Raw genomic sequence first — 144179 nt, forward strand, 5'->3', positions numbered from 1 at the left:
TCTCTCGTGCCATTGTCTAGATCCTTCCACCATCTTTCGCAGTATCTTCTTGATGTTTTTATTGGCTGCTTCGACCGCTCCATTCGCCTTGGGGCGATATGGGGTGGAATTTTGGTGTGTAATCTTGAATTGCTGGCATGCCTCTCTCATCAAACTGCTGTTAAGATTTGCACCGTTGTCCGTAATGATCACTTTTGGGATCCCAAATCTGCAGATGATATGGGAGTGAACAAAATCCACCACTGCCTTTTTAGTTACCGACCTGAAGGTTTTAGCCTTAACCCATTTGGTGAAGTAGTCAATGGTTACCAGAATGAACCTATGACCGTTGGACGTTGCCGGCTCGATAGGTCCAATGACATCCATGCCCCATGCCACAAAGGCCAGGGTGCCGACATCATTTGTAACTCTGTTGGCGGAGAATGAATCAGATCTCCATGTATCTAACACTGATGGCATTTCCTCACGAAAGTGATACAGTCATGCTCCATGGTAAGCCAATAATACCCTGCTCGAAGGATCTTCTTTGCCAATACATATCCGCTCATATGTGGCCCACAAACTCCAGCATGTACCTCTGCCATAACCGTCGTGGCTTGACCGGTGTTTATACATCTTAACAATCCCAAATCCGGGGTTCTTTTGTACAACACTCCTCCGCTGAGGAAGAAACCATTTGACAGACGCCGAATGGCTCTTTTTTGGTCTCCAGTGGCCTGTTCCGGATATATCCCCATTTTGAGGTACTCCTTGATATCATGAAACCAGGGCTTGCCATCCGCTTCCTCTTCCATCGTGTTGCAATAAGCGTGCTGATCACGAACCTGGATGTGCAGAGGGTCAACATACATTTTGTCAGGGTGGTGCAACATTGATGCTAAGGTGGCCAATGCATCCGCAACCTCGTTATGAACTCTCGGGATATGTTTAAACTTCACCGATCGAAATCGCTTGCTCAGATCGTGCAAGCATTGTCGATATGGTATGAGTTTCAAATACCGTGTTTCCCATTCACCCTGAATCTGATGTACCAAGAGGTCCGAGTCTCCCAAGACCAAAACATCTTGGACATCCATGTCCGCAGCCAATCGCAGACCCAAAATGCAAGCTTCGTACTCGGCCATATTATTGGTGTAATAGAAGCGTAGTTGAGCCGTAACAGGATAATGGTGTCCTGTTTCAAAAATGAGTACTGCTCCTATTCCAACCCCTTTCGCATTCGCAGCTCCATCGAAGAAAAGCTTCCAACCCGATTCCTCGGGTAATTCCAGCTCATTTGTATGCATTACCTCTTCGTCGGGAAAATACGTTCTTAAAGGCTCGTATTTTTCATCAACAGGATTCTCTGCCAAATGGTCGGCCAGCGCCTGGGCTTTCATGGCTGTCCTCGTCACATAGACGATATCAAACTCTGTGAGCAGAATTTGCCATTTTGCCAACCTTCCTGTGGGCATAGGTTTCTGAAAGATATACTTCAATGGGTCCAAACGGGATATGAGATAAGTAGTATACGAGGACAGGTAGTGCTTCAACTTCTGAGCTACCCAAGTTAGGGCGCAGCATGTTTTCTCGAGTTGAGTGTACTTGACCTCATATACTGTGAATTTCTTGCTAAGATAATAAATGGCATGCTCATTCCTTCCTGTGTCATCATGTTGCCCCAGTACACAACCAAATGAATTTTCCAGGACCGTCAGATAAAGAATTAAGGGTTTCCCTGGCTTAGGCGGGACCAACACGGGTGGATTAGACAGATACCCTTTGATTTGGTCGAAAGCCTCTTGACACTCTGCCATCCAACTTACCGCAGCATCCTTTTTCAGCAGCCGAAATATGGGCTCACAAGTTGCTGTGAGTTGAGCGATGAACCTGCTGATGTAATTGTGTCTACCCAGCAAACTCATTACCTCATTCTTGTTCTTTGGCGGTGGCAAATCTCGGATGGATTCGATCTTTGATGGGTCCAGCTCAATACCTCGTCGACTGACGATGAATCCTAACAATTTTCCTGATGGAACCCCGAATTCGCATTTGGCCGGGTTAAGCTTGATATCATACCTTCGGAGTCTTTGGAAGAATCTCCTTAGGTCTGCTACATGGTCTTCCTGACGCCAAGACTTTATGATCACATCATCTACGTACACCTCAATTTCTTTGTGTATCATGTCGTGAAACACAGCAGTCATTGCTCGCATGTACGTTGCCCCGGCATTCTTCAGTCCGAACGGCATTACCCGATAGCAGTAAGTTCCCCATGGCATAATAAAAGCTGTCTTTTCCGCATCTTCCTCGTCCATCAGGATCTGATGATAACCCGCATAGCAATCCACAAAGGATCCGATCTCGCGCCCAGCGCAATTATCGATCAGGATATGAATGTTGGGTAACGGAAAATTGTCCTTGGGACTTGCTTTGTTGAGGTTGCGGTAGTCGACGCACACCCTGATTTTTCCATCCTTCTTTGGGACTGGTACCACATTGGCCAACCACTCGGGATATCGAGTGACCCGAATGACCTTCGCCTGCAACTGCTTAATCACCTCTTCTTTGATCTTTACACTCATTTCTGTTTTAAATTTCCTTAGCTTTTGCTTGACCGGAGGGTATGCCGGGTCAGTGGGCAATTTGTGAACCACTAAATTGGTGCTTAATCCCGGCATATCATCATATGACCATGCAAAAACATCTTTGAATTCCACGAGGGTTTTGATCAATTCTTCTCTGACATTCGGCTCAATGTGGATGCTAATTTTGGTCTCTTGGACGTTATCAGCGTCTCCTAGATTCACAGCCTCAGTGTCATTTAGGTTAGGCTTGGGTTTCTCTTCAAATTGGCACAGTTCTCGGTTTATCTCTTCGAAGGCTTCACCTTCGTCACATTCAGATTCATCATCACAAACGACCTCTTGCATCATTGAGTCGGATTCAGATTGATTTATTAGACTAGGTCGAAGATCCGCTGTGCATGCCATGTCATTAGAACCAGTAAAAAGAGAACTGTTCAGAAAGAAAAAGAACAAAACAAAATTAAAATGGGACAAAAGAAGAGAACTTTATTAAACTTGCGGGATAAAAGGGTTCACACTTTTACAAAACAAAAGTAAAATTTGGATTACACCCTGGAATAATCCGAACAAAACAAAACAAACAAAACATAAATCAAAGCCTACTACCAAGACTCCCCTCGGACAGGAAGAGGAGTAACTGTCCAATTGTTGGTTTTGGCCTCAGGCCCAACAAACTGTGTCTCTGCTATGCTGGAACCTTCTCCAGCTTATACCATATTGACATCAGCGAATAGCCTCTCGAAAATCTGATTCAGGTCTTCATCCATACCAATCAATGGTCCTAGAATCTTTGGGACCGGTGGCCCTTTGGCGCTTGCTCTGATGAAAGATCTTGAAAGACGTGGCACGGGTTTGGGAAGATGCCAGACTTTCTTCTTCATTTTCCACGCTAGCTTTACATCTGCTGCGGTTGGTTTGAACCCCAATCCGAAAGTTTCCAAATTTTTAGGTAAGGAGACAGGTTGGACAATCCCCTGAAGCTCGACTCCCAGGCCCTTTCCCGGCACAAATCCATTACCCAGCATTTCCAAGACCATCATGACTGTCGCGGCAGCTACCCTAGGGTGCGGGATGATTTCTCCTTCAGCAATTTTGTTCACCGACCCTGTATCAAAAATCTGGTAGACCCAAGGACCTTTGTCATCATCGGTCTCTATGAAGGGTACAATGGCGCCGCCCATGGTGCACGCCGTGTCCTCGCCGTGTAGTACGACCTCCTGCCTATTCCACTCGAACTTGACCATCTGATGGAGGGTGGAAGGCACTGCTTTGGCAGCGTGAATCCACGGTCGTCCTAACAGAAGGTTATAAGATACTGTGGCATCTAACACCTGGAACTCCATGGTAAACAGGACTGGGCCGATGGTCAATTCGAGTACAACATCCCCCACAGTGGCTGTTCCATTTCCGTCAAACCCTCGGACGCAGATGCTATTCTTGCGGATTCTTCCGTGGTCGATCTTTAACTGGTTCAGAGAGGATAATGGACAAATATTGGCACTTGAACCGTTATCCACCAATACCCGAGTAACTACCGAGTTTTCACATTTGACAGATAGGTAGAGAGCTTTATTATGCTTCGTACCTTCCATTGGCAGGTCATCATCTAAGAATGTTACCCTATTCACCTCGAAAATCTTGTTGGCAATGGTTTCCAGGTGGTTTACAGAAATCTCGTTGGGCACGTGAGCTTCGTTTAATATCTTCGTTTTCCTCAGCTGTTCGACCACGGAGTAGTCCTGCACTTTCATCTTCCTCAGGAACTCCTCAGCCTCTTCTTCGGACACAGGTTTCTTGGTTGCAGCTGGGTTGGTTCTTCTCAGCTCCACCGGAGCAAAACACCGACCTGATCGAGTCAGCCCTTGCGCTTCACAACTAACTTCCTCCACCTGTTTTCCTTTGTACATCACCACTGCCTTCTCGTATTTCCAAGGCACAGCCTTGCTATCAATCATCGGCAGCTGGACTACAGGCTTTATAGTGACCAGTTCCCTGTACACCCCTTTCAACACAACTGCAGGCGTGGGTGGAGTCCCTGATGTTACCAACTTGTTGGGCTCGAGTTTGCTTGTTATGGCGGACGGGCTCTTTCCCAATATCACTACTGGCTTGACGCATTCTCCTTGCGACTGTACCCCCGTCCCTCCATTAGTCGATCCTTCTTTCGGAGCAGCCTGGATCATCATCACTGTCTGCGAGGGCTGTCTCAACTCTCCTCCCTCATACACCAACTCAATCATGTGAGTCTCGTGGTGCGCTGGCAGTGGGTTCTGATTGATGTTAGGTGCCTCCGGCGTCTGGACCTCGATTTTGTTAGCATCAATGAGGTCTTGTATCGCCTGCTTCAGTCTCCAACATTTTTCAGTTTCATGTCCCAGCATTCCTGAGCAGTACTCAAAGCTTATTGACATGTTCACATTTTGGGATGGGGGGTTTTGCTCTCTAGGTTCGACAGGACTCACCAGACCCAACCATCTCAGTTTGTGGAATACGGCGGTATAGGACTCTCCCAGCTCAGTAAAGGCTCTATGTTTTTGTAGCCTATCATTCTTAGCAGCTTGACTCCCTCGAAAACCTGTCCCTGGAGGGTTCCTGTATGCTCTGGGTGGAGGGTAGGTACTTTGTGGTGGTGGGTAGGTATTATGTGGAGCTGGGTATGTATCGTGGGGAGCTGGCGCACGCCATTGTGGGCGAACCGGAGGTTGGGTGTATGTCTGGGCTTGATGGACGGTGAAATGCGGTTCTTGGGGTGGATAGTAGTGATGTGGTGGGTTGTATGGGTAGTTTGGCCTGTGAGGTCTGGGTTGGTTGTAGTGTGGCTTGCCAGACCTGGACCAACTGCCTGCCTCGATCGTGGCAATTTCTTCTTTCTTTCTTCTCAGCGCACCTCCCGTGCCATTCTGAATAGCCTGGGTCGTCGCTTTGAGTGCTGAGTAATTCAGGATTTTGTCATACCTCAGACCCTCTTCTATCATGACCCCTATCTTCACCACCTCGTTAAAGGATTTTCCAACCGTCGTCACCAAGTGACCAAAGTAGGTTGGATCCAATGTTTGCAAGAAATAGTCCACCATCTCTCCCTCTCTCGTAGGAGGATCGACTCTGGCCGCTTTCTCTCTCCAGCGGAACCCGAACTTGCGAAAACTTTCCCCGGCTTTCTTCTCGGTCCTCAATAATGTGAGACGGTCAGGGACTATCTCGAGATTGTATTGGAAATGACCCGCGAAAGCCTGTGCCAGATCATCCCAAGTGTACCATCTGCTGGAATCCTGCCTGGTATACCATTCCAGTGCAGATCCGCTTAGACTTTGGCCGAAATAAGCTATCAGCAGCTCATCTTTGCCGCCTGCCCCTCTCATTTTGCTACAGAATCCCCGCAAATGTGCCATGGGATCACCGTGCCCTTCATATAAATCAAATTTGGGCATCTTGAACCCAGCCGGGAGTTGGACGTCCGGGAAAGGGCATAGATCTTTGTAAGCCACGCTGACTTGGTTGCCCAATCCGTGCAGGTTCCTGAAGGACTACTCCAGGCTTTTGAACTTCCTCAATACCTCCTCCTGTTCAGGGGCTTTAACCGGCTTTTCAGTCTCTGCCGGTACCTCCAAGTACGGATTGTAGGCCTGTGGTTCGGGGGCATGGAATGTAGGCTCAGGGGGATAGTATTGCGTATCGTGAGCCTGAAACAATGGCTCACTGGTTGTTCTTTGCAGGGTTGCTGATGTGGGTCCCACAAAAGTGGGAATATTTGGCGTTGGGAGAGGTTGATGGGGTGGTGGAGCTTGGGAATCATGGGGCTTCTTTTCTGATGATAACGGGGATTCGGGAGGCTTGTTGAAGGGCCGGAGTGAGGGTATTCCGGCATGTGCCCCAGTGGCTCAGGGCTCTTTTGTGCCTTGGATAAAGCTAGCTGCATTGCGTTCATCTCTAGTCCCATCCTTTCAATCTTTTCCATCGCTTCTTTTAACAATTGGCTCATCGGCCTTTCTTCCTCGTTACTATTCTCTGAAGTAGTCATGCTTGTTGCTACCGGTCCTTTGGATTTGGTTTGGTAAGAGTGTGTTGCCAGAATTCTTTAACAACTAACTTGTCTGGTAATCAGACAACAACAGACTTTGTTAGCGTTAGAGTTTAACATCTTTGATCACAACACATAGAGGATGCAATGCTCCTAGGCAGTTAACCGTTTTCTACATGCTTTGCTTCAAACAACATGCGTCATCCCGGCTTGCTCATTTGTCCTTTTTTAAAGTACTTTGGGAAACCCTGTATTTTATTTTATTTTTGTATTTTCTTTTTCTCTTTTTTTTTTCTTTCTTTCTTTATTAAAAGCGGTCGAATCTTATGGGAATTGCCTATGTATCACGTCCCCGCGCGAATCAGACCATGCGTAGTTCTGCCATAAAATAAAGAAACGCAAAATTCTTTTGGAATCATTAAATTCATTCTCAAAATTTTGCTATTACAAGTTACTTCAAACAAAGAATAGCAATAGTACAGACTCCACAGTTCTTAACCCGATTTGACTAAAAGAAAAGAAAACAACATATGGGAAAACAAAAGGTCAAATGAACAGGACTTGACTGAAGACTAATTTTCCAACTTGGGGGCCCTCGAGGCATCATTCGGCATTTTCGTGGTTCTAGGTGTGAGGTCTCTCTGCAAGCTTTTCAATTCATTCATGATCCGGTGGATGCAGCCCATGATGGAAACAAGGAGGGTTTTCCGAGGCATTGTAAGCACGTGATTTTTGCCCTATATGAGAAATACTCCCAAAAAATGCAAAATAAAATGATTTTCCTTGGTGTGCAATTTTGAGTATTTTTGTGATATTTTTGGATAATTATTTGTATTTGTTTGTGTTTGCTTATTTGTTAAATTAATAAAAAATATAAAAATATGTCGCATTTTGCATGTAGGATTTAATTCTACAATTGTTAGTAATTAAATTAGTTTTACAAAAATTAAAAATTACAAAAATAGGCACCTTTTGCATTTTTAGCATTTAATGTCCAAATATACAATTTTATGCTTAATTATTACTTAATTGTGCGTTAATTGTTATTGGAAGTTAATTTGCGCTTTTATAACTTAATTTAGTTCTTAATAATAATTTAAGTACTTTTATAATTTAGTTTTAGAAAAATAAAAGAAGAAAAGAGAACAAAAATACAAAGAAAAATCGGATTGGGCCACTTCTTCAATTTCAAACCACAGGCCCAAATAATTGCCCAACTTTCCCCATGACCCGGTCCGTTTCAAACCGGGTCGATCCGGTCCGCTCCATTAACCCAACACCCCTTCTTCATTTTTGTCCAACACAAAACAAAACCGAAAAAATAAAAAATAAAAAGTGAATTATCACTATTAATAGTTTTATTTTTTGTTTTTTTATATATAAAAAAATCCGAAAATATTTTATTTTATTTATTATTTTTATTTTAAAAAATATATATATATAGTAATTTCGGAAATGATTTTAAAAAAAATAAAAAATAAAAAAATAAAAAAAGTAAAAGAATGTAGAAAATCTAAAAAAAAAGTAAAAAGTTTTAAAAAATTTAAAAGTAAAATAAGGTTGGAATTAAAAAATAAATATAAAGATATCTGAAAATTTAAAAAAAATTTAAAGTAATTGAAAGTAGCATTTTTAAAAGAAAAAGAAAAGATAGTGGTTTGTTTTTTAAAGAAAAGTTAAATAAAGTGAGATTCTCTTTTAAAAAAATAAAAAGTGGGATTTTAAATAAGATAAAGTAATTAAAGTTGGAATTTTAAAAATAAAAGTAAATAAAGGTGGGATTTCTTTTTCTAAAAAAATAAAAGCAATTTGTAAGTGGGATTTCTTTTAATTAAAAAAATAATAAAATAATAAAAAAACAAATCTGAAAATTTCGAAAATTTTGCTATAAATAGAAGAGAAAATTTAGGAAGAAGGGGTGGAAAAAAAAGAGGAAAAACTAGATAGAGAGAAGAAAAAAAGAGGGGGCGGAGTGAGAAGTATACACCCGATATACATTCTGGATACACTGAATATACAGGGGCAGAATTCATTTTGGAGAGTTTTGAAGTTGAAAAAGAATAGTTACTGTTTCATTGCCTCGCTTAAGATCTGAAATAGTCAGAACCTTCCTGCCTTTTACTTCTTCTCTATACTTGGAGTCGTTTATAGTCTCCTGGGTTTTCTACTATTCCTACTGTTACTGGTCTATTCCTGTGTTGCTGGACTGTCGTTGTTGTGCTACATTGTTACTACTGTTGCTGCTTCTCAGCTTCATCTTCTCTTGTTTTCCAATACCAGGTACACGAATGTAATACTAGTTATTGCAAGCTAAAAATGTGGAAGCATGAATACATATGAAGAATCGAATTTTGAAGTTTTAATTTCGCTTTTTCTCTGTTCCTTTTATTGATTGTATTTAGGCTATTTTATGTATTATTGAATAATAATTGGAATAAGAGAAAATAACATAAGTTAGTCTTTAATGAATCGGCTTGGCAAAACGGGTTAATTCACTAGCTATGAAGGTTCTAAGATTATCAACAGTAGGTTAATTGTGAACAAGTACTTAAATTTAGCTAAGACATGAATTTGAACTAAATTTCGTGAATTAGGTATTAAGGCATGATTTGAGTTCAAACAAAATTAGAAGAACGTTTAAGTCTAATAAACTTTCTATTAAGCTTTAGTAATTATGGTTAAATCCAGTTTCAAATGGTTGTGAATAATTAATTCCAATAGTTTTTTTATATATAACAATGCGAGCTTCAATCTAACTATATTTGATTCTTTTGAATATTAGTTGTCAAATTTTTATTTTATTTATAATTTCGAATTTTTTTTAGTAAAATTTTTGTTCATCAATATTTGTATTAATATAGCAATTAGTATGCCATGCTTTCTTAAATAAAAAAAAGCTCGTAATTAATTAGGATTTTCTTTATTTATTTTAGAGACTAATTTTAATAGAAAAGATGTAGTCGCTTTAGGATTTGTCCATTTAAAATAAATGAGATGAGCCTCGCCTAGTAAAATATATAGATTGTGGGGCCCTCACAAATGTATGTGTTAATTACTTAGAACTCGGGATCGGCCGCTTAGCGAACTTCACGGCCTTTTCTCAAAATAACCCTGCGCTAGTCGCTTTAGGCGCGTATTTAATAATGTTATCTCCTTAAACTCGGGTGCACATTTATGTGACCCAAATCCAAATCTCAACGAAATCGAAATGTGTCTCTAATCACGGGTACATTGATTGTGACGTGGTCTGAGATGTATTTCCATGACATTGCAAATTCTTTTTAATAATGAATGAGACGAGCCTCGACAAACAAAAAATGCACAAGCTGCGGGGCCCTCTAAATGTATATATTAAAATACTTAGAATTCGAGGACAGGCCGTTTAGCGAATTTTACGGCCTTCCCCAAAATAACAAGACGCTAGTTGCTTTAGGCGCGCCTTTAATAATTTATTTTCCTTAACTCGGGTGCACATTTATGTGACCCAAATCCAAATCTCAACCGAGTCGAGATATGCCAAACAACTACGGGTGCATTGATGTAACGTGGTTCGAGATATGTTTCCACGACGTTGCAATTCTCGTAAAATAATAACAATAAGTAAGAAAGCGGTAAAAAGATAAAATTTTGCACATAAGTTCATATTTGTATAAAATCAGATAATCAAGCCGAATATAACAGTTGAGCGACCGTGCTAGAACCACGGAACTCGGGAATGCCTAACACCTTCTCCCGGGTTAACAGAATTCCTTATCCGGATTTCTGGTGCGCAGACTGTAATATGGAGTCATTCTTTTCCTCGATTCGGGATTAAAATTGGTGACTTGGGACACCCTAAATCTCCCAAGTGGCGACTCTGAAATAAATAAACGAATCCCGTTTCGATTGTCCTTTAATTGGAAAAAACTCCCTTGTACCCTCGCGGGTATGTAAAAAGGAGGTGTGACAGCTCTGGCGACTCTGCTGGGGAATACTTTGACCCAGAACCACTGGTTCAGGGTTAGAAATTCGAGCTTAGATAAATTGTTATATTTGGCTTTATCTGATTTTTACATGTTTTGAGCCTAATGTGCTAAATGTTGCCTTTACCGCTTTGATATTATCTGAACTGTATATAAACTGTGCCGAAACCTACTCTTCTTACCTCCGGGGATGTGCTTACTGGTTAAGACTCCCTATTCTGTTAGTGTCATACCCTAAATAAAAGAGGCTCGGAAAGTTTCTAAGCCGGTTGGCCTTTTGGTTCCCGGACAGGAGCTCCTTCCTCAACTCGAGTGGTCCGCTCGGGTACACTGTCTAGAACACCGACCCAGGTTTTGAACATAGAATAACGTGACTTCATGCCGGATCCCTAGTAGGAACGCTTATTTGCATCACGTTGCATTTGACTTAGGGGACTCAACACAGGGGTTGGGTCCGTCTAGGACTAGCAACCTGATATGAAAAGGCCATCCTGATGCATCCTATTTGTTTTCCGTGCATTTATTTGTCTCGTGCCCGCATGCTGACCGGTGTTTGAATATTATGAATATTGTGAAATTGAAAAAAAGGAAATAGCGGTTAGGGAATTGATTGTTTATTTTTGAAAAAACCCAATACCCAAATACTGTCAAAACTCTGCCGAAATTTTGGAAAGAAAAAAAAACGTCTTATTAGTTTGTTTTATTAAAAGCAAAGGAAAAATAGAAAAAAAAATCGTTGTTCTGTTTTGTTTTTCAAAAAAAATATATAGAAATATATAGTTTGTCTTGTCATAAAAATAAAAATTAAAAAGAGTCTTACTTTTTTAAAATGGGTTTTTTATGAAAATTCAAAAAATAATAATAATAATAAAAAAAAGAGTCTTTCATTATTTGTCACAAATATATACATGTATATATATATATATATATCCAAAAGTTTTTATTTCCAAAAAATATATATATGTCTTTATTTGTTGCAAAAATATTTGTCTTGCCAAAAAGTCTAGAAAGGTTTTTAGACCCCCAATTTTCAAAAACAAAAAAAAAATCCAAAAATATTTTCCATTATTAACTTCTTTAGAAAGTCTTTTAACTATTTTTTTTTTTTAAAAAAGTATAATAAGATAGAAAAAAATCGGAAAATATTTTTCTTCTTTCAAAATTGAAAAGAAAATTCAAAATTCAAAAAAAAATATTTTTTAGAAGCATTTCTTTTATTAAAGGTAAAATTCCGAAAAATATTTTCTTCTTCCTTTAGAATAAGAAAAAAAAACAAATGGAAATTAAAAAAATATATATATCTTAGAAGTCTTTCTTTTAAAAAGAAAATCAATCAAAAATATTTCCTTTCTCCTTTTAAAGTAGTTCTTTCACAAATTCAAAAAAGGAAGTTAGTTCATCTACTTATTCTTGATTGCCCGAACTACGCGGGTTTGATTCTCACCGGATGTGAGATACGTAGGCAACCCTCTTCGGGTCCAACCCCCCTTTTGCTAAAAAAAAAGCCCAAAAAAAAAAAACATGTCAAGATTTTTAATTTTGTCATAAATAAGTCGGGTGATGTCCAACTTCCCCTTTTACAAAAAAAATAGCAAAAATATATATGTCAAATTTCTAAGAAGTCGGGTGACGCTGTTTTATCAAGACATAGCCGAATGTTCCCGAAGGGGACGCCGGAAGGCTGACTTTGCATAAACAGCCACTTTTGGGTCATATTTAAGATTTGGTCCAGTTGACCCACACAGCCTTAAAAATCTTCGTCCCCGAGACGTTGAAAGGCCGTGTTTGCAATATTGAGTTTTCTAATTTGAAAAACGATAAAAAGAGTCATAAATAAGTCAGGTGATGTTGTTATGTCATAAATAGCCGAATGTTCCCGAAAGGAACGCCGGAAGGCTGACTTTGCATAAACAGCCACTTTTGGGTCATGTTTAGGATTTTTGGTCTAGTTGACCCACACAGCCCTATAAATCTTCGTCCCCGAGGCGCTTAAGGGCCGTGTTTGCAATACCAGGTTTTTATTATAATTTGAAAAGAAAAAAAAACAAAGAGTCGGCGGTCAGGTGAATACCGTTTGAATTTTGTCATAATAAGTCGAGCCAGCTTCGGCCGCGTCTTAAACCGTTCTTACCGAAATAGCCTTAGAGTATCTTTCAGTTGTCGAAAGGTTATTTTCGTAAAAGAATGGACAAATTGGTAAAGTGTCATAAAATAATCCTTCCCGGCCTCAAACTCATGTGAAATTTGGAAGGGGCCACATTTGCAAAAATAGCCGTTTGGTTGCATTTGACAAACGGGGAAAGGAAGCTGGCCGTTTGTTTTTGAGTTTGTAAATCTTTTGATTAGAATATGCGGGTTGTTTGATTTTCAAGTTTGTAGGTCATCTTTAAACCTTTGAAACCGAGTTGGTTTTAATATGAAAATTAAAAAAATAAAATAAAAAGTTGAGTATTGTTTATCTGTATTGGGCAGAACTACGCCTGGTCTGATTCGCGCGGGGACGTGATACGTAGGCAATCCCCATAAGATTCGACCGCTTTTAAGAAAGAAAAAAAGGAGAAATAAAATAAAATACAGGGTTTCCCAAAGTACTTTAAAAAAGGGACAAATGAGTAAGCCGGGATGACGCATGTTGTTTGAAGCAAAGCATGTAGAAACGGTTAACTGCCTAGGAACATTGCATCCTCTATGTGTTGTGATCAAATCTGTTAAAATCTAACGCTAACAAAGTTTGTTGTTGTCTGTTTCCAGACAAGTTAGTTGTTAAAGAATTCTGGCAACACACCCTTACCAAACTAGACCCAAAGGACCGATAACAACAAGCTTGACTACTTCACAGAATAGTACCGAGGAAGAAAGGCCGATGAGCCAGTTGTTAAAGGAAGCGATGGAAAAGATGGAAAGGATGGGACTAGAGATGAACACAATGCAGCTAGCTCTAGCCAAAGCACAAAGGAGCCCTGAGCCACTAGGGCACGTGCCCGAATACCCCCACTCCGGCCCTTCAACAAGCCTCCCAAATCACCGTTGTCTTCAGGAGAGAAGCCTTCATGATTCCCAAGCTCCACCATCCCTTCAACCTCTCCCGACACCAAATGTTCCCACTTTTGTGGGACCCACATCAGTCACCCTATAAAGAACGACCATCGAGCCATTGTTTCAGGCTCCTGATACGCAATACTATCCCCATGAGCCCACATTTCATGCACCAGAACCCCATACCTACAACCCGCACTTAGAGGTACCGGCAGAGATTGAAAAGCCGGTTAAAATCCCCGAACAAGATGAGGTGACGAGGAAGTTCAAGAGCCTGGAGCAGTCCTTCAGGAACCTGCACGGATTGGGCAACCAGGTCAGCATGGCCTACAAGGATCTATGCCCTTTCCCGGATGTCCAACTCCCGGTTGGGTTCAAGATGCCTAAGTTTGATTTATATGAAGGGCACGGTGATCCCATGGCGCATTTGCGGGGGATTCTGTAGCAAAATGAGAGGGGCAGGTGGCAAAGATGAGCTGCTGATAGCTTATTTCGGCCAAAGTCTGAGTGGATCGGCACTAGAATGGTATACCAGGCAGGATTCCAGCAGATGGTACACTTGGGATGATCTGGCGCAGGCTTTCGCAGGTCATTTTCAATACAATCTCGAGATAGTCCCTGACCGTCTCACATTGCTGAGGACTGGAAAGAAGCCTGGGGAAAGTTTTCGTGAGTTTGGTTTCCGCTGGAGAGAACAAGCGGCCAGAGTTGATCCTCCCATGAAAGAGGGAGAAATGGTGGACTACTTCTTGCAAACGCTTGATCCAACTTACTTTGGTTACTTGGTGACAACGGTTGGGAAATCCTTCAATGAAGTGGTAAAGATAGGGGTCATGATAGAGGAGGGCCTAAGGTCTGACAAAATCCTAAATTACTCAGCGCTCAAGGCGACGACCCAGGCTATTCAGAGCGGCGCGGGAGGTGCGCTCGAGGTCGCATCAGTCGAAGCAGGTACTGGGTCCAAATTCAGAGGTCCTTCCCCTCACTACCAGCCCAGGCCCAGTCATCCAAATTATCCACACACTCCATACAACCTTCCACAACCCTACTACCCACCATCAGAGCCACTCTTTTCAGACCATCATGCCCAAGCCTGCCCCCGAGCTCCATATAATCCGCCTCAGTATTATCCTCCGAACAAGTTCCGGTCGCAAGGTCAACCATCAGGTCACCCCCGCTGGCGAGAGCAAGCACCATGTAATGAATTCTTGCCTTCACAACGTTTTCAAGCACCCAACGACCCTAGAAAACAGGGGCATGGGGGAAAACAAAGGCAAGGAAACAATTTCACGCCAATTGGGGAGTCCTACGCAAGTTTGTTTGAAAAGCTAAAGCTTTCAGGACTGATTGAGCCGCTCCTTGGCTATACTCCAGACCCATATGCAAAAGGATTCGATCCTGCTGTACGATGCATGTATCACTCTAATGTCCAAGGACATAGCATTGAAGACTGTCGTTCTTTGAAAAAGGAAATAGAAAGAATGATTCAGGAAGGGGCAATTGTGATCGATGACAGTGACAGGGAGCACGCGAATCCTCTTGAGAACTTGTTGACCGATGTTGATGATATTGAAGCTGGTAATGGTCTTGGCAGTATCGATGCAAAGCTCAGTGGCTAAGATGCCAGTCTTGATAAAGTGGAAGGACGCTCTGTTCCTTGGTTAACAAGAAAGAAGCATTTGGTGGCTTATTTTGTTGTCATTTCTGTTGTCCGGATTATTAAGGTTGTAATTTGGATTTTGTCCTGTGTCAAACCTTCTTATCTTTCCATTTTGTCATAGCAGTTTGTTTTAAATTTTGTCCAGTTTGTGTTAGGATTTTATTCTGGTTGTTTTGTTTGTTTTATTAATCAAACCATTTCGCTGGTAGTCTAATACAAAGCCGGTCTTTTGTTATTTCCAGTCGTCTTTTTGTTTAGTCCTTTTATCATTTCGTTCAATGCCGATTCTAGGGACATGACATGCGCACCCAGTTTGGGCCTAATCTTAAAAGTTAATCATAAAATCCTGGGAAGGTGATCAAAGCATTCAAAGGAAATAAGAACGGTTTGGGATTATTTGAAGCCCGAGTCATGTGGAACTGGGGCAAGTTAAATACAAAGAAAACCGTTAAAATCAAGATTCACCAAATTGGCATGAGAGCCGTTCATGATAATGAGAGTGTCTCCCAACGGTGCTTTAGAAATGACAAAGGAAAAATAAAATGTTTAACATAATTGTCAAAATCCAGCACCATCGGAAGAGACTGCAAATCTTTGTTTAATTGTGTTGTTTGCACTTGGCATGTTTTGAAGACTGGAATGACGAAGGCATTTTGTTCTGCTACCTAAACACTTTATCATTCGTTACCCCTTTTGAGCCTTACTTACTTTTCTTTCATACCCCTCGTTCGGAATCAGTATCAACGACTAGAAGATACGAATATGGAAGATAAATGAAAAAGAGAATAGCAAAACAACAAAAACAAAAAAGAAAAAAAAAGAGCAAGAAGAAAAAAAGCAAAAGAAAAAGAAAACAAAGATAAGAAATGAGTGAAAAGAAAGTCACAAGAAAAAAAGAGGAATTGGGAACTACGTTTAACCTGATTCCTCAAAGAGGATACGTAGGCGCTTCACGGCTCGGTCATAGTTTTGAAAAATGAAAAAAAAATCAATTAAAATATCCCCAAGCAAGAAACTGGGGCAAAAGTTGCGTTTGTTGTAAATAAACCTAATTCCGAAGGTTGTAACTAATAACCCAAAATTAATGTATTTTTTGAGCCATTTATACCCTTTCTTTCTAGCCTATCCAAAACCTATATTACGGTCCAAAGAAAGACCTTCTGATCAGTTTTCAAAAAATGCCAAGTCAGACAAATGAAGAGTCTTACCGGCGAACATAACATTCTGTTCCACATCAGAAAGGACTCTAATCTCCAACAAAAAGAGTCATACCGGCAACACTCCAAATCCCCAGCTGGAAAGTGATACAAATGAGAGAGTCTTATTGGTGAAAACCTTCACAGGCACCATAAGGCGATGAAAGCTGAGAGAAAACCAAAATGAGAGAGGCTTGATAGTGAAAACCCTTCGGGCACTACAAGTCGAATAAGATTGAGAATCAGATGGGGAATCGCCAATTGAAGATCTTGAAAGATGATTGACGGTAGAGGATAGGCCACATACGCATGTCATGGCCATTAGAGTCGGTATCTGCGTTTGATAGATTTTTATTTATAGTTTCTTTTGTAAAAGAGTCATCGTTTCCTTTGTCTTTTATTTTGTTTCTTTTTATCTTTTTCCTTTCATAGAAAACTTCCCTAGTAGAGTCTGTTTGGTCAGAACCAGTGGGAAATGACTTCAAAATAGGCCATCAACTAGTACACCCAAGTGGTACAAGGAACAGGCGCAAAACCCGTGTCAAGAAGGGTATCCCCATCAAGATGAGATTGATAAAAGGGATGGGCCAGTGTCAGCAATTAATATCATCCCCAGCAAGTTTTGATAGCATAATGGAACACAAAGTTGGGAAAGGAGAAAGAGGAAACCATCCACAACAAGAGTGGTATGACCGCTTACCATGTTTTTAAACTAACAAAATTTTCTTTGATTTAGAAACAGGGAAAATGAACGTTATTGATGGCGGAAAGACATGCCATAAAGAAAATCATCAAACCGGGGCAGGAAATTTTCTCATTGTGAAAATTTTCTTGAAGGCAGGTGCCCATTTAGGGGAGAAGAAAGATAAAACCAGTCTCAAGGGAGCTGATCTTTGAACCAGTGTTATCCCCAAGTTTAATAAAGGAAGCTGAATCCTCAGCAGACCGAACAAAAAGATTGGAACTTGTGTTTGGAAAGGCAAAGGGCCAGTGTCGCTCCCAACAGGTTTCAGAAGAGGGGATCACCAATTTTGAAGGAATGCAAATCCCCCAGCAGTGTTATCCTCAACAGCGTTATCCCCAGCTCATAACACTTATCCCCCAGCATGTAAGTAAATAATCCCCAGCAAGTATTGAGGTAAGACATTTTCAAGTTTTAAGGATATGTCGGGTTCATCCGCCCTCGAACAGGATATGTCGGGTTCATCCGCCCTCGAACAGGATATGTCGGGTTCATCCGCCCTCAAATAGGATAGTTTGGGTTCATCCGCCCTCAAATAGGAAGTTATTTTCAAAGTTATTGATCAAACCGGGGCAGAAAATTTTCTCATTGTGAAAATTTTCTCGAAGACAGGCGCCCACCTGAATAACGAGAGGAATACTTTTATGTCTTAGTATAGACAGGCGCCCACCTGAATAACGAGAGGAATACTTTTATGTCTTAGTATAGACAGGCGCCCACCTGAATAACGAGAGGAATACTTTTTGTCTGTGCATTTCATATTTCAGGCACCCACCTGTATAACAAGGGAATACATTTCATGTCTTTACCATTAGGCGCCCACCTGTATAACAAGGGAATACATTCCACGTCTGTTCCAATAGGAGACGCACTTCCTAAGCCTAGCCTTTACCAATAGGAGACGCACTTCCTAAGTCTAGTTTTGCCAATAGGAGACGCACTTCCTAAGCTTTACCCATAGGAGACGCACTTCCTAAGTTATTTCACCCATAGGAGATGCATTTCCTCCTAAGTTTATTTTTACCCATAGGAGATGCATTTCCTCCTAAGTTTGTTTTAGTTTCACCCATAGGAGATGCATTTCCTCCTAAGTTTGTTTTAGTCCACCCATAGGAGATGCATTTCCTCCTAAGTTTGTTTTAGTTTCACCCATAGGAGATGCATTTCCTCCTAAGTTTGTTTTAGTCCACCCATAGGAGATGCATTTCCTCCTAAGTTTGTTTTAGTTTCACCCATAGGAGACGCACATCCTAAGTTAGTTTCACCAATAGGAGACGCACTTCCTAAGCTAAGTTTCACCAATAGGAGACGCACATCCTAAGGAGACGCACTTCCTAAGAATAGTTTCACCAAGAGGAGACGCACATCCTAAGTTAGTTTCACATCCTAAGTTAGTCCTAAGATAAGTTTCACCAAGAGGAGACGCACTTCCTAAGAATAGTTTCACCTATAGGAGACGCACTTCCTAAGAATAGTTTCACCAGTAGGAGACGCACTTCCTAAGCCAAGTTTTACCAATAGGAGACGCACTTCCTAAGAATAGTTTCACCAATAGGAGACGCACTTCCTAAGTTTAGTTGTACCAATAGGAGACGCACTTCCTAAGTTATTTCACCCAATAGGAGACGCACATCCTAAGTTATTTCACCCAATAGGAGACGCACTTCCTAAGTTAGTTTTACCCAATAGGAGACGCACTTCCTAAGAAAAGTTTCACCAATAGGAGACGCACTTCCTAAGTTTATTTCACCAATAGGAGACGCACTTCCTAAGTTTATTTCACCAACAGGAGACGCACTTCCTAAGTATAGTTGTACCCATAGGAGATGCACTTCCTAAGTAAGTTTTACCAATAGGAGATGCACTTCCTAAGTTTAGTTTTTCCCAATAGGAGACGCACTTCCTAAGTTTATTGTACCCAATAGGAGACGCACTTCCTAAGTTCAGTTTTACCATAGGAGACGCACTTCCTAAAGTTCAGTTTTACCATAGGAGACGCACTTCCTAAGTTCAGTTCTACCAATAGGAGACGCACTTCCTAAGTTCAGTTTTACCATAGGAGACGCACTTCCTAAAGTTTAGTTTTACCATAGGAGACGCACTTCCTAAGTTCAGTTCTACCAATAGGAGACGCACTTCCTAAGTTCAGTTTTACCATAGGAGACGCACTTCCTAAAGTTCAGTTTTACCATAGGAGACGCACTTCCTAAGTTCAGTTCTACCAATAGGAGACGCACTTCCTAAGTTTATTGTACCCACAGGAGACGCACTTCCTTAAAGTTTAGTTTTGCCCATAGGAGACGCACTTCCTAAGTTTACTTTTATCCCATAGGAGACGCACTTCCTAAATTAAGATTTCACGCATAGGAGACGCATTTCCTAAATTATTTTCATTCATAGGAGACGCACTTCCTAGTTCAAAATCATTAAGGTTTCACCCATAGGAGACGCACTTCCTAAGACTATTTAACCCCTAGGAGACGCACTTCCTAAGTTTAATTTCGTGCATAGGAAACGCACTTCCTGAATTAAGTTTACTTTAGGAGACGCACTTCCTAGTTTGGCTTTTTCAGGTTATACTTTTACTTTAGGAGATGCACTTCCTAGTTTGGCTTTTTCAGGTTATACTTTATTTCAGGAGACGCACTTCCGGAATTGAGATTTCACCCTTAGGAGATGCACTTCGTAGTTTGATTCATTTTGAGTTCGACCATAAGAAACACAATTCCTAGTCTAGTTCTTTGAAGTTTTCACCCTTAGGAGACGCACTTCCTAGTTTAGCTCATTCCGATTCAACTATAGAAGAAGCACTTTCTAGTTTGAGTCATTGAGGTTTTTTTAGCAGACACATTTGCTAGCAAGAGTTTTGGTTTTACTCGTAGGAGATGCACATCCTAGCCTAGTCTTTAGTTTACTCTCATCATTGCATCAGTAGTATAAATAGGTTACAATTTTGCTAACGACTCACAAATCTTCCCAGTGCAAACTGGGTTAGGAAATTCTCGTTTGTTTTGTTTGTTTTGGTTGTAGGATCCCACCTGGAGAATAGAGGTTGTTAAATTCAAGATGATGAAGCCAGGCGCCCGCCCATAATAACAGAAGAATACATTCCAGTCTTTACTTTTCAAGTAGTGAAGTTGGGAGTCCGCCCAGATAACAGAGGCATACATTCCAGTCTTTACTTTTCAAGTGTTGAAGTTGGGAGCCCGCCCAGATAACAGAGGCATACATTCCAGTCTTTACTTTTCAAGTGTTGAAGTTGGGAGCCCGCCCATAATAACAGAGGCATACATTTCAAGATCAAGTCAGAAGACAATAAAACAGAGGGTTACAACAAGAATCTCCAGCAGGAAACAATAAAATCTCAGCACCGGAAACAGAAGGTTGCAACAAGAGGTCCCAGCACAAATTCAGGCGCATGAGTCAAAAGGAAGAAAAGAGGCGTCTTGAAAGAAGCAGCTGGTGAACATTAAATCATGCCCAGCATAACAAGTCTGATGAAGAGAGCCGTACCCACCAGAGGAACCGCCAAAAAGCTTTATGAAGAAAGCCATGTCCCTAGCGGACCGAGCAAAATGATGAAAACTGGTATTCAGAAAAGCAAAAGGCCAGTATCATGCCCAAATTCAAGAAAGAAAAGCACCAGAGGAAATACAAGCCGACAAGAAAGCAAGGCAACAAGAACAAATTTTAGTCTAGCCTAGCTTCTTGTTTTCTTTTAAGCACGGTGTAACAAGGAGATCGGTAAGTAGTGATAACGGCATGCAACAACAGTAACATTGCAGTCCCACGGTAGTCCCAGCTACCAAAGCTTCCCGAACTACATTAACCTGATTCCCCTTTAGCCAAGGATATGTAGGAAACCTTTGAAGCAAAGGTTCGGTTAAATCGTTTTAAAAAAAATGCTTCACACGGAGTACTCGGACGGGCAAAAATCGCTCGCTTTATCTTTGCACGAAAACCCTTCGTGTCTCCGGGCAAAGAGGGGCAGTTGTAAGCACGTGATTTTTGCCCTATATGAGAAATACTCCCAAAAATGCAAAATAAAATGATTTTCCTTGGTGTGCAATTTTGAGTATTTTTGTGATATTTTTGGATAATTATTTGTATTTGTTTGTGTTTGCTTATTTGTTAAATTAATAAAAAAATATAAAATATGTCGCATTTTGTATATAGGATTTAATTCTACAATTGATAGTAATTAAATTAGTTTTACAAAAATTAAAAATTACAAAAATAGGCACCTTTTGCATTTTTAGCATTTAATGTCCAAATATACAATTTTATGCTTAATTATTACTTAATTGTGCGTTAATTGTTATTGGAAGTTAATTTGCGCTTTTATAACTTAATTTAGTTCTTAATAATAATTTAAGTACTTTTATAATTTAGTTTTAGAAAAATAAAAGAAGAAAAGAGAACAAAAATACAAAGAAAAATCGGATTGGGCCACTTCTTCAATTTCAAACCACAGGCCCAAATAATTGCCCAACTTTCCCCATGACCCGGTCCGTTTCAAACCGGGTCGATCCGGTCCGCTCCATTAACCCAACACCCCTTCTTCATTTTTGTCCAACACAAAACAAAACCAAAAAAATAAAAAATAAAAAGTGAATTATCACTATTAATAGTTTTATTTTTTGTTTTTTTATATATAAAAAAAAATCCGAAAATATTTTATTTTATTTATTATTTTTATTTTAAAATATATATATATAGTAATTTCGGAAATGATTTTAAAAAAAATAAAAAATAAAAAAATAAAAAAAAGTAAAAGAATGTAGAAAATTTAAAAAAAAGTAAAAAGTTTTAAAAAATTTAAAAGTAAAATAAGGTTGGAATTAAAAAATAAATATAAAGGTATCTGAAAATTTAAAAAAAAATTAAAGTAATTGAAAGTAGCATTTTTAAAAGAAAAAGAAAAGATAGTGGTTTGTTTTTTAAAGAAAAGTTAAATAAAGTGAGATTCTCTTTTAGAAAAATAAAAAGTGGGATTTTAAATAAGATAAAGTAATTAAAGTTGGAATTTTAAAAATAAAAGTAAATAAAGGTGGGATTTCTTTTTCAAAAAAAATAAAAGCAATTTGTAAGTGGGATTTCCTTTAATTAAAAAAATAATAAAATAATAAAAAAAACAAATCTGAAAATTTCGAAAATTTTGCTATAAATAGAAGAGAAAATTTAGGAAGAAGGGGTGGAAAAAAAAGAGGAAAAACTAGATAGAGAGAAGAAAAAAAGAGGGGGCGGAGTGAGAAGTATACACCCGATATACATTCTGGATACACTGAATATACAGGGGCAGAATTCATTTTGGAGAGTTTTGAAGTTGAAAAAGAATAGTTACTGTTTCATTGCCTCGCTTAAGATCTGAAATAGTCAGAACCTTCCTGCCTTTTACTTCTTCTCTATACTTGGAGTCGTTTATAGTCTCCTGGGTTTTCTACTATTCCTACTGTTACTGGTCTATTCCTGTGTTGCTGGACTGTCGTTGTTGTGCTACATTGTTACTACTGTTGCTGCTTCTCAGCTTCATCTTCTCTTGTTTTCCAATACCAGGTACACGAATGTAATACTAGTTATTGCAAGCTAAAAATGTGGAAGCATGAATACATATGAAGAATCGAATTTTGAAGTTTTAATTTCGCTTTTTCTCTGTTCCTTTTATTGATTGTATTTAGGCTATTTTATGTATTATTGAATAATAATTGGAATAAGAGAAAATAACATAAGTTAGTCTTTAATGAATCGGCTTGGCAAAACGGGTTAATTCACTAGCTATGAAGGTTCTAAGATTATCAACAGTAGGTTAATTGTGAACAAGTACTTAAATTTAGCTAAGGCATGAATTTGAACTAAATTTCGTGAATTAGGTATTAAGGCATGATTTGAGTTCAAACAAAATTAGAAGAACGTTTAAGTCTAATAAACTTTCTATTAAGCTTTAGTAATTATGGTTAAATCCAGTTTCAAATGGTTGTGAATAATTAATTCCAATAGTTTTTTTTTATATATAACAATGCGAGCTTCAATCTAACTATATTTGATTCTTTTGAATATTAGTTGTCAAATTTTTATTTTATTTATAATTTCGAATTTTTTTTAGTAAAATTTTTGTTCATCAATATTTGTATTAATATAGCAATTAGTATGCCATGCTTTCTTAAATAAAAAAAAGCTCGTAATTAATTAGGATTTTCTTTATTTATTTTAGAGACTAATTTTAATAGAAAAGATGTAGTCGCTTTAGGATTTGTCCATTTAAAATAAATGAGATGAGCCTCGCCTAGTAAAATATATAGATTGTGGGGCCCTCACAAATGTATGTGTTAATTACTTAGAACTCGGGATCGGCCGCTTAGCGAACTTCACGGCCTTTTCTCAAAATAACCCTGCGCTAGTCGCTTTAGGCGCGTATTTAATAATGTTATCTCCTTAAACTCAGGTGCACATTTATGTGACCCAAATCCAAATCTCAACGAAATCGAAATGTGTCTCTAATCACGGGTACATTGATTGTGACGTGGTCTGAGATGTATTTCCATGACATTGCAAATTCTTTTTAATAATGAATGAGACGAGCCTCGACAAACAAAAAATGCACAAGCTGCGGGGCCCTCTAAATGTATATATTAAAATACTTAGAATTCGAGGACAGGCCGTTTAGCGAATTTTACGGCCTTCCCCAAAATAACAAGACGCTAGTTGCTTTAGGCGCGCCTTTAATAATTTATTTTCCTTAACTCGGGTGCACATTTATGTGACCCAAATCCAAATCTCAACCGAGTCGAGATATGCCAAACAACTACGGGTGCATTGATGTAACGTGGTTCGAGATATGTTTCCACGACGTTGCAATTCTCGTAAAATAATAACAATAAGTAAGAAAGCGGTAAAAAGATAAAATTTTGCACATAAGTTCATATTTGTATAAAATCAGATAATCAAGCCGAATATAACAGTTGAGCGACCGTGCTAGAACCACGGAACTCGGGAATGCCTAACACCTTCTCCCGGGTTAACAGAATTCCTTATCCGGATTTCTGGTGCGCAGACTGTAATATGGAGTCATTCTTTTCCTCGATTCGGGATTAAAATTGGTGACTTGGGACACCCTAAATCTCCCAAGTGGCGACTCTGAAATAAATAAACGAATCCCGTTTCGATTGTCCTTTAATTGGAAAAACTCCCTTGTACCCTCGCGGGTATGTAAAAAGGAGGTGTGAGAGTCATTTGCTCGCATGCTAGGCATCTCATGTAGATGTGGCGCCCAATCTCGTCGATCCTTCCTCGAATGTTGTCCCTTTCAGCGAACAACTACTCTATTCGCCGGTTCTTTAATCCCAGTGCTTGAGCATTGTCAGCAAGTCGATCTTGGAATATCTCTATTTGTCTTTCCATGCAGGCCATTGCATCGTAACAATGTCTTATGTCGGCCTGAGCATCTCGTGCTTGTTTGATGATTTGATCATGAAGAGTGGAGTTCGTCTTCCTTAATATCCCGATGCTCATTTCATAATCCCTTATGACCTGTTGCAGATGCTGCCTCCGGGCCATTGTACCTTTTGCCCATTTGACCTTCATCCTTGCTATGCAAGCTTCTGATTGTTCTAATTCTTCTTGGCTTTGGATGACCTGATTTCTCAAACTTGCTATCAATCTTTCGTCGGAGCGACGCTTCTGTCGGTCAATGTTACTCTTACTGGCTTGGCGAAGGCGGGCCTTCAGTGTCTGGTTCTCTTGGGCTAGCTTGTTTCTTTCAGCCTGCTCCGAGGCGACTTGCACGTTGTTCTCAAATACAATCCTTTCAAATTGTTGCTTTAGCTTCCCGATTTCAACCCAGTAACCTTTCTCCCTTTTTAACCATCCCCATTGCTCCTGCGAATCATCTGTGAATTGTTGGACATGGGCTCTTTTAGCAGGTCTTTGCCGAATCTGAAACCTTCTTTCGAACCAAGCATCGTACTTTGGGTCTGCCTCACCTTTGGCTAATTCTCGTACCATGGTCTTGGGTTCCAAGAATCTACATTCGTGCCACAACTTTCTAATCTTCCCCTCGGGAAAGATGACTCCCGGGCTCAGCTCAATAGCATGCTTGCTCAGATCTTCATCAGTAGGGATTACTTGAAACCTGCCCAGCTGTCGTAATACCCGATGAGGAGCATATGGTTGGATGCTGCGAAGTCCCATTAAGAGAACATGACATTCTTCAGTCGACATGTAGATCACCTCAGTATCAATCAACTAACCGAATGCCCATTCAATTTGGTTCGCTGTTGTTTACCTCAACCGTGTAAACTATGCTTCGACACCTTTAGGAAATCTGGCGCCTGTCATGCGTTTCTCGAAGCCGCTGATACAATTCCTCTCGGTCAACCCGTGGTTCATGTATCCTACTCGGTGATGGAGGTGTTCTTGCATCCATAGCTGAAGTAACAGATTGCAACCTTGGAAGAACTTGCCTCCTTCTCGGCATACAGTCAAAGCTCGGTAGATTTCGGACAAAATCAAAGGAACCACAGTACTGTCGGTTCTTTTGATTGCAACGTTGGCCATCCCTACAAGGCCTATCTCTATCTTTTTATCCTTCCTTGGACAGACCACGACTCCCAAGAACGCTGTGATGAAAGCCAAAGTACGTCTTGCTTCCCATTTGTTTCTGTTCCCGCCATGAGTTAGTCCGAGGCTTGGTTCCTCGAAACCTTGCGGAGTTCCGTACCGCTGATACAAAAAATGGAGATCACAATATCCTCTCGATAAATCATCATGTTGTATCTTTCGACTGATGCTTAGCAGATCCAAAAACGCATGCGGAGATACCGGCCTTGGCGAAAGTAGGTATTGCCCTCTTAACCTCCCATTCAATCCTGCATATCCGGCGACTTCCTCCAGTGTTGGTGAAAGTTCAAAGTCAACGAAACGGAATACACTGCGGGTTGGGTCCCAAAATGGTATTAGAGCTTCAAGAATATCTGTCCTTGGCCTAACACTCAGCAAATCGACAAAACCTCCCAATACTCTTCCCGCTATCTCTTTGCCATCGACTTCCAAGTCATTCCACCACATGTGGAGTTGTAGATGGACCTCGCTGAGGGCCGAGAACGGTTCATTTTGCTCTGTGCTCATCCTGCACATTTATTAAGGTGTTTTTAGGCGAAAGCAAAAATCTTTATTTTGATTCCAAACAAAAAATCTTCGAAAAAACAATATATGTATATATATACATGTGTATATATATTTATACATATATACTTTGTTGTATATCATTATTGGTAAAATGAAACAAGGAGTTGGACCCGATGAGGGTTGCCTACGTATCCCACATCCGGTGAGAATCAAACCGACGTAGTTCGGGTAATAAACTAACTAGTTTATATATATATATATATATTTTTTTTTTTGAAAATAAAGAAAATTAAAATAAAAACTCATTCCTCATTCTCAGCATGCTATTTTTCTCTTTTCTCTTTTCCTTTGTTTTTAGTAAAACCAAACTATTAAAATAAAATATACCCATTTTCTCTTCTATTTGAACTTTGTCATTTTTTTTGTAAAAATTTCCCAACATTCAAAACCAGTCATCATGCATGTTCAAAGCAAATAAATGCACAAGCAGTGAGCAGGATGCATCAGGATGGCCTTTTCTGTTTCAGGTTGCTATTCCTAGCCGGACCCAACCCCTGTGTTGAGTCCCCTAAGTCAAAAATGCACATGATGCAGATAAGCGTTCCTACTAGGGATCTGGCATGAAGTTGAGTTATTCTAGGTTCAGAACCTGGGTGTTTGTTCTAGACCTGGCTTACCCGAGCGGACAGCTCGAGCCGAGGGGGGCAGCGTACCGGGAATACAGAAGCTTCACCGGCTTAGCAACTTGTCCGAACCTCGTTCTAAATTGGGATTTGACACTATACAGAAAAGAAGTCGTACGAAGTACTCCCTTCTTCATGATTTAGAAGACTCAGAAAAGATAGGGGTTTCGGCACAATTTATATACAGTTCACGTAATATCAAAGCGGTAAAAGCAGCATTTAGCACATTAGGCTCAACATGTAAAAATCAGGTAAAACCAAATATAACAATTTATCTAAGCTCGAATTTCTAACCCTGAACCAGTGGTTCTGGGTGTAAATCCCCAGCAGAGTCGCCAGAGCTGTCACACCTCCTTTTTACGCACCCGCGAGGGTACAAGGGAGTTTTTTCCAATTAAAGGACAATCGAAACGGGATTGGTTTGTTTATTTCAGAGTCGCCACTTGGGAGATTTAGGGTGTCCCAAGTCACCAATTTTAATCCCGAATCGAGGAAAAGAATGACTCCATATTACAGTCTGCATACCAGAAATCCGGATAAGGAATTCTGTTAACCCGGGAGAAGGTGTTAGGCATTCCCGAGTTCCGTGGTTCTAGCACGGTCGCTCAACTGTTATATTCGGCTTATTTATCTGATTTTTAATACAATTATGAACCTATGTGCCAATTTTATCTTTTATCCGCTTTTATCGTTCACTGTTATTTTTATAGGACTTGCAACGTCGTGAAAACATATCTCGAACCACGTTACATCAATGCACCCGTGGTTATTGATATATCTCGACTCGGTTGAGATTTGGATTTGGGTCACATAAATGTGCACCCGAATTAAGAAAAATAAATTATTTAAGACGCGCCTAAAGCAACTAACGTATGGTTGTTTTGGGGAAGGCCGTAAAATTTGCTAAACGGCATGTCCCGAATTCTAAGTATTTTTAATATATATGCATTTAGAGGGCCCCGCAGCTTCTACATTTTTGTTTGTCGAGGCTCGTCTCATTTATTATTAAAAGGAATTTACAACGTCATGGAAATGCATCTCGGGCCACGCCACAATCAATGCGCCCGTGACTAAAGACATGTTTACAGTTATTTACAGCAGGATTCCGAATGCTTTTTCAAACAAAAATTAGAAACAGGACCACACCCATGGGCGAGCAATCGGACCTCATGGGCCCAAACCCAGCTTATGCGGGATTCGCCAGGCCTGAGCCAGTGATTTCCGGTGAAAGCCTGCTTAGCCCGTTTCGACTTGGGCTCGACCTTCGTGAGGTTGAGGCCCTGAACTAGTTCTTTGTTCTAAGATGTAGTTTATCAGTTATAACAAGGCAGTTGATCAAAGGGGAAAAAGATTAACTAATGGTTGGCAGCTTTCATGCATTCATGGTCATGTTAATCACAGACATAACTAGTTTCTGAGCTATAACCTAGTATATTGTCAAACCTTTCATCTATCAACCTACACACATACTAAAATATCAAGTTACCCTACAATTGTCATTTTGCTAAGTATGAGGTCTAATGCCAGTATCCAAACAAAAATGTAAACTATTATGCATTATAATGATGTTCCATATAACAGTCTATGTATGAAATAAACATCTTCAACTCTTCTCTTTTGTATCCATGCTCAACTTTCAAGTTACATTGACAGTGTATTAATCGTGTACCTGGTAATAGCAAAGCAAAAGAAGAAGGAGAATGATCAGCTGAGTAGTATGCAACAAACACAGTAACAGCAGATACACAGCAACAACACAGCAACAACAACCAGCCAACAATGATGAAGCTCACAAGTGGTCGAGCAACAAACAAACAATCCCAGAAACAGAACAATGAATCCAGCAGAAAAACAGAGTATTCAATGTAACAACACCAGCAGTTCAACAATCACAAACAGCTCGGCAGATAACTAACAGCAATTGGCAAAGACAGCTTGACCAACTTGAACTCTTATGTAGTTTTCAGACAATGTTTGGTTACGATATTCTGAAATTTTTCTTTTTCTTTCTTTCTTTTAGTTTTTCCAACTTAAAACCTCTCTGAAGACTAAAAAATGTCCAGCCTTCTTAGCTAAAAATAGCTCTATTTATAACCTAAAAGAGAACCCCCTCAGGTCTGCCTAGAATTTCCAGCCTATGGTCTGCCCATCCCCTTCATTCCCCATGCCTAGGCATCTTCTTGATGCCAGTTATTTAGTTCCCCACGCCTGGCCTATTTCTCTATTCAAGAGTCATGGGTTTAGTTAAGTATTAAACTCCCATACTCTTATGTTTTGTCCCTACTAATACTAGATTAATAGCATTTCTGATTAAACAATTGATAGCCCATTAATCCTGAATATTTAATCAGTCTTTTCCCAACCAAGATTACCCAACAAACCCTGGATCATTGCTGCTTTGCCCCATCCTTTCATTCTATTGAATCTGTCAGTTATGACCCTTTGAGAACTAGTTCGAACCCCCCCCCACAGCTAACAAACCAACCTATAATCAGTCCCACACAAACAATCAACAAAATCAGCCAGTAAGAGTTAGGTCGTTTGTTATTCAATACTGCGAAACTAACGTCAAACATGTGTCGAGTCGACTTTGCGAGTTATAACGTATACTAATTAGTCGCTAATCAACTAAACTTAAAACAGAAACAAACTGAGTGTTTCAGGCCTTTTTCGGACAACAATGGAACTTTACAACACTTAATTATTTGACGACGTTACTCAGGTCGACTATACAAACTAATATACGTAACAATTAATCGACAAACATCACAGATTAAACAAAGCACCAATTTATTTCCAAACTCGGGGCATTTAACATGGAGTTTATGAAACTTAACTGGTCGACAACATCAATCGAGGCGACTAAACATCTTATAACACTCAACTAACATTTGAGAAAAGAAATCGACCAAACAAAAGGGTCTTTGAAGATGGACAGAAAATAATCAAAAATAATCTAGAACAAATCCACAAACATATGCATAAACCTAAACAAGAGGAAAGAAAAGACGATTACATCGGACACTTACCTCAAACGAAACAGGTTTGGTTTTTTAGGGTTCTTGAACTCAGGTTTGGGATTCGACAAGTTCTGCTTGCATCTGACCGGAACCAAAGCTGATTAAGGCCTGAGGGACGTTAGGGGAGTGACTAGGGTGAATATGGGGTGGTTTGGTGTAGATCTAGGTTTGGTCTCGGATCTTCGAATGAAGATTCGAGACGTTCGGGGAAGATTCGAGGTAAGCTGAGTGTGGATTTGGAGAGGGGGGTCATGGTGGTTCAGGGGTGTTAGACTCATGGCCAACGGCACCGTTGCCGCCGGCTTTCAGGCGAAGGGGTGGGGGGGCGGCTAGGGTTTGGGTGTTAGGGTTAATCAGGGAGACGATGAAGCCGGGGGTGTTTTGGATAGGGGGCGGGGTAACCAAGTTGGGCTTTATATATGATTTTGAGGTTTAGATCCTGGCCGTCGGATCATGTGAGATCAAGGGCCAGGATCTAATCATTGAAGAGGGACGACGTCGTTCGGGGGGTGATGGTGGGTTAAGACCGGGTATGGGGATGGACCGGGTCATGCTAACGGATCTGGGGTGTGATCCTGGCCGTTGATCCGTTTGAGATCAACGGCCCAGCTTAGACGGGATAGAACGATGCCGTTTGGACCCCTTTAAAGAGACGGGCCATTTTGCTCATCGGGCCAACTCGTTTTGGGCCTATTCTTGTTTAATTTCCTGGCCCAATACCGAGTGTCCTCCTTCCCTTTCCATTTTAATTTAAACAAAACTCTTGAATAATTAAAATAAATTTATACACCCACAAATTAACACTTAGTAAAAATCAACCAATAACAAGAAACACTTATGCATATATTTTCTTTTTTTCTTTTGGAGTAATTTCCGCGAAGCAAAAATCACATGCTTACAAGTACTACTTGTTCTGCTAAGCCTTTTGATCTTGTGTATGCTGATGTATGAGGTCCTTATAAGGTTCCTATACATGATGGTAAGAGATATTTTTTGACTCTAGTAGATGATTTCTCTAGATATACATGGTTCTTCCTAATGCCTACTAAAGCAGAGTCTGTTGTAGTGCTAAAGAACTTCCTAATATATGTCAGAACTCCATTTGGATGTGGAGTGAAATGCCTCAGAATAGATAAAGGTACAGAATTCTTCAGTGATCAGGTGAATAATTTGCTTAAGGAGTGTGGGACTGTACACCAAAGTTCTTGTGTCTATACACCACAACAAAATGGTATTGTAGAGAGGAGACAAGATATATCATAAACATTGCAAGAGCACTAAGATTTCAGGCATTTGTACCCTTAAGATTTTGGGGAGAATGTGTATCCATAGCTGTATACCTACTCAACAGATTGCCTACTGTGTTATTGAAAGGACAGTCACCTTTCCAGAAGTTGTTTGACAGAGCTCCTTCACTATAACATCTCAGAGTATTTGGTATCCTGTGCTATGTTACCAAAGTCAAGAAGGGTGATAATTTAGTCCAAGAGCAATTCCAACAGTCCACCTTGGATATTCCACAACTCAGAAAGTATATTACCTCTATGAACTAACCTCTAAGGAGTTCTTTGTAAGCAGAAACACTGTCTTTCAAGAAGATATCTTTCCCTTCAAGCACATAAACATTGGTCTTTCTCCTATATTCCATGTGGTGCAACTGGTTGAACCTGATACTCCTGAGTCTTCTGATGTGTCTGCTCCATTTCCTTTTCCTTCGAACTTCACTTCTGATGATGTTTCTCAGCCTATTCCATCATCTCCTGCCAGTGATTCTTCTCCTCAGCCAGTAAAACTTAGAAGATCCTCGAGGGAATCAAGGCCTCCTGTATGGATGGGAGATTATATTGTTCAACAGAAATCCTCTTGCCCATATCCACTGTACAACTATGTGATATATGGCCATCTCACTCCTGCTTACAGGTCCTCTTTAGATGCTTATTCAGCAATTGTAAAACCCAAGACCTATGCTGAAGCCAGTATTGATCCATTATGGGTGGATGCTATAAAGTCTGAAATGTCAGCTCTTGAGAGAAATAATACTTGGACAATTGTAGACCTTCCTCCAAACAAAGTTCTCATAGGCTGCAAGTGGGTGTTCAAGGTCAAATACAAGTCCACAGGAGAAGTGGAAAGATATAAAGCAAGGCCGGTTACCAAAGGCTACAACCAGCAAGGAGGGTTGGACTACCCTGAAACATTCTCCTCTGTAGCTAAGATGGTCACAGTAAGGTCTATAGTGGCTCTTGATGTTGCTTCTCATTAGTCTGTGTTTCAAATGGATGTTTATAATGCATTTTTATAGGGAGATCTATGTGAAGAAGTTTATATGCAGATTATGGCTTTTCAAGCCAGGGGGAGTATTAGAAGGTGTGCTAGTAAAATAAGTCCTTGTATGGACTTAAACAAGCTCCTAGATAATGGAACTTAAAGTTGACAGAAGCATTAACAGATCTAGGATTTGTACAGTCACACTATGACTATTCTTTGTTTACACACAAGAAGGGAGCAGATTTGGTGATTGTACTTGTCTATGTTGATGATTTTCTTGTGACTGGCAATAATCTAAACTTGATTGAGAATGCTAGAAAGGACTTGCAGAACAGGTTTAAGATGAAAGACTTAGCACTACTAAAAAAATCAGGTTTTAGCGACGGAAAAATTCTGTAGCTAAACAGAAAAATCCGTTGCTAATTTCATTTAGTGACGAATTAGCAACGGATTATCAAGAAATTCTACTAGCTACGAGCGTTTTAGCGACAAATTAGCGACGGCGTTCGTAGCTAGTTTCAGTTTTTTGTAGTGTAGGGGAACTGAAGTATTTCCTTGGCATAGAGTTTTCAAGATCAGAAAAAGGCACCCATATGTGTCAGAGGAAATATGCACTTGAGGTGCTATCTGAGACTGGTCTATTAGAAGGAAAACCAGCACATACTCCACTGGAATTCAATTACAAGCTTACCTCCATAGAGTTTGATAAGGTGTTCAACAAGGAGGACTTGTCTGATGACAGGTTGCTTGAAGACAAAAGTGGCTATCAAAGATTAGTGGGAAGACTGTTGTATTTGACCATGACTAGACCTGACATAGCATTTGTGGTGCAGGTTTTGAGTCAGTTCATACATGCTCCCAAGCAGTCACATCTAAATGTTGCTATGAGAGTTAGCAGGTACATTAAAAGCAATCCTAGTCTTGGGCTATTTCTACCATCAACTAGCAGTCAAAAGCTGGTTGCCTTCTGTGATTCAAATTGGGGAGCTTGTGTAGAGACAAGAAAGTCAGTTACAGGTTATGTTGTGAAGTTTGTCGATGCCTTAATCTCCTGGAAATCAAAGAAGCAAGGAACAGTTTCAAGAAGCTCAGCCGAAGCTGAGTTCAGAAGCATGACCACTACTGTTGCAGAGATAAAGTGGTTGGTTGGATTATTTGAGGAGTTAGGAGTATCAGTTGAGCTTCTAGTTCAACTTCACTGTGATAGCAAAGCTGCAATTCAAATTGCAGCTCATCCTATTTTTCACGAAAGAACCAAACACATAGACATAGACTGTCATTGTGTAAGGGAAAAGATTCAAGAAGGAATGATTCAAACTCAGCATATTGGTACAAGAAAGCAACTGGCAGATATCTTCACCAAGAGTCTATGCAGTCCACAACATGATTACTTACTCTGCAAGCTGGAATGAAGAGTGTGTTTTCATCCCTCAGCTTGAGGGGGTGTGTAGAAGAAACAGTTGTAGAGTCTAGTGGTTAATTTAATACTTTGTAATTAGATGAAGTTAGTAGATAAAAAGGGTGGGTTAATTAGTTAGTAGTATAAATAGGAGTTAGTTATATATGTACAGTAGCTACTCATAATTAGTTAGAACAGTTTATTTCTAATACAGAGAATGAAGCTTTTACTTCTTCTTCACCGACTTTTTTTTATTCTTCTGTCATGGCTGTCTAGGTCAACACTCACCAACCAAACAAGGGGAAATAAGTGATAAAATCACTCATTTTCCATAAAAATATTTTTTACGAAAACATTTTTCATGGAAAGCATTTTCCTTCGTATCAAACATATCCATAATCTGTGTATTACCATTTCTATTTTAATGAAGTACAACTCAGCTTAGGAAAGAAAGAGAAAAACTACTACTACTACTCAGTTAGGCTTACGTGATTAATTATTTCACTGTACTATGTATTGGACAACCAATTAAACTTACGTGATTGCGTTAATCCTACAATTTAATTTGCGCCACTCAGCCATTTAGTCCCTCTTTTCACTCCTTTGTGAGTTGTGACCTTCATTAACTGTAAACATTATTTGGGTTAATAATGCTTGAATTTTCAGAATATAAAAACGATGACCAAAGTTATCTTATTTTATTTGTAGATTAAGGGGTGAAGATTCGCGTTTAAAACAGGAACAACGGCACTTTGTCCAAAGATTGCAAAAATAAGGAAAATGCTGCCCCTTGTAAATGTGTAAAGGCAAGGAAGAATAGTTCTGCGTCACTAGGTCATCGGGAAACATTGGTGCGTTTGTATAAGACAGGCTTAATATATTTATTTTAAAAAAGCATTATGCAAAGGTCAACACGTTGATCGTTGTCCATTTCTTTTTGTGTTGAACACATTTCTATTTATTTTAAGATAATCCCCCCGGATTTCTTATTATGCTACTCCGTAGTAATTACCATTGTTTTCCAAAAAAAAAATAGTAATTAACCATTTGGATCCTGAAGGTCGTGATTTTAGATTTGATTTTATAAGTTGAATATTCGAAACTTATAGACGTAAAAAAAAAAAGACACGTTCTTTACGAGAAGTTTTCCTATTTTAAAGCTTGAATTCGAGTTTTTTGGTTAAGGGCGAAAAATTTATTCGTTCCATCACCCTCCACGATGCTATATACGTTGTTATAATGTGGTAGCCAGTAGGAGTAACTTACACATTCCTATAGCTAGCAAGTGACATCCATCGTATTTAATGAAACAATTATTATGCTAAAATGGTACTTCATTCGGTCCATAATAAGTGACCAATTTGCTTTTGGCATAATACTAAATTCTATACAAAAATACCTAGTATGACTAAACTACCCTTAATTAACTATTTAATGTGAGGAGTAAGAAAACTTTTTAGTAATATTTATATAAGAGTAATTTTATAAAAATAAATTAAATTTTTTCTTGATTATATAAATAAACACTTATTTTGAATCAAAATAAAATAATGGAGTAAAAGTTGTCACGGAAAATTATGTGGTTAGGTACTATTGTTAAGGGGACGGCGGCACAGCACGCTTGACCTTACTTTGTGCCAAACTCGGAAGACAGAAATTTTCAACGTAAGAGTTACAAGGACAAAAAGAGTAAAAAACAAAAGAAAAAGGAAAGAAATAAAAGAGACAAAAAGGAAAGCAGTAAAATCCACAAAAAACAGAAAAAATTTCAGTGTCCAAAATTCAACGCCGCACGTCTCCAGTGAAATTGGGATCATATTCCGGAGGCGGACATTCGTTGACGTGGAATAATATTATTGGTCTAAGAAACCGGCTTCCTCCCAAAATATTCAATTGCAATTGCCATTCCTCTCTTTCCTTCTCCCATTTCTAACCGTTCCTTCTCTCTCTTCCGTGCCGTTTCCTGGAAAATTCATCTCAAGAATTTTCCCGGAGAAAAGGCATCTTCATCATTTACTCAATTCATTTATCTCCAAAATTATCTAGCCACTGCTACTGCTTGATCGTTTGTTGATACAATTTTGTGTATTAAGTAGTTACGTGATTTTCTTAGGTTCAATTTGAAAATTGCTGTGGATAATTTTGATTGGAATTGGGAGTAGAGATGACAACGAGTCAAGGAGGAGGACCGTCGTCGAGGAGGAGCTCGATGTCGTTGACGAGCACGACATCTAACTTGAAGAAGAAAACAGCGGGTGATATTAATGGTGGAGGAGGAGGACAACCTGATTCCGCTCCTCGAAAGTCCATGTCGTCGTCTCGTTCCATGTGCGTTTTAATTCATCATCATCATCCTTTGTTAAATAAAGCTCTCTTGCAATGGTTTTTGTAGACATGAATAGCAATATCTTTATTCGTTCTCTTTCATTACGTATAATTTAACTTAGGTTCAATTATGTAAAATGTCATTGAGGCTCAATATCCTGGAATGAGTATGTATGTGAAAAAACACTAGGTCTTCTCATGAATCTCATCTACGTAAGCCTTGTCCCTTGGTGGACAGAATTACCCGGTACCTGTGCTGGTGGGAGTTAGCAAGTATTCGGCGTGCAGGTTGGCCCGGAGACACCATCATAAAAAATAGAAAAAGAAATGATCGAGATTTTTTGGGGGGCTCTTGGTGCAATATGCTCCAATTAATCCTGTCATTGACTCAAAACAATTAAGCGTGAGATAGGATGTTGGTTTTGCTGTACTAGATACTCTCGTTGCTTAGTTTTTCACTTATTCTAAGTATTGGAAATTTGGCACTAGAGCTGTGTTCTGGGGGACAAGGACCAAAGCTAAATGTGAGATGGAATAATGCATGCCTAATGCACTAGCATTCTGGAAATTAAGCTTTTGGAATCGAAATCCAAATATAGGTCGCTATCTTATATTATACTAAGTCAAAGCAAACTGGATTAAGAGCTGGAATAGAGTGAATTGCAGTTGCATATAGATGATTGTCACAGCCTGTTTACCTGGATTTCCTCTATACCAATGGATCCATATCAAACTGGGCGTAGGGAGTCCATAACTATCCTTAAAAATACATGGAAAAGCTGTGTTAATGAATGTACCTTCTCTGCTACATATCCACGTTCAATATTAAAAGCGAGTGTGTGTTACGTGGTTCATTAGGCTGTACAAGTTTGCTTAAGGTTCTTGCCAATTCAGTTTATTGGCTTTAGTCTGTTCTTCGTTTGGGCTGGTTGAGTTTGTCTTGTATGCAACTTATCTCTGCCTTTGCTTAGCCATTAAAAGTCACCCACTTCTTCATCCTTAACTTGTTGACCACAACGTGAAAAATGTATTAAGTGACAGTCATAGCTGGAAATGTTTTTGCTAGTGAATGTACCGAATGTTAAAATTATGATTTCAGGTTAGGGGTAGTCAAAGTGATCATTTATGTATCATTTCTTTCTAGTAATAATATTTGGTTCCCCAACACATTTTTTTTTCAGGGGATTGACCGGAGAGCGGACAGTGAAGAGACTGCGACTGTCGAAAGCCCTAACAGTACCTGATACTACAAGTATTTATGAAGCTTGCCGCAGGATGGCTGCTCGCAGAGTTGATGCTTTATTGCTAACTGACTCAAATGCATTACTATGTGGTATCCTGACAGATAAGGTTTAATTAAATCTTGCATAACTATCATAATCCGACCAAATAAAATCAAGTTACGAGATTTTTCCTTTGACTCCAAAAGAGTATCTTTGACTAACTTCTCTTTGTGTCCTTTTCGTGTATTTGTTTGGGAAAAATGAAGGACATAGCAACAAGGGTTATTGCTCGTGAAGTTAATACTCAGGAAACACCAGTTTCAAAGGTTATGACAAAAAATCCAGTTTTTGTGCTTTCTGACACACTAGCTGTAGAAGCCTTGCAGAAAATGGTGCTAGGTTAGAATATTTGGATACAGCAAATGGTTCATTCTTTCATGCATGGTCAACATCTCACTGTCATGCCTGGCCACAGGAAAATTTAGGCATTTGCCAGTTGTGGAAAATGGAGAGGTCATTGCTTTGCTTGATATAGCAAAATGTCTTTATGATGCTATTGCTCGACTTGAAAGGGCAGCTGAGAAAGGAAAGGCCATTGCAGCTGCTGTTGAGGGAGTTGAAAAGCACTGGGGCTCATCTGTTTCTGGTTGGTAGAGAATTTTGCATTGTTTCTATATTTCATTGATATAGCTTGTGGCTTGTAGGAGTACTTGGGGTTGATTTTCCAAGTTCCCTGTGGTTGAATACATTATTTGATCTTCCATTGCAGGTGTCATTTATTAACCTTTTTTTTTTCTTTTTCTTGTTTGTCTCAGGTTCTAATACATTTATTGAAACACTTCAGGAGCGGATGTTCAGGCCTTCACTGTCAACCATCATCTCTGAGAATTCAAAGTAGGTAATATCCTTACTTTTTATATTATTTAATCTGTGATGCATAGCTTGTAATCTGTAAAATAAATTTTGTGTAATTGCTATTACTTGTGGTGTTTCCAGGGTTGTTATAGTTGAACCAAGTGATACTGTTTTAGCGGCAGCAAAAAAGATGCTTGAATCTCGAACAAGCTCTGCTATAGTAATGGTTGACAACAAACCACGAGGAATTTTAACGTAAGGTTTCTCTCCTTTCGACATGTCAGCAATTAGTTATGAGCTATAGTGTAATGAACACTAATCATCTAATGAAAAAATCTGCCTTATTGTCGCTGCAGGTCAAAAGACATGTTGATGCGAGTCGTAGCTCAAGATCTTTCCCCTGAGTCCATTCTCGTTGAGAGGGTAAATCTCTATCTCCTTAAGTTAGCTGTCTCTTTCTTGTATAGTTCTGCAAGTAAATGAGATCTTAAATTTTTTTCACTTTCTTTCCTATATCTGAATTTAAGGAGAAAAAGCTATATTATTTCTGTGAACTTTTGTTTTCTTACACATTAATGCTCAGGTAATGACCCCTAGTCCAGAATGTGCTACAACAGATACACCTATTGTTGATGCTTTACATACAATGCATGATGGCAAATTTTTACACCTTCCTGTGGTTGATAAAGGTTAGATTTGATCTTCCGAAATGCAGTTTTGGAATCTGCTATTTTCTTATCCAGATTTCCTTAAAACTTTTTTAATTCTAATGTGGTGCAGAGGGAACGGTAGTTGCTGTCCTTGATGTTCTTCATATCACTCATGCAGCTGTAGCCACGGTATGAAGCATGCACACAGATGTTTAATTTGAACAGATTGACATATCAGAACTCACTAGTTGTTATGCATATGTATGCTTTTTCTGTAAGTTGACAAGCTTCTGAAATTAATGACTTCCTAGTAATATTTGCATGTAAGAGTCCTGATCAAAGAAAATAAGAAATTGTCATCCCTAAGAGGAAAGTAGTGCTCCGAGCTCCTTTGACCAGTTTATGAAGTACCAGATGCTGTTGACATATCATGGACAAGCCATTATTTCAGTAATTCATCCATGTCAGCTGTCAGTTGCGGAAAGAGTGTAAATAAGAACACATAATTCTTCAGTTCTTGATGAGCACTTTTTTTAATTCATCCATACTTTTTTACTTTTTCTGAAGTGTGGGGCAAACGGCACCCTCTATCATCACGCAACTTATTGAAAAATAAAAAAGTTCAAACTTTAATATAGATTGATTTTAGATGACATTGCTTTAGACAAAGAAACATAATATTTTAAAGTATGCTTTCTAAGTTTGGGATACTCGTCAAGGCAAAACTAGCCTTAAGCGGCTCAACTAAGAATTGGAGCAATACTTTGAACATCATTTCTGGCGCTTATCGTGACAAAACTAGCCTTAAAGCCCAACTATGAACTTTAATGAGCAATTACTTTGTTTCAGACTCTTCCTTGCAAACCTTTTATGATCTCCTATATGCATTTTCTAAGAAGCTCATCATAAGTAATTGAAAACTTTTAGGTAAATTCGCTTGTCAAATCACCTTTTTAGTGCTGTTTTGATTATAGCTATCCTCGTTGAAGTCCATGAGCTTCCTTGGCTTCCGCTTCACCATGATGATGAGCTTTCTGTGTATCCATTTGCATTTGAAATTTATAAGTTCTTTTAGGGGATCTTTCAAGTTGGAATCTTGGGGCCTCTTTGCTAAGACTGTTAGTTTATGCATTTAACAGAAGGGTCAACTATGTTTCCATATGCGAAAGGCAGCTCTAGATTTTGGAAATAAATTTTTGTCAGCATTCGCAAGTGAAATCAGATAGAGGATGTTACGATAAATCTTGAACGTCATTATGACCTTTCCTGACTTGGTGCTAGTTTTAAGATTCAGCTTTTCATATTGGTGAAGTTTCAAACCTTCCTTCAATGTACTGTTTCCTTTGATGTGTCTAGACTTCCAGTCCTTAGAATTTTTCACTCTATTGGCAGAACAAATCATATTTGATTAAAGTTTGAAGCACTAACGGTTAGAATTTTTAATTACATTTCTGATTTATAAGAAAATCTTTGTTGTTTCCCTAACTGACTAAATGCATAATATGATTATTTCTGTTTTCTTTTTCTTTTTGATTTTTGTTTCCAACAACCCTCTTCAAATATAAAAATATCAAAATTCAAAGTAGTTTTAGAGAACGCCATTATTGTTAAATAAGGCAAACGGTCTTGGAGGGTACTGAATTTTTTTCATTGTACATCTTTACAATCTCGGCTGTGTATAACAGGACAAGCTTTCTTGTTCCCCAAGTTTGTACAGAATTATTCCTTAACCGTGCCTCACTAACCAGGTGGGAAATGCTGCTGGAGCGAATAATGAAGCTGCAAACACTATGATGCAAAAATTTTGGGATTCAGCTATGGCGTTGACTCCGGATGATGATGAAGAGACACCGAGGTTCCAGCCTCGTTTTCCATATTTTCTGTTAAATTGTAGTATTTTCTTTTACTTTTTACTTATCTTTCACATTTGTCTATGTATTTCAGCGAGGGTTCACAAAAATTAGCTTCTGAAGGTGCAGAAACAGGAAGATCAATTCCCTATCCTCCGGCAAGCCTGCCAAATACTTTTGCTTTCAAGATTCAAGATCGAAAGGGAAGGATGCACAGATTCAACTGTGGTATGCTATTGATGAGCCCTTGTTAAAGGAAAAAAAGAAGAAGAATAAACTAAGCTTCTGCTGTTTATTACTGCCACATACAAACTAAATTTTGAACCTTATTCTTCTTTTTGACATCTGGAGACTTTCCTTCTGATATAATACTCTCCTTGAAGCTCTCGATTCCTTTCAACTTTGCATTAGCATTTCACATGTGATTTCTCCATGTTACTCTTTTTCTTCTTTGGTTCTCCACGAGTGATCCTTATACAAGTCAGTATCTATATAGTGAGGGTGTGTTATGGGGATTTGATGAACTAATAAGGATGGCTTACTTATCATATGTGTTGGCACTCTTGAAAATCTCCGTCATGCATTGGGCATTTAGCAGTACAGAGTTTGTCTTCATCTCAGTGAAATCCTTATTCTCCGTCAAAGCTAACAGTTAATAATTTGACTCCCATATGGTCCTAATGTTTTTATAATTCAGATATACGGAGCATGACAGATCTCATAACTTCAATCATTCAGAGAATGGGCGACGACATTGACCGGAACAACCTTCCGCAGATTCTGGTAAGGATGCATGAATTTTTCCTTGTACACATCTCTTTGTCCTCTCTTGTGCTGTATTAACTAGTTGACTTTTATGTTCATGTTTAATCGCTCTCTTGCAGTATGAAGATGAAGATCATGACAAGGTTATTCTAGCATCAGATAGTGATCTTATAACAGCAGTTGAACATGCAAGGTTGTCAGGTTGGAAGGTATGATTGGCCTTTTCTGGTCCTTGGTTCAAAACCAGCTCTATTCTGTTGGTTTGGATGATAAGAGACGTAATAACAGGGAAGGAATACTGACTTAGATTTTTAATTATTAGATGCTGCTTTGTCTTTCATGTTACAAATTAAGGACTGATAATAGAAATGGACCTGTACAGGGATTAAGATTGCATTTAGACTATTCAGGAACGCCTGGCCGGAGGAGAGGTTCGCAGTCCGAAAGTTTGGATTATGCTCATCCAGAAACTGCATGGGCTTCAGCCTATACCGCTGTAGCAGCTGGTGCTGCATTAGCTGCGAGTTTAGGTTTATTTGCTTTCTTAAGGAGATCCAGTGAATGATCACATCGAAGTTGCCACTTGATATACTCTGCACCAGGAGCAGCAGATTGGAAATATTAATGGGTCAGTTTGATTTGTATTGTGCTATAGGATTTGGATCGGTAGCTCTAAATTTTGGAGTCCATTTTATATTTTGCCTGGAAGCTGAATTTGCAGGTGTCACTGGTTTATAGTGCTGAGAATTGTGTCCCCTACACCCTTTGTAATTAGCTCTCTGACCTAAGCAAATTTTAGTTCCCGGAGTGTAACAGAATTCAGGTGATCATATCTGCATTGATATTTATGCACAGATATTTTGCGAAACAAATTTGTTTGTGCTTGTAATGACAAACTTACATTTATTGTTCATGTCAGTGAAAAGGGGAAAAAAACAGATTGGTTGAATTGCGGTGTCCAAACTTTTGTTTCCTTTTGATTTTGATTAATTGTGGTGGTTAGTTTAGTTTTTATTTAATTCCTTTTTTTCGGGTACAACGTCAGTGGTCTTTGGGATGAGAAAGGGTTTGGTGAAACCCAACGGAATAGAACGGTAAAAGTTTACTAGTTCAATACCTTCAAGTTTTGGCCTTTGAATTAAAGTTTACATCACATAGCAATTCGTTGGCAGTCTCTAAATTATGGTTTAAACAGTATAACCAGAAGTTAATTCTCAACCTTTTATATTGTGCAGTTGCTCGTCCGACTTCCTTTTCTTTAATCAAATTGGAATACCATCTTAAAATAACTTCATAGGAGTACGATTTTTTGAGACACCTAATTTTAGAAATGGCACAATCAAATCTTTTAATGGTAGAAGGGGGTGATAAAGGGGCACAACGGGAGAAAATAAGATAAAGAGGGTCCAACTAGAACGTGGCTACAATAAAACCAGCCCAGGAAAAGTAAGGAAAAGAAAAGAAGAAAGAGAATAACTCAAGATTTGTCGGTGCATGATTTCACGTGAGAATAGCAAGTGAGATTGGAGATTAGTGATTTCCTTTGTCATAATTTTTCGTCGGTTTGCTTCCTTCTTTGACTAATGACCATATAATTTGAACTTTTTGGAAAGAAAAAGAAGAACTTCACAAAATTTACAGCTAGATTGGTATGGTTGTTATTTATAGTTTCAAAATTTACCATGTAGTATTGTATTATACTGTATCGTTTGGATACATACAATATTTAGATAGATTATATTGTTTGTTGTCGTTTCGTGATGTCATGCACCAACAATATGAAAAATAAACTTGTAATATTACAAAGAAAAAGTAAGGTACGGAGTAAAACTATTATATTAAAAGGTAGGATAAATAATAAAATAGAATTATTTAATAATAAGGAAGGGCAAGATGAGAAAAAACGACACCAAATCGGCCGTTCAATACGGTGAATACTTTTCGTCATTTACGTAATGACGGATTTAATGGTACGATACAATAAAATTTAAGTAACGATTAAAACAAACCTTATACTAAAGTAACAATATGATACAATACAATAAGTAACAACCATCCAAACAAGTTGTTAAAGGAAATAAAAGATTTAATATGTCTTCGCTAGTAGGGAGTATAGAAGACCCAATTAGTAGATAGCTTAAGCCACTTCAATTCAATGGTAATACATTGATATCTCAATAGAAATGGAATGTCCTCTACTCATGATTGGTACTTTATGAGTTACGTTAAGAAAATTAGCAGGGAGGAAGGTTCCATTCCCAGAATATGTTCCAATTGACAAGCATCAAGCCTCCATGTTGGCTGTGGTAGCAAACTAGTTAAGCAACAGTACCAAAAGGAAACTTCATATTTTCTGAAACATATGGCAACTTTTTACTATTACATAGGGAGAAGGAGAAGGGAGGAAAAGGGGGACAGTGATAATCGAAGCAATTATTATGCGAATGACTCCCGCCAGTACCATTAAACTACAAGTTTTGGTGGTGAAACATATGCTCACTTCACGTGGTATTTCACGATAAAAATTTACTTCCACTTGGTATTTAACCGAATCATATTAACTAATCATATCTAGGTGGTAAATTAGAAATAAATATATATTAAATTAACTAGTACTCCCCCCGTTTCATATTAGATGAGGTATTTTCCTTTTTAGTCTGTTCCAAAACAAATGATACATTTCTAAATTTAAAAATAATTCAACTTTAAACTCTTTCATTTTACTCATTTACTCTTAATGAGAAGCTTTTATAGCCACACAAATGTCATGACCCCACAAACCTTTTACCTTTTAAGCTTTTAAGACCACAAATTTCAAAAATCTTCTTTATTTTTAAACTCCGTATCAAGTCAAACTACCTCATCTAATATGAAATGGAGGGAATATGATTTAAGTGACGATATAGTATATGAAGACAAATGTTATGCATTTATTGAGTTGTTATAAATATATACAAGGGGGTGTGAATAAACTTTTTTCCTATTTCACAATTTGAATTCCAAAGCCACTTCTCCCAGATTTTTTTTACTCCTCCCTTTTCCCACTTTACAACTTACTGCTATCTTATTAACCACTTAACATTCACCCCACTAAGACCCACATCAGATCAGGACAATCTCCATTTAAAGCTTTCATAGCATCAATACATTTAATTTCATTCATTCATCTGTCTCCTTACACCTCTACTCTACTACCAGATCCTTCCTCTTTTTGGCTCATCCTAACCACAAACCTCTCAGCTTATTTAGCAGCATCCCATTTTACCTTACTGACATTAAATCAATCATTAAAAAAGTAAAAGAAAATAAAGGGGGCTCTTTAATACAGTACTGTTCATTTGCTTTTGCTCTATTATATTCATTTTTGCAACCCCAAATCTTTTAAAGAAAGTATAGTACCAATCAAGATTCAAGAATGGACCACTTGAGAAGCAAAGCTCCACCATTTGCCACTGTTTTCTTGCTCTTTCTCACTCTTTCATGGGTTTCTCAGAACACTTACGGACAACAAAAACAACCCATTAAAACAGTTGTTGTGTTGGTGTTGGAAAACAGATCTTTTGATCACTTGCTTGGATGGATGAAGAAATCAGTGAATCCGCATATTAATGGTGTCAGTGGCAAAGAGTGCAATCCAATGTCAACTAAAGCCCAACTTACTGAAACAATATGCTTCACTGATGATGCTCAGTATGTGGATCCAGACCCTGGTCACTCCTTTGAAGCCGTGGAGCAACAGGTATTGTTGACGCCTGTAATCATCTGTCTAAAAGTTTAAGCTTATGTCTCACGGTCCCTAACATGGGCGCTGATTGTGCTCAATAGGCCAAGCACTCGAACATATTTTATTTTTAGTTTCTTGCTTTTTGGTTCACAATGGGATTTGAATCCAGAGTCTCTTTCTGATACTATATTGAATTGTATGACCTCTCATCTAAAAGCTTTAACTTTATGTCTCAAAACACGCCCCTTCACATATGACAATCAACTCGTTTTTATGAGCCCAATACGTAAAAATACTTTTTTTCTTTTTGGTTCAAGATCCTCTTGTCTGTTCTGATACCATATTAAATTATGTGACTGTCTCGTCTAAAAATTTGAGCTGATGTCTCAACAGGTATTTGGTTCAGGGTCCATTCCTTCAATGTCTGGCTTTGTTGAACAAGCACTCAGTATGTCTCCAAACCTATCAAGAACAGTCATGAGAGGATTTAAGCCCGAAAACGTCCCAATTTACGCGACATTAGTTCGTGAATTTGCAGTATTTGATAGATGGTTCTGTTCAATTCCTGGTCCAACTCAACCAAACAGGTTATTTCTCTACTCTGCCACTTCTCATGGTTCCACTAGCCATGTAAAGAAGCAGCTTGCTACAGGATATCCACAAAAAACCATATTCGATTCACTTCACGAAAATGGAATTGATTTTGGTATATATCACCAGACATTACCAGCAACTTTGTTCTTCAGAAATCTGAGGATGTTGAAGTATATGTTTAAGTACCATTCATATGATTTGAAGTTCAAGAAAGATGCCAAAAATGGGAATTTACCGAATTTGACAGTAATTGAGCCAAGGTATTTTGATATTACTGGTTATCCAGCAAATGATGATCATCCATCACATGATGTTGCTAATGGGCAGAAATTAGTAAAGGAGGTTTATGAGACATTAAAAAGTAGTCCACAGTGGAATGAGACACTTTTTATTATTACATATGATGAACATGGGGGATTCTATGATCATGTCCGAACTCCTTATGGTGATGTTCCAAACCCAGATGGAAATACTGGACCTGCACCTAATTTCTTTAAGTTTGATAGGCTTGGCGTTCGTGTACCAACCATTATGGTCTCCCCTTGGATCAAGAAAGGAACTGGTAAGCTTAAAACTTTCTTTCACTAGTTACTGGTTGTAGGAACTTGATTACTTTGCCATTAGACGTGGCAAGTGGGCGGGTGGCGTCAAATTTCGACGGTCAAAACATATCAAATCAATAAATGGATCATGACTCAACTTGTCTGCTAAGGTTTGGGTTGCATTTTGATCATGACCCAACTTAAATTATTAGCTTAAGTTCTTTCAAATTTGCATAATTTTCGATCTTCAAATTTAAATTCATATGTTTAGATTTGGGTAGCATTTTGACCGCCTTGATTACACGATTTTGAACAGAGACGGACCTACCCTTACGGTAGAGGGGTCACCGGCCCGTGGTAAATTCGGAAAAATTATATGTGCATATCTTAAATAATAGGTATATATTTCAATTAGCACCCTAAGACTCAAAGCATAGGTAGCTGCATTGGTCAATTCGGGGGAACAACTAGATGGTCCTATTTTGATAGTTATGCCCCCCATTTTGAACCTAGTTACTAACATCTAATATCGCTATCCTAAAATTTAGAGCCCATAGAATTTAAATTCTCATTCCACCACTGATTTTTGGTAGTTGATGCACCTTCTTTTAGTAGCTTGTCATAGAGAGAAAATATAGATCCAAATTTGTACGTGCTACTTTCAGATGGATAAGCTAAAATATCTTTTAATACGTCAAGATGTGCAGATCTATCTGTACTGTACTCTTATCGAAGATAGTCACGGGATTCATTAAATCTTGTTTTTATTTTTCTGTATAAATAGCTCTAAGTTTGTGAATTTTTTATTAAATAATATAATAGCCCTTTTTTGGTTCTGTATTACAGTGATAAGCAAACCGAAGGGACCAAAACCAAATTCAGAGTTCGAGCACTCATCAATTCCTGCAACAATAAAGAAGATATTCAATCTCACATCCAGCTTTTTAACTCATAGAGATGCTTGGGCTGGCACTTTTGAGCAGGTTGTAGGTCAATTGTCATCTCCAAGGTCTGATTGCCCTGGTAAGATATAACTATTTTATTGACTATAATATTGCCACAAAAATATTCTTAATTAATTGATGAGAATATATTTATATTAATATACTAGTCGGAAGTCTTTAGATAAACTTAGAATATTCATAAATGATATCGATCTTGTCACGAGGGTTTGTTCAATTTTTTAATGCTTCATCGCTGGCTATTTTAATTTTAACAAATCGCCTCCATTCCACTTCAGTTTATGTAACCATTGTTTTCGTTAAGAAAGTACTACAAATTCAGAATTTAGATTTTATACAATAAAAAGGCAGCCCGATGTCAATGTGGTTGCCACAAATTCAGATCCACACCTATTAAGAGGTCTTAGTAAGGTTTTAACAAGACACATTATCTATGGACATTCAAGGGGGAGTATTATGATAAATATCATATTTTGGTGGATGTCTACTCTTCTTCCATGATCTTCATCTCAAATGCTTAATGGAATATGTCATTGAACATACAAAATATGTCATTGAATATGTCATTAAGCATTTGAGATGAAGATCATGGAAGAAGAGTAGACATCCACCAAAATATGATATTTATCATAATACCCTCCCTTGGATGTCCAAAGATAATGTGTCTCGTTAAAACCTTACTAAGAAAAAAAAACCATAAAAAAAATCCTAGTGAAGGAAAAAGAGTACACATGTTTAGAAATACGTCTTTTGGTTGCCTCATTAAAAACCCAGTGGGACAAAACCTTGTAAGGGAAAAAGAGTACAACGCGTATTAGCTCCCCTAATGAGAGCATCAACTCACATCCTTGAGCCTTCGCATCCCAATCAGGGGCGGACCCAAGTGGTGAGAAGTGGGTTCAATTGAACCCGCTTCGTTAAAAAATAATACTGTATATATGTATAAATTATGGCTAAAGCAAGATAAATTTTGTATAAAAATTATTTTTGAACCCACTTATACGGCTTATACCGCTTATGTTAGTTATGGACTTCTTCGACTGAACCCGCTTACACAAAATCCTGGGTCCGCCACTGATCCCAATCTTGTACACCAGTTTCTTGAAGGTTGATGTCGGTAGAGATTTGGTGAACAAATCAGCCATATTATCACTTGAACGAATCTGTTGCACATTGATATCACCATTCTTTTGAAGATCATGTATAAAAAATAACTTTGGTGAAATATGTTTTTGTCCTATCTCCTTTTATGAATCCTCCCTTCAATTGGGTTATGCATGATGCATTGTCTTCATACAAAATTGTTGATGTTTGTTTTTCGTATTTCTCATGATGTACTTTTATTCTTCTTTTTTTATGAAGAAATTAAAATTTCCCAGTCTTCAATTGGATCCAAGATGAGTAATGAAGATTTATGTCTTTTGGATAGTGCTACAACTCACACAATATTAAGAAAAAAGAAAATTTTCTCTTATTTAGTTATGACAAAAGGCCTATGTTAATACAATATCCGGTAGTACAAAGTTGATTGACATAGGCCTTTTTCATAACCAAATAAGAGAAAAATTTCTTTTCTCTTAATATTGTGTGAGTTGTAACACTATTCAAAAGACATAAATCTTCATTACTCATCTTGGATCCAATTGAAGACTGGGGAATTTTAATTTCTTCATAAAAAAAAAGAATAAAAGTACATCATGAGAAATACGGAAAACAAACATCTCCAACAACATAAGACAACTTAAGTACTACTTAAAAATAAAAACAACTTTAGATGAGATAAAAACACTGAAAATAACAACATAATTGCATTCCTCAATAAAATGATCAAACTTTAGTTTTGATCTCCAAAGAAATCTTCAACTTCCAAATGAGTAAGATCATCGAGACCTTGAAAATCATCATCTTTCAAAGCAAGATTTGCCTCGGCATTGTCATCATTTTTGTTTGAAGGCCCTGCATCAAAATCATTTTTAAAGGTCAAGTGTGACTCCACTGGGGCATTATCAGAAGATGCTCCAACATTATTTGTCTTTATTTTGATAGAGTTTTGATAAAGCCTGACAAAATGCTCAGGTGCACGACATTCAATTTTCCAATGACCTTTCATTCCACAACGGTGGCAATTACCATTTTTGCCTCTTGAAGGATTGTTTTGAGAACCCATATTGTACTCTCGTTTTCCATGACCACCACGATGACGACTATCATATCGTCTCTTACCATTGCCATACCCACGTACATTCATATGACCATGATTATTATTCTGTCTTTTTCCAGACTTATCACGTCTAACTGCCATATTTGCTTCAGGAAGCGGAGCTGACCCTGTGGGACGAGCTTCATGATTTTTCAGTAAAAGGGTGTTATGTTGCTCAGCCACTAGAAGGCACGAGATCAATTCAGAATACTTTTTAAAACCCCTTTCATGGTATTGCTGTTATAATACCATATTTGAAACATGGAAAATTGTAAGAGTTTTTTCCAGCAAATCCTCATCATTCATAACTTCCCCACATAATTTCAGTTGGGAAGTTATTCGAAATACAGCAAAGTTATACTCACTTACGGTGTTAAAATCTTGCAATCTTAAGTGCATCCACTCATATCGAGCCCTTGGAAATACCGTAGCCTTAAGGTGATCATACCTTTCCTTCAGGCCAGTCCACAATTCAAGTGGATCTTTCACTGTTAAATATTCAACCTTCAAACCTTCATCCAAATGATGACGAAGGAAAATTATGGCCTTCACCTTATCCTGGCTTGATGCCTCATTACCTTGAGTAATGGTGTTACCAAAGCCTTTAGCGGCTAAGTGAATCTCAGCATCGAGAACTCATGATAGGTAATTCTTTCCAGAAATGTCAAGTGCCACAAACTCAAGCTTTGACAAATTTGACATAGTAAAAACTATCAAAGAAAATAAATGAATTAGAAATGATTAAGATGATAGTGAAAATAAATAAATGGATATAAACATTACGAATGTTTAAATTGTGTTGTCATATAAAACATATAGTGATAATGATAACATTAATCTATTTATTAGTACGTATGCAGATTTGAGAATGAAAGGTTACGTATTATATCAAACAACAATTTCTATAAATGAAGACAAAATATACATAATAATATAGGTTTAAGGTGATGGATTTTAACGCCAATAACTAGCAATTTATCATGTTTGCCACAGTGTAGTGTGATTCATATTGATTCGTAATGATCACTTGTCATGATAACAATTTGACTTAATTCATACAATACAATACCACTAGAATGGCAAGAAGAGAAGAAGAAATGTAGAAGATAACCTGTTATACCTTTCAAATGAAGAATTGCACTTAACTTTCGACAAGGCTAGAGTCGTGCTGATTCTGATTCTCTGACAAGAACTAGACGATTACTGAATCTTGGGCTTTTTAATTTTAAGCATATATAAGGGGAGTATAGGTGTTGAAGCTAGCCTCCCCCGTGCGCGCTGCCATCAAGCCGCACCAAGTGAGCTACCTTGGGGGAGAACCTCAAGGGCCTGCCTGGACATCTCAAAGGAGTGTCTAAGGTATCCATACGAGTTTGGGAACTCTATGGACGACGCGACGCCTTAGGGCCAGCGTTGGGCACCAAACGGGCACTGAAGGCTTGACATGAGGGATGATTATGCCCTACGGGCTATCGAAATGATGGATGAAGACCACCGTGCCGATTGGATACTTGAAGCACCTTTCTTAGGGGCCTCATGTGTCGACTTGTGAGCTTAGCTTGGGTTCAGCTAGGCGAGCAAGGGTCCATTGGCCTAGACGTGCAGATGTGGGGCGACACTACACTATGTGGGATGGAAGTATGTCGCGAGGGCTATGTTTGGCCATGCCATAAGACAAGGATAGGCATGCTATGAAAGACGCAAATGACAAAGGCCAAGGACTAAAGGTTGCCCTACTCGGGCGAAGCACAAGCTGAGTGCGGATGCACGAGGCGAGTGTCAAGCTTGAGGATTAGGTTGTTCATGCGAGAGCGATGCTCAGTGCTAGGCGAAGGATGTACGTGTCCCTAGCCAACCCCGGGTGTGCGCATGGATGATGATCCAGCAGACGAGAAGCGCCACAGCTAGTCTAAGCTATGAGCCTAGACATCATACGGGCGGCACAGTTGGAGTGGGCCATTTGAGAAAGCTCCACCCACAGGCACAGGATCGTGCTAGAAAACCTGGGATAAGGAAGGGTTGGCCTGTAGTGCGGGGTGACTATAGGCGCCGCACGGGCATTTTGGTGCCGCTAGCGTCGGTGAAAAGTTGAGCTCGTGACACGTGGTATCAGAGCGATGTTAGGCCATATTCTGCCATGACAAATGATATCTAAGCAGAAGTTGAGATGGCGAGTGCATTTTGGATGTCAGTGTGGAGATCATATCAAAGTAGAGATTGATGTTCATATGCCACCAGAGATTGAGAACCTGATACAACTGGTCTAAAAAGAGGGGATGAGTTGCGTGAGTTATGTCTAGAATGTGCATTGTCAGCCATGAACTTCAACCTACAGAATCAGACCATGTCACAGTCGTTGTTTCCGCCATCGTCTGTGTCTTGAGAGGTAATTTTGGGGCATCCTAGTTTGATTGAGATATCGTAAGGGATGTCTTTCATGCAGTAGGTGCTGTTTTTAGAGGGATACTATATAGGTTGTCCGAAACTCTGCCAACAGTTGGTTAGCAGCTTTGCTAAGCAAGGCATGGTAAGGAATGTCGAACGGACTGAGAGTGTTCCTTGCACAGGTTGAATACCGTTTGAACCATGAAGGTTCAGTAGCATTTGGGAGCTCGTCAGGTTGAGGCGTTTTGTTCATGTTAAGCAGAAAGCTGGAGCTGTTGGCCGTTTTGACGAAGGAAATGGACAACCCCAGTTTCTTTCGTAAGTCTGTGCTCCAGTTGAATGTGATGATATGCCGATGAGTAGGGTGGTCAAGAAAAGGCCATGTTTGCCAGGTCGGGCAGCCATATTGCAATGAGTGTGAGCCATGGACTATAAACAAAGGGCATGATCATGAAGAGATCCTGCCAAGGATGCTAGAAGCGCATCAGTTGAGTGTCTTTCCTGCGGGATAGACTTATGGAATGCCTAAGGGCATTTAGAGGTACCTAGCCATCTCAAGGGTTGCGATGAATGGCAGGAGAGTCCCTTGACAACCGCAAAGAAGGACCTATGTCGGGCTTCTTAGCGGGAGTACATGAGTGTCACAATGGGGTGGAGTCAGCCACCAAGGTTGTGAAAAAGAGCTGAGCCATTTGATGGAGAGGCATTGTGCTGAATTGCTAAGGTGAGGAGACGAAATCGAAGGAAATAGCGAAGCTCCAGAATTGAGCGGGATTCCAAGTTAGAAGGTATTGTTCTAGAAAGGGGTACGCCAAGTGATCGGGGACCATTGAGATGGGGCCATGTGCGAGGCACACCGAACCGGGAAGCCGTGCTAGCAGAACCAAGAGGGTTCTTGTCTATAGGGCGAGTACAGAGGTACTACCGGGAACATTGGGTACTTGCTAAGGAAGTGACAGCTGGAAAACAAAGAGCTTCTTGGTCTTGAAGTACCATATATTAGTGCACCAATTGCACTAAGATATGGTACTTCAAGACCAAGAAGCTCTTCATTCTTTTCTTGAGGTCGGAACGGAACCTTATTCACATCAAGTGATTGAACAACCATCGGAGTACTTGATATTGTGTGAGTTGTAGCACTATCCAAAGACATAAATCTTCATTACTCATCTTGGATCCAATTGAAGACTGGGGAATTTTAATTTCTTTCGGATGAAGAATTGCACTTAACTTTCGACAAGGCTAGAGTCGTGCTGATAACGTGTTAAGAATTATAGCTCAAAATGGAGTCGTACCCCATGCACTTCTCCTCCCAAGTATCTTCCAAGTGTGCCTTCTGCACTGCACCTCCTATCGGTGTTCGCTTGGAAAGTGCCTCCGCACTTGCACCCTCTGGTGTCTAACTTTGTGGCGACCCACACAAAGTTAATGCATTGTATTGTACTTAATACAATACTCTGAAAATACAATATTACCCGCCAAAATTTTGAGCTGGACTTTGAGGAAGTCCGACCCACAAGGATTAAGGAAGCCAGTGCACATCCCTGAGGGGGAAGACTCGGGGTTGTCGTAGGCATTGATGTGTCATCGGGGACGATGACAGATTGAGTGTGGGAGGATGTCACACCCCACATTTTGAGGGTCATGTCATCCATGAGTTCTGCGTACTACAGTGCGCCAGGACGAATGTCAGTCGTGTAGGCGGCGTATGCTGACAAAGTATTGTGAAGGAACATCCGATAGAGGGACTATGTATGAGGCAACAACCATCAAGATATGTTGTGTTGCATGTCCTAAGTGTTCCAAGAGAACTTAGTGGGAATCTAGAGATCTCGGCCGCCCTCTTCATTGGATACTTGTTTCAATTAGAAGAGAACCATGTCACAGTCGTTGCCCTCTATAGTAAGGTCCCTCTCATTGATAATGCATTGTATTCAAAAGAGTTGTATTCAAAACGACATTACCCTTAATGCATTTTGAGTACTTAATACAATATCCATTAAGGGTAATAACTTTGAAAATACAATGCATTATCAATACAATTCGGGTATTTCCTTCTCTCTTTCTCTCTATATCTCTTAACTTGTTTTTCCATGTTCTATATTGTTATATTTGAGCTACAATTCTTAACACGTTATCAGCACGACTCTAGCCTTGTCAAAAGTTAAGTGCAATTCTTCATCCAAAAGGTATAACAAGTTATCTTCTACATTTCTTCTTCTCTTCTTGCCATTCTAATGGTATTGTATTGTATGAATTAAGTCAAATTGTTATCATGACAAGTGATCATTACGAATCAATATGAATCACACGACACTGTGGCAAACATGATAAATTGCTAGTTATTGGCGTTAAAATCCATCACCTTAAACCTATATTATTATGTATATTTTGCCTTCATTTATAGAAATTGTTGTTTGATATAATACGTAACCTTTCATTCTCAAATCTGCATAAGTACTAATAAATAGATTAATGTTATCATTATCACTATATGTTTTATATGGCAACACAATTTAAACATTCGTAATGTTTATATCCATTTATTTATTTTCACTATCATTTCTAATTCATTTATTTTCTTTGATAGTTTTTACTATGTCAAAGCTTGAGTTTGTGGCACTTGACATTTTTAGAAAGAATTACCTATCATGGGTTCTCGATGCTGAGATTCACTTAGCCGCTAAAGACCTTGGTAACACCATTACTCGGGGTAATGAGGCATCAAGCCAGGACAAGGCGAAGGCCATGATTTTTCTTCGTCATCATTTGGATGAAGGTTGAATATTTAACAGTGAAAGATCCACTTGAATTGTGGACTGGCATGAAGGAAAGGTATGATCACCTTAAGGCTACGGTATTGCCAAGGGCTCGATATGAGTGGATGCACTTACGATTGCAAGATTTTAAAATCGTAAGTGAGTATAACTCTATTGTATTTCAAATAACTTCCCAATTGAAATTATGTGGGGAAGTTATGAATGATGAGGATTTGCTGGAAAAAACTCTTACAACTTTCCATGCCTCAAATATGGTATTACAACAGCAATACCGTGAAAGGGGTTTTAAAAAGTATTCTGAATTGATCTCATGCCTTCTGGTGGCTGAGCAACATAACACCCTTTTACTGAAAAATCATGAAGCTCGTCCCACAGGGTCAGCTCCGCTTCCTGAAGCAAATATGACAGTTAGACGTGATAAGTCTGAAAAAAGACAGAATAATAATCATGGCCATATGAATGAATGTGGGTATGACAATGGTAAGAGACGATATGATAGTCGTCATCGTGGTGGTCATGGAAAACGAGAGAACAATATGGGTTCTCAAAACTATCCTTCAAGAGGCAAAAGTGGTAACTGCCACCGCTGTGGCATGAAAGGTCATTGGAAAATTGAATGTCGTGCACCTGAGCATTTTGTCAGGCTTTATCAAAACTCCATCAAAAGAAAGGCAAATAATGTTGGAGCATCTTCTGCTAATGCCCCAGTGGAGTCACACTTGACCTTTAAAAATGATTTTGAGGCAGGGCCTTCAAACAAAAATGATGACGATGCCGCGGTAGATCTTGCTTTGAAAGATGATGATTTTCAAGGCCTCGATGATCTTACTCATTTGGAAGTTGAAGATTTCTTTGGAGATCAAAACTAAAGTTTGATCATTTTATTGGGGAATGCAATTACGTTGTTATTTTTAGTGTTTTTATCTCATCTAAAGTTGTTTTTATTTTTAAGTAGTACTTATGTTGTCTTATGTTGGAGATGTTTGTTTTCCGTATTTCTCATGATGTACTTTTATTCTTTTTTTTATGAAGAAATTAAAATTCCCCAGTCTTCAATTGGATCCAAGATGAGTAATGAAGATTTATGTGTTTTGGATAGTGCTACAACTCATACAATGTTAAGAGAAAAGAAATTTTTCTCTTATTTGGTTATGAAAAAGGCCTATGTTAATACAATATCCGGTAGTACAAAGTTGATTGAGGGCTCCGAAAGAGCGGCCTTATTATTACCTGAAGGAACGATATTAACTTGATAATGCATTGTATTGTAGTAAGTCTCAAAGAAACTTCTTGAGTTTCAAAGCTATTCGCCAAAATGGCTACCATGTTGAGACATCAAACGAAGGAAAGGTTGAATACCTTTATATTACTACAATAAAAACGGGTAAAATATATGTGCATGAAAAATTACCCGCATTTTCTTCTGGGTTGTACCACACAAACATTGGTGTGATTGAACCACATGCCATAGTAAACAAAAAGTTTACTACTTCTAGTGATTTTATCATTTGGCATGACCGGTTGGGTCATCCTAGTTCTAACATGCGTAGAATAATAGAGAATTCAAATGGACACACATTGAAGAACAAGAAGATTCTTCAATTTAAGGAATTCTCCTGTGTTGCTTGCTCTCAAGGAAAATTGGTTATTAAACCATTAACAGCTAAAGTTGGGATTGAATCCCCTGCATTTCTGGAACGTATACAGGGTGATATATGTGGGCCTATACACCCTCCATGTGGACCATTCAAGTATTTTATAGTCTTGATAGACGCATCTACAAGATGGTCACATGTGTGCTTATTGCCAACTCGTAACATGACATTTGTGAGATTGTTGGCCCAAATAATAAGATTAACAGCACAATTTCCAGATTATGCAATTAAGACAATTCGTCTTGATAATGCTGGTGAATTTACATCTCAAGTCTTTACTGATTATTGTATGGCCACTGGAATAAAAGTTGAGCATCCGGTTGCTCATGTTCATACTCAAAATGGTCTAGCAGAATCATTGATTAAATGCCTCCAATTAATATCTAGACCATTACTAATGAGGACAAAATTTCCCCTTTCAGTGTGGGGACATGCTATTTTGCATGTAGCAGCACTTGTGCGCATAAGGCCAACCAGTTATCATGAAGTCTCCTCATTACAGTTGGTTTTTGGTCAGGAGCCAAATATTTCCCATCTAAGAATTTTTGGATGTGCGGTATATGTTCCAATTGCTCCACCACAACGCACAAAGATGGGCCCCCAAAGAAAGTTGGGATCTCCTTCTATTATTAAATATCTGGAGCCTATGACAGGAGATTTGTTTACAGCCAGATTTGTTGATTGTCATTTTGATGAATCAGTTTTTCCAACATTAGGGGGAGAAAATAAACAGGTGAAAAAAGGGATAAATTGGAACATATTATCTTTATCTCATTTGGATCCTCGTACAAATCAATGTGAACGAGAAGTTCAAAAGATCATTTATATGTAAAATGTTGCAAATCAATTGCCAGATGCATTTACTAACCTTCCACGGGTTACTAAATCGCATATTCCAGCTGTAAATGCTCCAATTCGAATTGATGTCTCAGCTGGATAGTATGATAATGAAAAAGAGTCTAGGCCACGCCTTAAACGTGGTAGACCAATCGGTTCCAAGGATAAGAACCCCCGAAAGAGGAAATGAGCGAATGATCAAGTTGATCATAACATAGAGGCAATTGCTCAAGAGGAGCATAAAGACATAATAATTGACAAGACCTCACAGGAGGTTCTAGTACCTGGAAATGATGAAAATGAAGAGATCTCAATAAGTTATATCTCTATGGGAAAAAGGTGGAACCGAAATAACGTTATTGTTGACAACAATTTTGCATATAATGTTGCAGTTGAAGTAATGCAACAAGATGGGGATCTTGAGCCAAAATCTATCGATGAATGTAGACGGAGAAATGACTGGCCAAAATGGAAAGATGCAATTCAAGTGGAATTGGCTTCACTCAAAAAACATGAAGTTTTTGGACCAATAGTCCAAACACTTGAAGGTGTCAAGCCAGTGGGGTACAAATGGGTTTTTGTGCGAAAACAAAATGAAAAAGGTGAAATCATAAGGCATAAAGCACGACTTGTGGCACAAGGGTTTTCGCAAAGGCATGACATTGATTATATGGAGACATATTCTCCTGTGGTAGATGCAATTACCTTCAGGTATTTAATAAATTTGGCAGTCCATGAAAAACTTGATATGAGGTTGATGGACGTTGTCACAACCTACTTATATGGCTCACTAGACAATGAGATTTTTATGAAAATCCCTGAAGGATTTAAACATGAAGTTTTTGGACCAATAGTCCAAACACCTGAAGGTGTCAAGCCAGTGGGGTACAAATGGGTTTTTGTGCGAAAACAAAATGAAAAAGGTGAAATCATAAGGCATAAAGCATGACTTGTGGCACAAGGGTTTTCGCAAAGGCATGTCATTGATTATATGGAGACATATTCTCCTGTGGTAGATGCAATTACCTTCAGGTATTTAATAAATTTGGCAGTCCATGAAAAACTTGATATGAGGTTGATGGACGTTGTCACAACCTACTTATATGGCTCACTAGACAATGAGATTTTTATGAAAATCCCTGAAGGATTTAAAGTTTCTGAAGCACATAAAAATTCAAGAGAAACTTGTTCAATAAAACTTCAGAAATCCTTATACGGATTGAAGCAATCAGGGAGGATGTGGTACAATCGCCTTAGCGAGTATTTGCTAAACCAAGGGTACAAAAATGACCTTATTTGCCTTTGTGTCTTTATTAAGAGGTCTGGATCTGAATTTGTCATCATAGTTGTATATGTTGATGACTTGAATATCATTGGCACTTCTAAAGAGCTTCCCAAAGCCGTAGAATGTTTAAAGAAGGAATTCGAGATGAAAGATCTCAGAAAGACAAAATTATGTCTCGGTTTGCAAATTGAACATTTGGCAAACGGAATTTTTGTTCATCAATCTGCCTACATAGAAAAGGTATTGAAACGGTTTTACATGGATGGAGCACATCCATTAAGTACTCCGATGGTTGTTCGATCACTTGATGTGAATAAGGATCCGTTCCGACCTCAAGAAAAGAATGAAGAGCTTCTTGGTCTTGAAGTACCATATCTTAGTGCAATTGGTGCACTAATATATCTTGCTAACACTACAAAGCCTGACATAACTTTTTCGGTTAATGTCTTAGCAAGATATAGCTCTGCTCCTACAAGGAGACACTGGAATGGGATCAAACACATATTGTGATATCTAAAAGGGACTACCGATATGGGCTTATTTTATGGCAATGATTGCAATCCCGATCTTGTTGGTTATGCCGATGCTGGGTATTTATCTGACCCGCATAAGGCTCGATCTCAAACAGGTTATGTGTTTACATGTGGCGGCACTGCCATATCTTGGCGATCGACTAAGCAATCAATCGTGGCTACTTCTTCTAATCATGCTGAGATAATTGCTATTCATGAAGCAAGTCGAGAATGTATTTGGTTGAGGTCTATAATACATCTTATCCGAGACAAATGTGGTTTGAAGTGTGAAAAACTACCCACAATTTTGTATGAAGACAATGCAGCATGCATAGCCCAATTGAAGGGAGGATTCATAAAAGGAGATAGGACAAAGCACATCTCACCAAAGTTATTTTTTACACATGATCTTCAAAAGAATGGTGATATCAATGTGCAACAGATTCGTTCAAGTGATAATATGGCTGATTTGTTCACCAAATCTCTACCGACATCAACCTTCAAGAAACTGGTGTACAAGATTGGGATGCGAAGGCTCAAGGATGTGAGTTGATGCTCTCATTAGGGGGAGCTAATACGCGTTGTACTCTTTTTCCCTTACAAGGTTTTGTCCCACTAGGTTTTCTTTGCAAGGTTTTTAATGAGGCAACCAAAAGGCGTATTTCTAAACATGTGTACTCTTTTTCCTTCACTAGGATTTTTTTTATGTTTTTTTTTTCTTAGTAAGGTTTTAACGAGACACATTATCTATGGACATCCAAGGGGGAGTATTATGATAAATATCATATTTTGGTGGATGTCTACTCTTCTTCCATGATCTTCATCTCAAATGCTTAATGACATATTCAATGACATATTTTGTATGTTCAATGACATATTCCATGACATATTTTCTTCACTTTTTATGCCTATATAAAGGCCTTGTAATAAATAGAAAAATACACACAATTGAAGAAGAAAATCTTTTCCTTCTTTCTTTCTCTCTATATCTCTTAACTTGTTTTTTCTTGTTCTATATTGTTATTTTTGAGCTACAATTCTTAACAAGAATTTAGATTTTATACAGTAAAAAGGCAGCCCGATGTACAAAAAGTATCTTGTGTTCACGCAGGGTTCGGAAAGGGCCGCACCCTAAGGAGGTGTCATGTAGACAGCCTATCCTGATGCAAGCATCAGCGGGTGATATCACTGCTCGAACCCGTGACCTATATGTTACACAGAGACAGCTTGATCGTTGCTCCAAGATTCCCCTTCTTTAGATTTTTATATTGTAATAGTGTAAAAGAGCTTTTATACTATTAAGTCATTTAAAAGATAACTATAGTCTATAGGTAATCATCGTAAATAGTGAGATTTGTAACTTAAAGAAACAACAAAATTAAAGTATACTGATATGATTTTAACTTCTTTACAATGGCAGCATGAAGGACCGTTACTCAGTGTATTTTAACATTTTGTAGCTTAATTGTGATCTGTCATATTTTAACTAAGTACTTCTTTACAACTACTTAGTAATTGTTTTGTATATGCGACCTGATAGTGTAAAAATTTGCAGAAGTTCTACCTGATGTAGCTCCATTGAGGAAGACACAAGCGGATGAAACTCGAGGGTTGTCCGAGTTTCAGAGTGAAATAGTACAGTTAGCAGCCGTGTTGAATGGAGACCATTTCTTGAGCAGTTTTCCTCATGAAATGGGGAAGAAAATGAACGTGAAAGAAGCTCATAATTACGTAACAGGTGCAGTTTCAAGATTTATTAGTGCAAGCAAAGAAGCTACTAAGTTAGGAGCAGATGAGTCTACAATTGTAGACATGAGATCCTCTCTCACCACTAGATCCTCAGTTCATCACTAGTAACAAGCAAAGGCGTTTGGACAATAATTGGTTGAAATCGAAGAAAAGAGTATTTAGAAGTTTAGTTATATTATTTGTGGATTTTGACGTCCATCTAGTTCGTGTTATTCCTAGATTCGTCGCTTAAATCCCCAGAAAGAAGAAATTGCAGTAGAGATTAAGTTTTAGTAGCCCTCTAGCAATGTCATTTTTTTTGTCAGCAATGTGATATAAGGTAGATAAAATAGTTTAGGTTCAGAGGATCTGCTTAATTCCTTCTGGAGCTTCCCCAAATGGTTTGGCTTTTTACAAGAACTATGATTTTTGGGAAACGTTTGTAAGTTTAGACATGTGAATGTACAAGTTGTGAAAAAAAAGAGTCACGGGAGAATGAAATATTGAAAGAATGCATTGAAAACATAAGTCTTATTATATTTTTTGTTTTTATAATCACATGCTTTGGAATTATATACTTTTCTGTAAGTCTAATCTATTTACACTTTTAATCTTATGTATCGAGTTTATTACATACTAGTGCTTGGGCATGCGCGATGCGCGTCTGTCCCATATAATTAGTAAAAAATTATATAGTCTTGTATATGAATGGTAAAACACTTAGAATTATGATTATATTAATAAGAAAAAGATTGATCTTAGAAATCGTTTCTAATAACAATCTAAATATTTAACCTAAGAAAAATAAAAGGAGAATAAAAAATGTTAGCTCAAAAAAATTATTTGATTTTTTAAGAATTGTAAATGTTAGCTCAAAAAAATTATTATAAAGTTAAAGAGACCTTGTAAAGTGAAGAATTTAGATACATGGACCTTACTAAATTCTTTGATAATCCCAAGTCAAATTTAATGTTACAAAACTAACTTTTGTTATTAAATTTGAAGGTATTATTGAAATAACTTTTAAGGGCGTAAAAGTCCAATAATAGTATAGCGTTATTTTAGTCTTTCACATTCAACTTTTGATCTCCATGCTTATAATATAGTATATAACTAGTTTGAAACCGATATTTTGAGGATGATAATTCAATTTGACAATGTCATGATTTAAGGTTTTTTTCTTTAACGAAGTTGAATTTTGAATCGATTTTATGTCCTTAGTCATCTTATGGAACACAAGAATAATGAGTTGGTCCGAAGTATACAAAAATTGCAGTTTTCCAGAGGGGTAACATCAATAAGTTGAGCAGAAGAAAAAGGCAAATAATGTTGTATCGAACGCTTGTTCTTTATTGGGGTTTTTTCACTTTTACCTTGCACAAGAAATTTTATATATACAGACACAAAATTATATAAAAAATATATACTTTTTGAGCTATTATTTTGAAAACGGCGATACAATGTTATTTTTTTCTTCTTCTTTTTATTAGCTACGAGTAAAAGTTTTATATTTCCAAGTTGGCCTCATTTTGGCGCGAAAGACTACACATTCATGTGATATAGGTAAGGCTGTATTGTGGTCCGGGCCCGATCCGGGACCGGCAGGCCAAACGGGCCAAACGGGCCGGTTCAAGCGAGCCCGGTCTCTAGTGGTGCATAAGCCCGTAGCGGGCCGGTCCAACCCAAATAGTTCGTGAGCCCGGGACCAGCAGGCGGGCCTGGGCCGGTTCAACCGGGCCCAACGGGCCAAATGGGCCCCAACGGCTATTTTTTTAAAAAAAATTGTTTTTTTTTAAAAATGACCAACGGTCAGATTTTTAAAATCTAGCCGTTGCCCGTTGGCCATCAAAATTCAACCGTTTGGCACTTTAAAAAATAGTCATTTGGCCCCCAAACTTTTTTTAATTATACTTTTTCCCAATTCCCAACTATAAATACCCCCCATTCTTTCATTTTTACTCACAAATTTATCAATCTCTCTCTAATTTTCTTCTATAATTGCTTACTTTATTATTGCAATTTCGTGAAAAATTGTGAAGTTGGTGAATTGAAGTATTCAAGTCTTCAACGATATTCAATTTTCAAGAAGTTGTTCGTCAATTCGGTAAACTTGTTCCAACTCTTAAGTTTTAATATTATAGTTTTGTTAGTTTTATTTAGTATAATTATAATTATTTTGGCATTTTCTTTGAATTTTTTTTGGTGGTAACGGTAAAGGAAAATCTAAAATTGGTGAATCTAGTAACCAAGCTACTACTCTTCCCCCGGCTCCCTGACCCAGACCTGTTATCCGTCCTCCTCCACCTGTTATTCTTGATAGTGATAACCCTTGTTTTCAATTTTCTGATAGTCAATTTTGCCATGATGTTGCACCAGGTCAACAATTAAATGAAGAAGTTATGAATGTTCTTTATCCTAATGAAACTATCTTTGAAAATAATGAGGAAAATGATGATTTAGATGAAACGCAACCGGATTTAGATGATACACCTACTAGTCTTGTTAATAACTCAAATGATGTCCCGCCTGACCCTCTTGTAGTAACCTCTACCTTTAATAGACAACCTGCTAAACGGCCTGAAACATCTCTTGTTTGACACTTTTTTACTCAACTAAGAGAACAAAATAAGGCTAAGTGTAAAACTTGTGGGTCTCAACTAGTTCATAAATTTACTAGAGACCGTAGCGGTACGGGTAGTTTGAATTAGACACATATTGAAACACCCTAGAGATAAAGCTATATTTTTACAAATGAAAGTTGCGCAAGAGGGGGCGAGTGTAGATACTACGGTTAACCCTAGTACAAGTTCAAATCTAGTTTAATCGGGAATTAACACTATTACCGGTGGCATTTTATATTATGATCCAAATAGAGATCGTGAAGAATTGCCTACTGTTATGTGTTTACCCTATAGTTTTCCTTCTAACCCTCATTTTGTGCATTATATTAGAAGAGTTTTTAATCCTACTTATAAAGGATGACCTCGCGCAACCGTAAAGAGCGATATTTATAAATATAAACATGAATATGAACAATATTTGCGCTATTTATTTACTCATATAGATTGTCGCATTGCTATTACTACTGATATTGGTAGAAGTGGTAATGATTGTGATTATCTAATTGTTACAAGTCATTGGATAGATGAGGAGTGGATAATGCAAAAGTGCATTATTGCTTATAGAATAATTAATTCACGCCACATATGTAAGTTTATTGCTAACACGGTTGCAGATATTTGTAGATATTTTTGCATTAGAGATAAAATTATGTTGGTTTCAACAGATAATGCTTCTAGTAACACTAACGCTATAGACTTGCTTACAACCACACTAAATCCTGCATTTAGTAATATTTTTCATGTTAGATGTATTTGTCATATTTACCATTTAATCGTCGGTGCTGGTATGAAAGTTTGAAATGTAGAAATTGAAAAGGTTAAAATGGCTCTTAATTGGATATTTTATTCAAACCGTAGAAGTAAACTTAGAAACTATTTTAAAAATGTGATGAATTTGGCCTTAGAGAAAGAAAGGTTCCTAAACCTTGTCCAACTAGATGGAATTACATGTATGAAAGTTTAGTTGTTGCATATGAATATAGTAACCCAATAAGCGCAACGTATAATGCTCGTGTAGGTGATGATGATGATGATAAGCACCTTACAAATCAAGATTGGAGTAATGTTAAAATGCTTGTAGACTCTTTAGAACAATTTCATATTGCTACAAATGAATTATCTGGCCAATATTATCCTACTATTTCTAACTGTTTAGTTTATATTGCAGCACTTGTAGATTTATTTACTCAATTTTCAGAGGGTGGAGTAATTTATCAAGAAGCTATTAATTTTATGAAAGCTAAGTTTAAAAAATATTTTTTCCCTATCCCCCTATTTTTGTTGTTGTTGCATTGTTAAATCCTACAATGAAATTAGGAGGTCCTCACTTCTGGTATTCAAAACTTTATAACGCTTTATCACTTTCAGCTGAGGAATTTGCTACACTTGGAGATGCAAAAGCCTCAATTAAAATAAATGCTCAAACAATTTATAATGCTTATCAACTTGACTTAGATCAGGCTAGACCAAATGTTCCAACTCCTACTTCGTCTAGTTCGCAAGCATCTAAAAGAACTGCGGCCCTAAAAGCCCTTAGTTCTTGGACGGAGTTCAGGGGTTCTCAATGTGATAATTTTGGTGATAGTTCACAACTAAATGAGCTTCAAGTTTATTTGTCGCACGGACTTGAATCAGAGAATTCTGACGGCTCCTTCGATGTTTTGGAATGGTGGAAGGACAAACAAAAACACTATCCGGTTCTTTCAAGGATGGCTCGAGATATTTTAAGTGTTCAAGCTTTAACAGTGGCATCAGAGAGCGCATTCAGTCAAGCGAGACTTCAAATCGGTGATCATAGAGCGTCTATGAAGGAGAGCTTGGAAAAATCAGTACTCTTCATAGATTGGATCCGTTCGGAAAGAAGAAATTTTGGACTTGCAGAATCACAACCGAAGATAGATGAAGCTTATGAAGAAATGCTAGCGGAACTTGCGCAGGATGCTGCTTCGCCCGGAAGCGGTGATGAACAAACTTCTTTTCTACCACCAGCAACGGAAATTCCTCCGGACCTTGAAGGATTTATGAGATTTGTTAGAGATAATACATAGACTAACATGTAACTTGTATTTTGGCACATCTTCCTTAGTTTTTTTCCTTTTAATGGTGGTATTAGTACCTTGTTGTGCTCATTCCATTGGGGGGAGGAAGACTAAGAAAGATATTGCCATTTTTTGTTAATGTCGTAATAGTAAAATATATAAGACATTCCCTTGAATATTTCTTTGTAATTTATTTTGTGTTTAAATTTGATATAGTATATATTATATATCTAATACATATAAACTATATATATATATATATAAATATATATCTAATACATATAAACTATACCCAAAACTAAAAAAGCCCGTTAGGCCCACAGGCCCGACCCATTTAGCCCGGGACCATGTGGGCTTAGGACCACCGTGGGCCGGTTCCACACATTGGGACCGTTTGGCCCGGGACCGCCTCAGCCCGACCCACCTAAAGCCCAGGTCTGTTTGGACAGGCCCGTTTAGACCCGTTTAGCCCAGGCCCGGACCACAATACAACCTTAGATATATGAGTTGTAGCTTTTGTGTTTTGTCATATATCCCTCAGTCTTGTCCAATTCTCCAATTCCAAGGCTGTATTTCTTATTGAAGAAATACCTAATTTCATGATAATTCGAGTGAAGTTATTTATCATTAAATAAGCCATTTTTTTAGTGATACGAGCTAAAGGAAAGAACTACCACGAGGTTCTGACATAATTGGCTGGTCGGCACAAACTTAAGACAACCGCTAACCCATTATATTTGATTGCAAGTTATAGCCAAAAAAAATTTATATTGGCTACAACGAAACATTCGCTAACCCACCTTATTTTTTGTAAAAATTGTACGGGGCGCCTTATTTAGTCGCCCCCATTTAATCTATACCTATTTTTAAAAAAACTTTTAACTTGTACCCACTTTTTAAATAACTTCAGCTCCTTTCTCCTCCTCCTTCCCCTTTCTCCCCCTCCTTCTAATACTGGTATTGCTACTGTTGATTTAATTTATTCAACTCATCGCAATGTTTTCTCATATGTCCACCTAAAGTTTGGCCGAAAGCAAACTCTTCACCACAAAACGAACATTCATGTTTCTTAGGTTTAACAGTAGGTAACTCGTTAGGAAAAGTAGTCATCAACATGAGTTTAATAACTGTATTTTTATGACTTGCTCTGTGTACACCCAGTGCTTGAAACGAATCAAATTGTTTTTTTTTGCATGTTTTGCACTCAAAGATTTTACTACGTCCGCTTTTAGCCTGCATTTTTTTTTGGATGGAGTTTAAAATAACAAAACGAAAGACAAACAAGCAGAAGCTGAAGAAGAAAGAAAAGGATTGGAACACACAAGCACTAGAAAGAAAAGAGAACGAAATAACTTCAACTCTAGAGCTGAAGTTTCCCAGTTACAACATAAAAACTTCAGCTCTAGAGCTGAAGTTTCCTAGTTACAACACAAAAACTTCAGTTCTAGAGCTGAAGTTTCCCAGTTACAACACAAAAACTTCAGCTCTAGAGCTGAGCTTCAGGCCCGGCTACTAGAATGCTGAAGTTTTGCGTGATTGCCTTTGCTACTTCAGCCTCGTGTGCTGCAGTTATGCGAAAAAGTGGGTACGCTTGCAATTTTTTTTGCAAAGCGGGCACAAGTTAAAATGTGACACAAAAAGCGGGTATAGATACAAATGCCCTTTTTTTTATTCGGCCTCTTTGCTACACCCAGCTCCACCATCCAAACAATTATCATAACCCATCATAAATATCAATCTTTACTTTCTCAATTTGATAGTTCATATAGTAAGATTGATATTATATGCACTTAATAAATTTTATTTTTTGTCAATATATGGTTACACAGAGAGAAAAAAAAATTCGCAATACATGGCTGGCCGTTTTACTGTACATTATTTCATTGATAACGAAAAATTTTTAGTTGCCAAAAAAAAAATCAATTTTCTGTTTTGTGCCTTTCCTTTTAAGAATTGTGGAGTATACTCCTTTTCTTTGTTTTTTTAGAAATTAAATTTTTTATTTTTATAATACTACGTAAGCTCAAACATAGGATCTGGGGAGCATACTCCATTTGTTACAATTCCTAGATACACTAACAGATAATAAATAATTAAAAATTACAGTAAGACACATCACATCAATTATGTAATGACTGGTTTTACAAACGTATTGTCATTCAATATACAAAAAAGATTATCAATATACAAAAATAATATATAGATAGACTGTCACTATACAAAAAATATGTAAAATAGACTATCACTATATAATTTATATACTAAATAGACTGTCACTATACAAAAAAAAAAAACAAAATAGATATCACTATACAAATATATACAAAAAAAACTGTCACTATATAAAAAATATACGAAATACTATATACAAAATAGATTGTCAATGTACAATTTATATACAATAGACTATCACTATACAAAATATATACAAAATAGACTGTCACTTTACAAAAAATATACAAAATAGACATTTCAGGATAGTAGATGTAATATGTTTGGGCCGAAAGGGCATTTCGAGTCAAAAAAAATATGGGCTATTAAAATTTTGAGGGGTTATAGAGCCAGAAATCACTATTGTTTAGCGGCCATTAATTTCTTATAGCTATTGGATCGGTGCATCCACAAATTGTTTAGCGGCTATCACTATTGTTTGGTTAGGGTATTTTAGTATTGACCCGTTTGACATGGATGAAAATCAGGTGGCAATATTTAATTGGATATTTATTACACATCAGATTTGTGTATATACACGCGCTATATTTTATGCACTGGTTTCAACTTTTGTGTTAAAGTGATACATAAAAAATAGAATTGGAGGGCTAAAATGGAACAAGATTGAAATAGAGTGTCAAAATAAAAAATGGGGCCAAGTTGAATGAACTGTATCTGTATTTGGCGAATTCTAAAAGAAAGACTAGCTACAATTTTTGGTAAAAATTGCACGGGGCGCCCTATTTGGTCGCCCCCATTTAACTTATACCTATTTTTTTAAATTTTTTTAACTTGTACCCACTTTTTAAATAACTTCATCCCCCTTTCTCCCCCTCCTTCTCCTCTTTCGTTTTCTTCTTCTTTCTGCTGTTGTTGGTGCAAATTATTTTTTAGGTAAAATTTCTTTTACACTGTTGGTGCATAGAAGTTAAAACTTTCTTTTGTACCTTTATATGATTAAAAAAGAAATTATTTCCCATAGTTCCTTTTGTGAGTGGAAACTATGAAGATACCATTGTTAAGTGACGATGTTTTTGCATTTTAATCGTATTACGGAGCTCATTATTTGTTCTCGCAATCAGGGATGATTAATTTGCATTTATTTACTTCTATTTTTTGGGTTGTTTTGATAAATATTATTAAGGTGAAAGTTGTTTCTTGTAAAGCTAAATTGAGTATGTTAGCACATAAAAATTCTTGAGCCCGGTGCTGAGATTTTACCCCAAAAATTTTAACAAACTAGCAAGTTGTTTGATGGATGGATCCCTAGCTTATTTGAGTAGATCCTATTCTAAAGCTAGCTTCCAAATAACTTCAGTTCTAGATCTGAAGTTCGACAGTTACAAAATAAAAACTTCAGCTCTAGAGCTGAAGTTCGCCAGTTACAAAAACAAAAATTCGCCAGTTACAAACAAAAACTTCAGCTTTAGAGATGAACTTCAGGCCCGGCTACTAGAATGCTGAAGTTTTGCGTGATTGCCTTTGCTACTTCAGTCCCGTATGCTGAAGTTATGTGAAAAAGCGGGTACGCTTGCAATTTTTTTTACAAAGCGGACACAAATTAAAACGTGACATAAAAAACGGGTATAGATACAAATGCCCCCAATTTTTGTGGATGCACCGGTCCAATAGCAATTTTGCTGTTGTTACCATCTTATAGAAACTTTCATAAGAATGTTTTTACTTCAAAGATAAAGTAAACCGCCTTTATAACTTTTCTATAACTTATTATCTACAATAATATATATAGCACTAGATTTGATATCATAAGCTAAAAAGAAATTATTGTTAGCAAAACAAAAATAAAGTAATTTTGATCTTGTAAAGATGTAGTAGTCTATAGAGCACCATCAAAGAGTGTGATGGAACTCATCTAATTCCTCCATTTTTAATTAAAGGTCACAAATTTGAATCTTAAGAATGAAGAAAGTGATAGAGAATAATTTTTTGCTCGGGAGACCTTATGCAACACAAATTCAAAATAATTAGGTCAATGAATTTTGAATAAATACTAGGATAACGACATTGTTAATATGTGGATTGACTGATTTCGATATGTAACCTGAATTCATACGCACACAAAAATTTAAAAATTATCTGAATTCATGTTTTATGGTCCTAAAATGCCAAAAAACAAGAAACAATTCTAGCGAATGATGACTACTTTTTGTTAGGAAAAAAAATTATAACCGCACGAAACGAGTATAGATTTACTAGTTTTGAATAAACGAATGAAAAGAAAAAAGTTATTTGTTGAGCAAAACATAAGAGAGACATCAAAGTTTGTATTATCCAACGTGGCAGACCGTGGACCATAAATAGAATTTACAAATGCCTGTGTAGAAAGAGCAGCAACTATAGTATAGAAGAATAACAAACATGGCCGCATTGGGAATGAGCGGTCAGCTTCTTCCGGTGCTTCCCAAAGTCGCTGCCAAACACAATTCTCCGACCAAGAAGTATTCTTGTACTCTCAATGTAGCAGCTACTAAAGTCGAACACCACCAATCCATAGCAACAGTACCATATTTTTGGTCCAAGGTACTCCCTCTGGCAGTTGCAGTGTCGCTGGTCGCTCCCCTGTCTTCTTCGGCAATACCCTTTCTCGACTCCAAATCTTCTTCACTAGCTCCCACAACCCCATTTTCACAATCCAAGAACTTGCCTACCGGACTCGAAAATGGGTAATTTTCTGCACTCCGTATTTTATCATTTTAGCTAATCCTAATCAAGTTTATAATTATGTTGTTATCTGTTACGCCCTTTGAGGAAAGTCAAGTGGGCCATTAAATCTCTCTCATTGTGAAGTCGGAGGATTTTGTATAACTTATGGTAATTAAACTAGTAGTCCAATTATTTTTTTCACTCTCGTGCTATGCATGCTTTGTTTCTTTAATTGGTCAAATCATCGAAGAAATTGGTATCTGTAAAATGGGCTGATCCGTTTTGCTCGTTGCACGGTGCTATTGCGCCATCGATGGAATTTGGTGATCAAACATGTTTACATTGTAAGACTTTAAGCATCTAACCTAAAACTTTAAGGCAGAGGATGGACTGGTCCAACACCTTTATAAATTCATTTTAAAAATAACACAGTCATGTGGGACAATTAGTAACTTAAATTGGATTTTGGTGTTCACGGGTAAACGTGAATATGAACTTACAAGTGTGAGAATATGCTTACTAAATATTGGCTATGATACCTTGTATGACCATTTCATCTAAAAGTTTAAACCTTTTAGGTAAAGTTGTCATATAATTCAACATGATATCAGAGCATATATACTAAGGTTCTGAGTTCAAGTCTCACGTGAATTTCCACGTGCTTGGCCCGCATGTGATGAGACGTGCCAGAGACTAAAGTAAATAAATAAATGTGTCATGCCAAGTGTTTAAATTTTTAAATAAGTTTGTCCTGCGATTCAGTATGATATCAAAAATAAGGTATGAGATGGTGCAACTCTCACAATTACCTCTTCAAAAATAATATCAACATACTAGGGCGAAGAAAAAGAGTAGGCCAGCACATGAGATGCCTATTGTAGAAATCTGTCCCCTCCAACGGTTCAAGTTTTTTTATGTGGTCGTCCACAATTCAATAAGAAGGCACAACTAAGTTAATTTTGTCAACTGCTAGAGGTAAAATTTTGTCATTGTCCGCAGCTTAATGCACGCATTATCCATTATTCCGTTATGTTGAAGGAGTAGAATCCATAAATGATGATTGCAGGAAGATAGTCTAGTTGCGAACCTCCTCGGCTAAGAATGTTTACCAAGTATTGGTACTACTAGTTTGTAGCAGGTACCTCATGTACTCATCCTCAAATATGCTACTGTCACAAAGTCACTTCAATAGACAATGATATAGATTTTTTGGAATTCACCTAGTCCCTTAATGTCTATAGTGTTATTTGGTAATTCCAAATGTTATTTGAATCTGATTTTTTGTAGTTTTAGATACTGTATTAGGAACCGTCGTGTTAATTTAACTCCATAAGTAAAATATGCGATGCACTCCTTGCCTACTTGGTGATATAATGTTGCTAATTTAGCTTGCAAAGTACCATTCTTCTGTTCTCTTGCGTATATACAATTGAGGCAATTATCTAAAGCCAGGCTTCTGAATTAATTAAGGTTTACTTCTTCCATTGGCTTATGGTTTATAATGTCGCCTGCTATTGCAGAAAAATCAGACCTTGCCCTTCAGTTAATCCGGGGTGTGTATCGACAAATCCCCAGTCTTCTTCTTCTGCCTTCCCCTGGATGATTCCTCAAAATTCTACTGGCAATGCTATCATGGTAAAGAAGATGTAGACTTCCTGGACTTCCCATTGTCGATTCGATTTTGTTCTGATACCAAGCAATTGTCTGTCTGTTAAATTCTTCATCTGTTGCAGCAATTGCAGGACGCCATTTTGAAGACGCAGAAGAATGCAAAGATTCAAGTTATTGAAGATATCCCTGATGGTAATCATACTGAAACTAGATGCATCAAACACTGCACTTTACTCAATCGATATGCAATAGATGCCTGAAATGACTAGATAGATACAGATGAAACTGCAAAAAAGATCTCAAAGCGTTCAAATGAAATCAAGATATATTGAATATTTATTTCATCGAACATTGATTAATTAGAATTTAGGACTGAAAAGGAAAAATTCCTGTTTGCTGATGATGGAAACAACTGCATGCAGGAAAATATTTGCAGGCTGAGGTAGATGGGGGATTTGGTAGAGATGTTCTAGAATTTTTGGTGAAAGGAGATTCAGTTGCCTACAGAGCAATGGCCACAAAAGTGACTTATATATACCCATTTACTACAGCATTAGGAGATTCAAAAGGACAAGAAGAAAGAATGAAAAAGATCACAGAAGAGTTGGGCTGGTATGCACCAAGTCTTGACTCAATGGATTAGAATTATGATGTATATAAATAGCTACATGCACTAAGTTTTGTAGAGCAACTTGTGCACAGCGTAAGCCTTAATCAAAATAATTGTTTTTTTGTCCTGATCATTCATAAAAAAAAATTCTGCTATGTATCCTGGTTGGCACGCCACTTCTGCTGGGAAACAAATTGGACAATCTAGGAGTTTCTTTCTAAGTGTTATGATTTCATTGTTTTGTTATGTATAGAACTACTAGCAGAGCAATAGTCCATCTGTATCAATGAGTTAGTTTCTCTTTCTATTCTTTAGCATCCAAGGGTGTGGCTAGCTAAGTTGCTCGGACTCGGTTGTAGTTATCCGATACGGGTGCGGATCTATAGGTTAAATCCTTTATGATCCAAATTTTAAGATTAGGCGTACGTATCTAGCTACGGATACGGGTGCGGGGATTTGACTGAAAGTAATTTAAATATCTAAAAATTGAGTTATAAAAATATGTCTAAATTATGAGATATTATGTGAAAAACTTATGTGGTGCTTGTAGCGAGCAGGAAAAGGACTACAAGTTCACTAAACATAAGAAGTGAAGAACATTAACATTTGAATGAAGCTAATAAGATAACAGAAAAGCATTTCCTAACAATGATTGAGTAGTTTCTTTTTCTATCCTAATGCATAGGATGCTTCTGGTGTTGGAACTCAAATTTCTTTTGTGATTATTTGACCTCTTATTGCTCAAAAATAAGCATCAAGAGGAACACAATTACACAGTTATAGCTAATGATTTGCAGCTCTTTTTTTTTTTTTGGGAAAAGTACTTTATGGCAGTTAGGAGATGCGGTGAAAGTTTTGATATATTTTAAAAACTAACAATTTGACATTACTTGTTGAAGTGTGTGACCACATATACGAGTTTGCTTTTTTTTTTTTTAATGAACCAACTACGTGAAAATTCATTGACCTCTACTTACTATGCTCTCATTGTTAATTGTATGATCATCTCATCTGAAAGCTCCATAACAACCTTATAGGAGCTCATGCAAGTAAAAGCTTTGCTCCAGAAGAAAAGGAAAAACATTATAAGTTATTCACTATGGTTTTGAAGTGGTCCAGTGATCTTACACTCAATACTTAAAGAAACCAAAATTTCTGGCAGTAGTTGCAGTTTTAATGAAAAGGCCAAAGCTGTGTCAACCAAAAATATTATAGCAATTGGTCCTGGAGTTATCGTGGAACTGACTTATCATGAAAAATTAAATTTTATCAAGTTATCTTTACAAAATCAAAGGGTATTTCAACATCAAAAATTGTAGTATCAATTTCTAAATCAAGATGTTTAGGCAACTCGATATTACATAAATTGCGTCAAATATTGCTCTGAGATGAGATATATAGCTCTCCTGCGATTCAATGATCAAACACATATCTTGCTCTGTGATGTTTTCTCGCTAACAAAATTGATTTTAGCAGCAACCACCACCAAAGTTTGAAATCAACTTCTGTTAATGCTCGGGGGCTTCAAAGTTTATATTCTGCAGCTTCAGTCTCCTAGAAGCTTCTGTTTTTTGGATGTGTTCATGTAAGGCCTTATGACCCACTCTGTTTGAGCTTCATCCTGATCCATTGTTCCTAGTTTTATCTACAGAAAGGAAACAAGTAACTTGATCAGACACGACAGATGGAACGCTGATCAAGACTTTCAGCAAAACCAAAAGATATCACATGATGCTAACATAGCACGAAAGCTGTACATTATGTAATTGACATTCAATAAAGAGACAACACAAGCACTTGGAAACTTGCTATGGAAGAAAATCATGCATCTCGATGAGGCCATTATGTTCGACCATGTTATACTTTAAAATGGAGAGAATGATCTATTTAGAATCAGAAACTGTTAGGCACACAAAAGTTGAACTACACTGTAAGATGTAAATAGTATGAAGCGCTACTATTATCTTACATCAAATCATAAAATCAAATTGGATGTAAATTATAGAACTTTCAGAGATTAGAGGTAGATTAACTACTATATGGAATATGTTCTACCATATTTTTGGCCTGAGCTGGGTTATGCCACAGAATATGAGACAGGCACACATTAGTTGGAGTTTGTGGAAAGTTTATGGCCATCAAGAAAATCTGGTTGATGATTCCTACAGCTATTTTTTGGTGTTTATGGACAAATAGAATAGAAGATGTTTTGATGGCATCTCAATTCCAAATCACTCTCTCAAGGCAAAATGGCTACTTGAACTTTTTTGCAGTTTTGGGACTTTGTTAGTACTCTTGTCCTAGATTGACACTTTGTATAGGGTGCTTCTCTCTTTTGTTTTTGTCTTTTGTAACTAGGCCTTCTGTAACTATGTAAATATGCATTTGCATGATGCCTTTTTTTTTTTTTTTTTTTAATGAAACACCTTACTTCATAAAAAAAAACTACTACTATTATCTGGCACCAAATCAGAGAACTGCGAAAAAAGAAATATCAAACGCGGAGTTTGATATGTTCTTTCCTAACTTCAACCGTCCTCCACAATATCAATTTCAAAAGCGGAATCTTTAAGACCAAAACAATGATGTTAAACAATATGACAAATTTCACAAACAAGAGAAATAGATAGTTTCAAGTATCTTGAGTCTATAATCTAAGGCAATGGGGAGATTGACGAGAATGTTACTCATCATATTGGAGCGGGGTGGGTGATATGGAGGCTAAGTTCGAGGGTTTTGTGCGATAAGAATGTGCCACCTAGATTTAAGGGCAAGTTCTACTGGGTGGTGGTTAGACTGACTATGTTGTATGGAGCTGAGTGTTGGCCCGTCAAGAAATCCAATTTCTTGAAGATGAACGTAGCTGAAATGGGGATGTTGATATGGATGTAAAGACATACAAGGAAAGACAAGATTAGGAATAAAGTTATTAGGGACAAGGTGGGAGTGACCTCTATGGAGTACAAGTTGTGGGAATGAGGCTGGCAATGGTTCGAGCATGTGAAGAGAGAGACATAGATGCCCGGTCAGGAGGTGTGAGAAGTTGACCATGGCGGGCCCGAGGAAGGGCAAAGGTAGGCCAAAGAAGTATTGGGAAGAGGTGATTAGGCAGGACATGTCATTGCTTCACCTTACCGAGGACATGACCCACAATAGGAAGGTGTGGAGGTCGAGGATTAAGGTGGTACGTTGACAGGTAGTTGTGAGTTTCTCCTAGGCTTATTAGTAGTACTAGTATTAAATCTGTATTCTCTTATTCCTGGTTCTTTATTACTTGTCATGTCATTCGCTTCCATTACCCTATTACATTACTGTTGCTATTGCTTGTTGCTTTATTTTTATTGTTCCTTGAGCCGATGGTCTATCGAAAACAACATGCGATTAAACAGGGTTTGTTTGTTGCTGTTGTTGTTCACAAACAAGAGAAATCACAGATTAATAAACTCATGGAGACAAGGGTCCAATACCACTTACAGTCTAGTTACTTGACATCCATTATCATGATACAGATACGAGAGCCTGCAGCACTTTTTTCTTTTTTTATCATTCCGAAATTTTCTATAAGGAATATGTAGATTTGAAAAATGACAACCCCCCCCCCCCACAATACAACGAGGAAAATTATATAGATATGTCGGTCTGCTAATAAACTTAGATAAGCTATAACACAGTTTCAGAATTATGCATAAACACGGATGCGGACAAGAATGATGAATCAAGTCTCATTTGAATTGTGGTTACCTGGTAAAGCCGTAGTTCAAATCGAGGACCAACCTCTTTCAGCTCAATTGATTTTGGACCTCCGTGCTTTTCATAGATGTGATGTCTGCATGTTTCGATCAAATTTAGTACCAAGCAAGGAGGAAAAGAAGAAGCTGTATATTTGGTAAATGATCAAAACTTAACCTCCTTTTCAACTATCCTCTCTGCCAATCAGAAAAGGCCCTTCTCTTTTTTTCCCTGTAATGCTTAGGTCTATATAAAAGGTTCTTTGACAACACAAAGGATAGCCTAGTGGTAAGGACCCTCCACCTCCAACCATGAGGTTGGTGGTTTGAAACAATCAAGAGAGTAAAGTGGTAAAAGCTACTGTTATATTCCTGGTTATGATATTTAACCAGGATACGCCTTGTCATAATCCATTTGTATTGTCTATTTTAACTTTTTGAGACGCAGAATTATGGTGCATATCATGGATCTTGCCACCTTTCTATTTGTTAGAATATTTCAGGCAAATCCATGTACGCCACCATGACAGAACTAAACAAAGGTTAGCGATTTTCTAAAAGATTCACTATGCTAAGCTTGCCAGAACAAAAGTGTAGAATCTAATGACTGAAACAACTAACAGAGACATCCTTGAAATGATGGACTTTGAAAAAGAAATAAAATGTTACCAAAAAGAAAAAATAATAGAACATGGTCGGGTGCAATCTATTGAAACAGAAGTCAGATATATATCTACTTGTTTAAGGATAGCCAATGCCAAAGATACACTTTACAAGCTTCATTCTGCTCGTATGACACCATTAATTTTTAAGTAATTTAACTACTACAAACAAGAAACTAACCTGAATGAAATGTAGTCTGACTGATTAGCAAATGTGATAATACGTTTTGTATCAGGCTTGGGTACTGGAAACAAATGCTTTAGGATGTTAACTGTCCTCTCACCAAGCTGCATGATCAAAGTACTCCTGGTTAGTATAGAACAGTATATTAGATGCCACACTAAGAATACAAAGACTCCAGACATTCATATATTACTAAAACTTCTAGGATTGGATTGTTTGCAGACATAAGCGACCAAATTAAAAACTCTTGATGTCAATATGTCACCAACTGGGAGCCACTGTGAAGCTATAAACTTTAATATGGAGATAACATAGAATTCTTGTTTCTTTTGTTAATATGCCTAGCAAGTCCATTGGAAATGCATGAAAAAAATGATAGGTTTTACTCTTCATCAAAAAAGGATGTTAGGTATAACCTTTGTTGAAAATTTGTCAAAAATAAGATGTGGGTACGCCTCAGGCATGGTTCCAATAGATTTTTTGTCCTTTATATCATGTCTCGTGACCTGCATGAAAATGGTTGAATGAGGACATCATCTGCACCTCTTCACAGCCAGCATAAGACTTCTGGAACTATATAAGGGAAGAGTAAGACCACTTACCACATTGAGCAATCCAAAGTAGGCAGTTGGACCAAATGGCAGATGGCTAATGATAATACCATCAGGCACACCACGATGCTCATGGACCAAAATTACATCTGTAAAATCATGAGCTCGGCAGGTTTCAATTATTTCTGATATAACCTGCAAAAAGAGGAAAAAGAGACTAAAATGCAAACACATAATAAGTGTATAAAATAGGACTAAATACGTATGCAAGTACATAAAAGTTATGAAGTGCTTAAGCCAAATCATTTTCCCCGTTGAGAAAAAGAAACGTCCAGAAGACGAAGAGTCACAGCAATTTCTTTACAAAAAAAAATATGTGACATCCATTGCCATGTGCTCTCTTCTTTTTATATTCTATTAATAAGTGCGACTGAAATATGTCCTTGCCCTAGTGGAGTAAAATACGGGCCACTTCAATTTTTCTGAAGCAAAGACACAAAGCTGATACAGGTTACTTCAATTCCTTACCTTTTATTTTCATGTAATAGAATGGAGTAGAGACTATTAGAATAAAACAACACAAAAAAAATAATGTCTTCGAGAGACAGCAGAGAGAGCTGCCCAGCTGCCTATACTATTGGCTTGTCCCAAGAAACACTTAACCAAAGTGCCAAACCTTGTAAATTTTGTTTGTGATCAGTAAAACCTTGTGAAATAAACATGCCAATTGTAAAGTGTTCTCCAAAATGCCCCATTTTCTGCCAAGTATAACAGGAGATTGACATATAAACAACAGAGAGAGAGAGAGAGAGGATTATCATCGTTCAAACTAGCATGTAGGAGGATCGATCCAATTTCTTCCCTTTTATCTTGATGTTCCTTTATTTTTAAATAACAGGGAGGTATTCCACTTGCTTGTGTGCACCTCAACTAATCCACTAGATGAGTCGAATAAGTCCACTAGTCCATCAATGGAAATTCGATAGAACGCTCAAGTGAGGAAGTCACAATCCATTGAATAAGATCGGCTCAAGGTGATGCCCAACTCTATCCACCAGGGCTTACGAATGGGAAGAAATCACATAAGGTATTTTGCTGCTCTGATGGGATTTGAACCTTGATCTCTCATGCCCGTTTCTTACTGCTAGGCCACACCCTTGGGTGCTGATCTTCCCTATTTTATGCTCAGTAGAAGAACGGACTGACATGGAAAGTAAAACAAGGGAGAGAAGATCAATCTCAAAACTCTAGCATTTAAGATTCTGATTTGTTTTCTTCCCACCAAAGAGGAAGGATTATGTTAACAGGTTTCTCAAAAATCATAGTGATACTACATTTTATTGTAACATATATGATATTCCCAAGTCCCAACCACATAAAGAGCCAAGGTTAAAGGAAGTGAGGAACAGTATCAAAATTGAACTAGTATGCGACAGTGCAAAAACAATTAGCTTCCTTAAATACACATTATCACTAACTAAATCTTCCCAAGTACAATGGAATAAGTTTAAAGAAGGTCAAGTTTCAAGATGGAAAAGCATCCAGTAAAGATTATTAAGCTGACTAAACCCCAGCATTAGGTTGAACATGTCCATGCAGATACAAATATGTACATATACCAATAAGTCCAAACTGTAATTTACACTAAAGGAACACCTCGTCCTATTCTTAGAGACAAAATAGCTCCAATTCTAAATATTATGAAACTCTTAAGCTATAATGCTCCAAAAACCATCACTAGTTAGCTCATAATGCATTAAAGCATCAAACAAGAATAGACTTCACAATAGTAAACCAACCTGACCACCACGGTTCATCCGCTGAGCATTAGGGAACACAATTTTCAATTCCTGTCTCCATACAACAACAGGGGAAAAAATAAAGAGAAGGACAACAAGAGAAATCATTACCTTGAAACAATATATTTATCAAATAAATGACTGATAAAACCGGGGAGGGTGGGGGTGGGGTGGGGGTGGGGGGTGTTAGGGGACTAGGTTAGATAGGTACACCAACCTTGACAAACTGAGTAAGAGGAGCACTAGGATTTCTTGAAGTGGTAAGCAAAATTTTGGGATCTTTTTCAGTTGCATTAGCATATTCGTCATCAATAGTTGATCGAGGTACTGCATCAACATCATTAAAAAAGATAAAGGACTAGTCCTAGCAAATACATAGCACGTACAACTCAACAAGTAACGTAATTGGAAACCACCTCATCTCCATCTGGAATACTTATCTCAAAAGAACAAAGAGAAAGAAAGAGAGAGCAAGAGAGAGAGAGAGAGAGAGAGCATGACAAAAAATACAGCATTAAAGGAACAATAACTGTAAAGGTTATAGGTTCCAATCGCAGAGTCTTTAACACCAAAAGGCAGTTGTCTAGAGCAAAGAAACTTCCATTCAGGGACTGGCTCTACAACAAATCCTAAAACAACTCCTTTTTTTCTTTTCTTTTTTATTTATTTATTTTATATGGTTGATAAATCAAAATTGAGATCATGGAACTTCTCCTTTCTTCCATAAGGTCCACATAACCCCGGCGGACGACAGCAAACAGCATGTATCTATGTTCCCGAGGGACATTAACTTGCACCATAGGAAGACACCGCCCATTGAATGCCAAAACAACCAAAAAGTTCTGGCAACTTGGCAATGAAGCAGAATGACCTATAGTTGATTTTAGCCAAAAGGCGGAGAAAGGTATTCTAAGTCTGATACTATAAGCTGAAGAAAAAGGTAAGAAATGATCATCCACCACAGGACAGAGAATATGATTTTGAAACATGAGATCCATTTAAGTGAGGAACAATAGGCAAAGGATATGGAGCAGAATATAGAGAAAGATGAAGAAAGAGCCATAGCAGGAATCAACTGGGTTCAAGAAAGGAAAAAGATCGCCATGTTGAACTTCTTTAACCACACAAGGTGCAGCTGTTAAGGAGATAGTTCATGTTTAATGTTTCCACAATTCCTTGGCTCTTCCCTGGCCTTGTGTTTTAGGGTAACAATGAGGTTAGGGACAACTTTTCAAGTAAGCCAAGACATTCAAACAGCACAAAGTGTAGGAGGCAAATCATATCTAATATATAATGCATTTCACGACAGATCTACACTTTATAAAGGAGAACTATGCCAAAATTTACATAGCTTCTCTATGATGGGAATTTGATTTTCATAGAAGGTACTCTAATTTTTTGACCTACTGATACTAAGACAAATTATAGGCAGAAGTAAAAGTGAATAAGGCATGTAATCCCCTTTCTCATGCATTTCCGGCATCTAATAATTTCCAGTTTATTTTATGTTCCATATCCTTCTATCATCTGTCATGACACTCCTCATTGCTTCTCTCTTACCTTCCCTTTCATACTCTACAACTATAAAAATTTATATCACATAAGAAGACCAAATAAATTCCTCTTCATGGCATTCAGTCACTTAAGCTGACCAATGTTCCACAATTTTCAATCAACAAAGCACTATTTCTCCAAGCCTATAGATGTTATAAAATTGCATAAAGTGGATGAAGTTTGAGACGTTTTATTGACTCAGCTAGGATTTGAACCCTTATATCCCACGATTCATTTCAGCTTCATTGTACATTAAGTCACACCCTTGGTGTTAATATTTGCCACAAATCCATATTTTGGCCTTCAAGTTATTTATATCAATCATTTTAAACAAATTCCAGTAAACATGGCACTTCTTTTCCTATTCTAGACATCTTCCATTCCCAATTCAATCAAGTATACCAAATAACCAAGACATGTAGCAGGATCCCAAAACAAGGGCAAAAGCAAAAAGGGAATTAACATACCAGCAGTATTTTCATCTTCAAGGTCGATTTCTTTGCGAATAGCAGCCTCTTCATTCCTGAGCTCAGTTGGAATCGGTTTTCCCTCTGAAATCGTTAATAAAGAAGGTTAAAAAAGTTCAAAATTTTTGTCATTTATTGAGTGTGAAAACTAACCCTCCAAAGCTTCTTTGATTTTGCGTTTCTTCTCATAGAGCAAACGCTCCTTCCCTTCTAAGCTTTTCCTGTAAAGGTACTCTCTTCGCAACCTAATGTTCCTTCTATGCATGGCTTCCAAGTCGTTTTCGAGATTTTCTGGTAGTAGGGTTTAAGAGTAGGGGAAATGGTTTTGTATAATCTTCAGATAGCATAGCCGCAATTTGGCATTTGCAGTACTTCTATATTAGGTAAAATTCCTGTTGTATCCCTGCCACCATAATTTTGCCTGCTTCAGCCTCCTGCTTTGTGCGAAATTCGCCCATTTTCTCCTCCTTTGTCGCTTAACCCTTGTGGTACTTTTTGCTTTCATAAATTGAATACCAATTTCTGGAATATAACGTGATAATTTAATAGGAAATTGAGGTTTTGGCTGAATTTTTTGCAGTTTCATATTTGTTCCACTAAGATAATCACATGATTGAAAGGTTAATTTTACTGTTCTATTTCTTCACCTTCATATGGGTGACTGATTATTTTGTTTCAGGGTTCTTATTAGTTTGTTGTTCCAGTTTTTGTTGTTTGTGAAACTCAATCAAATGCTTCAAAAGAAAATGATTATCCAACAATTTTACATCTTTCTTTGTATTTGAAGGTTTTGTCATTTTTTAAATTGGGGATTCAGAATGGACAGCCTCTAACTTTCTTGTTTTTGAGCCACAATTCTAAATCTACTTCTGTTCCAAAAAATCCAAAATAATCGAAATTCGATTTGGATTTGCCCAAACTATGCACACCGCTATTTATGTTAGTTAAGAGAAAGACCATTTAGGTAGTTTTGCACCCACCGCTTACAACTTATTTAGATTGTTGTTACATGTCGTTTTATAATGTATAGTATTGTATTGTATTGCATTGTATTATTTAATAAATACAAAGTTTGTATTATTTGCCGTCATTTCATGATGTCACGCACTAACAATATGAAAAATTAACTTGTAATATTACAAGAAAAAAATAGGACACGGAGTAAAATTATTATATAAATAAGGCAAATGATAAAATATGATTATTTAATAATAAGGACGTGCAAGATGAGAGAAAAAAAATAAGGAAACGACAGCACTACATTAAAATCCGTAGTTTCATAGAGTGACACTTTTCGTCGTTACGTAACAATGGATTTAACGATAAGATACAATAAAATTTAAGTAACAATCAAAACAAATATTATATTTAAAGTAATAATACGATACAATACAATAGGTAAACAACCATCCAAACAAGCTATTAATTTTGCTCTGCTTCACCATCTTACTTTCTACAAAATTCGCCCATCTTCTCCTTTGTCGTTTAACCATGTAATTTTTACGGTGCTTTTTTGCTTTCATGTGGCCATACTGTCCAAATGCCTAGCCTAATATGTTCTCTTGCCACTGATAGCTTTAACGCATGCCCAGTATATGTGTCCAACCTGATTGATTTCTAATCATTAAGTTTATATATAACTGGTTACTTATACCTTTTTCTTGTTATGAGTCTATGCCTTAAATTCTTGTGAGGAATTAATTTATGCCCAGAATTTGTCCAAATAAACTACTTTCCTGTCAAGTCCTTCATGTACAATATGCTATTTTCTTAGAGTCAATTCATGAGGAACCTATATGCTAATACCATCCCAACCAGGTCTTTTTGTTGTTTGTAAACTCTAATGTCATGCTATCACTCTATGCTCACTGATTGCCTAAGACTACTAGGAGGAATCTCATCATATTCAACTTATTCTCCCTATATGGTCAACTGGATAGTCCTAATGCATGTTTGACATGTTAGTCTGGAGTTAATGTGTCTTCCCACCATGATACCTTTGGACTTGGGGATCTTTGTGTTACACTCATCACGATTAGGTTTTCTATTGATTGTTTGCTTGTCTGTTTGTTATATTGTCATTCCCTAACTATGACTCTATTTGACCTTCATAAATTAGACTCCTTTTAAGGCTAATTATGGACCATGCTCTATTATGAACTCATTTGGCATGTGCATCTTGTATATGTTTACCATGTAGCCCCAAATGACCTGTTTACCCTAACTCTCTCTCAATGTGTTGTTCATGCTCAGCATACTATCCCCTGCTAAGTGATTGAATCCGTAATGTTAGTTTGCCATATCAAATTTGCCATGTTAAAGCTAAGCGCTGTTGATTCTCTTAGTTTTCATGTTCTTTTGTTTAATCAATCATGTCATGCTTGCTTCTAAAATACACTTTCCTGTAAATTTTGTTATCTAGTCGCTGTTAGTAGGTCCCAGAATCTTTTAAGTGATTATTTTGTGTGGTTTGTTAGTTTGGACATTTGGGCCAATGCCGAGCCGGTTCCGATGCTTGTTATACATGTGGACATCCAGGGCATATGATGCGAGATTGACCAAATAGAGATTCTGGGGGTATGGCGCAACCGACAAATTTAGCAACAGGATCAGCTATGTCTGTGCATCCTTCAGGGCACGAGTCTCAATCTTCGGCTGGTAGAGGTCGAGGCAGAGGTAGAGGGTCCAGTTCAGGTGGTAACCAGAATCGTATCTATGCGCTAGCAGGTCGACAGGACTAAGAGTCCTCACCAGACGTTGTGACAGGTATGTTGACCATTTGTTCTCACGATGTTTATGCCTTGATAGACCCAGGATCTACTTTAACATGTATTACCCCATTTGTCACGAGGAAATTTGGTATAGTGCTTGAAATACTAAGTGATCCTTTTGCGGTATCTACACCATTCGGAGAATCAATTATCGCTAGATGCGTTTACCGAGGTTGTACGATATCAGTTTGTGGTCATCAGACCTCAGCCGACCTAGTTGAACTAGAGATATTGGATTTCGATGCTATCATGGGCATGGATTGGTTGGCAGCTTGTTATGCCACAGTTGATTGTCGCGCAAAGACAGCTAGATTTCATTTTCCAGGTGATCCAGTCCTTGAATTGGTAGGTAATACAGCGACACCTAGAGGCAAGTTTATTTCCTATCTGAAGGCGAGGAAAATGATCGCAAAAGGGTGCATTTATCATATTGTGCGAGTTAAAGATGCAGATGTTGAGATACCTACACTTCAGTCTATTCCAGTAGTAAAGGAGTACACAGATGTATTTCCAGATGAACTTCCAGGTATTCCTCCAAAGCGAGAGATTGATTTTGGCATCGATTTGCTTCCGGGGATGCAACCAATTTCCATCCCTCCGTATAGAATGGCACCTGCCGAATTGAAGGAGTTCAAGGAGCAGATAAAAGATTTACTGGACAAAGGTTTCATTAGACCCAGTACCTTACCATGGGGTGCACCGGTACTATTTGTACGGAAGAAAGACGGCTCGCTGAGGATGTATATCGATTATAGGCAACTGACAAGGTAACTATTAAGAATAAGTATCCACTTCCAAGGATAGACGACTTGTTTGATCAGTTGCAGGTAGCTAGATGCTTTTAAAAAATAGATTTGAGGTCAGGGTACCAACAGGTCAGAGTTCGGGAGAAAGATATTCCCAAGACAGCCTTCAGGACTCGATATGGCCACTTTGAGTTCCTTGTCATGTCTTTCGGGTTGATGAATGCGCCTGCCATATTTATGGACTAGATGAATAGCCTATTTCGGCCATATTTAAACTTGTTCGTGATAGTCTTTATTGACGATATTCTAGTTTATTCACGTTCAGAGGATGAGCATGTGGACCACCTGCGAGCGGTACTCCAAACCCTCAGAGATAATAAATTGTATGCTAAGTTTGCTAAGTGTGAGTTCTGGTTGAAGTCTATAGTATTCTTGGGGCACATTGTATCCGATGGAGGTATAAAGGTAGACACTTAGAAGATTGAGGCTGTGAAATCCTGGCCTAGACTTACCACTCCGATAGAGATTCGTAGCTTTCTAGGCTTAGCATGATACTACCGGAGGTTTGTAGAGGGTTTTTCTTCTCTTTCAGCACCATTAACAAAGCTGACGCATAAAGCGACTAAGTTTCAGTGGATAGAGGCCTGTGAGTAGAGTTTCCAAGAGCTTAAGAACAGGTTGACCTCAGCGCCACTTCTAGCACATCCAGAAGGTCCAGATGGTTATGCCATGTATTGTGATGCCTGAGGTGTCGGGTTAAGATGTGTCCTGATGCAACATGGGAAAGTAATTGCATATGCTTCAAGGCAGTTAAAGAAGCATGAGCGAAATTATCTGACCCACGACCTCGAATTAGCTGCGGTTGTTCATGCACTTAAGATATGGCGGCATTATTTCTATGGTGTTCATGTTGATGTGTTCACAGGTCATAAAAGCCTGCAATATATCTTAGAGCAAAAAGAGTTGAATTTGCAACAAAGGCGATGGCTTGAGTTATTGAAAGATTACGATATTACCATTCTTTACCATCCAGGGAAAGCTAATGTTATAGCAGATGCCTTAAGTCGTTGATCTATGGGTAGCTTAGCACATGTAGAGGTCGAGAAAAGACAATTAACAAGAGAGATTCATCAATTGGCTTGTTTGGGGGTTCGGTTAGTAGACTCTGGCAATGGAGGAGTTGTACTCCAAAATATTGCAAAATCATTTCTCATAGCTGAAGTAAAGGAGAGGCAGTACGAGGATCCAGAGTTAGTCAAATTGAGAAAGCGGGTTCCATAATCGAAGAAGCTGTTGTTAGAACTCAAAGGAGATGGGGTTCTCAGATACAGGGGTCATTTGTGTGTTCCAGGTGTAGCAGGGCTACGAGACAGGATTATGTCAGAGGCACATTATTCATGGTATTCCATTCACCCTGGGTCGACAAAGATGTATCATGACATTAAGGATGTGTATTGGTGGAACGATATGAAGAAGAACATTGCTGAGTATGTCGCTCAATGCCCTAGTTTCTAGCAGGTGAAAATAGAGCACCAAAAGCTCGGAGGGCTAATGCAGACTATAGAGATCCCGACATGGAAATGGGAGGCGATAAACATGGACTTTATCGCAGGTTTACCTCGTTCCCATCATAAGTTTGATTCCATATGGGTGATAGCCAACAGGCTCACAAAATTATCTCATTTCCTACCGGTTAGATCTATATATATAGTAGAGGATTATGCAAAATTATACATTAAGGAGATAGTGCGACTACACAGAGTACCCGTATCTATTATATCTGACTGTGGGGACATATTCACAACACATTTTTGGAGGTTATTTCAGAAATATCTAGGGACTCAAGTGAATCTCAGCACAACCTTTCATCCACACACTGATGGACAGGCCAAGCGCATGATTCAGACGCTCGAGGATATGTTACGATCATGTGTTCTAGATTTTAAAAGAAGTTTGGATGAACATCTACCTCTTATCGAGTTTACATATAATAACAGTTATCACTCCAGTATCCAAATATCCCCGTATGAGGCTTTGTATAGGCACAGGTGCATATCTCCTATAGGGTGGTTTGATGTTGGAGAATCTGGGTTACATGCGCCAGGCCTGGTTCAGCAGGCCATAGAAAAAGTAAAGCTTATCCGGTAGCGACTGCTGATAGCTCAGAGTCGTCAGAAGTCATATTCTGACGTGCGGCGATGAGATTTAGAGTTCAGGGTTAATGACTGGGTGTTCTTAAAGGTGTCACCTATGAAGGGTGTGATGTGGTTTGGCAAGAAAGGCAAACTTAGCCCCACAATATATTGGGCCTTATAGGATCATTCAGATAGTGGACAAAGTAACTTATGAGTTAGAATTGCCCTAGAAGTTGGAGTCTGTCCATCCGGTTTTTCACGTATCTATGTTACAGAAGTACATCAAAACCAATGTGATCATGACATTGTAGGTGCTTGCGATGGGACGGATGCGACTTCCCTCAGTTGGTTTGGGTGGCATAGCCCGTTGCATAAGTCCCCCCTTTTTTATGCATTTCTTTAGTCTTTAGGGAGCCAAAACTTGACTTTACTAAACTAATAAATAAGGCTCGCGCTAGGCGCTTACCTTTTTTGGCTGTAGGGTTGGGGTGGCTTGCTAGGTGAGACTTATAGAAAGAAAGGACGTTACAGAGGATTTGTCATACGAGGAAATTCTGGTTGCCATCCTAGACCAACAAATCCGCAAGCTACAGAATAAGGAGGTTGCCTCCGTGAAAGTATTTTGGAGGAACAACAATGTGGAAGAAATAACTTGGGAGGCCGAGGAAGACATGAAGTCTAGATATCACTACTTATTTCCATCTCCATAGAAGGGTCCAACTGAGACATCATAACCATAAAGTACGTGTATAGAATTTTGTGTTAGTTATTGTCGTTGGTCATGTGAGGCCATTGTCGTTATTCATAATTGTGGTCCTGTGTGGCGTTGGGTTATTAAGTTTATACAGGGAGAGTTGGTAGTAGTGTTGTTACAAAGGCAACCCTGCCAAAGTTATATAGATCACGGGGAGTTGAACATTCAAGGACGAATGTTTCTAAGGGGTAAAGAATGTGACATCTCACGTTTTTCGTACGTTAAAGTTTCGTTTTCAGTTAATTACATAAACTCGGGAATGAGATTATCCTGAGGTTAGCATATTTATGCTATTTATAACAAGCAATAGGTAAGTGCCATAAAGGTAAAGGGTACACGAACTAAAGAAAACAAGTTTCGTTGAAGGTTGTCGATTTGGGATAAAACACGGTCCAAGCTATAATACCCGATATTTATGGACTATTACCATACAAGGTACCTTATGACCATAATAGTATGATGTATAAAGTATATTAAAATAAATAGTATTTTTAGGTAATTTGAGATAATTCTTAATCATACGGGTAATTGGTTAATTACCGGGTAAGGGGACATTACCTAATCACCTAATAAGTGGATAAGAATTTCATAATTCCCACCCCACCCCCACGTGGCAGAAAGACACTACTATGGACTATGACACTTAGTCATAGTGGCTTAGTGTCCATTTAAAGTTACAAGGCACTTACGGGTAAGTAAGTGTAAGACCTTATAATACTTAGTTTCATAATATTACAAGATTTAATTGTCTTCCTCAAAATCCTATTCCAGACATTTTCAAACTAGAATTGATTTCATAGACATTACGTTCAAACTCCATCCAGCAAGATTTCAATAAAATTATTGCAACCAAACAATTCCAACGAGAATTGTTAGAACCATAGCAGGGAAATATGAGTGTTCGAGAGTATAGTCTCCGTTTTCAGTACTTACCGCGAGAGATCCGACAGGCCTGACTCGATCAGTTTCCAGCCCTCAAGCAGGGAAATATGAGTGTTTGAGAGTATAGTCTTCGTTTTGACTCATTGGCCAGATATGCACCATCCATAGTTTCTACTATGTGGGATAGGATCCACAGGTTTATAGCAGGGTTGGCCCTAAAGTTGACTGAGGCATGTGCCACCGTTGCATTATAGGATAGTATGGATATCTCCCGGATTTAGGCATTTGCCAAGAATATAGAGAGGGGTAGGCATCAACAACAAGGTATGGAGAGGACTGAGTCAGGGCAGCGTAAGAGGATGAGATTTGCCAGGTCTCAGGAGCAGTCTTAGGGTAGTTACAGGCCCCAGTACTTCGAACGGCCACCTAGACCTCCGCCACCTCAGCTATAGGGTTACATGTATGACTGCTATACTCAGTCAGAACCAGGTGAGAGCTCCCAGGCGTCAAGTTTTGCAACGACAACGAGGTTCGAGGCAGATAGGGCCATTTCCGCTGCGGTGTGCCATCTATAGTCGAGGACACTTGGGCTAATGCTGAACCGGTTCTGATGCTTGTTATACATGTTGATGTCCAGGGATTAAGATGTGAGATTGCCCAAATAGAGATTCTGGGAGTATGGTGCAACCAGCAAATTCAACAATATGATCAGCTATGTCTGTGCATCCTTTAGGGCGCGAGTCTCAATCTTCGGCTGGTAAATGTCGAGGCAGAGGTAGAGGGTCCAGTTCAGGTGGTAACCAGAATCGTATCTATGCGCTAGCAGGTCGACAAGACTAAGAGTCCTCACTCGACGTTGTGATAGGTATGTTGACCATTTGTTCTCACGATGTTTATGCCTTGATAGACCCAAGATCTACTTATTATGTATTACCCCATTTGTCGCGAGGAAATTTGGTATAGTGCTTGAAATACTAAGTGATCCTTTTGCGGTATCTACACCGGTCGGAAAATCAATTATCACTAGATGCGTTTACCAAGGTTGTACGGTATCAGTTTGTGGTCGTCAGACCTCAGCCAGCCTAGTTGAACTAGAGATGTTGGATTTCGATGCTATCATGGGCATGGATTGGTTGGTAGCTTGTTATGCCACAGTTGATTGTCGAGCAAAGACAGCTAGATTTTATTTTCCAGGTGAGCCAGTCCTTGAATGGGTAGGTAATACAGCGACACCTAGAGGCAGGTTTATTTCCTATCTGAAGGAGAGGAAAATGATCGCAAAAGGGTGAATTTATCATATTGTGAGAGTTAAAGATTCAGATGCTGAGATACCTACACTTCAGTCTATTCCAGTAGTAAAGGAGTACGCGAATGTATTTCCAGGTATTCCTCCAGAGCGAGAGATTGATTTTGGCATCGATTTGCTATCGAGGACACAACCAATATCCATCCCTTCTTATAGAATGGCACCTGTCGAATTGAAGGAGTTCAAGGAGCAGTTAAAAGATTTACTGGAGAAAGGTTTCATCAGACCCAGTACCTCACCATGGGGTGTACCGGTACTATTTGTCCGGAAGAAAGACGGCTCGCCGAGGATGTATATCGATTATAAGCAACTGAACAAGGTAACTATTAAGAATAAGTATCCACTTCCAAGGATAGACGACTTGTTTGATCAGTTGCAGGGAGCTAGATGCTTTCAAAAATAGATTTGAGGTCAGGGTACCACCAGGTCAGAGTTCGGGAGAAAGATATTCCCAAGACAGCCTTCAGGACTCGATATGGCCACTTCTAGTTTCTTGTCATGTCTTTCGGGTTGACGAATGCGCCTGCCATATTTATGGACTTGATGAATTGCCTATTTCGGCCATATTTAGACTTGTTCGTGATAGTCTTTATTGACGATATTCTAGTTTATTCACGTTCAAAGGATGAGCATGTGGACCACCGGCGAGTGGTACTCCAAACCCTCCGATATAATAAATTGTATGCTAAGTTTTCTAAGTGTGAGTTCTGGTTGAAGTCCGTAGCATTCTTGGGGCACATTGTATCCGACAGAGGTATAAAGGTACACACTCAGAAGATTGAGGCTGTGAAATCCTGGCCTAGACCTACCACTCCCACAGATATTCGTAGCTTTCTAGGCTTAGCAGGATATTATCGGAAGTTCATAGAGGGTTTTTCTTCTCTTTCAACACCATTAACAAATCTAACGCAGAAAGTGACTAAGTTTCAGCGGACAGAGGCCTGTGAGCAGATTTTCCAAGAGCTTAAGAACAGGTTGACCTCAGTGCCAGTTCTAGCACTTCCAAAAGGTCTAGATGGTTATGCCATGTATTGTTATGCCTTAGATGTCGGGTTAAGATGTGTCCTGATGCAACATGGGAAAGTAAGTGCGTATGCTTCAAGGCAGTTAAAGAAGCATGAGCGGAGTTATCCGACCCATAACGTCAAATTAGCTGCATTTGTTCATGCACTTAAGATATGGCGACATTATTTATATGGTGTTCATGTTGATGTGTTCACAGATCATAAAAGCCTGCAATATATCTTCAAGCAAAAAAAAGTTGAATTTGCGAGAAAGGCGATGGCTTGAGTTATTTGAAAGATTACGATGTTAACATTCTTTACCATGCTGGGAAAGCTAATGTTATAGCAGATGCCTTTAGTCGTCGATCTATGGGTAGCTTAGCACATGTAGAGGCCAAGAAAAGACAATTAACAAGAGAGATTCATCAATTGGCTTGTTTGGGGGTTCGGTTAGTAGACTCTGACAATGTAGGAGTTGTACTCCAAAATATTGTAAAATATATCTCATAGCTGAAGTAAAGGATATTAAGTACGAGGATCCAGAGTTAGTCAAGTTGAGAAAGCGGGTTCCACAACAGAAGAAGCCGTTGTTAGGACTCAAATGAGATGGGGTTCTCAGATACAGGGGTCGTTTGTATGTTCCAGATGTAGCAGGGCTACGAGACAGGATTATGTCAGAGGCACATTATTCATGGTATTCCATTCACCCTGGGTCGACAAAGATGTATCATGACATTAAGGATGTGTATTGGTGGAACGATATGAAAAAGAACATTGCTGAGTATGTCGCTCAATTCCCTAGTTGCCAGCAGGTGAAAATAGAGCACCAGAAGCCCGGAGGGCTAATGCAGACTATAGAGATCCCGACATGGAAATGAGAGGCGATAAACATGGACTTTATCGCATGTTTACCTCGTTCCCACCATAAGTTTGATTCCATATGGGTGATAGTCGACATGATCATGAAATCAGCTCATTTCCTATCGGTTAGATCTATGTATACAGCAGAGGATTATGCCAAATTATACATTAAGGAGATAGTGCGACTACACGGAGTACCCGTATAATTATATCTGACCGTGGGGCCCAGTTTACAACACATTTTTGGAGGTCATTTCAGAAAGGTCTAGGGACTCAAGTGAATCTCATCACAACTTTTCATTCATACAACCCGAGCGCATGATTCAGACGCTCGTGGATATGTTACGATCATGTGTGTTAGATTTTAAAAGAAGTTGGGACGAACATCTACCTCTTATCGAGTTTGTATATAATAACAGTTATCACTCTAGTATCCAGAAAGCCCCGTACGAGGCTTTGTATGGGCGCAAGTGTGGATCTCCTATAGGGTGGTTTGATGTTGGAGAATCTGTGTTACATGGGCCAGACCTAGTTCAGCAGGCCATAGAAAAAGTAAAGCTTATCTAGGAGCGACTGCTGACAGCTTAGAGTTGTTAGAAGTCATATTCTGACATGCAGCGATGAGATTTAGAGTTCGGGGTTAATGATTGGATGTTCTTAAAGGTGTCACCAATGAAGGATGTGATGAGGTTTGACAAGAAAGGCAAACTTAGCCCACGATATATTGGGCCTTACAGGATCATTCAGAGAGTGGGAAAAGTAGCTTATGAGTTAGAATTACCCTAGGAGTTAAAGTCTGTTCATTCGGTTTTTCACATATCTATGTTACGGAAGTATATCGGTGATCCTACCTAAGTGATGCCCACGAATGATATACAGATTACAGAGGACTTGTCATACGTGGAAATTCCGGTTGCCATCCTAGACCGACAAGTTTTCAAGCTATGGAATAAGGAGGATGCCTCCGTGAAAGTACGAATGTTTCAGGGCGACCCTGCCAAAGATATATAGATCAGGAGGAGTTGAACATTCGAGGACGAATGTTTCTAAGGGGGAAGGATGTTACATCTCGCATTTTTTGTACGTTAAAGTTTCGTCTTCAGTTAATTGACGTAAACTCGGGGATGAGATTATCCTAATGTTAGCATATTTATGCTATTTATAACAAGCAATAGGTAAGTGCCATGAAGGTAAAGGATACACGAACTAAAGAAAATGAGTTTTGTTGAAGGTTGTCGATTTGGGATAAAACACGGTCCGAGCTATAATACCCGATATTTATGGACTAGTACCATACAAGGTACCTTATGACCGTAATAGTATGATGTATAAAGTATATTAAAAATGAGTAGTAGTTTTAGGTAATTTGAGATAATTCTTAATTTGTGCGGGTAATTGGTTAATTACCGGGTAACGAGACATTACCTAATCACCTAATAAGTGGATAAGAATTTAATAATTCTCACCCCACCCCCATGTGGCAGAAAGCCACTACTATGGACTATGACACTTAGTCATAGTGGCTTAGTGTCCATATAAAGTTACAAGGCACTTACGTGTAAGTAAGTGTAAGACCTTATAATACTTAGTTTCATAAGATTACAAGATTTGATTTTCTTCCTAAAATTCCAATTCCAGACATTTTCAAACTAGAATTGATTTCATAGACATTACGTTCAAACTCCATCCAGCAAGATTTCAATAAAATTCTTGCAACCAAACAATTCCAACGAGAATTGTTAGAACCATAGCAACGTAAAATTTTGCGGTTCTAAAGGAGTACGGTGCAATCTTTTTCAAGAATATTATACGGATTTTTTCCTACTCCTGGTATGTTAAGGCTAAGCCCTTCTTTCATTTTAGGATGATCCTATATAAATAAATCGCACACGAATTAGATTTTTGAGCTTATCCTATTCAACCAGTGTTCTTCTAGGAATAATAAATATTTATGAGGAAAAATGTAGCAATATTTGTTATGCTTATTCATAAATGAAACCGTATCATTTGTTTCAAATAAAATGGTTAGGTAATTATTTAATAATAGTTGAAAAATTGTATTATATACATTTTTGAGTGAACGTGAATTTTCTGTAAGATATTTGTATAAATTTGTATATAAAAGCAATTGAGTTTCTTTAACTTTTCGGAAGCAGATTGCATTTAGAACTTTTACAAAGTAGATATATTCTTTAAGACAAACATAACAGAAATAAGGAAATTTTAAAATAAAGCATCAACATAAGTAAAAGATTTTTATATTTGATAGCGAGACATAAAGAAAAATTCATATCCCGAAATTTACGTATATTTTTCTAGTTTTGTAAGTCATCGTATTCTCCTTATAGGGACTCATATTCAATTGAGTATTTTCTTCTTCCAGTTAAGAGAGCAGGGAGTTTATATATACAGTATTACATTATTTTCATTACCATCGAGCTATAATCGATGGGCAGACCCCTATTGGGCAGCCTCTGATCAGATGGTAAGTTATACACCAAGCCTACTGTGGCTGAGCGCGTACAAACGAGTGTAGTATGGTCGAGATACAGAGCCTAGTATGGCCGAGCGCCTATGAGCGAGCCTACTACGACAGAACAATTATATATATATATATATATATATATATATATATATATATATATATATATATATATATATATATATATACCGAGCCTTATAAGGTCGGACAACTATTTTACTTATTATATAGAGAGAACAGAGTCGGTATCAGTAGGTGAGCATATCTTCAGATTATCTTTGAACCCCAGTTGTTTTCAGTTATTATATTATCAGTTCAGTTTCAGTTACTAACGTCCCTCTTTGGGGGCGCTGCAATTTCATACGTGCAGGTTCAGATAGACAGACGGGTAGACCTCCCCAGTAGGTATTTGCCCGAGTTCAGCTTTATCGATAAGCTCCCCGTCTTTCGGAGTTGCCGGGTCTAGAAGTTTTGGTGTGCATCTTGTATATATGTAGATAAGATATGGGTAGGTCGAGGCCCTGTTCCAATCATAGTACATCTATCAGTAGATGCTTGTAGACATATCCTGTCAGTTAGTACAGTATGTTGGGCCTGTAGGCCCTGTATGTATATTTTGTTGGCTTGTCAGTTGTAGTAATTATGACGGCCTTGCCCGCCTAGCCTTATGTTGACATTTAGTCAGCGTTAGTCTCTATTCAGTTTTTATATTTTGCATTGCACATTATCTTGTAATGTTGCCCATGGCCAAAGTATGACATTATATGTTCAGAGACTCTTAGTCGCAAGTGATACGCAAGGATAGGTGAGGCACTAAGTGCCGGTCTCGCCCCTAGGCTTGGAGCATGACACAAATGCCAATAACTACTTGTTTAATTATTAGACAGCATGCCTAGAGGATGTAAAAATACATACCTTTGCTAATGGTCATTTGGATACCATGACTATAGGGTTTTAACTAATTAATTGACTATTTCTGTCACTTTCATCATATTGCTCACCTAGATGACATGCATTTAGGAACAAGTATGATAAAATCGCGTTCAAACACCAATTATTAGAAATCATGCATATGAGATACTGTTACTCGCCTAGAAAGCCTGTCTATAAAGTCAAATGCTGGTAACACCAAGTTGTTTTACTGCCTCATTGTGCAAACAATTTAGAGATCATGCCTATAGGGTCTGTAATACCTGTAATATGCAAATTCGTTAGTCTAAAACAGCAGTACTGCCTATAAGATGCTTGAAATCGGAATCATATGGAAGCCATACCTATAGGACTTAACGACTCTAATGCTTCTTAATTCTGAAACTGTCTACTGCCTAATATAAGAATCTGTCCGCATGCATTTGTTGATTATCTGTGGAGGCTAACTAGAGCAACTTATTGTCTCTACGTGTAGTCCTACATGTTTTGAATGTGCGCCAAAGCCTCCTGGACCATAGGCATGGGATGGGTAGCGCACACATAGGACACGATCTAGAATTGAATTAGAGCACTTTAAGTAAACAACTTTAACCTAGTAATTGGGTAGCAGGAGATGATAGTCTGTGCCTGATGAATAATATGAGCAACCCATACCCTAAGGGAGTTACGAAGTATTATTTATGTTGTATGAGGTGATCTCCAAAAAATTTAGGAGCCCTCTCCTTTTTATGTTTATTGTTCGCGCTTCGTCTCTTTGAATTTAGAAACAATGAAGTTGTATCATGTAACCTCCAAAGACCTGTACTGATTATTTATAGTTTAATTCTTGCGCAATTTTCTTTACACTTATTTACATCATAGTAGAACTTTTAAATTCCTTGTCTTCCCTCGCTTACATGATCACATATGATAATTATAATCCGATAATCCCACATAGTGTAAAATTTCGGCCGAGACCCATAGTTGTAGACCTCGAAGAGTGCCTAACACCTTCTCTTTGAGGTAATTTGAGCCCTTACCCGATCTTTGGTAATGTAGACTAGTTAAACAAAGTTATTAGCAAATAGGCGCTCTAACGCACTTTACACCATTAGGTGGCGACTCTTCTATTTTATTACCCATTTAAAAGAGCTGTCACATATCGAGAACCGCTTTTGCGAGAAAAAGGGGCGCGACAGGTAATACAATTCATATTGAATAAAACCTCATTTCGGACCTCCGCAATGTTGCCTATGATAAAAGAGCATGTAGGAAACTCATAACCACCCATGAAATCAACAAGCCAAGAAGCTCTCTCATCCTCTAAGGGCCATTGCCCAATTCCGAGCAGAAATATAGCATCATCCTTCCAAACACTCCTCATCATGATACGATAGCGCAAATCTTAGGTCTAGAAACCTTCTCTCAGCCCATACAAGCATCCCACTGACAAGTCACACCAAAACGCATGGATTCCCACACACGCGGTCTGTACACCAAACATGCAATAACTCATAAGGAAATTTTCTAAAGACAGAACGAAAGCAAAGTACAGAGACTGTCTAACAAGTACGAAAGATATAACAACAAAAGTACAATTTCATCAACTTATCCCACAGTAGGGGAAATAAAACACGAAATAAGCACAAGGAAGGGTATCCCACATAACATCCGTTGCATCGTGCAACCCGATCCCAAATATATCAATCCACATAGGGATACCCATCGCGCCAAAGTGCTCGGGTTCACTGATAACATATATGCCAACATTAAGCACGATAGAGTGCACAAATATAACTGTGGGAAGATGAATAGAAATAATACAATATGGAGGAAAGCAAGCACAACTAAGGTGCAATGAGCAAATAAACATCACGAGGAACATCTTGCCCATATCGCCATAAGGCCTGAATGGGATTACAACATGTGTGTGAGTACATAACTTCACAACCCATCATAGCATAAGAGAGAAGTACATGACACAGATTGGGGAATGAATGGCATCTATTCTGCCCGATACTAAACCGAGGATATCAATTTTGTAAGAGTAACCAAACTTGATCTGATATAGAATACACGTTCTCATTGGGCTTTCAAATAGCCCCCAAACCAATTTCGATCATTCCCAAACAGGTAAATAACCTTTCAAAAGTCAATAGCAACCTATCCATAACATGCGCCATTAGTTATTATATTCTCAATATTCTTCGCAATATGCAATCAAGGGATAGTCCGCCTACGAGAACATCCAGTCCCGAAACCTCATGAATACCAGAATTTCCATACCTCATCTCAACTACGCTACTCAAATGGCTGATACATCACTCATACTCCATCATCTTACGGAATACCTCCATAGACCTTCCATACAGCGTAGCAAAACTTGAACTTTAGAAGCCCTAAAACCAGGCAATCACTATACCACTAGTCAAGCATCCGCAAGCAAAAACACAAGGTGCCCTCCTAAAATGCACGCTCATCACATGCGGTACCAAATAGTGCCAGCATATTCTTAACTTTTGATGTCCATCCAGGAGAAAACCATAATGCACAACATATTCCTTATGCCAGTAGCAGACAGCCGGCTCAAGCCGTGGTTGACACCATTGAGAACTCTCTAAGACCCGCCCGGACATAACTAAGCCATTAGGACCGAGTCTCCCCAACTCAACCAAGTCATGCAAACCGTCCAACCCAAGAGTACTGCCATAAACACTGGTAGACAATTACTACCCAAAAAGGACCAATTACCTTTATAGCTATGCTGACCCAACACCACTGAGCTAACCCGTTCCTTCGGATCCTCCTCAACTTTTCTTTAGTGTAACACTTTTCCCTATTGGTACACAACAATCCAAAAACCAAAGATCAAAGCAGAAGATCCTAGCACGAACAACGTAGCCCATAAGCTCATAAATCATTGCATTCCCTCTGAAGCACCCCATAATGCCGCAACCGAGATACCTACGCTATAGAGACCTTATGTGAATCTAAAGTTGTTTCTCTAACCTCTTTGATACTGAAATGTTGAATTATTAATGATGCAGAAATACCGCAAGTCCCAGCAATACCATGCAAATCTCAGATCTTAATTATATACAAATTTCGAGGAACCCTTCAATACCATATACACTTCTCAGACCAAAACTGATATAACACATGACCCCCCTACTTGGCGCGAAGCCAAAGGACACAACATCTGATGATCCATAATATAACCATCATAGTTCATAGAACACCAATTATAAGATTCCTCAAATCATCTACTAAGCGAATGCCCATCCTCGTGGCAGTCAAACTCACTCCTCCAGTGCCTTGAATGATAATAGGTGCCTTTCACTGAGTAGAAATTCCACACAAACAACTTAGTCTCTAATATCACCAACTATCCTCAAATCAATATCCACGTCATGACCCTACTACGATTGCGGCAATTAGGCAACCAATTAAATCTTCCCGAGCTCGCACTTATCAACTAGATATCAAAACTTGTTGTACCCCCACGTGGACAACTAAATGATCTCTCAGTACATCTGCATCCTCAGTATGGATTACACATTGAGATAATGCTTGAGCATCCATGGCTCCCTCATAGCCCATCTGCAGCATCAAAAACCGTTGGTGCATAGCTAATACCGAGTGTGCAATATCATACATAAGTAGATGCAAATGAATATTAAATATATGCTTCAAGCCGAATCAATGCCGCATGATAATGAATGAAAGAAGTGGAATTTCCTAATAGTTCCATAGCCTCTCGAAGATAAGTATAGACGTCTCTGTATCGATCCACGGGACTCTACTAAACTTATTTATAACTCGTAGCACCTATGAACCTGGCTCTGATACCAACTTGTCACGACCCCAATTTCCCCCTTAGTATGTGGTGATGACACCTAGTCTCTAAGACTAGGTAAGCTTAACACGTGCTGATTATTAATGGAATTTAACTAACTTAACTACAATACATTAAATAATAACTATAACAACATAGCTGAACCAACATCGTCATACAATCCCAAAACCAGTAGTACAAGTCATAAGCTTTTCTAAGAGTAACTAAAAATAACAAGTACATCACTATCCCGGAATAATAGGAAACAATGGAAATAAAATACAACAGAAGGTGACTTCGGGGCCTGCGAACGTCGAGCATGTATATAATGAAGTCTCCAGTCGCGCAAACATAAGTCTCAAACCAACTCGATCATAAGTACCTTGATATACACAAAAATGTGCAGAAGCGTAGCATGAGTACAACACAGTGGTACCCAATAAGTATCAAGCCTAACCTCAGTAGAATAGTGATGAGGCCAGGTCAAGACACCTACCAGACATATAAACCTGTACAAGATATATCATAGAGCTAACAATGAAAAGAACATCAATGTAAGACCAACAACAGAAAGATCACCAATTTACAATCAATAGTAACAATAATAGAAGCATGAATGGCAACAAGAAACAACCAGGTAATAAAACAACAATATAGTTAGAATACAAATAAATTATGAATAAATTCAAGCAAGGAGAACCGATGACAATTGAATCAATCAAATCGTCCCTAATACACGAATTACAACAAGAATCACCCGAGATACTGCTCCTCGTAATCTCAAATCGTAGGTCACAACTTCCAAATCTTACCCGTATAGAACCTCATGCCCACATTTTTCAAATCACTTTCGCACGGCAAGATCCAGGAGCTACCATGTAAATTGTCTCCATGTCAAATGCTAATTAAAATATTCAAGAGATTTATTTATATACAATAAGGCATAATAACAACCTCGAATTAAGTAGGGAATCAAATGAGAAAATTTGAGTTTTATTTAGGAACCAAATAAAATGAAATAAGGTAAAATTTATAGAAGATATAGTATCAAATGAGTTTAGTTTAGAAGTCATTAGGGTAAAGAAAATAATATTTTCAAATAAAACAAAGAATCGGATAAGTCGCCGAATAAAATTTAGAATTTGATAAAATAAAACGTAACAATGGTGTTTAAGTAAAGTAAAAACGTCACATAGGATAAGGAGTTTAATTTGTGAAATTAATTAAAGTAAACTATGACAACTATTAAGAATAGTAAAGTACCGAATGAAACGATGAGTCTTAACTTAAGAGTCACATAAGGTAAGCATTCTCCTAATCCTTTTATTTAAAAATGTTGTGTTACCTGTTGATACCCAATTTTTCCCATAATATTTTTAAAACTATGCCTTGGCACCAATTGTGAGCACCAAATTTTTTTATTTAGTTGCATTTCATGCATTTTTAATATTTTAAAATCATAAGAAAAACCATAAAAATTATCACATTTTTCATTTCATGTCACTTTAGGTTTAATGTGCATTTTTAGAAATTAATTACTCTTTAATCGTTTAAAATTAATACATAAAAAAGAAACAAAAATATTTTTTTTTAATATTTTACATACATTTGTTAAAATTGAAAGATTAGTTAGTCGTTAGAAAATGAATAAATAGAATTAATGTTGCAAATTTGATAGAGTTTAATTTAGAATTTTTAAAGAAAAGCAAAGAAGAGGAATTAATGTTCTTTGGGTCTTGCTTAGGATTTGGGCCAAAGAAAATTTCAGTGGCCCAATTGTGCAAATTCGCTCCAGCCCAGATCCCATTAAAATCGACCCGCCTGACCCATCTCCCTAAAAATGCCTAAGAAAACCTAGACCTAAGATATCAGATCTTGGACACAAAAAAGATTTGAACCCCTTCATCAGGAGAGCAACGACTCATCTGGTTTTTTGAGGTTTCTCCTTCATTTGCATCAAAAAACCAAGAATCGGATTCCCCACCTTAGAGATAAAGAAGCAACTCTCTCATCTTCAACAATGAAAAACGACGGATCTCAAAAAAGGATCCCTCTCTGATTTTTCTCTCAAGAAGGAGATACAGCGCATCACCACTCCTTTGGTCCTCTTCCTCGTCTTCTTCACTCTCTCTAATGTCTTTCGCCTCCGACTCAGGCTAAAAATTAAATAAAGAAATAGAAATTCCATCGGATCTTAGAAAATTCTGTAAGTTCTAGTGTTATTGTTCTAGTGTTGGTTCTTCAAAGATTTTGGTTTTCAAGCTATAAGTTTTCTGCTGGGTTTTCTCAATGCTGTTGATTGCTGAATCTGGGGTTGTTTCGCTGGAGTCTTTGCCGAGATTCATTCTCACTGCTTTCTAGCCTTTATTTGTCAATTCGGCTATTTTCTCCGCGTAGAAGGTAAACATGAAAGCTCTGTAATTATTTGAATTTTAAATGATATGAAACATTAATTCTTCCATGGACGTAAGATGATTTTAGGCTTTGCGGAAAATGATGGACATAAGTCAGTTAAATTGTTGAAGTAGATATATGGTTTTGGTTTATTTTAAGTTATTGAATACTCTGTATATATGTTTAGAAATTGGTTTAAATATTTACAATCTGAATTATTTTTTCTTGTTTGGTAAATGCTGCAAAGATAAACTTAAGTGGCTAAAGGATACATGTTTGAAATGATATATTGCTTTTGAATAGTTTTATTTGCTTCTAAATGTTGTTAGTGTATTTAGATGTTTGCTCATGTTTAATTAAGGGAAGAATGTACTGCTATTTTCTAGTTAATACTTTAGAATTTAGTAATTCATACTTAAATTAATGCTATAGATAAATTAATTCCAAGGCAAGATTACTGTTAATTTCATTACATAATAGATGAATATTCCAGGAAAAATAGAGGTATATATGTTAGATGCAGCTACGTTATAATTTGATTGGAATAAATAATGCCGCTGTAAAATAAACCAATCTCTCCTTCTTTTCAAAGATAAATTATGTTTTGTGTACCTTCATTATCACAGTTAGTTGGTTGTAGTTTGCTTTGATTCTGCAGAAGCCACTGGACATTTTCGAAAATGCCATAAATTGATTCACGACAAATAGAGTACCTACACTAGATTAGCATATGATTCCTTGAAACAGTAGCGAGCTTGCAGTGTTAACTTTTGAATAGCGTAATTTCCTAATGACTCCACATGTGCATATTTATCCTTTTGTTTCCAAATTAGTTCACCGTGATCTCCAACAGTGATTTCATAATCTACGGCCTTACAATAATCTCAAAATAGATTAGGAAAGAAAACAAACATCCTAGCTTGCTTTAGGCGCTATTAATAATAAACCATCACGACTACGGGTACAGTTCCCGTGGCGTAGTTGTGATATCTAATTTCAAATTAGTTTTAAATATGAACATTCATAGTTTGTTTTAGTTGAGTAAAACCTTTTGAAATAAATTGAGGCATGCCATTCACAAATGAACCCCCTAATCTATGGCCCTCGCATTAATATTATAACTTAGTGTAGAAAATATTTTGAACATTCGTAGCTTGCTTTAGACACGTTTATAATAAAATTATCATATCTACGGGTGCGGTTCATGTGACGTAGTTTGTGATACCTAATTTTCAAATTCGGGGGTATATTTATGTGACCCGGTCACAATTTCTAATAACTTTAAATAAATTAAACATGTTGTAGATCGTGGGTACGGTTCCCATAACACGATTCGCAATGTGTATCAAATAAACAAGTGTACGACAATCATAATTTATTCCAGATTAATTTCATAAAATAATTAAAAGCGGTTATAAAGTTAAAAATGGACAATAGGTTTAAAATGTGTAGTAAATAAGATAATAGGCCAATTATTAATAGTTTAAGCGACCGTGCTAGAACCACAGAACCCGGGAATACCTAACACCTTCTCCCGGGTTAACAGAATTCCTTACTTAGAATTTCTGGTCTCACAGACTTTTAAATAAAGTCGATTTCTTCGATTTAGGATTTAAAAATAAACCGGTGACTTGGGACACCATTAACTATTCCAAGTGGCGACTCTGAAAAATAAATAAAATAATTCCATTTCGAATAATGTCACTTAAATTGGAAAAACTCCCTTACATCTGCCCTCGGGTCGGGTAAAAAAGAGGTGTGACAGCTCTGGCGTCTCAGCTGAGGAACATGAACCCCGAACTTCTGGTTCAGGGTTCAAGAATTCGAGCTTGTTAATATGATCTATGCTTGGATTTATTATTTGTTGATATTACTGTATTTTGTAGACTGAATGTGCTAATTGCAATTTACCGCTTTGATATTATTTGAACTGTATTTAAATGTCTTCTTACGCCTCCCTTCTGAGTCTTCTCAGAAACGGTGTCACGTTCGCGTGGCCCACTTTTTTGTTAGAGTTATACCAAATAGGACGGGGATGGGCAAGCAACAAGGCCGAGCAGACTTTATTGCTCCTGGTACGTTGCCCCCTCCTCGACTCGAGTTTGTCCGCTCGGGTAAGCCAGGTCTAGAACACAAACCCCAGGTTTTAAACCTAGAATAACGCAACCTCATGCCGAATCCCTAGTAGGAACGATTATTTTCATCACATGCATTTGACCTTGGGGACTCAATACAGGGGTTGGGTCCGTCTAGGACAGGTGTACCCGAAAATAAAGACCATCCTGATGCATCCTACGTGCTATGCGGATATTTATTTGTTTCGGCTTGCATGTTGACTGGATAGGAAGAGGAAATAAAGAGAAAAACCAAGAGTAAGCTAGGATAGAGAATTTACCCGATTTTGAAAAAATCCCGGTATTTGACAAACGTCTCAAAACTCTGCCAAATTGTTTTTTTTAAAAAAAGGGAAAAAGTGTTTAAAAAAAGTGAGTTGAATATCATGTTTTTTTATGTCAAAATTAACCGAACTACGCAGGTCTGATTCTCACAGGATGTGAGATACGTAGGCAACCCACATATGGTTTGGCCTCATTTTTTACAATAAATAAATAAATAGTCGAGTAAAGTGCAGTTTAGGGCTTTGGTCAAAAGAATAAGCCGACCCAGCTTCGCTTGTATTTTAAGTCGTTCTTACCGGAATAGCCTTAGATTATCTTTCAATTGTCGAAAGGCTATTTTTAGGAAGAACTAGCAATTCTGTCTAAAATGTGTCTTTTCCAGTAAAATACTCGCCCCTGGCCTTAAAATTTGTTTGGAATTGCGAAGGGGCCACGTTTGCAAAAACGACCATTTTTGCTAAAGTAGCAATAAAAGGGGTCTTTGTCCGTTGATTTTCTTTAGAAATTGAAAGACTTGTTTTGCAAAAAAAGTCCACAAGAGTCAACCCTAACCTTAATCCTCCGCAGGTACAAATGAATACTGTCCAAACCTGTCACAAATGAATACTGTCCAGGACCCCTCACAAATGAATGTTGTCCAGAACCCGTCATAGTTGGTCATAAAGCAGGCTCAGCTGCAACTGCGCATGTGGTGGCATGACTTGGATGAAGACGGCAAGGATTGGGTAAAAGAGCAATTAGGTTCCATTATAGACATCATGAGCGTTAAACCCCAAGAAGCTTTGATCAAAGCCTTGGTGACATTTTGGGACCCCGTCCATAATGTGTTCCGTTTCTTGGATTTTGAGCTCACCCCCACTATGGAAGAAATGGCCGGGGATATTGATTTTAGCCAAGAGTTAAGAAAGCAGCAACTCATATTCCCAAGGGCTCCCTCTGTGCACAAGTTCTTCGATCTTCTGAACATTAGTAAAGAAATGAAGAAGGCCCACGTGAGCAAAGGATGTTGTTCTTTCTACTTCTTGTACTTCAGGTTCGGGCACTCAGCCGGGTTTGAAACACATGAAAAGGGGTTGAATAACAAAAAATAAAAGAGCACATGGAAAATTCATCGTTGGTTTGCTTTCATCGTGGCATTTTTAGGAATCATGATCTTTCCAAATGCGGAGGGCATAATAGACACTCATATGGCCATAATTGCATAGATACTCGTTACCAAAAAAGATCACACAGTTGTCCCGTTAGTGCTGGCAGACATTTACCGGGCATTAACCTTATGCAAATCTGGGGCTCAGTTCTTCGAGGGTTGCAATATTCTTCTTTAAATGTGGATGATCGAACACCTTCGCCGTCATCCTAAGTTCATGAGATATGCTTCGCACGGGAACAATTTCATCAAGAATTATGAGGAAAGGGTTGAAGACTACAAACCGCCAGAAGGAGTTGAAGCTTGGGTCTCCCATTTAAGAAATCTGAAAGCAAATCAAATTGAATGGACCATAGGATGGCTTCCGATAGCAGAAGTCATATACATGACATCTTCAAAAGGCTACTTGATGATGATGGGATTGAGGAGTATCCAACCATATGCACCACAAAGAGCTTTGAGACAACTGGGAAGATATAGAGTGATACCTGAAGATGCAGATCTAAGTACCTAAGTCATTGAATTACACCCAGAAGCAATGCTACCCGAGGCTTTAGTTCAACGGGACTGGAACGATTGTCGATGTCTAAAAAATGACAACCAGGTACCAGACTCGGCTAGGGGCGAAGTTGATCCCAATTTTGTTGTATGGTTTGAAAGAAGGTTTTATGTGAACAATGAGCCACAACCTAAGCCCGAACCCAAGAAGCCTACAAAAAGACCCCATGTTCAAGCTTTTGATGACAAAATCTAGGAAAGGTTGGCATGGGGAGAAAAGGAAAAGAAATATCAAGCCAGCATTCACGCTTTGCGAGAAGAGTAGAGAAATGTCACCTTCAACAATGATCTACATGCACGAGAAGTTGAGGGTGAAAGAAAAAGGCTGGCCCAGGAAAATGAAGCTCTCAAGGCCCAGGTTCGACAATTGAGAATAGCAGCCGAGAACCCAGGCAGAAGTAGAAAAGATGAAAGGCTCATCTACAACCTTACACAAAAGGTACGTGACTGTGAAGATAATTTGCAAAAAACTGAGTCTAAGCTAGCAAAAGTACGAACAAAGTTGGCCAAAAATGCAGAAGGACATGCAGCTTTCGTTCGACAGATGAAAGAAAGATATGAAAGAGGGATCATAGGTTGGGAAAAGGAGCTCAATAGCCTCAAAGGTAAAATGGCTAAACAAGCCAAGAGCTTCAAAGCTGAGAGAGAACAATGCTACGCTTTGATAGCACAGCTAGAGGGAGACATACAACATTTGCAAGAACAGAATCATGCAGCCACCCGGGTCTTGGAGGCTAGATCACATCAGACTGGGCGATTGTTGCAAGAAAAAGGCATCATCAAGGAAATGGTTAGAAGAATAGCCGACTACATTGTGATGAAATGCAATCAGTGCGAGGACATGACTAGCTCCATGTTTTTTGCCACAGTGATGATCTTCGTCCGCCAAATAATGGATGATATCTATTGCCTCCAGGACGACATGGTGCAGAGGCTAGCAACAAGACCAACTGGTGCTCCTAGGGCAGATTTGGAAGCACTGATATACTCTTGATTGTTTTCTCTTTTTCGAGTCTGTATTTTCATTTTAAAGTATGTTTTGAGTCTATTTGTAGTTTTAAATTCCTAGAAAAAGTATGTTTTGAGTCTTGTGTAACTCAGTAAAGTAGAAGTTTTATTAATGAAAATTTGGAAAACCCCGAAATTTATTTCTTTATTTTTCGCATTTATTCCTTGAATTACGTGATGATCTGATTCACACAGCGTCGTGATACGTAGGGAATCCTCATCGGATCCGGTCATGATTTTATAAATAACTCAAATGAAAGAAAAACCAAAAAAAAAGAAAGAGAGCAAAAGAAAAACCAAAAGAAAAGCGAGAAAAGCAAGAAAAGAGAGGAAAGAAAAGAGAGGAAGACATGAATAAGAGGAGAAGCATTAAAGAGCCAAAGTGGAAAGAAAGGAAAAGTGGAGAGATAAACAAAATCCGAGATGAAACACGCAACCGTTGCGAAACATTTATAAACACATTCAACTGTATAGGTGCATCACACCCCAATGTGCGATTACCTATATGTTATTTGCTTCAAACTAACCAATTTGTTGTCTACTATTGAGTTAAGTTTCCATATTAAGGTGGTTGATTTTGTGGTAATCTTGCTTCACATCCGTACTTTACAAGATCAAAAGGAAGTGTAGAAACGTCATCAGAAAGTCATCTGCCAACAGTTCCTATCCTGGAGGATAGCCCGATCTCGGCCATCCCAACTTCTGGGTCAGCAACTACTGAGGAAAACAGAATTCTGCGTCTCCGCATGATGGAAATGTGGGACGCATGGTCCGTGCAATACCTGGATTCCCTGAGTTACTTCCCAGGGCAAGTGGGACTTCCAACGTCCTAATAAGTTATCCGAACACCCCACTTGGATATCCTACCATCTCAGCCCACTTTGCCGGAACACCTTCTGAGGTTCGCCCTCAAGTGTTGATTTTAGGTGCGGCCTCCAACATTTTCACTGCACCACCTTGTTCAGCCACGACACAACCCACTTTGCCCAGGCCTAGTTTTGATCTATCATCTTTCACCTTCCAGGTACCATCCTTCCCAGCAGAACATACCAAGTTCACTACCAATGCTTACCCTCAGCCATCCCGGTACAAGTCTACCGCGGGATAGGAGAAAACCATAAAGAACCCTGAACAAGAGGAGATTACCCGAAAAATGAGGAGCATGGAGCAGAGTCTCAAAAATATATAGGGTTTAAGCGGGCAAAAGAGCATATCCTATGCTGATCTGTGTATGTTCCCACACGTGCATTTACCCCTGGGTTACAAAACCCCAAAGTTTGAAAAGTATGACGGGCATGGGGATCCCATAGCCCACCTCAAGAGGTACTGCAACCAATTGCAGGGAGAAGGTGGAAAAAAAGAGCTTCTCATGACTTATTTTAGAGAGAGCCTGGTCGGCATCGCTTCTGAATGGTACATGGATTGATGTGTCGGAGAATTTTGGCACATTTTATACTAATTTATTCGATTTTAGTTTGTTTTAAATGCAATTTCCTTGTGTACTTATGTTATTTTAGTGTTTTTGTTGCAGTGTGTAGTACTTAAAGACCTAAGAGCATGAAAAGGAGTCCAAAAAGCCACAAAAAGACAAGAAAAGAGCAAAAAGGCATCGCAAGTGTGAAAATGCTATCGCAAAACCCATATGCGAGCCGCAGATGTCACACTGAGATCACAAACCAAAACAGTCCTCTGGGCAAAGTTCAACGTCAAAAATGCAGTCCAATCTGCAATCACATAATGTGTATGCGAGCCGCATAATGGACCGCAAACTAAACATGAAGGCTGCTGAAGGAAGAAAATGCGATGCAAAATGCGGTCGCATTTCCACAATGCGGATCGCAAACCATGAATGCGGTGGAGGCCTGGAAACTAGGGTTCTGAAGTGCGATGTGCTTGACGAGAATGCGGACCGCATGTCTATTATGCGACAGAAATGAGGTCGCATATTTGACCTGGAAGGGCATTTTTGTCCATTTTTTATCCCGAATTTTGGCCCTCTATAAATAGATTTATTGTAATTTTGTGGGCTCATATTGTCTGACTTTGAACCGACAATACAAGGCATTAATATTCCTCTCTTTTGGAAGCTTTTGAGTCAAGAATCTTTTACTTTGTAAGCTTTATGGCATTAAATATTCTCTTCCTTTTGTATTTTAGCATGTGTAGCTAACTTTAAATACTAAGGTTGTGGACCCTAAATGGGTGTTATGTTAATGAGTGTTTAACATTGAATATATATATATAATGGTTGGTTGATGTTTATTTACTTCTCATTCTTCATTTATTGTTGGTGGTTGCAAACATTAACAAGTGCCATTAAATTCTTGCTTTGCTTGGGAAAGTGGGTTGGAATTTGGTAGGAGTAAATATCAAAGACTCAAGGCTTTAACCCTTGTTTAATAGAATCGTTTTGGAATAAGTAGGTTTTATTTGGCATATATTGATTGTCCTTGATTGTAACTCTTTTATATTTGGAAAAATCATAAAGAGGAAATACTACCCAACTATTGGAAAATATTAGGTAGTCATTTAGACATCATTTGCATATCAAAAGGACCTTCCATTAGAAATATATCATATTAACACCGATAACATTACACTTCATTAAAGGGGACACAACCTTGGTTTCTTTAATCAAATTATTTGCATTTTCAATATATCAACTAGCTGCTACTTCAAATTAAACTCAACTCATACTCTTGTTACCATTAATTCATACTCTTGTTACTGTTAACCGGATAGAACTACGACTTTAGTCGAGCAACATACTATTTGAGTAACCTTTTCACACCTATTCCCTGTGGGATTCGACCCCAACCTTGTTGGGTTATTATATTTGACACCAACTGCCTTACACTATTTATTAAAGTGTAATTTGAGCGTATCAAATTTTGGCGCCGTTGTCGGGGAATACGATTTTGAAATTACTAATTAGTATGTACTTTACTTTACGTCTTATTCTATTACATCACACTTTGCTTGTTTTGCTTGGTGTTGATAGGAAAACATGTCTGAATATGGTGAAGACTTAGAGGTAGAAATGGAAGAAAATCCTTTTGCGGACATCGAGGAGTACATTGCGGATACAAATGCTATTGCACCTCCGCCGTTGGCGCTGCAACTTTCAAGGTAGAACATGGTTTAATCCTTTTGCTCAAAGCGGAGGGATTTTTCAGGAATTCCACTGATGATGATCCGAAACAACATCGTAGAAACTTCTTGGGTGTGTGTGCAATGCATAAGCAGAACAACGTCTCTGATGATTCCCTAAGGTTGAGATGCTTCAAGTACCCTCTAGCTGGGGACGCAAGGAAATGGCTTCAAAATCTGCCCCCAAACTGCATTCATTCTTGGACCGAACTTGTCCGAGCCTTCTTGTCTAAATGGTTCCCGCAAAGTAAGAAGTCTGAGCTCGGGGATAAAATCTTCTTTTTCAAGCAAGTACCAGGAGAACATCTACATGAGGTATGGGATCATTTCAAATTATATTTGGTGAGGTCTCCCAACCATGGCTTTTCGGATTCTATCTTGTTGGAAAAATTCTATATGGGCTTGGATCCTATGAACCAGTCTATAGCCAAGAATGCAGCTGACGGATCTTTCATGGACAAATCATTTGCAAGGGTGACACAAATACTTGACAAAATGGCAAAGCATAATCAAGCATGGCATTTCGAGGACACCACAGGTGGAATTACATATGGTTCTCCTTCCTTGAGCAACACGATCAAGGAAAATCAAGAGAGAGATCAGGTGATTGTAGGGCTTGCTACAAAATGTCAATGTGTTGACAAAGATGTTCACCAAAAGCCAAACGAAGAAGGTAAATGTGGTTTAGTATGTGCAACCCGTATCAAATGAGGATTTTGAGGAAGCAAATTATGTCAACAACTCTCAAGGAGGCTATCAAAGGCAACAATACCAAGGTCAAGGACAACCAAATCAATGGAGGCCAATCCCTCAAGGGCAAGGCCACCAACAATGGCGAAATGATCAAGGTGGCTCAACCCAAGGAAATTGGAACAACAACAACTTCTCAAACCGGAGTTCAAACCCTTATGTTCCCCCAAAGGGTCAATATTCAAATCAAGGTTCTTCTAGTGAGTCTAAGTTGGAAAGTATGCTTGAACGAATATTTCAAAATCAAGAAAAGTCTGACACTTCTATGAGAAACATGACCGAGCTTGTTGGCTCTCATACCGCATCCATTCAAAAATTGGAGATGCAAATGAGAGACCTCTCTAGGGAACAAAATCCAAAGCAAAAGGGAACACTCCCTAGTGACACAATTGTGAACCCAAAGGGTGGTGGGAGTGGCCCAACTTCTCATGTCATGGCAATTACTAATACGAGTGGGAAGGTAATACAAGGAGAGGGTGAACAAGTGGTTGAAGTAGAAGAGTTCAAGAAAGGGGTTTAGGTTGAAGAGCCAAGTGTTGTCGAAATTGAGATAATTCCAGAAGATGTGCAAGAAGAGAAGAGAACCGGGAAGAGGTAAAGGAAAAGGTAAAAGAGACACCAAAAACTCTTCCACCTATTCCTAGACCTCCTCCTCCGTTCCCTCAAATACTCGCCAAGAAGGTTGATGATAGCAAACTCGAGAAGTTCTACGACATTCTCAAACAATTATCAGTGAATATTCTATTTGTGGAAGCATTTCAAGAGATGCCGGGTTTTACTAAGTATTTGAAAGATTTGATCACTAAGAAGAGGACCACTAAGAATGAGGTGGTGAACATGACTCATCGGGTTAGTTCCATTATTGCCACAACCACAGTTCAAAAGAAAGAAGACCGGAGAGCCTTTACTATTCCATGTACTATCGGGGCGCATGATTTTGCTAGAGCTCTTTGTGATAATGGGGCTAGCATTAACTTAATGTCGCTTTCCATTTACAAGATAGCAAGATTAGGGATTCCAAGGCCAACAATTATGAGATTTCAAATGGCCAATCGTTCCATCAAGAGACCGGTAGGAATTGTTGATGACGTGATTGTAAAAGTGGGAGAGTTTCATTTACCCTCCGATTTTGTAATCCTTGATTGTGCGGTTGACAAAGAGATCCCTATCATATTGGGGAGATCATTCCTAGCCATGGGAAGAGCACTCATGGATTCAGAACAGAATGAAATCAAATTCTGTGTGAATGATGAAGAGGTCACATTCCAAGCAAGCAAGGGTATGAAACTACCACATGAGTATGAAAGAAGTTTGGTGATTGATGTTGTTGATGAGGTGGAAGATGCGGTCGAAATGAAAATGGAAGAACAATGCCTCGGTGAGGCGTTGGCAGCTATTTTGGTGAACTTTGATGGTGAAGATATGGAGGGGTACATGGAGTCGGTCAATGCATTGGAGGGGCTTAGGTCCTACGATTATGCTCTGGCAAAGCTCTCTCTCGACTTGGAGAATAGAGCCACACCTCCCAAAAATCCATATGTTATTGATCCACCACAACTAGAGCTCAAACCACTTCCACCGCACTTGAGGTATAAATTTCTTGGCTCAAATAATACTTTACCGGTAATAGTTTCTTCTTTGTTGAATGATGTGCAGGTAGAACGATTGTTGGAAGTCTTTAAGGTGCATAGGCAAGCCATTGGATGGACAATTGCGGACATCCATGGGATTCCCGCGTTAATTTGCGAGCACAGAATCCAATTGGAAAGTGAAACAAAACCAAGGGTGGAATATCAATGACGGTTGAACCTGTCAATGCAAGAGGCAGTAAAGAAAGAAATCATCAAATGGTTGGGTACCGGGGTAGTCTACCCCATTGCCGATAGTTCTTGGGTGACCCGGTGCAATGTGTGCCGAAAAGGGAGGCATGACCGTAATTGAAAATGAGAAAAACGAGTTCATCCCAACAAGAACTGTGATCGGTTGGAGGGCGTGTATGGATTATTGGAAGCTCAACAGTGCCACATGCAAGGACCATTGCCCTATGCCTTTTATTGATCAAATGCTTGATCGGCTAGCAAGAAGGTCATTTTATTGTTTCCTTGATGGATATTCCGGCTACAACCAAATCAACATAGCATTGGAGGATCAAGAGAAGACAACATTCACTTGACCCTATGGAACGTTTGCTTTTAGCCGGATGCCATTTGGTTTATGCAACGCTCCAGCGACTTTTCAAAGATGCATGATGTCCATTTTCTCCGACATGGAAAAGGATTTTCTAGAAGTCTTCATGGACGACTTCTCAGTGGTAGGTGATTCTTTTGAGCATTGACTTAACAATCTTAGACAAGTGCTTAAGAGATGTGAAGAGACCAACCTTGTGCTCGATTGGGAGAAATGTCACTTCATAATGGATGAAGGCATCGTGTTGGGGCATAAAATTTCAAAGCATGGCAGAGATGTTGACCGGGCAAAGATAGAGATTATTTCTAAGCTTCCTCCACCTACTTCCATTAAGGGTGTTCGAAGTTTCTTAGGGCATGCCGGGTTCTATAGGCGCTTCATCAAGGACTTTTCCAAGATTGCAACTCCTATGTGCAAACTGCTTGAGAAGGATGCCAAATTTGTGTTTGATGAGAAATGCCTCCAAGGCTTTGAGGAGTTGAAGCAAAGGCTCACCACGATACCTATTATTGTCACACCCGATTGGTCTCTTCCTTTAGAGCTCATGGGTGATGCCAATGGTGTAGCTATTGGGGCAATGCTTGGCCAACGTCACAACAAAGTTCTTTACCCGGCCTACTATGCAAGCAAAACACTCTATGGGGCGTAAATGAATTACACGGTAACTTAGCAAGAACTTCTTGCCATTGTCTATGCCTTTGAGAAGTTCCAGGCTTATTTGTTGGGATCCAAGGTGATAGTGTACACAGATCATGCGGCTCTTTGCTATCTCATAGCAAAGAAGGATGCAAAGCCTCGTCTGATTCGATGGGTCTTGTTGTTGCAAGAGTTTGATTTCAAAGTCAAGGATCGCAAGGGAACTCAAATCAAGTGGCAGATCATTTGTCAAGGCTTGAAGAGGCAGGGAGACCAAAAGGAGATCTTGAAATCAACGATGCATTCCCGGATGAACACATATTGGCACTATCTAGCGCTTTTGCTCCTTGGTATGCCGATATTGCTAACTATTTGGTTAGTGACCTTATTCCGGACGGATTGGAATCCTATCAAAAGAAGAAGTTCTTGAGTGACTACCGGCAATACTATTGGGAGGAACTATTCTTGTTCGTGCTGACAATATTATCAGAAGGTGTATTCCAGAAGAAGAGATTGTGCCAATTCTAAAGGCATGCCATGACTCACTGGTTGGGGGTCATCATGGAGGAAACCGAACGGCGGCTAAGGTGCTTGAATGTGGTTACTATTGGCCGTCAATAAATCACGATGCCAATCAAATGGTCAAGGATTGTGACCAATATCAAAGGCAAGGATCAATCTCCAAGAGGCATGAAATGCCAATGCACTTTGTGATGAAGATCGAAATCTTCGACGCATGGGAATTGATTTTATGGGTCCCTTTGTGAGCTCTTGTGGGATGAAATATATCTTGGTAGCTGTGGACTATGTGTCCAAATGGGTTGAAGCAACTACCTTACCAAACAACGAGGTAAGAAGTGTGACCGCATTCTTGAAGAAAAACATATTCACTCGGTTTGGCTCTCCTAGAGCCATTCTTAGTGATGGTGGGTCTCATTTTTGTAACAAGGCTTTCACGGGGCTACTAGAGAAGTATGGTGTTAAGCACAAGTTGGACACACCCTTCACCCCCAATCAAGTGGTCAAGTTGAGGTTTCCAACCGGGAGATCAAGAGCATTCTAGCAAAGACTGTTAATGCAAACAAGACCGACTGGTCAAGGAAGCTAGATGACGCATTGTGGGAGTACTGCACAGCATACAATACACCTATTGGTACTTCTACTTATTGGTTAGTCTTCAACAAATCTTGTCATCTACCCGTGGAACTGGAGCACAAGGCCATGTGAGCGTTAAAGAGGTTGAACTTGGACTGGGCTGAAGCTGCAAATTTGAGGTTAACGCAACTCAATGAATTGGAGGAATTCCGTTTCCATGCTTATGAATTGCAGCCGTGTACAAAGAAAGGATGAAGTTCGTCCATAACAAGAAGATCTTGAAAAGAGAGTTCAAGTCGGGTGACTTAGTTTTGCTTTTTAACTCAAGGCTCAAATTGTTTCCGGGCAAGCTCAAATCAAAATGGTCCGGTCCATTCAAAGTGGTCAATGTCTCTCCTTTTGGAGATGTGGAACTACCATCGGAAGATGGGCTCTAGACATTCAAAGTAAATGGCCAACGCATCAAGCACTACTTGGGCACATATGGAGAAAAACATTTAGTGGAGCAGCTGGCTCTCAAAGATGGTTTGTTCCCGACAATTGAGTGAATCCAAAGGAACATCAACTTCGTCGTGTCGCGACGTTAAATCAAGCACTTCATGGGAGTCAACCCATGTGTGGTAACATCCTTTTGTTCTTTAAATTTTTAATTTTTGATAGATATATTTACTTGAACAATTTAAAGTGTGTGTTAGAGTGCAGGGGATTCAAAAGATCACAACACCGGGTAGGAATGCATAATAAAGGGAAGAAAAATCACCGTGTGAAGTTTGCTATAAATATACGGTCGTATTTTCGCTATGTGGACCGCATTTTGATCGCAAACCAAAGTAGTGAGTTTGGCTAGTATTGTTGGTCAGAATGCGACAAGGTGGTGCACTTTGCGGACCGCATTTCAACTATGCGATCGCATTGTGCACCACATTCTTTACCCTTCAACAAGTCAATTGAACCCACTGCATAACACTTATGCGGTCGCATAGTGTGTTATGCGGTGACTTTCCCACCGCAAAGTTGTCAGATATGGCTCCCAATAAGCATGCATCTTCTACACTGAAAAGGGCCTCCGCCATTCATCAAGCGTCACAAGCAAAACGGCCCTGGACGGACCCTAATATTCCACGTCCCTCCCAGTCTAATGAGGAGGAGCTCTTGCCCTCAGTTGACTTACAAACTGAGGCAAGAAGGAAGCAAGGAGATGTTTTCCAACTCCGATTTGGGGTTGAGGGTTCTAGGGCATTGGATAGAGAAGGGATCACCAAACAAAAAATCCTGGCCGAGAAACAATTAAGCTTGAACGGGCTACAACAGTACCCCCACATCTTGGAGGACATAAAAGCAAGAAAATGGGAGTGCTTCACTGAGCCACATGCGGATTATAATGAGACCCTCGTCCAGGAATTCTATTCCTCATATGGGGCCTCCCGGAATGCACACCACAAACGCGACAGGATCTTTATTGACACTGTGTTTGTTCGGGGAGGAGCTTGGTTTGCAGCAGTGAGACCATTAATGAGCTGTATTTCCCTGACTGGAGATCGAGCGCCGCTGAATATGCTGCCAAATGGGCGAATAGGGAGAATGAACGTGGTTGGATTGCTTAGGTGATAGCAAAGGGGACCCCTGCTTGGATCAACCCTGTGCATAAGATATACAAGGAGGATCTCACAAGAGAGGGTCGATTCTGGCTCAGCTTTATTACCTCTCGATTGATACCGTCCCGGAACGAAACTGGCATAGGTATTAAGAAGGCTCTTCTCATTGCATGTATCATGGAGGGCTTCAAGATTGATGTGGGAGCTCTGATCTTCCAAGAGATAGGGATCAAGACAAAGCAGCATGCCACTTCGCTTCCGTTTCCTTGTTTGATCATAGCCCTCTGTAAGGCTTTGAAGTTCCCTATCATGCCACACTCTGACAGGACATTGAAGGATACGAGGGACATTGATATCACACATATTAGTGATGTTGTTGCCCCACCAGAGGTTCAGATTCAAGCCCCAATTGATGTAGACCTTCAGACTCCCAGACTCCTATGACTCCTCAGGTTCTAGTGGCATCCACTTCTACTTTAGAGCCTACCTCTCAGTCTACCATTGCTTCGCCTTCTGCTGCACTGCCAACTGGCTCGAGGTTTGGTCTTATTGCTCAGCATGCCAATGCCAAGGTAGACCAGCTTTTGAAGACCTTGCCCAACCTCATCAAACAAGCCCCGACTCCAACACAATCCTCAGTGACAACCCTCCAACAACAACAAACAATATTTGGGGATCGCCTGGAGCATCTTGAGTTGAGGGTTGAGAATATCGAGCGAGGTGAGGTTGGTGACCTGCCTAAGCTCTGGGAGGAGGTTGCCACTATGAATACCGAGCTTCATAAGATGCAGACTTTGGAGTTTGACATATCATCCCTCCTGCCCAAGGAAGGTGAGCAGGGAGCAAACATAGCAGCACCAGATTTAGGCCTTGACTTCTCCACGCTGATGACTGATATTGCCCCTCGGACTGCCAGGGCTTCCCAGCCTCTAGCTACTCCTGTACGTATTGATGTTCCTGATAAGGAGGTTTCTGGACGCTCTACTGAGTCCGAGGGTGAAGAGGCAGATGAGGGCGAGGATGATGAAAGTTCATGGTCCTCGGAGGAGGATGGCCCTCAGGAGAAGGGCAAGTAGATTGCTGCTCCTACAGTTAAGGATGCGGAGCAAGCAGACATTCAGATGGCGATAGAACATTCGCTAGCAGATTTGGCCCCCCTGCAGATCCATAGGCCACTTAGCCATCAGCAGGCAAGGCTAGCAGCTCATAGGCCCCAGCTCCAGTTCTGGACCAGCCAAAGATCCCTCCTCCATCAGTAGAGGTCACTTCTCAGGCCGAGGTCTCATCGATCCCAGTTTCAGCATCAGAGGGTGACCCCATCATCACTCAGCCAGCTGCCGACTCCCATAGCTCTTAGTGCGCCTTAGGGAGCCCCTTAAACTATACTCTATGTTCTTATGCATTAGGGACAATGCATGCTTTTAGTTGTGAGTGGATGGTAACCGTGTATATACTTTTGGTTGTGAATATTAGTTATGACATTGGGAATTATTGTACATGTTGATGCTCTTGTGCTACAAATAGACTTATGTACCCATGTGTATCTTATGATTCTGTATATATCAGTGTTTTGTGTTTATGCTTTAAGTTATGTTGTGTAGTTTGTGATTGTGTATATATTAGTGTTTTGTGATCTCCGTACATAAGTTATGTTATCCTTGTTCAAAAAAAAAAAAACAAAACAAAAACAAGTAGATAGTTGTCCATCTGTAGTAATTAGCAATGAATTCCCCTTGGTTTTTCTTCACCAGGTTCTTTTCTAAGGGTGTAATAGTAGAACCAGGACAGTAGAAGAAACATGTTGACCGGTTTGGTGTAATTTTCTTGTCTCAAGCATGTGTGTCTATATATAGCCTATACCCTTCCATATAAAAAAAGAGATATTAACTTTGTGACCTTGAGGCTCGCTCTGTGACTCTATGTCTACCTAGAGTTATACATGTATATATGATGAAAGCTTTGAGTTGCCAAGTGTTGACTCGAGGGCTTCAAACAATGTGAGCCAAACAGTTAGTGTGCCATGTGTGTGAGTTCTTCGTGTAAATAATTTGTATGTGTGCTTCTACCATCTAGAACTTGCCCAGTTGGTTTTTCGATGCTTATAATAATTACATTTGGTTGGAGAAATGACCTTAGGCAGTCTTTGTGATTTTTAGAAAGCCAATTAGCCTTTCAAGCCACCCATTACACAGATAGTATCACTAGTCACCCCATTTGAGCCTTTAACCTTTTCTTTGACTACCTCATTACAAAACTCTCCCTTTTTGTGAAATAATTTCCTCTTTTGAACCCGTCCCTCCTTGAGCATTAAGAATGACGCTAAAAGCCTAAGTTGGGGGTGTGGTGTCACGCCGAAAATGGGATAGGTTGTACAATGAGTGTAGTAAAGTATACCTCAAGGTGTGAAACTACTTAAGCTGCAAAACCAAAAAAAAGAGAGAAAATTGATTATCTATATATACGGAGTCTTGAAAAGAATTGAAGGGGTAATTAAGGTGGCCAAATGGTAGAGAAAGTGAAGCTAATGAAGGCTATGTAGTTTGAAAAAAAGAAGCAAAGAGCAACAAGAAAGAAAAATGTGATTAGTATTCAAGGAAGGTTTAGCCACTTGTACCTAAATGCTTATCCGACCCTTCCCTAAACCTACATTACAAGCTTAAAAAGTCCTTATAGGATCTTCAACCGAGAGTTCTTAGAATTAAGCGATGAATTAACATAAGGGCAAGCCTATGGTATGGTGTGTTGCAACACTTGAAACTCTTTTTGAGAGTGAGTGTATTTGTGAATTCGTCCCTTCTTGTTGTGATTGTAAATAGTGTGATTTTGAGACTTTTTTTCTAGTGAGGGCACATGAACCGTGAGATTGAACAAGAGTGAGTTTTTGAGTCAAATGCAAGTGCACTTAGCTGAAGGTAGCATTTTGTCACATTGTCTGAGGCTCAAAGTTCACAAGTTGATTAGTTTTCCTTGTATATATTGATGGTTCAGGAAGGGTAAAACAATCGAAGATGCATGCTTGAAGTACTAACAACAAACACCATCCATGGTCACTATTGTTTCATGTTTTGTAGATGGAGTCTAGAATAGGATAGTGTTGTCTTAGTTGCTTGAGGACAAGCAAGAGTTTAAGTTGGGGGTGTTGATGTGCCGGAGAATTTCGGCACATTTGGTACTAATTGCTTCGATTTTAGTTTATTTTAAATGCAATTTCCTTGTGTACTTATGTTATTTTAGTGTTGTTTTGCAGTGTGTAGTGCTTAAAGACCTAAGAGCATGAAAAGGAGTCCAAAAAGCCACAAAAAGACAAGAAAAGAGCAAAAAGGCATCGCAAGTGTGAAAATGCTATCGCAAAACCCATATGCAAGCCGCAGATGTCACACTGAGATCACAAACCAAAACAGTCCTCTAGGCAAAGTTCATCGTCAAAAATGCAGTCCAGTCTGCGATCGCATAATGTGTCTGTGAGCCGCATAATGGACCGCAAACTAAACACGAAGGCTGCTGAAGGAAGAAAATGCGACGCAAAATGCGGTCGCATTTCCACAATGCGGATCGCAAACCATGAATGTGGTGGACGCTGGAAACTAGGGTTCTGAAGTGCGATGGGCTTGACGAGAATGCAGCCCGCATGTCTGTTATGCGATAGAAATGCGGTCGCATATTTGACCTAGAAGGGAATTTTTGTCCATTTTCTGTCCCGAATTTTGGCCCTCTATAAATAGATTTATTGTGATTTTGTGGGCTCATCTTGTCTGACTTTGAAACGACAATACAAGGCATTACTTTTCCTCTCTTTTGGAAGCTTTTGAGCCAAGAATATTTTATTTGTAAGCTTTATGGCATTAAATATTCTCTTCCTTTTGTATTTTAGCATGTGTAGCTAACTTTAAATACTATGGTTGTGAACCCTAAATGGGTGTTATGTTAATGAGTGTTTAACATTGAATATATATATATATAATGGTTGGTTGATGTTTATTTAATTTTCATTTTGATGTTTATTTACTTCTCATTCTTCATTTATTGTTGGTGGTTGCAAACATTAACAAGTCCCATTAAATTCTTGCTTTGCTTGGGAAAGTGGGTAGGAATTTGGTAGGAGTAAATATCAATGACTCAAGGCTTTAACCCTTGTTTAATAGAATCGCTTAGGAATAAGTGGGTTTTATTTGGCATATATTGATTGTCCTTGATTGTAGCTCTTTTATATTTGGAAAAAATCATAAAGAGGAAATACTACCCAACTATTGAAAATATTAGGTAGTCATTTAGACATCATTTGCATATCAAAAGGACCTTCCATTAGAAATATATCATATTAACACCGATAACATTACACTTCATTAAAGGGGACACAACCTTGGTTTCTTTAATCAAATTATTTGCATTTTCAATATATCAACTAGCTGTTACTTCAAATTAAACTCAACTCATACTCTTGTTACCATTAATTCATACTCTTGTTACTGTTAACCGGATAGAACTACGACTTTAGTCGAGCAACACACTATTTGAGTAACCTTTTCACACCTCTTCCTTGTGGGATTCAAACCCAACCTTGTTGGGTTATTATATTTGACACCGATCGCCTTACACTATTTATTAATGTGTAATTTGAGCGTATCATGGATCAAGATATATCTCGTTGGCATATTTGGGATGACCTGGCTCGGGATTTTGTCAGGTAGTTTCAGTATAACATCAACATAGCCTCTGATAGGAATTCGTTGTCGAATCTCAAGAAAAAAATCCTCGGAAAGCTTTCGAGAGTATGCTGTCAAATCGCACGAACAAGTGGCTAGAGTCAAGCCACCAATGGATGAAACAAAGATGGTTAGTGTTTTTCTTCAAGCCCGAGAGGCTGATTATTTTCAGAACATGATGTCTGCAATGGGGAAACTGTTTGCCGAGGCCATAAAAATTGGTGAAATAGCTGAGAATGGTCTAAAAACAGGGCGCATATTGAGTCAATCTACTATAAGGGCTACCTACCAAGAAATTCAAGGCAGGTTTGAAGGTGTAGCAAACCGAAAGAAGAAGGAAGAAGTGGCAATGGAAACTTCAAGTGTAAGAAAACCTCGTCCACCAAAAAATTACTTCTATAAAAGCACCCCCACAACATTATTATCCCCATCAAGACGCGGCCTATGATATGGCTCCTCAGCCATATGCAGTAATTAATGCCTAACCATACACTAGGCCATAACAACAATTCCACCAAAACCGATCTTCATTTCCCAGAAATCAACCTACTCACCAAGCTCAGTATAATCCCCGACCTCCACAAAATAGTTTCCCCTATAATGCCCGTGCTCGGGAGCCACCCAGGAAAACAAACTTCACACCTATTGGTGAGTCATATTCTAGCCTTTTCCCTAAATTGGTCTAAATGGGTTTGTACAACCCGTACCCCCGAATAGGCAAAACATAAAGTCACCTTCTTACCAACTTGGCACCCGATGTGCCTATCATTCTGGGGTGGAAGGGCATGACACTCACAGCTGTTGGACTTTGAAAAAGGCTATTGAAAATCTTATAGAACAAAAACAGATAGTGCTAAAGGACGAAGACATTCCTAATGTGACCAACAACCCATTACCAGCTCACAACAACAGACCGGTTATTGGAATGATCTGCGAAGATAAAGAGTTTGATCCTGCCTTGAAAGCCATCATTGCAATCGCTAACATCAAGAAAAAGCCAAAGGCTGATGCAAAACAAGAAAAAGGGGAGAAGAAGAGTAAACCCACCCCTCAAAACACAGAAAAGGCAGTGGAAACCAAAGCTGAGCCAGTACCCTCGAAAGATGTCGTTCTCTATGTTCCCCGGGGTCACAGGAAAGGACAAGTGACATTGAGCCCTACCAAGAAGGTTTGAGTTGAATAAGGGATCTAAAATGTATGTGCCTAAAGGGACCTATGTGGTACGGGGGCCAGCAATATCACCAAGGCTAAATGAGCCCGTGGTTATTAGCCGTGCACCGTAGAGGCCCATGACAGATCCTATTGCCATCCCATGGAATTATAACAAGGAGGTAGTGACCTACAAAGGAAAATAAGTCCCGGGAGAAGCAAATGAAACTAACCTGGCTGAGAAATACCTCAATTTGGAGGAAGTGAATAATGCCACGAAAAAGCATTTTCCACTCAAGAAGCCAGTTAGTGTCGAAGAAGCAGAAGAGTCCTTCAGGAAAATGAAAACTGCGGACTATGAGATAATTGACCAACTCCGAAAGTCTCCTGCTCAAGTCTCTTTGTTGTCTTTGTTAATGAATTCAACCGAGCATCAGAAGGTGTTGATAAAAACCCTCAATGAAGCTTATGTCCCAATTGAAACCACTGTTGAGCAACTGGAAAGGATGGCAGAAAGATTCTTCGCAATCAATCAGATCTCCTTCATCAAGAATGATTTGCCCCTGGAAGGGGCCTCCCACAACAAAGCCCTCAATCTGACAGTTAAATGTGAGGGGTACTATGTGAAAAGAGTCGTGCTAGATGGCGGGTCCGAAGTTGATATCTGCCCTCTCTCAACTTTGAAAAGAATGGAGATTGGGACTGAGAGAATTAGGTCTAACAATGTCTGTGGGCATGCCTTTGATGACATAAAGAGAGATACCATAGGGGAGATCGATTTGATTTTGACTATTGGTCCTATAGATTTCGAGGTGACCTTTCAGCTTCCAGACATGGATACTTCCTACAATTTCCTCTTGGGAAGACTTTGGATTCACACAGTAGGGGTTATACCTTCCACTCTCCACCAGATGGTGAAATTTGAATGTGAAGATCAGGAGATTGTAGTCCATGGAGAGGACGTGCAGTCAATTTACTGAGACCTGTTAGTCCCATGTCTCGAAGCTAGGGAAGGAAGTGAAGATATAGTCTATCAAGCTTTCGAGGTTGTGGTCGCAGACCATTGTGAAGAAGGAAGCCCTTGTCCTCAACCCTTTCTCTCAAAAGCGTCAATTATGGTTGCCAAGGAAATGATCAGGCATGATTATAAACCTAGGAAGGGGCTCGGGACATCATTGCAAGGAATCACAGAACCTATCACTCTGGCTACTAGCGAGAAGTTCTGTGGTGTGGGTTTCCAAGCCATGCCAGCTGATAAAACATGGGCAAATGAGCTAAAGAACAACATTTGGGTCTTGCCTCAGCCGATCCCACATCTGTTCAGAACCTTCTTCAGGCCCAAGTACAATGAAGAATAAGAAGATGAGGCCTTCACGACCGAGGAAATTGAAGAAATCTGTGGGGCTATGAGGCAGATGTTGTATGAAACCCACATGGTTCAGCCGAGAGAAGGCTCGAGCACCACTGAGGTGCTGTATATGGGGCCCGATGCCAAGTTGCAAAATTGGAAGGCTACTCCGTTCCTAGTCAGGCGGGAATCTCGGTAGTCCAGTCTTGCCACCTTTTCTACATCACAAGTTATTTCAGGGTGTAACTCGGATGTTTCTTTCAGTTTATTGTCTTTAATTTCCAATGTAAACCCTGTTGTCTTCAAAATTCAATGAAATGAAATCAATATTTCATCGTTCATATCTCTTTATTCTTTTTGATCTTTGTTACTTTTTCTTATTTCTTCTTTCAGTTCTAATAATGCGGCTTTAAATAACATGACATGCTTACGGACTTCATACCCAGATCCAAACATGCTGTCTACTTGTGAAATAATGAACCAAGAACCGGAATATGATGAAGAAGAGGCTTTTAGGGGAGTAAACCGAGAATTGGAACAATTTGAGAATAAACCTAAGACGAACTTAAATGAAACCGAGCCGGTTAATTTGAGTAGTTCTGAAGAGGTCCAAGAAACCATGATAAGCATTCACACAGATGAAAGAACCAGGGATGCATTGATCCAACTTTTGTTCGAATTTAAAGATGTGTTTGCTTGGTCTTACGATGACATGCTAGGATTAAGTGTCGATTTGGTGGTCCATAAGCTGCCGATTTACCCCGATTGTCCCCCTGTCCAGCAAAAGTAGAGAAAGTTTAAAACTGATATCAGTGACAAGATCAAAGAAGAGGTCACAAAATGGTTAAAGGCAGGAGTGATCCGAGTGGTCCGATACACCACATGGCTGGCCAATTTAGTTCCCGTACAAAAGAAAGAAGGGAAGACCCGAGTGTGTGTTGACTATAGGGACCTGAACAAAGCAAGTCCCAAGGACAATTTCCCTTTACCAAACATCCACATCCTTGTTGATAACTGTGCCAAACATGAGATACAGTCTTTTGTGGATTATTATGTAGGATATCATCAGGTGTTGATGGATGAAGATGATGCGGAAAAGATAGCTTTCACCACACCATGAGACACCTACTGTTATAGGGTCATACCTTTCGGTTTGAAGAACGCTGGGTCAACTTATATGAGGGCCATCACTGCCATCTTTCATGACATGATGCACCAAGAAATTGAGGTATATGTGGACAATGTAATCATTAAATCCAGAACATAGGATGACCATGTTCGGTACCTGAGAAAGTTCTTTGAGCGGCTGCGTAAGTTTGATTTGAAGCTAAATCCAGCTATGTGCATTTGGGGTTCTGTCTGGCAAACTGCTGGGATTCATAGTCAGTCAGAGGGGTATCAAGCTAGACCCAACAAAGATAAAGTCTATTTGGGATTTACCTCCTCCAAGAACCAAAAAAGAGGTTATGAGTCTGCTGGGAAGATTGAACTACATTAGTCGATTCATCGCCCAGTTGACTTCTACATGTGAACCCTTCTTCAAGATGTTAAAGAAAGATGTAGCAATTAAATGGATGGATGAGTGTCAAGAAGTCTTTGACAAAATCAAAGAATATCTATCGAACCCACCAGTCTTGGTCCCACCTGAACCTGGGAGGTCTTTTATTTATGTATTTGACAGTCTTGGAGAATTCTTTCGGATGTATCCTTGGGCAACATGATATGACCGGGAGAAGAGAGCAGGCAATCTACTATTTGAGCAAAACGTTCACAAGTTATGAAGCCAAATATACCCTGTTGGAAAGGACTTGCTGCGCCCTAACTTGGGTCGCTCAGAAGCTTAGGCATTACCTGTTGGCCTATACCACTTACCTCATCACCAAGTTGGGTCCTTTAAAGTACATATTTCAGAAGCCGATGCCCACATGAAGGTTAGCAAAATGGCATATCCTACTCACTAAATTTGACATAGTCTATGTTACCCGCACAACAAAGGCTTTAGCAGATCACCTAGTCGAAAACCTTGTTGACAATGAATATCAACCTCTAAGTACTTACTTTCCAGATGAGGAGGTGAATTTCGTTGAGGTGACATTAGAAGACACCAATGCATGGAAAATGTTTTTCGATGGAGTTGTGAAGGCAAAAGGCATCGGAATTGGGGCAATCTTGATCTCACCCACGGGCCAGCACTATCCAGCCACAACCCGGATTTGGTTTTTCTACATAAATAACAGTGACGAGATTGAAGCTTGCATTATGGGTATGAATATGGAAATCAACCAAGATGTCGAAGAACTTTTGATCATGGGAGATTCGGACTTGATTATCCGACAAGCTCAGGGAGAATTGGAAACCCGGGATATCAAGCTTATTCCATATCGGAAACATGTGGAAAATCTTAGTAAATGGTTCAAGTCAGTCAAGTTCAGGTACATTCCTTGTTTTCACAATGAGTTGGCCAATACACTCACTACTTTGGCCTCAACGTTGCCTTATCAGGACAATCTCCACATTGACCCATTGGAAATCCAAATCCGGGAAAGGCATGGTTACTGCAATACGGTCGAGGTGGAGCCAAATGTTCAGCCATGGTATCATGATATTAAGAGATTTCTGAAAACGAAAGAATATATCGATCAAGCCAATGGAGACCAAAAGAGAACCATTAGACGGCTCGCAAGTGGTTTCTTCTTGAGCGGTGAGGTCTTGTACAAAAGGACTCCAAATCTCAATTTGTTAAGATACGTTGACGCTGAAGAGGCCGGAAGAATCATGTATGAAGTGCATGCAGGAGTGTGTGGACCTCACATGAATGGGTACATTTTGGCAAAGAAAATCCTCTGAGCGGGCTATTATTGGATGATTATGGAGAAAGATTGTTTCAGTTTCGTCCGGAAATGTCATCAGTGTCAGGTGCACGGTGACCTGATTTATGCACTGCCCATAGAACTGCATCACATATCAGCACCTTGGACATTTGTTACCTGGAGTATGGAGGTCATTGGGCCGATCGTGCCAAAAGCTTCAAATGGGCATAGATTCATATTTGTCACTATCGACTACTTCACAAAGTGGGTTGAAGCAATTACTCTCAAATCTGTCACCAAGAAAGCTGTGGTAGACTTCATGCACTCAATCTCATCTGCTATTTCGGTATTCCTACAACTATCATTACGGATAATGCTGCAAACTTGAATAGTCATTTGATGAGGGAGATATGCAAACAATTCAAGATAATGCATCGGAATTCCACCCCTTATTGGCCCAAAGCTAATGGTGTCGTTGATGCAGCAAACAAGAACATCAAGAAGATTCTGAGAAAGATGATCCAAAGTTCCAGGCAATGGCATGAAAAGTTTCCGTTTGCATTGTTGGGATATCGCACAACTATGCGCACATCAGTCGGAGCAACCCCGTATCGTTTGGTTTATGGCACTGAAGCCGTAATACCCGTAGAAGTTGAAATCCCTTCTCTTCGGATCATTGTTGAAGCTGAAATTGAGGACAGTGAGTGGGTCAAAACCCGTCTGGAAGAGTTAACCTTGATTGATGAAATGCGAATGGCCGCAGTCTGCCACGGGCAGCTGGTATCAACAAAGAATGGCTCGTGCCTACAACAAGAAAGTGCGGCCTAGAAACTTTAAAGTGGGGCAACTCGTTTTGAGGCGTAATCTCCCCCACCATCAGGAAGCAAAAGGAAAGTTTGCTCCTAACTGGAAGGGCCCATGCATTATTAGAAAAATATTGCCAAGAGGGGCGTTATACCTGGGAGACATTGAAGGAAATGACCCCGAAACAGCTATAAATGCAGACGCAGTCAAAAGATATTATGTCTTGTCTTTTTGCAGCAACAACATTATCTGATTGGGATGACAAAGGCTTTCATTCTCGCTACCCCAAACACTCCAATCCTTTGCTAACCCCTTGAGCCGGTTACTTTTCTTTCATTAACCTCTTTGGAACTTGAAAACGTTTGTAAAAAAAAATACAACAAAACAAAATGTTTCCCTAAACTACGTTCGACTTGATTCCGAAAGGATATGCAGGCAACCTCTCCCTTGGGTTCAGTCACACCAAAACAAAAATCCATTTTCCCCAAAGTAAAACTGGGGCAGATATTATAATGGTTCGGCAATGATACTGCCTGAACGGTTCCAAAGATGTAATTCGATCCAAGCTCTTTTTACCCAAACCTTGTTCAAGTCCTTCCGATCAATCAGTGAAAGGTGTTCAAAATCGGAGAATGCGGTTTCTTGGATCCAATGCAACTAGATAAGAGAAATTAAATGAGAGAGTCTTATTGGTGAAAACCCAAGGGCACCGTAAGGCGATGGTGAGCAGAGAAATTGAAAAATGAGAGAGTCTTGTTAGTGAAACTCGTAAAAAGAGCACTACAAGGCGACGATGAGGAGAGAAATGAAAGAGGTCAATTAGTGAAAACCCGCAAAGGGCGCCATTGATCGAAAAGAGAGAATCCCTTACAACCATGGGCACTGAAGGAGTCCTGGCAAGGTTTTCCGGTTTTAAAACTCGGTTCATCATGGGTTTATGAGAAGATGGATGGTTGCACAGATCGGGTATCCAGTCTAAGAAGCATGTCATGTCTATTGAAGTCTGCACGCACTCCAGATAATTCTTTCTCATCCTTCCCGAAAGGGACACTTCTGTTTAAATTCACTTTCTTGTCCTTCATTTACTTTTCTTTGAATCCCTTTCGGTCTGATTCTTTTCCGAGACTAATACAAAGAAAAGGTGGCAAGATTGGTTTACAGGGTTCTGCTTAACAAAGCCAAATCCAATGAAAAGCACCCATCCTCAGCGGGTACATCAAGTCGATCCCGACTGGCCATGATGACCGATGCTCCGAAATCAAAATCTTGAAAAACGAAAGAAATCCAAAGTTAAGTGCCCATAAAGGCAGAATAAAATGAAAGGCCAAAGCCCCATATGGGTGAATCATCATGTGAAATTCTGGTAGAAGTCAAGTTACCTTGTTTTAGAAAAGAGATCGATTTCCAGAAAGCCAGCCAACAGTAAAGGATTTCAGCAAAAAGGGTTTGGCCGAGATCAAGTGATCAAAACAATCAGGGCCACAAAACCAACCACCGTTTCAAACTAATAGCTGTTCTTTGTTTGAAAACAGGAAACAAGTGCAATCCAAAATCGGCCTTGCAAGAAGCAGGTGCAACCAAAAAGAAACTGCACAAGAGCTAGAAACAGCTTTGCAGCAATAATCAATCCAAAAGGGAAGTCTCTTCCAAATTCTTCCTGCATTTTTACTCATTTTTCTTAACTAAAATTAAATAAACAAAATGAAATGAAAAGAAGAAGAAAAATTCAAAACCATGGAAGCATAGGGTCTCCAATCTCTAGCTATGTCTTCCCAACATAGGGTTCCATTCCCTAGTCGCTGCCAGCATAACCTGGTAGTCTTTTCCATTATAGGGTTCCACTCCTTAGTTGATCCCCGGCATAACCCGTGGACCTCCCCAGCATAAACCGAGGAGCTTTTTCTTTTACGACGTAACCCAATGACTTTCCTGGCATAACCCGATGGCTTTCTCGGCATAACCCAATGACTTTTCCGGCATAACCCGTGGACCTTCCCGGCATAACCCGAGGACCTTTTCTTTTCCGTCATAACCCGATGACTTTCTCGGCATAACCCGTGGACCTCCCCAGCATAACCCGAGGACCTTTTTCTTTTCCAGCATAACTCGATGACCTCCCCGGCATAACTCGAGGACCTTTTTCTTTTCTGGCATAACCCGATGACCTTTCCCGACATAACCCGTAGACCTCCCCGGCATAACCCGATGACCTTTTTCTTTTCCGGCATAACCTGATGACTTTCCCGGCATAACCCAATGACCTTCCCGGCATAACCCGAGGGCCTTTTTTTTTCCAGCATAGCCCGATGACCTTTCCCGGCATAACCCGATGACCTTTTTCTTTTCCGGTATAACCCGATAATTTTCCCGGCATAACCCGTGGACCTCCCCGGCATAACCCGAGGACCTTTTTCTTTTCCGGCATAACCCGATGACTTTCCCGGCATAACCTGTGGACCTCCCCGGCATAACCCAATGACCTTTCTCTTTTTTGGCATAACCCAATGACTTTCTGGCATAACCCGTGGACCTCCCCGACATAACCTGAGGACCTTTTTCTTTTTCGATATAACCCGATGACCTTTCCCGGCATAACCCGTGAACCTCCCTGGCATAACCCGAGGACCTTTTTCTTTTTCGGCATAACCAAAGACCTTTTTCTTTTCTGGCATAACCCGATGACCTTCCCCGGCATAACCCGTAGACCTCCCCGACATAATATGAGGACCTTTTTTTCTTTTCCGGCATAACTCAGTCATTTCCCTAACATAACCTGGTAATTTTCCCAACTTGGGGCCTCTGATCCCCGTTTGATCGCATTTTGGATATAGTGTCCCCACTCCCTAATCTCTTTTTCTCAAGGATACACAATCCTGATTATATTGCTTTCAATAAAAAAATAGTTTAGATTTTTGTTACAATAACTCACGAAATATTCCTAGCGAAAACAGAGGCAGAAAATTTCGTTCATTTGTTTGCTTTAGTGCCTTAACAGGTTTTCACCGTGAGGCACAAGGTTTGAGACGACCAAAAGAAGAAGTCTCAACCCAGATAAAAGAAAAGAAGTTGAACTCAAGGCGTAGAAGCGGAGAAAAGATGCGAACTACTCAAAATTTTATTGAAGTGACAAGTTTCGCATGTCCCGCCTTGATCCAGCAGTTGCAGCTAATGACCATCAAGATCCAGATCAGAGTCTGCAAGAAGAACTAGCCAAGACTCAAGATCAAGCTTCAAAAGATTTGTAGATAGGAATCTTGTAACTCGTAGTTGATAGGCTTAGCTAGTTTAGCTTTTTATTTTTTATTTTGGTGTAATAAGGAGCTTAGCAAGCAGAAACAACAGTGAATCACAATTTTCCTGTAGTCCCAGCTACCAAAACTTCCAGAACTACACCGACCTGATTACGTTATAGCCAAGGATATTTAGGCAACCTCCGAAGCAAGGTTCGGTTAAACTTTTTCAAAATGCTTCCAAATGGAGTCTCAATTGCTCACTTTATCTTTGCCCGAAAACTCTTCATGTTTCTGAGCAAAGAGAGGCAGCTGTGAGCACCTAATTTTTGTTCCGCATGGAAATAACTCCTAAAAATAGACCAAAAATAATTTTTAAGGGATTTTAGAAGTTTTTCTTTATTTAGTTGCATTTCATGCATTTTTAATATTTTAAAATTATACGAAAAACCATAAAAATTGTCACATTTTTCATTTCATGTCACTTTAGGTTTAATGTGCGTTTTTAGAAATTAATTACTCTTTAATCGTTTAAATTTAATACATAAAAAAGAAACAAAAATAATTTTTTTAAATATTTTACATGCATTTGTTAAAATTGGAAGATTAGTTAGTTGTTAGAAAATGGATAAATAGAATTAATGTTGCAAATTAGATAGGGTTTAATTTAGAATTTTTAAAGAAAAGAAAAGAAGAGGAATTAATGTTCTTTGGGTCTTGCTTAGGATTTGGGCCAAAGAAAATTTCAGTGGCCCAATTGTGTAAATTTGCTCCAGCCCAGAAACCATTAAAATCGACCCGCCTGACCCATCTCCCTAAAAATGCCTAAGAAAACCTAGACCTAAGACATCAGATCTTTGACACAAAAAGGATTTGAACCCCTTCATCAGGAGAGCAACGGCGTATCTGGTTTTTTGAGGTTTCTCCTTCATTTTCATCAAAAAACCAAGAATCGGATTCCCTACCTTAGAGACAAAGAAGCAACTCTCTCATCTTCAACAATGAAAACCGGCGGATCTCAAAAAGGGATTCCTCTCTGATTTTTCTCTCAAGAAGGAGATACAGTGCATCACCACTCCCTTGTTCCTCTTCTCCGTCTTCTTCACTCTCTTGAATGTCTTTCGCCGCCGGCTCAGGCTAAAAATTAAAGAAAGAAACAGAAATTCCATCAGAGCTTAGAAAATTCTGTAAGTTCTAGTGTTACTGTTCTAGTGTTGGTTCTTCAAAGATTTTGGTTTTCAAGCTATAAGTTTTCTGCTGGGTTTTCTCAATGCTGTTGATTGCTGAATCTGGGGTTGTTTCGCTGGAGTCTTTGCCGAGCCTCATTCTCACTGCTTTCTTGCCTTTATTTGGAAATTCAGCTATTTTCTCCGCGTAGAAGGTAAACATGAAAGCTCTGTAATTATTTGAATTTTAAATGATATAAAACATTAATTCTTCCATGGACGCTAGATGATTTTAGGCTTTGCGGAAAATGATGGACATAAGTCAGTTAAATTGTTGAAGTAGATATATGGTTTTGGTTTATTTTAAGTTATTGAATACTCTGTATATATGTTTAGAAATTGGTTTAAATATTTACACTCTGAATTATTTTTTCTTGTTTAGTAAATGCTGCAAAGATAAACTTAAGTGACTAAAGGATACATGTTTGAAATGATATATTGCTTTTGAATAGTTTTATTTGCTTCTAAATGTTGTTAGTGTATTTAGATGTTTGCTCATGTTTAATTAAGGGAAGAATGTACTGCTATTTTCTAGTTAATACTTTAGAATTTAGTAATTCATACTTAAATTAATGCTATAGATAGGTTAATTCCAAGGCAAGATTACTGTTAATTTCATTATATAATAGATGAATGTTCCAGGAAAAATAGAGGTATATATGTTAGATGCAGCTACGTTATAATTCGATTGGAATAAATAATGCCGCTGTAAAATAAACCAATCTCTCCTTCTTTTCAAAGATAAATTATGTTTTGTGTACCTTCATTATCACAGTTGGTTGGTTGTGGTTTGCTTTGATTCTGCAGAAGCCACTGGACATTTTCGAAAATGCCATGAATTGATTCACGACAAATAAAGTACCTACACTAGATTAGCATATGATTCCTTGAAACAGTAGCGAGCTTGGAGTGTTAACTTTTGAATAGAGTAATTTCCTAATGACTCCACATGTGCAGATTGATCCTTTTGTTTCCAAATTGGTTCACCTTGATCTCCAACAGTGATTCCATAATCTACGGCCTTGCAATAATCTCAAAATAGATTAGGAAAGAAAACAAACATAGTAGCTTGCTTTAGGCGCGATTAATAATAAATCATCACGACTACGGGTACGGTTCCTGTGGCATAGTTGTGATATCTAATTTCAAATTAGTTTTAAATATGAACATCCATAGTTTGTTTTAGTTTAGTAAAACCTTTTGAAATAAATTGAGGCGTGCCATTCACAAATGAACCCCCTAATATATGGCCCTCACATTAATATTATAACTTAGTGTAGAAAATATTTTGAACATTCATAGTTTGCTTTAGGCACGTTTATATTAAAATTATCATAGCTACGGGTACGGTTCCCGTGACGTAGTTTGTGATACCTAATTTCCAAATTCGGGGGTACATTTATGTGACCCGGTCACAATTTCTAATAAATTTAAATAAATTAAACATGTTGTAGATCGTGGGTATGGTTCCCGTGACATGATTCGAAATGTGTATCAAACAAACAAGTGTACGATAATCGTAACTTGTTCCAGATTAATTTCATAAAATAATTAAAAGCGGTTATAAAGTTAAAAATGCACAATAGGTTTAAAATGTGTAGTAAATCATATAATAGGCCAATTATTAATAGTTTAAGAGACCGTACTAGAACCACGAAACCCAGGAATGCCTAACACCTTCTCCCGAATTTACAGAATTCCTTACTTAGAATTTCTGGTTTTACAGTCTTTTAAATAAAGTAGATTTCCTCGATTTGGGATTTAAAAATAAACCGGTGACTTAGGACACCATTAACTATTCCAAGTGGCGACTCTGAAAAATACATAAAATAATACCATTTCAAATAATGTCACTTAAATTGGAAAAATTCCCTTACATCTGCCCTCGGGTCGGGTAAAAAGGAGGTGTGACACCAATTAGTATTTTTCATAAAATTTTTGCATTTTTAAAATATTTTAATTAATTTATCCCAGCATTTTATCACTCATTGCATCACAAAATAGTTTAATAATAATTTTTGTGGCTTAATTTATCATTTGCATTAATATTAAGTTTCAATTATTGCACAAACAACCACATTGATATTTTTAGGATGCAATTGCAATTACTTTGCGATTATAGACTATGCATGCATTATTACATTATTTTTACCGAAAAATAGCTTTTTATATTTTTTAAATATTAAGTAATTACTTTAAAACATTTACATGCATGAAAATCATTTTTAAAAATTTATTAACCATCTTTTAAAATTATTTTAGCAATTAATTACGTATTTAACAAATAACCCTTTTTATTTTTGGACCTAGCCTATTAAATTAGCCCAATTTTAACCCCTCCACCCCCCCCCCCCAAAAAAAAACAAAATCCCAATCGGGTCCAAAACTTACCCAGCCCAATCTATAACACCCGACCCGGCCCCATATCCTTTCAATCCTGTCGTTGATCACAAAGATCAACAGCCGCCATTACCCCTTACCTTTTTTTAGTTCCAAACGACCCCTTAAACCCGTCCATTCTCACCGAAATAGTCGCCCTGAAACCCCTTTCCTCTCCAACGCTCTCAAAACCTAACCCTAATCCACCCTCGCCGTCACTTGTCTATGGCCATCCATGGTGGTTGCTCACCACCCCCAGGCCTCTAATGGCCTCTCCTGTACTGGTATCACCATCTCCAGGGTCCTCAAGGGACTATGTTTAGTCTGCTTACGCCTTTGGTCTTTTCTCTCCTGTTTCAGGCTGTTCCTGTTCGATTTTGAGTAAGATCTTCCTATATCGCCTTAGATCTATGGATTTCTAAGCTTGCTTCTTCACCTCTGTGTTGTTCTTCTCGAAACCCTAATATTTGTCCTTTGAACTTCTCAGATCTGTGCAAGATCTGAGATAGATTGAACTTATTTCGTATAAGTTTTACAAGAACTTTTTGATTTTTACAAGAACCTTATGATGTTCGAATGGTTTTTCATTTTTTTCTAACCTAGGATTTCTCGAATATTTCTTTCTCCAAAATATTTGATAATTTTGAGTGTTTAATCTTCTATTTCTTATGTGTTTTAACCGATTTCGTAAGTTTTGCTCTAACCATAACTCGTTTATACTAAAACCCCTAATTTTTTCAACATGTAGTTTGGCTTTTGAGTTACTTGTGTACCGACTTTGTTTTATGCTTTGGATCCTGTGACTTTGCTTTAGCCTAATTAGATGTCTTGTGATTTTTATCCTGATATGTCTATACTAATGTTTTTGGTTCGACTTCTCTAGTGATTCCATATTTCTATATTCATTTTTGGCTATTCATGGTAAACCTATATTTTTCTCCTTAAATCGGTGTTGTTTTTTTGATTTACCAATTTGTTTCGTTAAAACTTATGTGTCGAATCCTGATTATTCCTTTCTTGCCTTATTTTTTCTGCGATATTGCTGACTCTTCACATGATTTTCTCCTTAATTAAACCCTTGACTATTCTGAAGTTCTTATTTTTGGTTTGATTTGAACTCTTTTCCCTAACAAAACCTTTGATTCTTACTTCTTCACTCAGTTTGATTGAACTTCTTGCCTTAATTAGTTTTCTCTTACCTTATTTGAGTTAACAATATTACCTGCTGATTCTTACTAATTGTTTTCTTAATTGAACTCATGTTCATTCACCCCTAATTACGTACTCTGTACCTAAGTCCTACTTAATTTCTTTCCTTAAATATCTGTCTTGCTTTTATCGATGATTGAATGCCCCTTGATTAAGGGAAAAACTTTACTGATTTCATGTGTGTGAATGATTCTGTAAATTGCCCTAATTGCTACATAATTGATTATTTACCTTATTTTGTTTAAGTCTCGATTACTATATATGCCCTTACCTATTCTCACTTCAAAGGCACAAACAATAGTTTATCTACACTCACACACTCTCAAAGCTCTGTATTCTCTTCTGTTACTTGTAATTTTCACTAATCCAACCTGCTATAAGCCAAGGTTAGCTATTTGCACCATCTTTCCTCTATACTCTGTATTCTCTCCTTAGCTGGTATGTCCTAATTAAATTCACATTCCAAAACTATGTGCTTTCTTTGTTGCTACAGTTCATTAGTTGTGATTTCCAGTTCTACTTGCTATTCTACTGTCATATGCTCAATGTGTAACCAACATGCGTAGATTACACTGCCTAATTACTATGTTTAAGTTTGTTCTGTTAAAGCTATAACTAGTATATTGTTTAGCATGCCCAATCCTGCTTTAGATAATTGCATGAATCCTATTTGTTCACTAGTATGTCCAAGCTGCATTGTTTGTTTACTGTCTCATCCAGCATGTCCAAATACTGCTTGTTCTATATGTGATTAGTATTTCTAAAAGACTTTGAATGCTTCATAAAGTGCTTATCTAGTTTATTCATCTAAGTATTACCTACTCTACTTCACTAATGAAATCTTGTTAAGACATCTAGTCCTCTCAAAGGTACTTTAGTTATGTGTATTGGTTATGTCTAAGACCTATATGTTCTCAACATATTTTTGTAACTAACTTGTCAATTTCACAACTTCTTGAGGAATCTGTGTATTTGTTTGATATCACTAAGGTATATTTTAGGTGTCCCTTACCCCTTTCTCCTTGTGTGAAGTCTGTTTGCCAAAGTGTTTTCTAAAGCTGTTCTGGGACTGGTTTTCTGATTTCAAGATGTTCTTTTCATGCTTTTTCCATCTACTGTTTTACTCAAACTAGTACTGGTTTTCAAAAATCTTCTCATCCCCAAGACCCTTCTCTATACTGTTAAAATTATGCACTTCCACTTACTCTTAGTTCATTAAGTTTTGCCCCTCTGGTATGTGTACTGCTTGGAGATCCCTGAGGTCTCCTTGAACTCTGGTATATCAGGGCTGACACTTCCACACTGCACACAAATCAGTCCTTATTTGAGAAAGGTTTGGGTGTGAGCACTGTCCGAGATCCTTGAGGTCCTTAGGGAACTATGACACACCTAGACATGAAATTGGCTATGGAACTTTGGGCATTTGAGACTACTGAAGGCTGGAAATTGCTTTGGGCCTACTTCAGGCTCCCTATAGTTTAATGTATATTTATAATTATGTAATTCGTTCAATTCTTGGTCTATAATAATTAATTATAAACAATATTGGAGTGACTAGTGAAAAGAAAAGGTAGTTGTATACTGTGGGTAAAATTAGGTAGATAACATGCCTATAGGGTCCATTTTGATTCGAATGTGTTTTTTAGATAATATACCTATAAGATCTGTTTTGGTTTAAATAAGTTCTGATTGCTTTACTTTTTACATAATTAGAATCCATGCCTATAGAATTTAAAATCAGCTTTAATAGAAATCATGCCTATAGGGATTTCGCTTGGGTCAAATAAATTCTGCTTGCTTCACCTTTTGTTTAATTGGAAGTCATGACTAGGATCAAAAACCAGTTTAGGTAGACCTAAAATCAGATGAACTTTAACTCAGGTTTGTAGATTCTGAATCGATTTAATTAACTAACCTACTCATCTCTTCCACGTTGCATTAATTAACATCACTAGAAATCATGCCTATAGGATCCAAATGGCCCGTTTAAATTATTTACTGTTTTACTGCATTCCTAATCAATGATTAGATACCATGCTCATAGGACATCACTATTATACGCCTAGGCAAGCCTGTAGGGTGACTAAAATTCTGCAAACTGCAAAAACCACGCTTTGTTATTTGTGACTGCTCATGTTCAACAAGTCTAAAATTAGTAGGCAAATGGATTAAGTTCTTTTACACTTTGATCTTAACTTAATATTGCATATTCTCTGCTCACCTAGATATCCTGTTCTAGAGTTCCTCTTAAATATCTGAAAACTATTATTTGAGATGTGCACTTACTTGTTCTGTTTGTGGAGGTAAAATGTGAGCCTTTAATTGTTCCCTCTTTAATGCAGTCCTAATTGTTTTGGTTGAAGCCTAGATTTTCTCCTTTAAATACATTAGGATGGTTTAGAACTACCTAAATTAGAGGTCCTAAATACCTCCAAGTCCACAGGGAAGGGACGGGTAGTGCACGCATAGGATATCTTTCAAGGTTGCTATAACGCTTTAGGCTATGACCAAGGGAAGGAAATTGGGTAGTAAAGATATGATGACTACACGCTAATGTCACGTGTAGCCCCTTATTGAGGAGTGATTACCGGGTATTGTGTGGGTATGATCCTATAGACTAACCAACCTAGGACCCCTCTTTCCCAACTCCCGTTGTTTAGTTGAATTTACTTTTCTTTATATGTGTGCAATTTTTTCAAACCTTTTTCCTTGTTTTCATTACTTGAATCATACACTTAGAATGTCAAAACATGCCTTTATTTGCGAGTATGTGTTAAAACTATCTATTTGTTAAAATGACTGATTCACATAGTTTAAGTTCGATCGGGGCCCACCGTTGTGGACCGCGAGGGGTACCTAACACCTTCCCCTCAAGGTTATTTCGAGCCCTTACCCTAATCTCTGGTAATGCAAACTAGTTACATGAGTTAATCGCTCTAGGTGCCCTTACGCACCATAATTCGTTAGGTGGCGACTCTCCAAATACCCAAATTCCCAAAAGGAAATGAGTTATTCCCCCATGAACGTCGAAACTCGGACTCCCGCGAGGGAAAAAGGGGGTGTGGCATTACCCACAACTCAACGGGGTATGAGATAATGACTCCGTGCAGTAAATATATCTTGAAAATTAGTTCATCAAGTAACCACGGAAGCATAGATTGACACATTGAAGTAATACAACAGTTCACATAGGATGCATGACTCACACAAGATACAACAACAACAAGTACAATACATATAATCCGTTGCGGCGCACAAGCCGATCCTACCGTATCATCATTTATCAATATCATAATCCTCCCTTATTCCACCATAGTATCATTAATCAATATCAAGTATCACATATACAATCCGTTGCGGCGAGCAACCCGATTCCACTGTATCATCATTTATCAATAATATAATCCTCCCTTATTCCACCATATCATCATTATCAATATTAAGTATTACGTACACAAACCGTTGCGGCGCGTAACCGATCCCTCCATATCATTATTAATCAACACCATAATCCTTCTTTATTCCACCATATCATCATTATTAGTACCATTGCAGCGCGCAATCCGCTCCCCTAGCAATGTGAATTAAGCAAACGAGCTACACCCAACTACGACATATCAGAAAATCAACGCAATAACGAAGCTACACAAAGAAGTCACAATGGTTGAAGAAGTTACACGATAACTCACAAAATCAAATAACAAGAAATGACAATTCGTAAACCAAGACACAATCTCCGAGAATCAATTGACAATGAAGGCATGTGACAAACAAGACATGTATTCAACAAGTAATTGCAATTTAACAATTAAAAACATATAAGGGTGCACTTGGCAAATAAAAGATAGAACATGTACTAACAACTTCAAATATAACACGTAAGGGCGAGCCTAGCAACAAAAGATATAACATGAAATGATAATTTCAATTAAATGCATGAAAGAAGCCTAATAGTCTAAATCGGTCAAATATCATATATAAGCCCGTATACACACTCGTCACCTCATATACACGCCTTCCATATAACTCAACTAGTATCATAAATCCAAAACCTAAGTGGTAGTTTCTCCCACACAAAGTTAGGCAAGATACTTACCTCAATTTGGCCAAATCAATACTCAAATTAGCTTTTCCTTTACAAATTCACCTCCGCTCAGCTCAATCTAGCCAAAGACGACTTAAATACATCAAACAATGCAAGATGAAATAATTTCAACTAACAAAGCTATGATCTTTATATAATTTCCAAAAAGTCAACAAAAGTCAACCCTAGGCTCGCCCGGTCAAAACCCGGGTCTAAGGGCAGGCCTTGACTATCCATAATCCCACGAGTCCATATATGTATTTGTTTTCAAATCCGAGTCCAATTCGACTCTCAAATCTCAAAATTTTCATTTTTCAAAACTTTGACAAAATTCTCAAATTTCCTCTTAGATTCTTATGAATTTGATGTTAAATCTAATATATAATCATCAAATATAGTTGAAAATTGATTAAAATCACTTACCCAATAGTTTGGTATGAAAATCTCTTCACAAAAATCGCCTCCTACCGAGTCTAGGGTTCAAAATATGTTAAAAATAAAGCTAAGTCCCGAAATGAAAGTCTTAATACTAGTCTCAGATGTCACATTTGCCACATGAGGTTCGCAAATGTGATAGTCGCAAATGCGACAATGGCTTCGCAAAAGAGAAGCCTCACCAACTCTGCCTAAGTCGTAAATACGACACAAGTCTCGCAAAAGGAAGTTTAGAGTCTTCGCAAAAGCGACAGTTTGTGTCGCAAATGCGGAAGCTGCTTCAATCGTAAATGCGATAAAGTTATTCGCAAATGCGAACTCCCCCGTTCCAGCCCATCGTTGCAAAAGCGAGAATAATCTCGCAAATGCGATAAAAGCCTCGCAAATGCGGGAACAGAGCACCAGAACCAACTGAACATGTATAAATTCCTCCGGAAAGTGTCCAAATCTCATCGTGCCCTCGGGGCTCTAAACCAAACATTCACACAATACTAAAATATAACAAGAATTTGCCCGTGCGATCAAAATACCAAAATAATATCTAGAATCATGAACCGGACGCCAAAATGCATGAAAATCACAATGAACTTCAAGAACTTCTAGAATTGCAATCAGACATCCAAACCATCTCAAACCAACTCCAAATAATGCCAAATTTTGCAGAAAAGTTCTAAATGACGAAACTGACCTATTCCATGTCTTGAAATCAAAATCCGAACCTGGTAGCCTTAAAGCTAAACCATGGTCAAACCTAGGAAAATTCCAAACCTTTAAATTGCCAACTTCCACCAAATGGTGCCGAAACCTTCTAGAAACATTCAAATGCAAATATGGGCATACGCTCAGGTCCAAAATTACTATCTGGACCTACCGGAACCATCAAAACTCCGATCCGATGTCAAATACTCAAAAGTCAAACTTGGTCAACTCTTTCAATATCAAGCTTCTCAAGTGGGAGTCCTCCTTCGAAATCAATTCCGAATCACTCAAAAACCAAAGCCGACGATGCAAACAAGTCATAATACACTATGTGAAGCTATTCATGACCTCAAACTGCCGAACTGAATGCAATTTCTCAAAACGACCGGCGGAGTCATTACAGTAATCCTCTATTCTTTGTCAAATGAATCCATATTGTTCCTAATTGGACTTTGATAGTTATCTGTTCGTTGTTATGTTCTTTTGGGTAGTTTTGTTGGAAATTCTTCATGCAATGGTAATTTGCTGATTTGCTCATGTGTGTGTTTTTCCCCTCACAATAGAGCAATTTTACTTACGTCATCCCCAGTAGTCTTTAATTGGGTTTCTCTCTTCTTCAAAGTTATTAATTTTTTCTTTGTTATTTTTATAAGATTTTGATTACATTATAGTTTATCATTAAATTTGATGTTTTCTTTTGAAAGATGAACTTCAGTTGATTTTCTCTTGAAGATAAAGATTAGTTGAACTTTTCGCAAAAATATTGATTCTAATGAATAAGTTTTCTTAAAATATAATTGATTCTTACACGAATTCTTAGTTTTGATCAAGAGTTTTATTAGTAAATCTGATATATTCTTTTAAAAGATGATATAGGTTGATTTCTTGATAAAATTTTTATTCTACTGAATAAATTTGTTGCTTGAGTGAAATTTTTTCCTTTAAATTATTTTGTTTGCGCTTGGAGGTGAAAACTCTGCTTTTTGAGTTATTCATTTCTTAGGAGAGTTCGTGCCATTTTTGTTCAGTATGTTATTTTTTCTTTCTTTCTTTTGTATCTCCTTTTAGAACTATTCTTTTGTTCATGTGTATATTAGAAGTTTCAAGCCTTATTGATTAGAGTGTTGTGAAATTTTACTCTCAAAAGTGTATTTTAAAAATTATATTTGAGTTGTAAAATACAGTTAACTAAGGTTGGTTAAATAGACTTGCATGGTTGATTGTCTGATGATATCTTATTTTTTTACTTCTTGCCGTTCGATTTTGATTGTTCATGGCTTATATTATTTTTGTAGGTCAATTTCCCCCTCACACGAGCTGGAACTTTGAAATTTTAGGAATACAAAGTATTGGTATGTCGTATTAAGTATTCGTTCTCCTCCTCAATTACCAAATAATTGAGATTTTTATTTCTTTATTTTACCTTTTGGCGAGCCCAACATATCATGCATTTGTTCCTGCAAGGCCACTAAAGTGATTTCAGGACTATGGACTATACAAATGTAGGTGACATTGAAATATATCAGTTGTATCATTAATAAGTTGCATAGCGAGAGGTTGATATATGTAGCTTTTATGCATTCTGCTACTGGTTTGAGCTGTGAAAATTTGGTATTTAATCTAATACTTTCTCGAAGATTCTGTTTCATGTGTTCATATTGGTTCAACTATATACAATTGATAGTATCGAGTATTTTTCATCTCACCAATCCAAAAAAATTTAAAGATAAACAAATTAGCAAACAAATAAAAATGAAGAAAAATATTGATGCTAGGAAAAGTTTTAGGAAATAAGAGAAATTAACAAGATCTGAAGAAATGAGAGAGCTCTTAATCTTGAGTTTGTTACTCGAGAGTAGCTCCTAATTTTTTGTATATCATATATAAAACAGGAAAACTAATGAGAGTTAGTAATATTTTTATATTGCTTTAAATTTTTTTAATACGCTTAGTCATATTATATGTAATGTTTCCGCTACACCAGTTTCTTATCTCCTTTATGTTTTATTTTATTTGTAGTATGATATTTTCTATAAGGATTTGCGGCATGATCAATAGCTCATCTTGGACTAAGCAGTAGACCTTCTAAAGCAAATAAACCAATTGTTGAAAGATGTATTTTGTAGATTTTTAATTAATAAATATTTGATTCTTTGTGTTTTGGTTATTGCCTTAGCTGGTTTCACAAATGGACGGGGGAATCGAGATCTTGTTTCATTCTTTGTAGGAGTTGTGACCATCTTTTCCAAATATTATAAGCTATTTAATTGTTACCTCCGTTTTCTGAATAAATTCTCTTTGCACGCCCCTCAATCAGAAGTTAAACAAATGTCTATTTTTCATTTCACAAGAAACAACTTTCTCACGTTTTTTTCTTCTTTTCATTTTAGTTCTTAAATTACATTATTTCATCTGACTCATGAGTCTGGTTGTGAATGTAAGAAATATGAGATGTAGGTGAGACGGAGAAGAAGACGACATTTTTAATGTGTGCTTTTTCTATGATCTCAGAATGAGAAGTAGGATGTCGTAACGACCCGACCGATCGTTTTGAGCATTTACACTCTGCTCGGTTATTTGAGGTAATGAGTAGCTCCGTACGATGTATTTTGACTTGTGTAAATCCCCGGTCTTGGTTTTCAGGTTATTCAGGATTGATTTGGAAGAATGATTCTCAACTAGGAAGCTTTAAATTTGAAAGAGTTGACAAAGTTTGACTTTTTAGTATTTGACCTCGGATTGGAGCTTTGATGGTTCCGTTAGCTCTGTTGGGTGATTTTGGACTTAAGAGCGCGTCCGGATTGTGATTTGGAGGTTTGTAGTAGAATTTGGCTTGAAATGGCGAAAGTTGGAATTTTGAAAAGTTTGACCAGGAGTGAACTTTTTGATATCGGGGTTGGATTCCGATTTCGGAAGTTGGAGCCGGTCCATAATGTCAAATGTGACTTTTGTTTCCCAATTTGAGCTCAATCGGACATGATTTGATAGGTTTCGACATCGGTTGTGGAAGTTTGATGTTTCAAAGTTCATTGATTTCGAATTTGACGTGTGATTCATCGTTTTGATGTTGTATGTGTGTTTTGAGACCTCGATGAGGTCCATGTTATGTTATGTGACTTGTTGGTAAACTTGGACGGGGTCCCGAGGGGCTCGGGCGTATTTCGGATTGAGTTCAAATCATTTTTCTTCATGTTGCTATTGCTGATTGTTGTTGGTTCTGGTATGACCGCACCTGCGGCTGGTTTGCGCAGGTGTGATGGTCGTAGAAGCGTTAGTGGAGTCGCAGAAGCGAGAAGAGGCTGGGTGAGGAAGACCACAAAAGAAGATTTTTGTAGCGCACCTGCGTGCGCGCAGATGCGAGATTGGAAGCGCAGGTTCGAAAATCTTCGTAGAAGCGAAATTTATTATCCGCAGGTGCAGGGGTTGCTGGGCAAGGCCATTTTCGCAGAAGCGAAGTTATTACTGCAGAAGCTGCGGTCGCAAATTCGACAATCTGTCCGCAAATACGGAATCGCTAGGCAGAATGTTATAAGTTAGAGGGTTGATTATTTTTATCACATATTGAGCTATGGATTTCGGAATGGAGCGATTTTTGGAACAAATTTCATCACAAAGATTGGAGTAAGTGTTCTCTACTTAGTTTTGATTACATTTCATGAATCCATCTTTATTTTTAGCAATTGGTTAATGAATTTAAAGAGGAAAATTGAGGGTTTTGGCCTAAAGATTCATAATATGAATTTCTGAGTTTTGAACATCGATTTAGAGTCGGATTTGAGTGAAACTAGTATGGTTGGACTCGTAAATGAATGGGTTACCAGATTTCGTGAGTTTTGACGGGTTCCGAGGCACGAGCCCAAATGTAATTTTTGGCCGGTTTTGGGTTTTGATTAAGGATTCGATCTTTATCATTTGAACTTATTTTCTTGGGCTTTATTTGATGTATTCGAGTTGCTTTTGGCTAGTTTTGAGCCGTTCGGAGGTCGCTACGCGTGTGATGTCATTTTTGGAGCATCGCCTGGCTTGGTCGGTATTGGAATTGGCTTGTTCGAGGTAAGTAACTCTTCTTAACTTAGTACTGAGGGTATAAAACCCCGAATTTACGTGTTATATGATTGGTGTTGAGGAGACACACATGTTAGGTGACAGGAGTGTGGGCATGCACCATATGAATTGTGACCCCGTTGTTTCCATGGCACTGTATAGTGGCCCTATTTTGTTGATATTTGTGTTTTCACCGTGTGATAAAGTA

General features: G+C 38.5%; 6 protein-coding genes across 8 annotated transcripts; 5 read left to right on the forward strand and 1 right to left on the reverse strand.

Annotated features, from left to right (window-relative positions):
- The first annotated feature begins 35578 nt into the window (after window positions 1-35578).
- Window positions 35579-42291, forward strand: LOC104222767 (CBS domain-containing protein CBSCBSPB5-like). The gene is made up of 14 exons (XM_009774055.2): window positions 35579-36002; window positions 37181-37349; window positions 37489-37621; window positions 37698-37868; window positions 38038-38116; window positions 38219-38332; window positions 38434-38500; window positions 38661-38766; window positions 38858-38916; window positions 40476-40582; window positions 40672-40805; window positions 41275-41360; window positions 41462-41551; window positions 41725-42291. Exons 1-14 carry the CDS (start codon window positions 35839-35841, stop codon window positions 41905-41907), a joined length of 1662 nt encoding a protein of 553 aa, XP_009772357.1. The 5' UTR covers window positions 35579-35838; the 3' UTR covers window positions 41908-42291.
- Window positions 42292-44470: 2179 nt separating this feature from the next.
- LOC104222766 (non-specific phospholipase C6) lies at window positions 44471-61104 on the forward strand. Of its 3 annotated transcripts, none has more exons than XM_070171150.1 (4): window positions 44471-45081; window positions 45460-46222; window positions 47049-47225; window positions 59885-60308. In XM_070171150.1, the coding sequence occupies exons 1-4, from the start codon at window positions 44758-44760 to the stop codon at window positions 59980-59982; spliced, it is 1362 nt and encodes a 453-aa protein (XP_070027251.1). In that variant the 5' UTR covers window positions 44471-44757; the 3' UTR covers window positions 59983-60308. The 3 variants fall into 3 exon arrangements, with proteins under 3 accessions (XP_070027251.1, XP_070027252.1, XP_070027250.1); XM_070171151.1 differs by having other exon boundaries at window positions 44475-45081; window positions 59930-60308; XM_070171149.1 differs by lacking the exon at window positions 59885-60308 and adding an exon at window positions 60374-61104 and having other exon boundaries at window positions 44482-45081.
- Window positions 61105-69759: 8655 nt separating this feature from the next.
- LOC104221787 (thylakoid lumenal 17.9 kDa protein, chloroplastic) lies at window positions 69760-72523 on the forward strand. The gene is made up of 4 exons (XM_009772921.2): window positions 69760-70101; window positions 71602-71716; window positions 71815-71884; window positions 72115-72523. Exons 1-4 carry the CDS (start codon window positions 69797-69799, stop codon window positions 72333-72335), a joined length of 711 nt encoding a protein of 236 aa, XP_009771223.1. The 5' UTR covers window positions 69760-69796; the 3' UTR covers window positions 72336-72523.
- Window positions 72524-73548: 1025 nt separating this feature from the next.
- On the reverse strand, window positions 73549-81633 carry LOC104221786 (uncharacterized). The gene is made up of 9 exons (XM_009772919.2): window positions 81401-81633; window positions 81248-81331; window positions 79444-79553; window positions 79227-79277; window positions 77479-77622; window positions 77293-77382; window positions 76874-76980; window positions 76044-76128; window positions 73549-73947 (listed from the first exon to the last, which is right to left on the reverse strand). The coding sequence occupies exons 1-9, from the start codon at window positions 81510-81512 to the stop codon at window positions 73849-73851; spliced, it is 882 nt and encodes a 293-aa protein (XP_009771221.1). The 5' UTR covers window positions 81513-81633; the 3' UTR covers window positions 73549-73848.
- Window positions 81634-109445: 27812 nt separating this feature from the next.
- On the forward strand, window positions 109446-112138 carry LOC138888307 (uncharacterized). The gene is made up of 5 exons (XM_070170154.1): window positions 109446-109567; window positions 109615-109903; window positions 110009-110191; window positions 110277-110839; window positions 110899-112138. Exons 1-5 carry the CDS (start codon window positions 109446-109448, stop codon window positions 112136-112138), a joined length of 2397 nt encoding a protein of 798 aa, XP_070026255.1.
- A 10680-nt stretch (window positions 112139-122818) lies between these two features.
- On the forward strand, window positions 122819-125898 carry LOC138888308 (uncharacterized). The gene is made up of 5 exons (XM_070170155.1): window positions 122819-123045; window positions 123445-123837; window positions 124189-124279; window positions 124389-124708; window positions 124983-125898. The coding sequence occupies exons 1-5, from the start codon at window positions 122819-122821 to the stop codon at window positions 125896-125898; spliced, it is 1947 nt and encodes a 648-aa protein (XP_070026256.1).
- The last annotated feature ends 18281 nt before the right edge of the window (window positions 125899-144179 follow it).

This window comes from Nicotiana sylvestris, chromosome 3 (assembly GCF_000393655.2).
Source record: "Nicotiana sylvestris chromosome 3, ASM39365v2, whole genome shotgun sequence".
Classification (NCBI taxonomy): Eukaryota; Viridiplantae; Streptophyta; class Magnoliopsida; order Solanales; family Solanaceae; genus Nicotiana; species Nicotiana sylvestris.

Excerpts from the sequence above, each read along its gene's own strand:
- LOC104221786 (XM_009772919.2), bottom strand. The coding sequence starts at position 81,512 with ATGCATAGAAGGAACATTAGGTTGCGAAGAGAGTACCTTTACAGGAAA. Across the intron at positions 81,332-81,400 it reads AATCAAAGAAGCTTTGGAGG|AGGGAAAACCGATTCCAACT; the intron begins GTTAGTTTTCAC and ends TAACGATTTCAG. Across the intron at positions 77,623-79,226 it reads GGATGAACCGTGGTGGTCAG|GTTATATCAGAAATAATTGA; the intron begins GTTGGTTTACTA and ends CTCTTTTTGCAG.
- LOC138888307 (XM_070170154.1), top strand. The coding sequence starts at position 109,446 with ATGTCTGAATATGGTGAAGACTTAGAGGTAGAAATGGAAGAAAATCCT. Across the intron at positions 109,568-109,614 it reads TTGGCGCTGCAACTTTCAAG|GAATTCCACTGATGATGATC; the intron begins GTAGAACATGGT and ends GGGATTTTTCAG. Across the intron at positions 110,192-110,276 it reads AAAATCAAGAGAGAGATCAG|TATGTGCAACCCGTATCAAA; the intron begins GTGATTGTAGGG and ends AATGTGGTTTAG.
- LOC138888308 (XM_070170155.1), top strand. The coding sequence starts at position 122,819 with ATGGTTGCCAAGGAAATGATCAGGCATGATTATAAACCTAGGAAGGGG. Across the intron at positions 123,838-124,188 it reads TGTCCCCCTGTCCAGCAAAA|GGTCATACCTTTCGGTTTGA; the intron begins GTAGAGAAAGTT and ends CTACTGTTATAG. Across the intron at positions 124,709-124,982 it reads GTCCCACCTGAACCTGGGAG|GTTAGCAAAATGGCATATCC; the intron begins GTCTTTTATTTA and ends GCCCACATGAAG.
- LOC104222767 (XM_009774055.2), top strand. The coding sequence starts at position 35,839 with ATGACAACGAGTCAAGGAGGAGGACCGTCGTCGAGGAGGAGCTCGATG. Across the intron at positions 38,767-38,857 it reads CCTTCCTGTGGTTGATAAAG|AGGGAACGGTAGTTGCTGTC; the intron begins GTTAGATTTGAT and ends AATGTGGTGCAG. Across the intron at positions 40,583-40,671 it reads GATGATGAAGAGACACCGAG|CGAGGGTTCACAAAAATTAG; the intron begins GTTCCAGCCTCG and ends TATGTATTTCAG.
- LOC104222766 (XM_070171149.1), top strand. The coding sequence starts at position 44,758 with ATGGACCACTTGAGAAGCAAAGCTCCACCATTTGCCACTGTTTTCTTG. Across the intron at positions 46,223-47,048 it reads TTGGATCAAGAAAGGAACTG|TGATAAGCAAACCGAAGGGA; the intron begins GTAAGCTTAAAA and ends TCTGTATTACAG. Across the intron at positions 47,226-60,373 it reads TCCAAGGTCTGATTGCCCTG|AAGTTCTACCTGATGTAGCT; the intron begins GTAAGATATAAC and ends AAAAATTTGCAG.
- LOC104221787 (XM_009772921.2), top strand. The coding sequence starts at position 69,797 with ATGGCCGCATTGGGAATGAGCGGTCAGCTTCTTCCGGTGCTTCCCAAA. Across the intron at positions 71,717-71,814 it reads CTACTGGCAATGCTATCATG|CAATTGCAGGACGCCATTTT; the intron begins GTAAAGAAGATG and ends CATCTGTTGCAG. Across the intron at positions 71,885-72,114 it reads TATTGAAGATATCCCTGATG|GAAAATATTTGCAGGCTGAG; the intron begins GTAATCATACTG and ends AACTGCATGCAG.